Source organism: Emydura macquarii, unplaced genomic scaffold (assembly GCF_026122565.2).
Source record: "Emydura macquarii macquarii isolate MOO-44397 ecotype Brisbane River unplaced genomic scaffold, CSIRO-AGI_Emac_v2 contig_2636, whole genome shotgun sequence".
Lineage (NCBI taxonomy): Eukaryota > Metazoa > Chordata > Testudines > Chelidae > Emydura > Emydura macquarii.
This window is the reverse complement of record NW_027132773.1, coordinates 2,753,820-2,869,762: the sequence shown is the minus strand read 5'-3', so window position 1 is coordinate 2,869,762 and position 115,943 is coordinate 2,753,820. Positions and strand designations below refer to the sequence as shown.

At 42.4% G+C, this 115,943-nt stretch overlaps 3 protein-coding genes and 1 long non-coding RNA gene across 4 annotated transcripts; 1 reads left to right on the top strand and 3 right to left on the bottom strand.

The window, feature by feature from the left end:
• Positions 1-43,682: 43,682 nt before the first annotated feature.
• On the bottom strand, positions 43,683-46,445 carry LRRC10 (leucine rich repeat containing 10). The gene has a single exon (XM_067563937.1). It carries the CDS (start codon positions 45,995-45,997, stop codon positions 45,092-45,094), a length of 906 nt encoding a protein of 301 aa, XP_067420038.1. The 5' UTR covers positions 45,998-46,445; the 3' UTR covers positions 43,683-45,091.
• A 2,620-nt stretch (positions 46,446-49,065) lies between these two features.
• Positions 49,066-53,999, bottom strand: LOC137163759 (uncharacterized). Its single transcript, XR_010922836.1, has 3 exons — positions 53,673-53,999; positions 50,426-50,660; positions 49,066-49,314 (listed from the first exon to the last, which is right to left on the bottom strand). It is a non-coding gene; the product is annotated as an uncharacterized lncRNA (long non-coding RNA).
• Positions 54,000-54,106: 107 nt separating this feature from the next.
• LOC137163758 (cathepsin E-like) lies at positions 54,107-74,183 on the top strand. Its single transcript, XM_067564039.1, has 9 exons — positions 54,107-54,241; positions 54,419-54,596; positions 58,317-58,434; positions 60,094-60,212; positions 62,442-62,641; positions 63,753-63,875; positions 64,674-64,818; positions 72,708-72,806; positions 72,895-74,183. Exons 1-9 carry the CDS (start codon positions 54,186-54,188, stop codon positions 73,072-73,074), a joined length of 1,218 nt encoding a protein of 405 aa, XP_067420140.1. The 5' UTR covers positions 54,107-54,185; the 3' UTR covers positions 73,075-74,183.
• Positions 74,184-76,702: 2,519 nt separating this feature from the next.
• BEST3 (bestrophin 3) lies at positions 76,703-107,317 on the bottom strand. The gene is made up of 10 exons (XM_067564038.1): positions 107,123-107,317; positions 104,330-104,499; positions 101,727-101,821; positions 100,986-101,219; positions 95,185-95,339; positions 94,382-94,459; positions 93,578-93,730; positions 85,384-85,464; positions 83,522-83,673; positions 76,703-80,555 (listed from the first exon to the last, which is right to left on the bottom strand). The coding sequence occupies exons 2-10, from the start codon at positions 104,479-104,481 to the stop codon at positions 79,640-79,642; spliced, it is 2,016 nt and encodes a 671-aa protein (XP_067420139.1). The 5' UTR covers positions 104,482-104,499; positions 107,123-107,317; the 3' UTR covers positions 76,703-79,639.
• Positions 107,318-115,943: the final 8,626 nt, after the last annotated feature.

Genomic DNA, 115,943 nt, shown 5'->3' with positions numbered 1-115,943 from the left:
ATGAGAGAAGCTCTCCTGTTGGCATTGTGGCATCTTCGCTAAAGAAGTACAGTGTGCTTTCTAAGTGTAGACCATCTCTTACAAAGACAGCTGCCCGGTAGCCCTATACCCCTACAGTTTCCAGAGTGTAAACTAGGTATCTAAGCCTTGGACTGTTTTCACTTTTGGCACACAAGAAGCCACAGTATCCCACTAACCCTGTATTATTCATGTACATCTTCTCAAATACTCTGTTGTTTAAAGCTTCATGCATATTTTATTACCTTTAAAACCTGTATTAGGTACAGCTAGTACACATGTGAGGTGGAAAGGAAAAGGAGTTTCAGCAGTTGCTGATATCTTCCCCTCCCCCCACTTTGAATTAAATATTTATGAAACTTTCATGGGCTATAAGAACTGTTTTAAAGGCTCTGTTGAGAAGTAGACAGGAAAAAGTAAAATGGTCAAATATGCTTATTACTGCCTATTTGAATATTCTAATCTAGTTTTCTGGTTTTGAAATGGTCTCAAATGTGGTGTTTGGGGAATTACAAGTCTGACCCTACTTGGGATGATGAATAGTCTCATCCTAGGAAAGGCAAGCCTGGATTCTGAAACAAAATCAGTTAAAACCAATTTTCCTTATCTTATCTAGCTGTTGGGAAGTCAGCCTATGCTGTTTTAGTTTGTTCATCTACAACATACAAAGAGAGCCCACCCCTCCAAAAAACTGGTTTGTGTATGGGAACCTGAGCTCTACACCTTGATTGGCTGTTTAAGGTCTGCTGCCATGTCTAGTAATAGCCTAAACTCTGTCTTCCACCTGTGTCCTGGTAAAGTGCCTATATAAACACTTCCTAACTAACAACAAGAGATCTGTGGCACTTTAAAGACTAACAAATTTAATATTTGCAGACATAAGCTTTCGAGAGACTTCAGGTCTCTTCTTCAGATGCAGTAATACAGAAAATAGGTAACACAGAGGCATCTTATAGATATCCAGGAGCATTGAGAACAAGGGGGGAGGTGGAGTCCGGTACTTAAGACCTAATGATGACCATTGAGTAGGAGGTGAGAATGGGTGAGCAAAGTCATTTACCTTCAGTAGTGAGAGAGCCACTCCAAGTCTCTGTTTAAACCTAGTTTGAATGTGTCAAGTTTGCAGATCATTTCTAACTTAGCAGTTTCTCTTTGAAGTCTGTTTTTGGAGTTTTTTGGAGAAGTACAGCAACTTTCAGGTCAGAGACAGAATGCCCTGGGGAATTAAAGTGTTCTCCCACTGGTTTATGGATGTTATTTTTTATGTCTGATTTGTGTCCATTTGTGATTGGGCGTAGTGATAGTCCAGTTTGGCCAATGTACATGGCAGAGGGGCATTGCTGGCACATGATGGCATATATAACATTAGTGGATATGCAGGTGAATGAGCCCCTTATGGTGTGATTGATGTGGTTAGGACCAGTGATGATGTCATTAAAGACGATGTTGCAGGGATAAGTTCCTGGGTAGGATTTTTTGTAGCGTGTATGGTTGCTGGTGAGTATTTGCTTCAGGTTGGGGGGCTGTCTGTAAGCCAGGATGGGTCTGCCGCCCACTGCCTGAGCGAGAGATGGATCATCTGCTAGGATAGGTTGTAGATCTTTAATGATGTGCTGGAGAGATTTTAGCTGGGGACTGTAGGTGGTGACCAGTGGGATTCTGTTGTTTTCTTTGTTGGGTCTGTCCTGTAGTAGGTGACTTCTGGGTACCCGTCTGGCTCTGTCAATTTGTTTCTTTACTTCTCCAGGTGGGTATTGTAGTTTTAGGAATGTTTCATAGAGATCCTGTAGGTGTTTGTCTCTGTCTAAGGGATCAGAGCAAATCCGGTTGTATCTTAAGGCTTGGCTGTAGACAATGGATCGTGTAATGTGTCCAGGGTGGAAGCTGGAGGCATGAATATACAAATTGCGGTCAGTTGGTTTTCGGTATAGGGTGGTATTAATGTGACCATCCTTTATTTTTATTGCAATGTCTAGGAAGTGGATTTCTTGTGTGGATTGGTCCAGGATGAGGTTGATAGTGGGATGGAAATTAAAATGCCGGTGGAAATCTTCGAGGGACTCTTTTCCGTGGGTCTAGATGATGAAAATGTCATCAATGTAGCGTAGGTAAAGAAGAGGTGTTAGGGGATGAGTTTTGAGGAAGAGTTGTTCTAGCTCAGCTATAAAAATGTTGGCATACAGTGGGGCCATGCGGGTGCCCATAGCTGTGCCACTGACGTGGAGGTATAGAGTGGTTCCAAATCTAAAGTAGTTGTGGGTCAGGACAAAATTCAGCTGTGAGGTGGGACATATGATCATTTGGGAATGTTTTCGATGGCTTGAAGAGTCTTGGGAGCAGCATTTGCTACTAGAGCATCTGGGTGGTGTAAGATACAAAGGCTAGGGCTCTAGTTCTAGGGCAGGGAGAGTAGTGAGTACATATATTCTTTGCATCCACGCACTGCTATAAATAGCGGTGGAGACAGGCCCTACAGCCCCCCTTACTGTAGCTTGCAACCGCTGCATGCCTCTCTACTGGCTCCAGCGATCACTGCTTCCCCTGTCTCTGTTTCGTACTGTCCCTCTCCCGCCCCGTGCCAGAGCCTGTCCCCTGTGCTGTGAATGCCACCGCTAGCTACCTCCACAGCCCCTACATGCCGCTGCACCTGTGCGGCCACACTGCCTCGATTCCCACTGCCGTTCCATCGCCCCGCCCCGAACAAGCGGGGGGGCAGAGAGGGGACTCTGGGGCGGGGCACCGCTGCGTGCAATGTGTGGGCCAAATCAGCCCGGGACAGCGCTGCTGGCTGCTGCGGGGGCGCTGCCGACCAGCAGGCGGTAGGTGCCCAGGCGAGCACAGCGCTATCGAACGTCATCACCTAGCGCCTTGGGTGGTGCGACAGGGCAATGCGGCCTCGCGCCGCCCCGGGGGGCCGCCTTGGCCTGCGTAAGACTACAATTCCCACAATGCAACATTCAATAGAGACGACGCGCTCTGCCGGGGGAGGCCGAGCCGAGGCAGTTTTTCCGCTTCCTCCCGGTAGGGAGCGGCCGGCGCCGATGCGGGGCGGGACGCGACATAACGCAATTTCCGGTGACTGCTGGGGTAGCTCGTGGCCCGGTGACTGCGCGCGGCGGCGGTTACTCTGAGCGGCGGGCGCGACGCGGTCGGTCGGCGGTTGCTGGTAGCGAACTCGTCATCACCATGGTAAGGCCGGGGACCGGGGAGTGAGCCAGCGTGGTGGGGCCAGCGCCACATGGGCCGCGGGGGAGAGGGGGGGGCTCTGGCCTGCCGCCGCCGTTCCCGCTCGCGGCTCCTGCGGGCCCTCCCCCGTCTTTGTGCGGGCGGCGGTTCCGTCGGTCACGGGGGGCGAGCTGGCCCCTGCCGCGCCTGGGGGGCGGAGCGCAGGCCTGGAAGTTTCTAGAACGACTTCCCGCCGCTGAGTCCCCAGGGGGCTGGGGCTGGTTCGCCATGTGGAGCCGCTATCCGGCCTGTGTCTGGGGCCTAGTGCCGCGGGGGGCTGTGCCCCCCACCCCGCACGGGAATCGAGGGAGGGGCTTTGCCCAGGCCGCTGCCCAAGGTGCCTGCTGGCGAGAGGAGCAGTGACCGCTCAGCACCCGCTCCCCCGAGGGGCTGAGGCAGGCGGCCCTTGGCAGACTCGAGGTTAGGATTTACCTGGGTGACAGGATCATCCGCCTCAAACAATGTACAACACGTTTACGCCGTAGGGATCTAAATCTCTATGTTTCTGCACATAAGGCCACTACTAGCTGACGGGTTTGGGGAGAAACGTCTTCCTTGAGAAAATTATTGCAGAATTGTCCCAGCCCTATGTCAGAGCAATCTACCGTGTTAAAAGTTTGCAGTGGTGTAAAATGGAATATATCAGAACACCCCAGTACCACCATGTCATTTATATTCCTTTTCATTCACATTCCGCAGCTTGAAGCTGCTGATGAATCTCGATTTCTAATTTTAATGGGTTAACATGTAGTGGTTTTTATGGTAATTGATGTGGGAAAGGCAAGGAAGTAAAACTGTGATAACTTAAAACGTTGTTGTCATCTATTTTTTAAGTTTTTATCCTTGTTTTCAATAATTCCTCAAAATCTTGAAATGACTGGTTCTGATTCTCTGCTGGGTGCAGCAGAGCAGTGGAGAAACAAAGGTTCTGGTTTTCTAAATTTCGGATAGGCTCACTTCTGCCCCGGTGTAATTAGGAGCTGGCTCTTCTAAAATGTGCCAACTGGTAATAGTCCTCCTGGGCTGTTGACTGACAGAGAATACCTGCATTTACTCCAGGAATAGAGGTAATAGAAAGCTAGTTCAATGCCAGCCCAGAAGATACTTCAGCCAGGGAGATCTGCTCAGGAAAATCTCTGCATCACCTGTGCTCTGCAGGGCAGAACAGGGCAGAAAAATCTTGTATTTGCTCTGTGGGTTCATCTCAGCCAAGTTGAAGACAGCATTTTGACTCCTATGATGCCCCTGAGCTGATAAACGTCTTTCTGCATTAATAGCCTCTATGTAATGTCAGTGAAGTGAAGATTTTAAAAGTAAGATTTAGATAAAGTGTGTTAAAAATTCATTTATAAAAATCTACCTATGAATAGGGGATATTAAGTTAAGTAGTGTAATTCAACAATAACATAAAGCATCATTTAATTCCAACTAATGTTTGTGACAAGTTTTGAAAATGAAGTGATAAAGCTAAATTACAATTTGATTACTATTATTTCAGGCATCCCTTTCCCTAGCACCTGTGAATATTTTCAAGGTAGGAGCAGATGAAGAAAAAGCAGAGACAGCTCGATTGGTGAGTTTGTTTAATTATCAGCAGAATTGGTAACTTCTTTTATAGTTAAGGTTGCCTGACCATTTCCATGATAAATAAGGCCCTGTATAAATCACACTTTCATAGAGGGCATGGAAACCATGAAATTGCCTCCCCTCTCCCCAAATGGTGATCTTTTAAATGTTTTTATAAAAAAAAATTTTCACAACGAAGTCTTTAATACAAAACATTAACTTTGCTTACAGTGGTTGGTGCATCCATAGAGTGCCCTGTGCACGCAAAGGAATAGACTGCTGTAGGCGTTGGTAGAAGAATGGAGTACTGTGTGCATGTTTGTATGGAAGAAATTGGCTAACTTGTAAAATTCATTCCATCCTTGAAATCAGCTAAAGTTTCTTGTAAAATTCATTCCGTGCAAACTCCCTGAAAAGTAATATTTTGTCATTTACACAGTTGTAGATTTTCTTAAAATTCAATTTACATGGATCCCTAAGTACAAGACCCTGTTTTCAGTTGCATATAACCTTACTGGTTCAGGCTGGAGTCTTCCTTGCTGGACGTCTGCTTCACTCTGAATATTTTTGTAAAATTTAAGCAAAAATGGTTCAGCCATTTTCAAGAAAGAGATGTGGGAGTGGGGTGAGAGATTGTTTTTTGCCTATGTTAACAAAAATAAAAAATTAGTATCTGTTGAGGTCTTATCCTTCTGTGCTTTGGACCAAAGACTTGAAATTTGGGAATGCGATTTCTTTTGCAATTCATATGAAAAACTGTCCAAATCTGACATTTAATTTTTTTGGGGAAAATTTCAGTTTGCACTTGCTCAGTGGTAGAGACTTGATGAAGTATAATAGCTACATTCTTTGGAGATTTCATCTTTATTGAGAATGCTCGAGCCTACCCCTAGGTTTGTAGGGCTTGAGCAGTAGTTTCCATGGAGTTGCTGCTCCCAGCTGCTGTGGGCCACTGGGGTGTTGGGTATATAAACTGAGAATGGGGAGACAGAGCAGCATCTCTTGTGCTATGGATGGTCCTCCTCCTGGCACCCAGGTGATGAGGAGACGGAAGCTGCCTGACTTAAGAGCTGGACAAGGAGAGGGGATGTGGTGGTGAAGGGAGTACATGTGGGCAAGAAGTTGTAATCCCAGACTCTTTTATGATCTAACCTTCAGCTGCTTACTCTTATAAAATAAATGATAAATCCTTGTCTGATGCTTGTTCATGTTTATTCCAGTCATCTTTCATTGGTGCCATTGCCATTGGAGACCTGGTTAAGAGCACTCTGGGACCTAAAGGCATGGTAAGATATCTGCAGGTTCTCAGATACCATATTTTTAGTTGTCTTTGTGACTATTAACAACTATGAAGTACTTGTTCAAGCAGTATCCTAAATCTTATATCCTATAGGACAAGATTCTTTTAAGTACGGGAAGAGATGGTACAGTGACAGTAACTAATGATGGTGCAACCATCTTGAAAGCTATTGGAGTTGACAACCCAGCTGCCAAGGTTTTGGTTGGTGAGTGTGACTACTAGTTTGTTGTTACAATATTTGAAATTTTATAGGTAAATTATTAAATATCATTTACTTTTGTGAAGAGGATGTTGTTTGCTACTTTCTCTACTTTTGCTAAAAAGCATGATGATGATATGATGCTCAGTTATTGCAATTAATCTCATCCTATGTAGTTTTTTTAAAAACCCTGGTTTTGATTTCCAAACTAGTGTGTACCTATAATATACAATATTTGTAGTTGGTACTGAGTAGTACAGAATATTTGAATCAATAAACTAACATAGTAGCATTCTCTTTTAGACATGTCAATGGTTCAAGATGATGAGGTTGGTGATGGAACTACATCTGTAACTGTGCTGGCAGCTGAATTGCTTAGGGTAATGAAACTTTTGTTTTTAGACATTGTCTTTTATATCTGGCCTTCAAGTACTCTGGTACCAAATACCATATACAGCACAGGGTGCCACCAATTCAGTAAGCATTAATATATCACTTATCAAATTGATAGCATCTAAGTTTTGTTTCTGTCTCTGTCTCTGCTGCTTCCTAGGGGTACCCAGGGTTGTGAGGTATCTCACTACCACCTGCCCTGAGTGTGAAGAATGCTTGTCTGTGCCTGCTGTGGGATCAGTTCCTTGATTCCACCAGCCTCAAAAACACAAAACTACCTGTATAAGCTAGCAATAGGTACACACCAACCCCAGTGTCCTCCAACTATTCCTCTAGTGTGCCCAGCTCCTGTTCCAGTAAACACCTGGAGAACTCAAGATTTTCTACTCCCAAACAAGTAGTATACATCAGCTTACAAAATTCAATTCAGGATCATCACCCTGCTTTACACACAGCACTTAGAGAAAACAAGAATAAGTTTATCAAAGAACAGAGATTCAAGTAAAAGAAAATAGGAATGTTGGAAACAAATGGTTACATGTTATGATTGTTTTATGTGTATTCTAGAGCCTAAATTTAACTCACAAGGTCTCTGTCTCCTACATCATAGCTTGCCTGAAGTCCTTTTTCCAGTGTTTAAACAAGTTGGGTGAGATCCCTGCTTCATAAGATCAAGCCCACTGGTGGCTTGGTCCTTAACAAATTAAAGGATAAACTGGGGGTTCATCTGCACCGTTTGCCAGGAAAAGCACTCCAAAACAAGCCTGACTGGTCCAAACAAACACCCCCCCCCCCCCGTGCGCACGCGCACAAACAAAATCAGGGACCCAGTGGTTTGTGTCATAGTATCATGATGGTGAATGGGGCATAGTTCAAGGGGGGAAAAAGGGGTTGGGGGCCCTGAAAATGGCCTCCCAATTTCACAAAAACAAACCCAAAGCTGCTTATTATATACCGGTTTCTCCTAAACCAGATAACCGTGGCTGTGTTTTTCTGCAGTCTTTACAATCTATTGATTTAGCATTTTGCTCAGACTAAATGGGCACCCATTGTGAACCGTACAACACTCAGTGCACAAGACCAGCCACAGAGACATACACATCTTTCTCCCTGCCTGACAGGAGTATGTGAATCATCTTTTGATTACTTGCCTTAACTCACAGAACACTAAAGAACATAACTTTTTTCCTCATATATTTTTCATACATGCATCTCACAATGATTATGATGACCACTGTGACACAGGGTATCATTAGAGACCTTACATGATATTCTTCGGTGGACTAGACTATAGACACCAGACCCAGAGGATTCCTGAGACCTTTATGTACCCCTATGCCAAATGACATTCCGATGTCCTTGGGTCACACTGTTCTGTTACTATTTATAGTATTTTAAACAGCTATATTCCTGACTTATTACTAATAACTTGAATTATTACAATTGAAAGGATTTTTAAAATAAATTACTTTATCTTTTATGTTGTCGTCCTCACCCAACTGATATGCAAAAAGTAAAATAGGCAATTGCCTTGTTTATCATATAATCGATTTCATTTTCTGGCTCTTGCATTGAGCAGAATGGTACAGTGTTTGATTCAAATGCTTCAGGAAATTATTCCTTTTAAATCTTTGTTCCCCACTGAATTAAGAAAAAAAAAACGTTTTTGGTAGGCTTTGTGAATGGTTGTATTTTGCAAGACCTAAATAGATTTGATAGTGTTTGTTTAGCCAGTTAAATGTCATCCTTTGTACTCTGAAGGCTACTAAGCTTTGATTCTGAGCTACCTGTGGAGGGAGTTTCAGAGGCAAGAACCTCCTGCTAACAAAGGTCTGCCACTAGACCCAGAGATTTTAGTTCTAGGAACTGACATCAAGAGCATCTGTTGATCTTAACTGAAATGACAGGTCTTAAGGTGAGAGGTGATCTCTTGGGTAGTTGAGTTCCAGGCCAACCAGAGGTTTGAAGGTTTCTCACCAGCACCCTGAGCTCCACCCATAAGTGAACAGGAAGCCATCGCAGAGCTTCAAGTAGATGATGTTCTATTTTTAGAATAACTTGCTTGCCCGTTCAAAAGATACGTGTGGCTTGCACTAGACAAATCTTCCAGATGATCTTCAAGAGCCGCCCTGAATAAAGCACATTCTTTACCTAGGTAGGAGGTAGTAGCAGCATTAATGGCCATATCTGTATTTGCAGGATTAGAGGGTAAATATATATTTCCTAAATCATTCACGTTAAGATTATTATAGTTTTGGACGTCTGATAGATTAAAGGTCTCCCCTTGGTGCTGAAAAAATTCTAAGATCTTTCTGAATATATTGCCCTCCTCACATCAAATTTGATGTTGAAATAAATTTTATGTTAATAGGAGGCAGAAGCATTGGTTGCAAAGAAGATTCATCCTCAAACCATCATTGCGGGTTGGAGAGAAGCTACAAAAGCAGCAAGAGAGGCCCTCTTGAAATCTGCAGTGGATCATGGGTTAGTAAATACCTTACATTTGCAGTAATAATCTTCTTTGGTGGCCTGATTAGTTTCTGTATAAATTGTTACAAATGTGTATGACAAATATAAGTAGACTTGGTCAGCAGAAGGAAAATTGTTCGATTTTCTTCATTTCTGTTCTTTAGAATATAATATGATATAAGCAATTTTTTAAAAATAGATATTATTACAATTTTCTTTAGAGAAACTATAAAGGCTTTTTAAAAATACAGACAAATCTTAAAATACTAAAAGATGTATCTGTTTAACTAGAATATAATTTGCCTTAAAATATAATTTGCCCCTTCAACAAAATTCACAGTTTGTTCAGATTTTTTCAGACTGAATTATAGACTTCTAGTTTCACTAAAAAATTCTCTACCTCCATAAACCTAAGTCCAAAGGACACAGTTGACTTTAAATCTGCTTAAAAAAATTAGAACTTGTTTCAAGAGCTATATCTAGTCCAGAGTCCAAATTATCTAGCCTAACAGAGATTGGAAAAAAGGCACTTCTGACCTAGGGATCCAGAAGTCAATAGGGGTTTCAAATCCTTGTGACAAAAAGTGAGGGCTTTCATCTTTAATAGGTGGAAAGAGATGTGTGACAATTCCTTCCAGTAATCTAAATTGTTAAAATAATCCTAGTTAAACTTAAAGCATTTTAAATTTAAATACAGGTGTTTAAATTTTATTTTAAAGGAGAAATAAAGATCAAAACAAATACTGTATTGGGGTTCCTGAGACCTCTTCCACTCAGTTCCCCAGAACACAGTTTAACTCCATTCTTGTCTGTCAAGTTCCTTTATTTGGCATACAACAAAGATACATTGACTTGATCAGACTCAACCACAAGGTGTAATGCAGGATACATCACAGATCCAAAGTCATACAGTAAAACTTCTCCTTATATTAATTTCTACCAACACTAATTCATAACTATATTTTGCATCGTTTGCTTCATGATTGGTTTGGTTACTTTTCAGGGACCAATCCCTGTATAGCATGCTCTGTTTATGCATAATCTGAACTTCAACTTTTACTTCTTGATTTGTTTACTAATATCAGGATATTCTTGCTGATTTTAGCTAGCCATCTTGATTCCAGCATACTGTTTTTTATGACAGCTTAACCTTCCATTCATCTTCCTAGTCATGTCCATTAAGAAATGAGGCAAGTTGCTTATGTTATGCCAGACCTGCATGCTGTTTTTAACTGTGGCTTTCCCCAACTGTGAAATGGGTGCTTACTCACTGATGCTTACTCACTGTTTGAGTGATTTGAGCTGTGTAGGTGAAAGCACCATGTGAGTGCCAAGTATCATTAATAATATATGTATGCAATAATACAACAGGCCATATAGTGATTGAAATTATCCATCGAGCGCCAATGTTATACTTGTAACTCTGCAATCATAGAAGAAAATAAATTCCTTTTCAAGAGGTTCTTTTAATCAAATTCATATCTTAAGTAATAGTGCCTTTTGTAATGAGGCTTACAGTGAAATATTTGGAAAGTGCAACTTTTTTGCTACTGCAAATCACTTCAAAACTGTTGAGGAAAAATGCGTATAGATATAAATCTTGTGTAGTGATTGTAAGTCAGTTGAATTGCTTCTTCAGTCCTGTCCATTTAATTTTATTTACTTGGTTACATTGTGTTTGTTTTAGTGATGATGAAATAAAGTTCCGAGAAGACTTAATGAACATTGCAGGGACCACACTGTCCTCAAAACTACTTACTCATCATAAAGATCACTTTACCAAACTAGCAGTGGAAGCTGTTCTTAGACTGAAAGGATCTGGTAATTTGGAAGCTATCCATATTATCAAGAAGCTAGGTGGAAGTCTGGTAGACTCTTACTTAGATGAAGGTATGTTTTTATTCAGTGACAATTTATTTGAGAGTTGAAATTAATCGTGTGTGAGATATATGCATCTGTCTGTTTTTGCTTCAGGAAACATTGCTATGGTATTGTGTTAAGTGTATCTATGCAAGGTTTTGGCACATTTTAAAATAATAATCTTTTCCCGATTTTAAGGCCTGCTGAGATTTTGCTATTTTCTCTCTCATTACAGGCTTTCTGCTAGACAAAAAGATTGGTGTCAACCAGCCAAAAAGAATTGAAAATGCAAAGATCCTTATTGCAAACACTGGTATGGATACAGATAAAATTAAGGTAGGTGATTGATGTTGTAGAAATCTTCATTATAAATGGAGTTAATTGTCAAATTTTACAGCTTTGTTTTTAATTTAGATCTTTGGTTCTCGTGTAAGAGTGGATTCAACAGCAAAGGTGGCAGAAATAGAACAAGCAGAGAAAGAAAAAATGAAAGAGAAGGTTGAGCGTATTCTTAAGCATGGAATAAACTGCTTTATTAACAGGTACGTATTGTGGAAGGAGTAGGATATGTGACTGTCTCATACATTCTATTCCCAGCTCTTTTTATACCTCCACGCAGGATTCATCCAGCCCTTTATCATCAAACATCTTAGTTATTGTATTGTCTTCACTGAGGCAAATATCAGTCCTTACCCACCCACCTTCCACTCTATGCAAAACATAACTGCTAAATAATTTGCTTACCTGTCATTCTGACAACACCGTGCCTTCCACCTTTTAAATCCTTCCACTCACTCTTCCTTGTCCCCTGCCTTATGTTGAAGTTGCTTGTAATTGAGTACAAGATTCTGCTTTATATTTACCCTTCGCCTTCTGAATCATCTTTGGCCCAGGTCCTGAAAGCTATTTAGCCATCTAACTCCCATTGATTTCAATGGGAGTTAGGTGCCTAAATACATTCGAGGATCTAGTCCTTTGTTTCTTCGTCCGTGACACCCCTTGTGACTGGTACTCCAACACTCTCTATGTAGTCCGGTGTGTTCCATGCAATTTGCTACATGTAGAACACCTTTTCTGAGCTGGTCTTCAGAGCCACATTCTTCTTTTTAAAAACATTTGTTAAGACCTACTTCTGTGATGCCTACAATAAGCAGTTGACTAGAAGTTGATCTTCCTTTATCCATTTCATATACTTATCACCTGAACTGTTCATTCACATGAAAAGAATTGGTTGAAAGGTAGCAAGAAGGGGCGGAATGTTTGATTTGAAGATGGGGAGTACTTTGGAAGGTAGGCAAGGGGATTGAATAGTAGAGGCAGAATTGGAGGGATGTCAGTGCTTTATATCAGTTTCAAGATAAGAGCTTGATACGGGAATAGAAATTCTATGGTCTGTGTTATTCAGGAGGTCAAATTAGCTGATCATAATAATGCTTCTTTGAGTTATTGCAGACATTTATTGCTCTCAAGGAGTTTGTTTGCCCAGCACACTAAAGCTGGAGAACTTTGCTTAACAGTACCTGTAGGAGCAGCGCTAATGCCCTCTGTCATAATCCCGCCGATGACTAATGGCAGCACCATGCTGACCCCCGCATGGTTCCTTCTCATCATCCGCAGCTAGATTCTGAGTATTCTGTGTTGTATTTTACCTCACTCTTTCTCAGTCTTTCTGGGATTTTGGTGTATGTGTAGTTGTTTAGCAGTATTCTTGTTTTAGGTGGTAGTAATTAGTTATTCGGGTGTGATGCCTGCTATCCCTGGTAGTGACCCCAACATGTGAAGTTTGTTGTGCCTGTGAGAAGGGCACATTAGGGAAAGGTGTAAATCATTCAGGGGAAAAAAAAAAAAAAAAGTAGGTTGCTAGGAACTTCACTTCAAACAGCACCTTATTGGATGTAGTCTGATTTTGGGTGTTTTAGTAATTTGAATGGGGTTATAGGCTTGACAGTTGATCTGATCAGAAGATAATGAGGTTCTTGTCCCAGAATCAGGCTCCAGAAGAGTTTTATAGGGACCTCGGTGTGCCCAACAGGAAGGTTCACAGTGATATACAAATTTGGCTAATTTTATAAGCTTTTATTAAAATAACATAAAATGATAGGCAAATAACTGATAAAAGAAAATGAATAATCAAATGGATAGGATTACACTCTTATTTTAGAGACTCATGACAGGTATATATTTCTACAGTATGCTTTGGATTAATATACTCACACCTTTCCCTGATAACCTGGTTGAGAGAGATGTCCGGTTCCTCAACTCTTGAGTAGAGGGGTGGAGAGCTAGGCAGTGCTCGAGGGCTAAGAGCTATAAGGCTAAGACTAACACTACAAGCAATACTAAGTATAAACGAAGAACAAAATCTTAACACTAACTAAAAGAAGCTTCAAAAAGGAGTAGCTGACAATCGCCCCAAGTAACACGATTTGCCCCTTCTTATACCCTGAGCAATATGGATTCTCCTTCTAAGTCCAAACTTGGATTCTTCACCCCCAAATTATTAGGGTACACTTATTCTATAGGCTGGCAGGTTTGTGCGTATTAATGACACATCCACATCCTTTCCAGATGTTTTATCTCACCTTTGTTATTTCTGGCCATTTTGTGGGTTCTGTGGTGTAACTGAAGTTTACTTGGGGCATAATCTGAGACAGCCCCACCCTGTTTTGATGCCTCCTGACTTATCTAGGGTAAAGGATATAACCATATGTCTTATCCTTTAACTCATCATTACTTATCTGGGCCAAAGGTCCCGAACATATATATGCTAACTGCCTTAGCTTTCATACAGGATATGGCCTAAGGTGCCTTGCATTACAGCTATAATACTTTAATATAAATCTATGACTCTATTATAATTAAACAACCATACTTAAATCTGTAAGCAAGCAGGCTAGTCCTATAGGCTACATGGAGAAGGCCATGAGGCCTCCACAGATTGTTCAGCCTCTCAGGCAACTTTGGAGCTGGACCAGGCCTATGTTCCTCTGCTAGACTGATGCCTTTTCCAAGCCAAAAAGAGATCATTCTCCTCCTTTGGGTCCTTTGAGAAAAAAGTCTCTCAAAATGGACTGCATTAGACAATTTAACCTCATCTTCTAAGAGGAGAGCAGACTGGCAATATGGTTCTTCTGGTATGTGGAATGAAGCTGGGATTTCTGCCTGGTCTCCAATACCAAGGCAGCATTAGTTGGATGCTATACCATTGACTCAGTACTGTCTGTGGGATGTCTGAGTCCAGCACCAATGACATCAGCACTGACTGTTTCCATTCCATTGGCATAACAGGCAGTGTCAGACTTGCTTTGCCACTTTGCTGCTGTGAATCATAATGAGTGATTTGCTGGCTTTGATCTTCAAGATGCCTATTTCTATGTGGCAATTTTTCCAAACCACAGAAAGCTTGAGATTATAGTCGCAGGGCAGCATTATCGTTATTATTATTAGCTCCTGTTAGGACTGTCCTCAGTCTCTCTCGTTTTTACTAAATGCATGGCTGTAGTAGCAGCACATCTCAGGAAGAGAGAAATACTTCTCTCTCCTTACCTGGGTGCTTGGTTAGAGGGGCAAATCCAGATATCAAATCCTTGACCAAATCTGGTTCATGCTGCATCTCTTTGATCGTCTGGGTTTGATTGTGAACAAAAGGAAATCAACTTTAGTACTGATGCAAAAAATCAAGCTGTTTGAGGCCCTGTTGGATTCTGAGAGTACAAGGGCATTTCTGCTAATTGAGCAATTTCAGGCAGTTCGTTGTCTCTGTCTGTTCCTCCAGTCACCCTTCCACTATGATTCGTGTATGCCTCAAGTTGGTAGGTCATGTGGCTGCATACACTTACGTAGGCCAGTATGTGAGGTTACATCTTCATCGTCTTCTGGCTTGGCTCAGGTTGGAATATTGCCTGAATTGTTGGATGACGATGGATGCTGCATGGTTAAATGAGGAGGAGGAACAATGGTCGGAGGCTGTTCGACAAGCAGTACTTAATAGTAGGAAGCTGACATGCCTAAGTGCCGTGTTTTGAATTCACGCAAGTCTTTCTGGAAACAACAAGGTCGCCAGAGGCAAACGGCCTCTGAAATTACGGGGGTGGTTTGAAGGGAGCCCCAAGACACTAAGGCGGTTCGTATATATCCCTTTTAAGACAGTGTGAGAGGCTTGGAAACGGTAACTGAGAAAAACTTGGCAGACTTGTTTGCTCATATGCATTCCATCATAGGTGAGTGCGCGCCCCGTGCACGAGCCTCCGGAAGCTTTTCTGCCCTAGCAACCCCCTGCGGGTCGGCTCCTGCGCCCCCTGGAGTGCCGCGCTCATGTCGCGGTATATAGGGAGCCTGCCGACCCCGTGGCCACCAGTTCCTTCTTTCCGCCCGTGACGGTCTTTTGGAACGCTGCCCCTTGCTGTATCGCAAGTAGCAATCTCCTCAACCTGTTCTAGTTATAGTTTTATAGTTGTAGTTAGTTGTTAAAAGTTCATAGTTTTAACCTGTATAGTAAAAAAAAAAAAAAAAAAAAAAAAAAAAAAAAGTAGTAATAGTTTTAGTGGTTTAAGTACTTAGTTAGCCCTTACGGGCTCCCGGCGCCATGCCGGGCACTTCGGGGTTTAAAGCCTGCGCAGAATGCTCGAAGGCTTTCCCCATCAGCGACCCACACGACCGCTGTCTTCGCTGCCTGGGTGAGCTCCACAGGAAGGACAAGTGCCGCATCTGCAAGTCCTTCAAACCCAGGACACAGAAGGAGCGAGATGCCCGCCTTCGGACGATCCTAATGGAGTCGGCGCTTCGCCCGGTCTCCGAGCCCTCGGGATCTCCATCGGCACCGAGCGTCTCATCGGCGCACAGCGCGCCCCCGGCACCGACAGCGGCACCGGCGCTAAAGGTGCCGAAGAAGAAGAAGCGGCTGGACCCGGTGCCTATGGACTCCCCCTGCTACCGGTACAGCAGGGGGTACGATTAGAGCCGACACCGGCGTCGCCACGCAGAGAGCCTCCCCCGACCCCGGGGGGTGGGGGACCTCTCCTGCAAGGGCCGTCGACGCCGGAGGCGTTTGTAGCGGCACGAGCCCTCATGGCCATGCCAACGCCTCCATCCCCCCCTCGGCCGAGGGAGTCAGGGTTGGCGTCTCGGGGTAGATCCGTGCTGGGTTACCCCGGTGGGCAGCGGAGACAGGAACCATCGTCTCCCCCCAGACGGTCGAGGACGGGGGAAGCGGGATCCCCCCCTCCTCGCTCCGACCTTATGTCGTTGAGCACCTCGGTACCGCAGCAACTGGAGCGGTCCCGAGGTTCCGAGAGCGGCCACTCTCCATCGCCCACCAGATCCTCGGCGTCCCTCCATCGTCAGGAGAGCCTGCCGGCACCGAGAGAGACTGACCATCCTCGCACTTCGGTGCGTACCTCTCGGCACCGATCCGGTTCACAAGCGGAGCAGAGGCGCTCTGAACATCCGCGCGGGCGCCACTCTCGCTCCCCGGTGCGCAGCTCCCGGCACCGAACACCCTCTCCTGGTGATGACCGGCACCGGTCGGACTCTCGGCACCGGTCGGGCTCTCGGCGCCGAGCTATACGGCACCGGTCGGACTCTCGGCACCGGTCGGGCTCTCGGCGCCGAGCTATACGGCACCGGTCGGACTCTCGGCACCGGTCGGGCTCTCGGCGCCGAGCTATACGGCACCGGTCGGGCTCTCGGCGCCGAGCTATACGGCACCGGTCGGACTCTCGGCACCGGTCGGACTCTCGGCACCGGTCGGGCACTCTCGGCACCGCTACAGCCCTCGTCACCGGTCACGATCTCCGGTCCGTGCCCGTGAGCGTTCCCAGGACAGCCATCGCTCCCCATCCGCTGGCAGCCGTCGGGGTCGCCCTGCCCCGGAACCCTACCACCGGTCGCCGTCGGCGAGGGCCCCCAGAGTTACCCCGAGGCGGTCCCCGGTGCCGCACGCCCGGCCACTTGGAGACTCTCCGGAGCACCGGAGAAGACGCAGCCGAGGGAGAGACCGCTCTAGGTCGCCTGGCCACGGTAGAGCAAGACGGTCCCGGGGCCGCTCGTCTACTTATAGCCGCTCCCCGCCGCGCCGGCGTCACAGATACCGCCGTAGCCGCTCCCGCTCCTCCAGGAGCAGATCACTGCAGGATCGGGGCAAGGACAAGGGGAAGCGCCCGAAGTCCCGTAGCCCGGCACCTTCCGGGCCCGCAACATCCACGGCACCGGGACCGGTGCCAGCATGGATGCATGGGCCCTGGCAATGGCCATATTGGGGACCATGGCCTCAACAACAGACCCAGGGTGCGGCGTCGGTCCCCTCAGTGGCGGTCCAGCCCCCTCCCCCACATCCTAGTCAGGACAGACCGGAATCCTCGGATGAGGAGTCCGACCCGATGGAGGGTCCATCTACGGGTCCCCTGCACCAGTCCTCCTCCTCCTCTCCTCCTGACACCACCTCCAGGGACCAGAGAACACCCCTGCCTGATTATAAGACCCATCAGGAACTGCTCAGGAGGCTAGCTGACAATCTGCAGCTCGACCTAAAAGAACTTTCGGAGGAGGAGGATCCTCTTTTCGGGACCTCTAGCTCAGCAGGCCCCTCCCGCGTCGCGCTCCCTGTCCACGATAGGGTGTTAAAGGTGGTCAAGCCCTTGTGGGAGACCCCAGCGTCAGTGTCGGCCACTTCTAAGACTGCGGAACGCAAATATTATGTTCCCGCCCAAGGGTTTGAATACCTCTACAACCACCCCCCCCGGGTCGTTGGTTGTAGATGCGGTTAATCAGAGGGACAGACAGGGGGCCCAGTCCAGTACACCAAAGAACAAAGAAAATAAAAAACTGGACTTATTTGGTAGAAAAATTTATTCGACTGCGGCATTACAACTCCGCATTGCGAATCACCAAGCGCTCCTCGGCAGGTACAATTTGAACCTGTGGGCTTCCCTCCAACGGTTCCTCCGCGCCTTGCCACCTGACATGGCGGAGGACTTCAACACCATCCTGCAGGAGGGAGCTACAGTCGCCGGAGCGGCCCTCCAATCCTCAAGCGATGCCACCGACGCAGCGGGAAGGGCTATGGCATCGGGCATCGTGATGCGCCGGGCCGCGTGGTTGCAGTCTTCGGGTCTGTCATTGGAGGTGCAACAGGCCATCCAGGATCTGCCTTTTGAGGGCGTGGGCCTGTTCTCGGATAGAACAGACAGTAAATTACACGCCCTCAAGGACTCTCGAGCCACCCTTAAGTCCTTAGGCCTCTATATGCCACAGGCCACGAGGCGCCAGGGCAGACAACGACCCCAACGGCAGCAACAACAGCAGCCTGCCCCTCGACTGCCTCCTCGACCAACTCCATCCAGGCGAGGTCGAGACCGCTTCAGGCAGTCGAACAGAAGAGACCGCCAAGGCCCTGCAGGGGGCTCCCAGCAGGGCCAGCAGAAAAATACCAAGCGGTCCTTTTGACGGGACGCTCGAGGGCAGCCCAGTAACCATCACCATCCCACTGGTTTCCACCCCCCCCTTTATGAACAGACTACACCCCTTCCTCCGAGAGTGGCAGGGAATAACCTCGGACTGCTGGGTACTCAGCATAGTGAGACGAGGCTATGCTCTCCAACTCTCGGCATTTCCTCCAGACTCTCCCCCTACCCCGTCCCTCTTCAGGGACCCATCTCACGAGCTACTCCTCGTCCAAGAGGTTCACTCTCTTCTCCGCCTTGGGGCGGTAGAGGAAGTTCCTCCTTCGGAGAGGGGCAGGGGGTTCTATTCCCGCTATTTCCTTATCCCCAAGGCAAAGGGAGGCCTCAGACCTATTCTGGACCTTCGTCGTCTGAACAGATTTATCAGACGCCTCAAGTTCCGGATGCTCTCCCTAGCCTCCATCATTCCCGCACTAGATCCAGGGGATTGGTATGCTGCCCTCGATTTACAGGATGCTTACTTCCATATTTCTATCCTCCCTGGGCACAGACGTTTTCTTCGTTTTATGGTAGCAGGTGTCCACTACCAATTTTCGGCCCTACCATTTGGCCTCTCCTCAGCACCCAGGGTCTTCACGAAGTGTATGGCGGTGGTAGCGGCCCACCTCCGCCGCAGAGGCGTCCAGATCTTCCCCTATCTCGACGATTGGTTAATACGGGGAAGATCCAGGGTTCACGTACAGAACAGTCTAGCCCTGACCTGCACAACCTGTACCAGGCTGGGCCTGCTCGTCAACGAGCAGAAGTCCACACTTACTCCAGTACAGCGGATAGACTTTATAGGGGCCACCCTGGATGCAGTCCACGCCAGGGCCTTCCTACCGCTGCCCAGATTCCAGGCCATGACCGCCATCATTCAGGAACTCTTCAGTTTTCCCACGACGACAGCCAGGCGCTGCCTTCAGCTGTTGGGTCACATGGCGGCATGCACATATGTGGTGAGACTAGCTCGCCTCAAACTCAGGCCCCTACAAGGTTGGCTAACCTCGGTGTACACCCCAGCCAGACATTCACTTTCCAGGGTGGTCACCATCCCAGCCCAGGTCCTAACCTCCCTCATCTGGTGGACGGACCCGAGCGAGGTTCTTCGGGGGTTCCCTTTGCAGACTTAACCCCATCGGTGACGCTGATAACAGACGCTTCAGATGTGGGTTGGGGAGCCCACATGAGCAACGACCTCAGCACACAAGGTCTATGGTCGCCTCACGAACGGCACCTGCACATCAATGTCAGGGAGCTACGTGCAGTTCGTCTCGCCTGCAAGGTCTTCCTCAGGTTCATAACGGGCAGAGCAGTACATGTCCTCACGGACAATACAGCAGCCATGTTTTATATAAACAGGCAAGGGGGGCACGCTCCTCCACTCTGTGCCAGGAAGCCATACAGCTATGGGACCTTGCGGTGAGGCACGATTTTCACCTCTCTGCCTCTCACCTCCCCGGGGTCAGGAACGACGAGGCGGACCGCCTCAGCAGGTCGTTCGTACCCCGCCACGACTGGTCACTCCACAAGGAGGTGGTGTCTTTTCTCTTCCACAAGTGGGGCACTCCCCAACTGGACCTGTTCGCCTCTGCGTGGAACAAGAAGTGCCCGAGGTTCTGCTCACTCCGGGGACGAGAGCAGGGCTCCCTCTCGGACGCCTTTCTAATCAACTGGACGGGGCCCCTGATGTATGCGTTTCCCCCCGTTCCATTACTCCCCAGAGTGCTCCTGAAAGTCAAGAGGGACAAGGCGAATGTCATCCTCGTTGCACCAGCCTGGCCCCGGCAGCACTGGTTCACTATGCTATTGGACATGTCCATTGCCGAGCCGATACCGCTGCCGAGGCGATACGACCTCCTCTCCCAGGACCGGGGCCGCCTCCTTCACCCGGACCTGGACTCCCTCCACTTGACGGCATGGAGGCTTTGTGGTTAACTGAAGGGGAGAGAGCCTGCTCAACACAAGTACAGCAGGTCCTCTTAGGGAGCAGGAAACCTTCCACTCAGATGCTGTATAAGGCTAAGTGGAAGCGCTTTACCCTTTGGGCAGAGTCCCGGGGGATCTTACCTAGTTCATCGCCCATACAGGCAATCCTAGAATACCTCCTTCACCTAAAGATGCAGGGCCTCGCACTGGCTTCCCTGAGGGTGCACCTGGCGGCCATCTCGGCCTTCCACCGGCCGATGGAAGGGAGATCTATCTTCTCTCATCCTATGTCCTGTAGGTTCCTGAAGGGGATAGAGAGATTATACCCACAAGTTCGCGACCCGGTACCTCTCTGGGACCTGAACTTGGTTCTCTCCATGTTAACCGGACACCCATTCGAACCCATGGCTACATGCCCTTTGCTGGTCCTGTCCTGGAAGGTGGCCTTCCTAGTAGCCATTACTTCGGCCAGACGGGTCTCCGAGTTAAAAGCCTTGACCTCGGAGCCCCCTTACACTGTCTTCTATAAGGACAAAGTGAGACTGAGACCCCACCCAGCCTTCTTACCCAAGGTGGTGTCCCAGTTCCACTGTAACCAAGACATTTTCCTCCCCGTATTCTTTCCCAAACCCCACGGATCGGAGGCGGAGCAGAGATGGCACTCCTTAGATGTCAGGAGGGCCCTGGCCTTTTACATCGATCGGACAAGGCCTTTCAGAAAGACAACCCAACTGTTCGTCGCGGTTGCTGAAAGAATGAAGGGTTTACCTGTGTCTTCTCAACGCATCTCTACATGGATTACCGCATGTATCCGCACTTGTTACGAGCAGGCGAAGGTGCCGCTTCCCAGCTCGGTGACGGCACACTCGACCAGAGCCCAGGCCTCGTCAGCGGCCTTCTTGGAACGGGTGCCCCTGACGGACATTTGCAGGGCAGCAACCTGGTCATCTGTCCATACCTTCTCTTCCCATTACGCCATTGTACAACAGGCAAGAGAAGACGCGGCTGTAGGCAGAGCCGTCCTAAGAAGGGCTACTCAACAGTGACTCCTACCCGCCTCCATGGTATGGCTACATAATCACCTATGATGGAATGCATATGAGCAAACACTCGAAGAGAGAAAACAAGGTTACTTACCAGTAACTGTTGTTCTTCGAGATGTGTTGCTCATATCCATTCCAAACCCACCCTCCGTCCCCGCTGTCGGAGTCGGCAGAAAGAAGGGACTGGTGGCCACGGGGTCGGCAGGCTCCCTATATACCGCGACATGAGCGCGGCACTCCAGGGGGCGCAGGAGCCGACCCGCAGGGGGTTGCTAGGGCAGAAAAGCTTCCGGAGGCTCGTGCACGGGGCGCGCACTCACCTATGATGGCTTGATGGGTTTTGGCCTCTGTAAAATAAATTATTTTGGAAGGGAAGCTATCTACATCTCAGTTAGTACTGTTGTCAGCAGAGAAGAGATGGAAACTTAGCTGAACTATCTTCAGTTTACTTTGCTTTAAATTTAAACTTGTTGTCATTTGGGACCAGCTCATGAGCCCTGCATTATAGAATGCTGATAAATATACTTTTTTAGATTTTTCAGATATCATAGGGAGCAGACTGTCTTTTTAAAGGTCACCTGTAAATAACTTCAAACAAAAACATCTACAGAATTGTGTTCAGTACCTTAAATAACCAATATAGAGAGTGTGAAAGAAAAATGGAATAGGTCTGGTGCAGATAAGCCTTGCTAGGTATAGTATTGTTTGGTTTTGGGGAAATGTAAGTAAGCTTGTTACAATAGTATGTAAAATAAATATCTCAGCAGAAGTGTAACTTTTTTTTTTAAAAAAGATTGTATTGTTTAAAGATCATATAGGTTTATATGCAGTGATTATACTGTAGTGCTCTGTCACTAGCTTAGCATTCTATAAAACAGTGGCCCTACAATCTGGAAGGAGCTATGCTCATGTTAGTCAAGCATTCCAGTGAAATAAGTGAATAGATGGGTAGTGGCTACATTTTTCATATAGCAGGTCTCTTTAATCAAAGAATTGGATTTAATTCAAAATTTAAATTTTGTCTTTATCCATAGATAAAAGTTGTCTTTATCCATAGATCTCAGCATGCTTTGCAGAGGTGACACAAGCATTATATATTTCTAGGCTCTGTTCTTAATATTTTGGTGCCAGGAGTTTTTCACAACCTATGAGTGTATAGTGTTGAAGCTGCCCCCAACTTTACAAAAATGAAACCAGTTGCACCACGCCACTTCAGTCCCTACCATGTAGTGATAAAGGCCTTCACTTTTTAATGTATACATCTTCCCTACTCCTCTGCCCTCAAGTGCATTGGAAAATGGTGGAAACTTTGGCACCTCTCTTACATGGTTTGAACTGAAATATTTTCAATATCAACATTAACTATCATCTGTGTTAGCACCCATTGAAAAGGATGGAACAGTCCAAACCTCAGAAGTACTGTTTCATGCTCTCTGTAAACTCATACTTCTTTGCATTGATTTCATTTGTTAAACAGTTTGGCATTGTCATTACTAGAGGGAAAAGGCGTATTCTCAGCTCAAGTTAGCTAATTAGTTACCTAAGAAGGCGAAATTGTAGTGAAGATAAAACAGTTTGTAGTTTCACATGAGTTAGCAAATCAAGTTAAAGATTATGGGGAGCCTAGTCTTTAACTTGACCACCTAACTTGTGTGTGAAAACAACAAACTGCCTTGTCTTCACTGGATTTTGCCTCATGTTAGTACCCTCCAGTTAGTACCCGCCTTTTTTTCCTTTGTGAAAAAACCCACCCTGTAAAGATTTACTCTGCAACCATAAAGTAAGTCCATATTTTTTTTTTAAATACGAAAGTGGAGACTCTGGGAATTAACTGAGATGTGCGTCCATGTCCCCAGTTTTAGGAAATACTGGTGTAGTGTTACTATTAGTAACTAAAGGAAGCTTCAGATCTTCCAAGAGTTGACCTAGACTGTAACCAAACAAGCAGTTTAATATGAATTTACATTCATAGGTGGTGAAATTGCCTCAACGTTTGATCAACCAGAGCTGGTAAAACTAGGAAGTTGCAAGCTTATTGAGGAGGTAATGATTGGAGAAGATAAGCTCATTCACTTCTCTGGTGTAGCTATGGGTAAGTGTTTTACCATTAACCAACCATTATAACTTCATTCATTTATCACTAACCATTATATTAAACTGTTTATTAAATGGTTGTCATAAGAATAGAAAGATACTTTAGATACACCATGTGATAGTTAACATTTTGTCTCAAAAGCTTGACCAGTGCTAAGGCCCTGGTCCTGCAAAAGGTATATGTATGTTTAATTATACTGTATTGGGTTAAGTTATGTACATGTATAAATCTGTGCAAGATGGGGACCTAAGACTTTAAGTGTCCAGCCCGTCTCCCCTTTTTGGTAAATTAAACAGTGGTGAAGCAAGTGGTGCAACCTATTAGCAGGAATCTTCTAGAATAGATTTCAGTAACTTTTGTTGACCAGTACTTCTGATCTGTTTGTAACTTATCAAATTATTGGTTTGATATCTGGCACTTCTATGTTAACTATTTAATTTGTGAAGAAATACAGCATATTCTGTAGGAGGGCATGGATGAAAATGGCATGGTTAATGTAATTCATTAGAAATTTTCATTCATCCTGTAAAATGCCAACTGCTGCATTTTTTTCTAATAGTTTAAACTTTACAGTGATGTCAGTAAACTAACACGTTTTGAGACTCTGTTTTTCATTCTGTCAAAGCTGTTCTATCAGTTTTGTTGACATAGTTGGATCTTTTCTTAGCTCTTTGTGTTTGCTGTTTTTGACCTTAGGTGAAGCTTGTACCATAGTTCTGCGTGGAGCAACACAACAAATTATAGATGAAGCCGAAAGATCTTTGCATGATGCTCTCTGTGTCCTTGCCCAAACTGTGAAAGACACTAGAACTGTCTATGGTGGAGGTGAATATTAAAGTTATCTTTTACATTTTCTTCTCAACATTATGTACGAGTTCTTAGTTAGTCAAGACAGATTGTAAGGTGCTTACATTCTTTTAATATGCAGGTTGTTCAGAGATGCTGATGGCTCATGCTGTCACAGAGATTGCCAACAGAACACCAGGCAAAGAATCTGTTGCAATGGAGTCTTTTGCAAAGGCCTTGAGAATGGTAAGTTAATGTTCAGTCAAATGCTTGGAATAGTTAGTAGAACTAAACATATTAAAGGAATTGTGTACCTACGTTGAAGAGCCAACATCCAAATATTAATAGATACTTTTGGTTCCCTAGAAATATGGAAACTAAATTTACCAAAACAACTTTCTTCCTGGTTGGGAAATAGGCAGAAGTTATTATTGACTAATCATTCCTCCTTTTAACATATTTCTGTGTTAATAATCTGATGTATCATGCTTTAGATTTGAATTGATCTGTATGTATTATCGTATACTTGGTCTTTAATTAGCACTTTGTTAGCGCCTTTTGGAATTTCCCAACTCTTGCTTCTACTTCCTATCTTGAGACACCAAAGATATGTCTACACAACTAAGAAAAACCTGTCTTGTGGGGGTTGGGCTGCCGGGTGGTTTTATTGTTGTGTAAACTTCTGGGCTTGGGCTGGAGCCCAGACTCCGGGACCCTGTGGGATGGGTGGGTCCCAGAGCCTGGGTTCTAGCCCAAGCTTGGAAGTCTATGCAGCAGTGAAACAGCCCCGAACCATGTGAACCCGAGTAAGCTGGCATTGGCTAGCTGTGGGTTTTCGTAGCTGTGTAGACATACCCTTAGGCTAAGGGCAGAACAGAGCAGTAAAACAGGCAGCACACTGATCTCAGATGATTTGGGTGGCTGATTCAGGGAGATTATAGTGATGCTTTAATAGCAAAAATTCTCTAGCACTGTCTGAACTTCCCTACATAAAATCTTAGAAAATAATTGCTTCAACTTGTGAAAAATGAGATATCACCACAGAAAAGCAAATAGAATACACGTTAAACGCTAACATGGTTTATACTGGAACAGAGTTGGAAAAGCCTGACTTTCCAGTACCACCATTTTTAACTAGAGGAAACATCTTTTTCAGAAAAACCAAGTAATAATTACTTTAGAGAATTCTGTCTCTTTAGTGACCATACACAGTTTGCACTAGCATCACTTGGACTTACATGCATTGAGTAGAAGAATATTTTGTTGATAAATGCTCATCAGCAAGTTTACATTCTTAAAACGGAACAAGTGCCACAAGACCAGTTTGAAATGATTAATGAGAAAATGTGCTCTTGTGTTCATGTTTTAAATTGAAGGAAAAACCTACTAAAAATACAGTAGCTAATGTTGCTTGCAAGGGTCTCAAGCCTTTGGGAATAGCTTTCTATTTGTCATTTTTTTCTAGCTTCTCCTTACTGAAATATGTACCTTTAATATAAATTCATAGGATTTTTTTTAGAGTTGTTTAATGTCTGTTTCATAGTTAAGATTGCTGTTGTGGACCTTTTCTAAGATACATTTTCAATTAATATAAACTTGTCAAAACACCTCCTTTTCACCTGCAAAATTTCGTGCTTATTCTCAGTGACGAATGATCTTGCACAGGAAATCACTGCAAACCATTTTAATTGCAGATAAACATTTTGTTTCAAATGTTCATATCGTATAACTCTGCATACCTATAAATTAATGGAAAAACATTTTGTGGGCAACCTTAAATGTGGAACTTTTGCTTATGTTTTTTGTAACTATGCCTTTCACAGCTGTTTTTATAACTCAAGAATAAATAAGTAACCTTAAGTTTGTGAAGAGGTTGTGTTGTGGTTGTTTTGTTTTGTTTTTTGATATGCTTGAGAATTTAAAATATCCTCTGATCTGATGTCATGCATATTTATTCCTTTAGATCCCAACCATTATAGCTGATAATGCTGGTTATGACAGTGCAGATCTAGTGTCTCAGCTCAGAGCTGCTCACAGTGAAGGGAAAACAACTTATGGACTTGGTGAGAAATTGAATAGCATATAAATTGTATGGAATTTTTTTTTATCCTTTTTTATGGTATGGAATGTATGTCTTTGCATTGTTGTGACTTATTAGGAGCAAACTTGACTTTGTGGTAAAATCAAGACGAGTTTATTGCATCATGAACAAAATAATTAGAATGCAAGTATAACAGCTTGGCATCAAAAGCAGTCACCTATTTGTATCAGTAGATATCCAGTTGGATGGACTTGAATCATGGTTTCATATGATGAATGAAAGTACTAATCTTCCCCTATATTGTCTTAACACAGTGGTTCTCAACCAGGGATACGCGTACCACTAGGGTTACGCAGAGGTCTTCCTGGGGGTACATTAACTCATCTAGATATTTGCCTAGTTTAATAACAGGCTATATAAAAGGCACTAGCGAAGTCAGTACAAGCTAAAATTTCATACAGACAATGACTGCTCTGTATACTATACACTGAAATGTAAGTACAATATTTATATTCCAGTTGACTTTTATTTTATAATTCTATGGTAAAAATGAGAGAGAGCAATTTTTCAGTAATAGTGTGCTGTGACACTTTTGTATTTTTGAGTCTGATTTTGTAAGCAAGTAGTTTTTAAGTGATATGAAATTCGGGGTACGCAAGATAAATCAGACTCTTGAAAGGGGTAATGGAAAGGTCGAAAGCCACTGTCTTAACATGTAGTTGACCCAGTCCACCGTGATTATTATCTTAGGAGACAAGTTCATGGTTTATCTTGACAGTTTGGAATAGAGATGGCTGTATGACTATATGCTATTCTCTTGCCTTCCTGGTTAAAGTATAAGCATCACGTTATTGAGTGTTAATGCTGCGATGGAGACTACGTCTACACTAGAGACCTTACAGCAGCACAGCTGTACCACTGCAGCTGTGCTGCTGTAAGGTCTCCTATGTAGCTGCTTTTTCCTTGGCATAATTAAATCACCCCTGTCGAGCAACCGTAGTTATATCAGCTGGAGATCATCTGCCAACAACCTAGCATTGTCCACACTGGCGCTTCTGTCAGTAATACTTATGTCAGTTGGGGTGTTTTTTCACACCTCTGACAAAAGTGCTAGTGTAGAGCCTCAATCAAGATTGAGTAGCAGCATTAGGAAGTGACAATAAATAGACGAAGAATTTGAAACAAAGTGATAAGCGACCATAAGGTTGAAAAGTTCCACTTTGACACCTTGTTGGTTGTAATAGAAAGGATGGTTATAGTAAAGAACTTACTACTTTTAAGTTCACATATATAAAACTACACCTATTTTGTAATATGTAAATGACAGCTTCAAGTTCTTAAAGTTAATAGTGCAAAAAAGTTAAATATCTTTGAAAATTAAATATATTAACATCTTCATGCGTGTGTTTGCATATTAAATACATACACATGCATAGAAAGAAAACATGGAATTCATTATGATGTGGTGTAAGTTTTATTGGCTTCAGTTTGGGATGGTTGGGTCAAAGTGTATGCCCACTTTGAAACAGTGACCTGTGCCACATACTAAATGTCCATGGAACCCTGCACACTAACAATTCCATAGTGCACTTTGAAACAGTGGAACTGTTAGTGTGCTGGGTTCCATTGACATTTAGTATGTGGCACAGGTTAGTGTGAGGTAGACTTGTACCCCAGCTTGTCATGAACTATCTGTTCATATAGACAAGCCCAAGTTTGTGTGTATTTAAAAATATCATGACTTTAAGCTTATCATATTGCAGCTCTGTAAGGCATTTCATAATGGAAGCTTCATGCTATTGGAAAGGGGATATTCATAATTCCCAAGGGGAACTAGCACTTTGTTCTAGCCCAGGCATGTCCCAAGGTGACGAATTTTAGAGTTGACATTTCTGTATATAGGAAATCTATTTTAGGTCACTTCTGGAGATATTTTACATTATCTCCCTTTTAGCCTTGCATAGTTGGACTCATAGTCATTAAAGCACCAAGCTTTACAGATGGAGGGATACAGGTAATAAGTATGACCCTTTTCTTTAAAATACATAATTTCTAAAATAGTTTTTCTGTAGAATATATGACATAGATAATACATGGTTGAGATAAAGATTTTATCAGCACTTGTTTTAGGTAGCTTTGTGTGTAATGCAGGTTGTGAGTTTTTTCTTTTTTTAAAAAAAATCCTTCTGGCAAAGTGTCTTTCTTTTTAAAGATATGAAGGATGGTGTCATTGGAGACATGGCAACCCTGGGAATAACTGAAAGTTTCCAAGTCAAGAGACAAGTTCTGCTGAGTGCAGCTGAAGCAGCAGAAATGATTCTTCGTGTGGATGACATTATTAAAGCAGCACCAAGGTATCCTAAACTCTGAAGCTAAGTTTGGTGTTCTAGTTATATTATTAGATATAATCCTTCATTTCAAGCTGTTTTATATAATTTTTTCCTGATAACAGAGAGATTTTTTGGTTCTATTCTAACCTTTTGGTGTTACCACAATTAATTTGTATTAGCAGAAACAATTGACTATCAAAAGTCTTGTGATGTTTAAATTAGACTGTGTTCAAGCATTGTCTAGTTAAAATGAATATCCATAGGTGTGAGATAGTGTTTGATCCGAGTTCATAGAACTAAACTAAGTTCATTGGAGAAATCTGTTGTTTGTCGGGGGAAAAGGGGAGGTATTTTTTTGATCCTCTCCATTGCTAAAAATCCCAAAAACATTTTGAGCATCCAGCTATAATTTTAGGTATCTGAAATGGAATTTGCTACTGCTTGTTGCCCTCTCGTTACTGTTACTTTGTCTAGTTTAGTTGTTGATTGGTAAATAAATTTTACTCCAAGCACACCAGGGTTAATGTGTAACCCACATTTCTTCAAATCATTGTCAGTATGGATTCCACTGTTGGGGCACATTATACACTTTGCGGCAAAAGATAATTCTTCCACGGGTTAAATCAAACCTGCACTGGAGGAATTTATTAGAAATAAAATGACTGCTAATGACTGACTCGTTCTTTACCAGTAAAAATCATCCCTGTGGCAAAAGCCTTGCAAAACTAATTTGATGTTACCTAAGAGGTTATGTAAGCCCTCATGACATAGGTGAATTTCAGACTTAATTTTAACTTTGTAAAAACAGATGTTAGAAAATGTTAGCAGGTTGTCCTGGACAAAGTTAATAATGTGGTGCCACAAGTCTCTACTAGAACTGCTGTGTGTTGATGTGGAAAAGGAATTGAACAGGGAAGTGGCAAAATTTGCAAATGATACAATTATTTTGGTTCGTCAAGTCCAGAGAGGATTCTGAGAAACTTCAGCAGGAAATAACCAAAGCTAGGTGAATGGACAACATGAACATTTTTGATAAATGTGACTAAGGCACATTGGAGGGAAATATTTGAACTACCTATGCACCTTACTGAGTATCAAAGTAGCCATCAGCTGGGAAAGATTTAAAAAGAGATTGAAAATTATTATGCTCATAAAAAATATCCAGTTGTTAGTAAATACTACTAAAAAAAGTTTTAGAAGGCGTATGAATTTTAATGCCTTGGGTCTCAACCCAGTTTCTAACTATTAGGAGGAGACTCTTGGTGAACAGATATCCTATAGGGATAATCATTAGCTTGCTTGCACCTTTTCAGGAAGCATGTAGTATTGGGTACTGTCAGAGGAAAATATACTGGATTTGAGGGACCAAGAAGGCTCATCCAGCTGGGCAATTCACATGTGCCATGCTTATGGAAGTAATTGGCATTGAATTTACAGTATTGTGGAAAACTTAAGTTAATTTTTAAAATGTTTGCTGGACTTCAAGGGGAAGAAACCATTCTAAATCATGTGACTTTCTTGCAGGAAACGTGTACCAGACCATCGCCCATGTTAAGTATTCAGCTCATAAGGATGTGTGGACCAGCTCTAACCAAGTACTTCAAAAACAAAAACACCTGACTGGTTATGGAACAGAAGCTTAAAATGAAAACAATGTATTCATCACTGGCATGTGATTATTCAGTTTTTCCACAGATTTAACTTATTTTGTTTTTGTGCTTTAAAAAAAGCATTTTTTTCAAATAAAACATGGGTTGTATGCAACATCTATATTCCTTCTGTTCCTTTCCTAGTTCCCCTTATAGTTCACTGAAATAAAGTTTCAAATTCGTATCTGAAGTTTTTTCTTGGTAAAGAATGAGTGAGTGTGATCTTGATATATAGAGAGAATTGCAATGGACTTTCTCAGCATCAGGAGCCAAGAAAAAAGTTAATACTGTGACCAAGGAAGTGGATACAAATTACTGTCCTGTCACAGTGAAAGAGTTGCATTACTACTTTAGCTTGAAAATGATATTTTTGTGCATGTTAGCTCAATGCATGCTGTGCAGGCTGTGTATTTCCAGTCATAGGTTTTGCTTTATAACTGATACTGGATGTGCACTGCATTCTTTGGAAATTAAAGAAGACTGAGTTTAACTTGGATGTTGGAAAAAATCTATTGCTGTTAAGCTTTTGTATCATTATTCTGTTAGCACTGAAATTTAAAATATGCTAAGGAAGGAAATGCAATGACTAGTTGCAACAAGTTTTCTCCTCGTATTGGGAGGTTCTTGGATAAAATCCATATTTTATACTGAAAGATTTTAATTTATTAGATCTGCTGCTTTTTTCATAACTGTAGTAATATAATTATTTTTAGGGATGATTGAACGTTCCAAAAGTTTGGGGGAAGCCATAACAGGATTACAAATTTATGTGATCTTTGGTTACATACAGATAATTTTAATCAAGTGAATGGATAAAGTCATTGATTAAGACAGCTTCATGTGACAAAGGTAAACTGATATTAGTGGATTGAAAGGTGGGATTGTCTGAATAATGTTTTCATATTCCTGCTCCTAAGATACATTAACTGGTTTTGCAGTTAGTAATGCAGTTAGTAACCCCCCTGTACCACCACATACATAAGAGGTAGTGTCTTACATTTTGAGTTGTAAAACCCTCCATTGTGGAGTGAACACATACTTGGCTGTATTTTGCCATGTTTTCTCCCCCCTGAAAATTTAAATAACTCAAATAATGCTACTCTAGCTGATCCCCTCATTGGCCTTGTCTAGATTATGATTTAAAGGTGTGATGACAGCATATTTAACATGATTCCAGTGGAGACGAAGCATGCTGCCTTTAACATATGCCAAAGAGTTCAGTATGTGTGTCTTCTTTACACTAGAATTTTAGGTTAGTACTTGTTAGGTAATAATGCTGTTGCTTACCTTTAAATCCTATTCTAAATGAGAGCATTATGATTGAACTAGCAAATTTAGCCCACTTTCATATTCTAACAAAATTCCTAGCGCACAATTTTTCTCCCACTTTTCATTCCATTTCTTTCTATGATTGGATAACTAATATGAAGCATGCCTCCATATAAAGCAGAGTGACTAAATTTCCCATGCTATATCTTTTTCAATTTAACAGAATGAGGACTACTAGATACAGTAATTACTTCTAGATGGAGTAAGCAGTGTTTCTGCTTGCCCACAAAGACCTTCCTTTAATTCTAGGCAATTCTTTGCCTGAGAGTTCCAGCTCTCTGTCTTGTATCCTGTTTAGTAGGTGACAATTGGATCTAGTAAAAGTAAACTACTTTTGAGGCCTGACTCTGCTTGAGTTGAAATGAGAGGATGATGATGATGGTTACAAATAAATGGATGGTTAATCGTGGCTGGCACTAGTATTGGTGTATGTAACTTGGGTCATCCTGCATTTTTCTAAACATTCATTATAATGTGTTCAGACTTAAACTATTCATCTTAGTTTAAATAGTGGTACTGCTGGACATGGTGGGAAGAAGTTCTTAGTGCTTGGCATTAGGGAGAATCTGAAGTTAACTGAGTTGCAAATGCAATGTGTATATTTCAACAGTGCTTGCACAAAAGAAATCTTACTGTTCAAGTGATAGTGTGCATACACATGCTGTAGGTGAGTGTGTTAGACCGATACACTCAAGTTGGAGACTTTTGCCAGCAGTACCACTAAGTGGTGCATGTGCCCCTGCTCTCCTCTAGCTCTTAGGTCATGACATAAAAGGACATGTTTGCTGCCTCTGTCGGTTCCTTCTCACTGTCTTTGGCAACAGTGGGAGCTCCCTGTAGCATTTGCTTCTGTTAGCCAGCGTTCCATAGCTTTAGTGTATAAAGGTATAGTTAATATATAGTAGTTCAGATAGTTATTAGCAGTTTCCTGGAAGATTTTTTATGGAAAAAGTCCCTCGGTTTTAAACAGTGTGCCAAGTGCTGGGCTGTTTTCTCTGTCATGGTTAGGCACAAGAATTGTTTGAACTGTCTTGGTGTGGGACAGATGCTCTATTTGTACCTCTTTCCCCACCAGGACTGAAAAACAAAGACTGTTGTCTTAAGATTCACTTTATGGAAGAGGCAATGTGACCTACACCTGACCCAGGCCCCAGTTGTGACACAGGGGACTCTAAATGAACTCTGAGCACCCCTCCAGCTGCAAGTCTGATGACAAACGTCCTGCTTCGTCTTCTCTGTCAGCTTCAGAACGTTCCAAATATTCTGACTCTAACAAAACATCAAAGTCTGTTTTCTCCCAGAAAATCTTCTGGTAATTCCTCCAGTACCAGGCTGACGCCTCACAAATCTAAGTGCTCACCAGTCCCTTCTGAGGAGGCACCATTGACTCCATTTCCATTGGAACTGTCAAGATTAGTGTTTTCACCTGTGCTAAGTCCTTCTTCCCCTTGGCTGATTCAGTGCGCTTTGGTTCCACTAGCACCATCAGTGCCAATACACTTACCTGAAATGATGTCTTGTCGGCAAGAGAACTTTTCTTTCCCTATCTGACTCATTTGCTGCAGTGTTTCCTCCACTGTCGACACACTTAGCACCATTGTCGCATCTCACTTCAGCGATTCTCCCAGTGCTGTCAGTGCACCTGGCACAGTAAATGTGCTCTGTGTTTATGCTGGCACCAATCACTTTGATTTAGGAGCCTCGTATGTCCCCGATACCCAGACCATCTAGAACCCCAGTGAAAACTGTTCCTCCCTATTCTGAAGAGGCTTATGTTTCTTCGGACTCTGAAAGGAAAAAACCTCTCTTCCTCCTTCCAGCTCTTTCAGATCACACTATGGATCTTCCACTACCAGTCCTAAATCCAGGACTGGTTTCTCTACAGGGAGACTCCAGCTTGGGGTCCCTGGCCCTGGATGGCAATCTATTTAATATCCTTCATGGACTTACTGGTCTTGGGCTGCCCCAAGAAACTCTAGACCCCTGTCTCATTCATTTTCTAGGAGGAAATCTCCTCCTTAGTATGAATCATCTTCTCATTATTCCTGCTACCATACCTCAACCTGCTCTGCTGGATCCCATGGAGGAGGGAGAATTGTTGGAGGAAACACTAGACGTTCCCTCCCCCTCCATTTCTTCATCTTCATGGAACAATGCAGTTACTCCACAACTGGCATCCCCCCTGAGGAGTTCAGAGTTTTCGAGGACCTCAAGACGAGGGAGGCTACTACTTCAGGGTGTGCAGGCAGAGATTCTTCAGGAGAAGCTGCACTCCCTCCTGGGTACTTTACAGACTCCTGCTCCAGGAAGGGTTGCCCTTCCTATCAATGGAAACTTACTAGAGCCTGCTGCAAAGACTCTTTGGGAGACCTGGCCTCTATACTTCCTACAGCTAAGCAAATGGGCAGATAGCCAAAATCTTGAGGAACTTGATATTTCTTTACTTTTCCAGTTCCTGAATCCTTGGTGGTCACAGCTGCTAATAAGCAGTCCCATCAATCCCAAATTAAGCCCACTCCAAAGGATAAGGAATTTAAGAGATGGGATTTATATGTTCGTAAAATTTGTTCCACTGCCACACTTCAAATGAAAGCTTCCAATTATCAGGCTTTTTTGTCCAAATAAAATCTTATTAATTTTGCTGATAAGTTGCCAGAGAGATATAAAGACCAGTTTCTAGCTTTTGATTTCTGAAGGTCATCTTACAGTTCCTACATCCCATCAGGCAACAATAGATGCCATTGATAGCACCTTGCGTTCTGTGGCCGTTACAGTCTCTGTAAGGCATTCTACCTGGCTGCAGTCTTCTGGCATTCCAAAGTTGCTGCATGATACAATAAAAGATTTATTGTTTAAGGGGTCTTCACTGTTTTCTGCCAAAACAGATGTTGCTATGCAGACACAGACTCTCGTGCAATAATTCATTCATTAGGAGTTTATACTCCAGCTGCGAAAAGGAAACAGTTTAGGTCACAATCTTACTCCAGGGTTTCCTTCCATCAGAGGCCTCAGTATGCGCTTCAGAGAAGGTCAGGATTGCCTTGACATCACCAGCTATCTTTGGCTGCAGCAGGGTCCTTCTTTCCAGAGTACTGTAACCTCAAAGCAAATACTTTGACTTTTTGATTGAGGACAGCACACTATCTCCTTTCAGATCAGGCCTGTATCTTTTATTGTGCTTGGGAAAACATCACAACACAAGTGGGTACTCCACACAGTAAAGGATGGATATGTTATACAATTCATCTCCCTCCCATTTCCCAACCCACCTTCCCTGTCTCTTGTCAGCCAGGGACCCCTTTCGTGAGATCATGTTACTTCAAGAACTATGATCTCTTCTAGAATTGGGAGCATTAGAAGAAATTCCTTATCAACACAGAGGAAAAGGCTTAAATTCTTAAATTCCTGGTATTTCCTGGTCTCAAAGAAATCTGGTGGCCTCCGTTCCATTCTAGATCTAATAAAGTGGAACCATCTCATCAAGAAAATCAAACTCAGGATGGTCACCCTTGCTTCTGTTATCCCTTTCTAGGAGGTTGGTATGCTGCCCTCAATTTACAAGATGCATGCTTCTACCTGGGGATACATCCCTGACACAGGGATTTGAAGTAGGCACCAACCATTACCAGTACTTTCCTTTAGTCGGTCATCAGCCTAAGTATCTTCACCAAGTGCATGGTTGTAGTAGCAGCCCACCTCTGCTGCTTGGGCATTCACATATTTTCTTACATGGATGATATCATCAAGCAGTTGTTGGAAATACGTTTAGGAATGTTTATGTACCCTCCCCTGAAATGTAAATAGTTGATGACAAGGTCAGACTCCATATTGGATTTGGAATCCATCTTGGAGTCTGATACAGGCAAGTCAGATGCTGATTGTTGGCAGAATGCCAAGGCCTGGATCCTGCCCAGTGATGGGGAAAAGGCGGGAAAACATCAGCTATAGAGCTGAGTGCAAAGGCATTGGTGCCGTATGCACAATATGGGTGCTGTGTGCAAAGGCCAGAAGGCGGGAGAAATCCTGGCAGCCGATTGGCTAAGGACAGCCCCAGCAGAGGTGATTTAAGGCAGTGAGTGCCAGAACTCGGGGCTGCCCATCTTAGTGGTAGCGTGGCAGGGTGACGTTGTGTTTGTGCAGCTATGGACAAGGAAGGGAAGCAGACGCACTCAGCTGTGTCGTGACCAGCACTCCCTGGAGGGAGAGAAGAAATATCATAAATACTATCATGGACTGTGGGAACCCGGGGTTGTGTTTGTGGTATTGGGCCTGGGGTTTAGTTCTCCCATTGTGTACTCAACACCAGTGTTTATGGTCATTGTGGTACTTTAAAGGGCTTGTGTTTATGACACACCTTTAATAAACAATTATTTGTTTACACGTTACCGACTAGTGTGATCTCAGTGAGTTTACCCGATGATAGATCCAGCAATCAGGTAAAACTAGCAGGGAAAAAGAAGTTGATTTCTAACACAGTCAGGTCCAAAATAGCATTCTAGTAATCAGAGAGATGTTCTCCCTTCTGGGTCTGAAACTAAATTTGGACAAATCACAGTTTCAACTGACGTAGTGCATAACTTTCATAGAAGCAGACCATGATGCCAGAACAGCCACAGCTTATCCTCCAAAGGTGAGATATCAAACTATAGACTTCCTTTCCCTTCCAAAAGCCTCAAGTCCAAACCAATGACAACAGTGCATGCCTGCCTTCAGTTCCCGGGCCATGTGACCTTGTGCACATGCGTAACTCCATATGCCAAACTTCACCTTTGCTGCAGGCCTGGCTGCATTTGGTGTATCATCCTTCAGGAACCCACTGGAAATGCAGATTCAAATACCTGAATGAGTGCTTTCATCTCTCGATTGATGGTTGCATCCCAATTGTGTGTGCAGAGGAGTTCTGTTTTTGTCCCCAGACCCAACTATGACTAACAGATAGCATCTACCCCAAAGTTGGGGAGCCAAGCTCAGCCAACTCCTGACACACGTTCTTTGGTCACCCCCTGGAAGTTTCACTGAACTTAAATGCATTTGAGCTCAGAGCTCTTAGTTGGGCCTGTGAGATATTTATGCCCAGCATCAAGAACCTGATGATACAAGTTCTTACAACACCAATGCCATGTTTTATCAGAACAGAGGGAGGTGGAAAGTCACCTCAGCTGTGCCAGGAGGCTGTTGCCCTATGTAATTTGTGCATTTGTCAGAAAGTTTCCAGGAAGCTTTCACCTTCCAGGCATGAGAAATAAATTAGTGGATACCTCAGCAGGGTTTTCATAAAACAACAGTAGTGGACAATCAGGAAGGATGTTCTCCAGATTTTTCCATTGCTGGGGGTACCTTATAATAGACTTGTTCGTGATCAACCTGAACAAGTGCATGAGATTTTACTCCAGGGCAGGCTGCAGCCCAGCTTCCATCACAGATGCCTTTCTTCTTCCATTGTTCAGTCATCTCCTATATTCATTTCCTCCAGCTCTTCTCATTCTGTGGGTGCTCAAGAAGTTAAAATGAGGCAAATCACTATTAATCCTTACTGCGTTGGCATGGCCAAGACAGTACTGGTTCATGGACCTTTGTCAGCTTTTCAGATGGTCACCTTGACTGCTACTTAAGGATCTTCTGTACCAGAACCAAGAAAAATCTCTGCATCCCAACCTCAAGGCTCTCCACTTTATGGCACGGATGATCCCTGGTTCAATATTCATGAAAATATGTGCTCCCGAGAAGTTCAGACCATCTTGGGAAGCAGTAGAAAGGAGTTCTCTAGAGCCACGTACACAGCAAAGTAGAAGAGATTTTCGACTTAATTGCAATCCTAGGATTTCTTGCCCTATCACAGAGAGATTACATGTGCAGGACTATCTTTTACATCTGAAATTGTTAGGCATTTCAGTTAGTTCTGTGAATTCAGTTGGCTTGTTTTTGTACTACATGTCAGTAGATGAATTTTAATGTTTACTATCTGCTTCTGTACCTGAATGGGATTTAAATCTAGTCCTCTCCACACTTATAGAGGGCCTCCTTTTTTACCCTATGGCTACAACTTAATTATCTTTATTGGCTAAGTTTATGGTCCTTTTGGTGACTATCATTTCTGCAATGAGGGTTTCAGAACATAAGGCTCTGGCTGACCCTCCTTTCGCAGGATAAGAGTTCCCTTAGGCAACACCCTAAGTTTCTCTAAGGTAGTGTCAGCTTTCTATCTAAACCAGATATTTAATCTTTTGGTGTTCTTCCCATTCATCTAAAGCTGAGGAAACACTTCATACTTTAGATGTTCGTAGGGCTCTGGCATTCTGCTTGGACTGCACTGGATCCTTCAGCCTTTTTGTAGCCTATGCTGGGAGAATTAAGGGTCAAGCAGTGTCCTCTCAGCAAATCTCACACTGGATTTCCAACTTCATTAAGCTCTGCTACAATTTTGCTAATGTCTCTCCTCCACTGAGAATAACTGCTCACTTCACCAGGGCTGTACAGTTCATCAGCTTTTCTGGGCAAAGTTCCAATAGATGATGTATGCAAGGCAGCAACATGGTTGTCTGTGCATACCTTTTCCACTCATTATGCCATCTCATGACAATGCCAACTTTGGTAAGTTGATGTTGGTCTCTGTTCAGATGATCTGAAGTTACTCCACCTATAAAGGAACAGCTGATGAGTCAGTTATAGTGGAATGCACGATCAAGGAGAAAAAAATGGTTACTTACCTGTACAGTAACTGTTCTTCAAGATACGTTATGCATATATGTTTCATGACCCTCCCACCTCCCTGGTACTTCAGATATAACGTCCATCGTACAGGAACAGAGAGGGAGGCGGCGGCCCCTTTTATGCCCTCACCTAAGAGCATGAGGAGGGCAGGGGCACATGCACCACCAAGAGGTATTGCTGGTAAAATCTCTGACCTGAATGCAGCGGGCACAAACCCACCTACAATGGAACATATTTGGGCACAAAACGTCTCGCAGAACAACAGTTCTTCAGGTAAGGAACAGTTACTGTATGGGTAAAGAACTGTTTTGCCTTTGTCATAGGCAGAAATAAATATTTAAGGGAATAGTTTCAGGACAGACAGTAGACTAAATTATTTGTGGGCATATGTTGTAGTACTAAAGTCTCACTGAATAGCACCATTGAGACTGAAGACTGTGGGCCAGTTCCTGAGATGCAGAAATGACTTGGTTGCTCTTAGTTCTGTTTAAGGTTTTCTTCACAAGTGTGGCTTAGACACATTTGAAAATTGAACTTGCCTATTATACAGCAAAGGAAGGGGCCTAAAAAATTGTGCAATACAGGGGCCTTCTTGCTTGATAACTTGGTCAGTGGTTCTGAACTCAGGCACTAGATTACAGCAACTAGAGCAGTGAACTTTAAAAAGGAGCTGCTGCTGCCCAAATGCCAACGGGGGAGTCTTATTGTCCGGGAGCAGGGTGGAAGGGAGAAATGATTTGCTCAGAAGCTGCTGTTGTCTGGGAATAGGAGGAATTAGTTCCACTTACTTGTGAGGGTATCTGTTGTTTTTTAGGGCTCCTGTCAGGGAAATCTTGGTACATCCATCTGGGCCCTCTTCATCATCCTAGAAGTAATGTCAGACCCTCTCTTCCATTGCCATTCTTGTCTAACACTTTCACATAATTTGTTTCTGTTCCAGTTGCTATTGTGGTTACTAGTTTTGTAATTTTCCTTGTTCTTATGAAGGCTATTCACGATCAAAACTCTGAGGTGGTGCTCTTCATCACATGGTTAACTTTCTCCTGAAATGTTGATGAGTTCCAGAGGGGTAGCCGTGTTAGTCTGTTTTTAGTAAAACAGCGAAAGTTCTGTGGCACCTTAAAGACTAACAAATTTAGTTGGGCATAAGCTTTCGTGGGCAGAAGCCCACTTCGTTGGATGCATGAGGTGGAAACTTCAGTTTGATAGGTATATATACACATGCAAGGATAGGTGAGTTACATCACAGTGAGGAGGGCGAGTGTTAACGAGGTTAATACAATCAGGATGGATGAGGCCATTCACAACAGTTGATGAGAAGGTGTGAATGTCAAAAGAGGGAACATTATTTTTTGTAGTGGGCAAGCCACTCCCAGTCTCTATTCAGACCTAGTCTGATAGTGTTAAGTTTGCATATGAGTTCCAGCTCAGCAGTTTCGCGCTGGAGTTTTTGAAGTTTTTTTGTTTAAGTATGGCAACTTTCAAGTCTGTTACTGAGTGTCCAGGGAGATTGAAGTACTTTCTTACTGGTTTTTGAATGTTACCATTCCTGATGTCTGATTAGTGTCCATTTATTTTGCATAGAGACAGTCCGGTTTGGCTAATGTACATGGCAGAGGGGCATTGTTGGCACATGATGGCGTATATCACATTAGTAGATGTGCAGGTGAAAGAGCTCCAGCTGATGTGGTTAGGACCTGTGATGGTGTCACTTGAGTAGATATGCGGGCAGAGTTGGCAATGGGGTTTGTTGCAAGGATATGTTCCTGGGTTAGTGTTTCTATTGTACGGTGTACAGTTGCTGGTGAGTATTTGCTTCAGATTGAGAGGCTGTCTGTAAGCAAGGACTGGCCTGCCTCCTAGGGTTTGTGAGAGTGAGGGATTGTCTTCCAGGATAGGTTGTAGATCCTTGATGATGTGTTGGAGAGGTTTTAGCTGGGGGCTGTAGGTGATGGCCAGTGGCATTCTGTTGTTTTCTTTGTTGGGTCTGTCCTGTAGTAGGTGACTTCTTGGTACCCATCTGGCTCTGTCAATCTGTTTCTTCACTTCCCTAGGTGGGTATTGTAGTTTTAAGAATGCTTGATAGCAATCCTGAAAGTATTTGTCTCTGTCTGAGGGATTGGAGCAAATGCGGTAGTATCTTAGGGCTTGGCTGTAGACAATGGATTGTGTGGTGTATCCCGGGTGGAAGCTGGAGGCATGTAGGTACGTATAGCAGTCAGTGGGTTTTTGGTATAAGGTGGTATTTATGTGGCCATCACTTATTTGCACTGTAGTGTCCAGGAAGTGGATTTCTTGTGTGGACTGGTCCAGGCTAAGGTTGATGGTGGGGTGAAAATTGTTGAAATCCCGGTAGAATTATTCGAGGGACTCTTTTCCGTGGGTCCAGATGATGAAAATGTCATAAATGTAGTGTAGATAAAGGAGGGGCACTTTGGGACGAGAGTTGAGGAAGCGTTGTTCTAAGTCAGCCATGAAAATGTTGGCATACTGTGGGGCCATACCAAATCACCCGCCTCACTGTGATGTAATTTACCCATCCTTGCATGTGTATATATACCTACCAAACTGAAGTTTCCACTTCATGCACCTGACTAAATGGGTTTCTGCCCACGAAAGCTTATGCCCAAATAAATTTGTTAGTCTTTAAGGTGCCACAGAACTCTCGCTGTTTTTCTCTTGAAAAAGTTTTATTCTTGCCAATGACCGTTTAAAACCAAAATGTTGATGATGTTCTGGAGTTCTAACACAACATCTTTGGAAAGATATGATAGATCAATTGGAAAAATGTTAGAATTGTTTAAATAGACTGATCTATATTACTTACTTACTATTTGTTACAGATGCATTGTTTTCAAATATTTTAAGTATACTCTATATGTGATGACATTCATGTGGTGATTGCATTAATATTTCACTTTTGACTGTTGCATTTGTACTCTGTCCCTTCCTCCAGCTCCATTGCAAGCTATCTGATCTTTCAAACTCTGCAGATCTTCTAACAGCTTACTAAATAAATATTATTCCCCCATAGGTGATATATTCCTGCACAGTTACATGGAGAATACTCAGTCTTGGAGTAGTGAGTGACAGTAAGATTACCGCTAGGAAAATAATGCTTGTGACATTTAAAAACTCAGATATTTCTATAATAGTTGACCTGCTTTGTCTGTAATGTCTGCTTAATTCTCACTCTGTTTTAAGTGTGTAGCATGAGATAAAAATTTAAGACTGGTGCTGAAAGGCAGCACATATGGTTCCATGGCCACCTTCATTTTTACATGCTACCAAAACAAAAGAGTAGAATCCCAGCTAGCTTAAGATGGAACATCTCATCCTCAAACTTGTCTCTCTAAGATATATCTGGAAACGAATGAAGAGATTCCATCCTCATCTGTTTCATTCAAATTAGGGCCTAATGCTGCTTTTTTTGTCTGAGAGCAGGATGCCTCATTCTCCCATATGAAACAACTGATCCAAGAGGCTACTACTCTCTTCTAATCTCTGACCCACTTCTGTTGTAGCCTCTAAGACATCAGCCTGTCCTGCTTGACGCTTCTAGCTGCTACTACAATATAAATAAATACTAATTATATAGATTTCTCACAGTTTAGAAATATGTATTGATTTGGTTTATTTTACTCTGAGAAAAATAGTGCAAAACTGTGTGAATTATTTTTAAATAGGTATACTGAATATTAACTTCCTAGAGTTGCCATTGTTACTGCCTAGAACCAGCCTTGCACCTGTAATGACTTCTGAAAGAAAAAAATATGGCTAGACATTTAGTTTAGAATTCACTTATGTGATTATTGAATCTGTAAAGTTTGGCTTTAGTCCAGTGTTCTAATTTGTTCACTTTGTGTGAATTTATCAGCATATCAAAAGATGATAGTAGAATAAATGACTGACTAATGGGTTATGGTTCTAATAACTTTACATGAATATCTGAAGTCCTGTTTTTTGATGTCTCTATTAAACCCTCCAATCTATTTATAATACATCATTTCAAAAAATTAAATCGGTCAAATACAGACATTACTTTCACCAGCAGTAGCTGGTGTGTGCAATAACAATAAATGTCAACAAAGACCCACTGCAGCTATTTTTACATATAGTGATTTTGGTCCTTTAGGATGGGGGTCACAAATGTGGGATCTAACTTGTATAAATAGTTTTTAGGAATCCTAGCCTTCCATGTCTTACAAACTTACACTGGCACAGCTGTACTGCTGTAGGACCGCTTGTGTAGCTGCGTTATGCCGACAGGAGAGAAATCTCCCCTCGACGACATAAAACCAGCGCCATGAGGCCTGATCTACACTGCTGCTGGCAGTTGACCTGAGATATGCAAGCTACATTATGTAGCTTGCATCTATCTCCTGTCAACTTACTTAGGTTGCCATACCACGATGTCTCCACTGCACTGTGTCGATAGGGAGACGCCCTCCAGTCGAGGCAGCCTTCCCCTTTTTTGGGGTGGGGGGTGGATTTACGGTGTTGACCGGAAAGCACTTCTGGGATTGATTGAGGGGGTCTCTACCGCCACGCTCAGTTGATCCTGCTGCATCAATCCACGCAGCCCCTGAGTGTAGACATACTTGTGGCGGTAGCTATGGGCAGGAGAGCAGAGCATCCTGAGCACACAAGCACTTATGCCAGCAAAACTTATGTTGCTATGGGGCATGGGTTTTGTTTTTGTTTTTTTCCAAATGAGAGTCCAACTTTATCAGTTGTACGGCCAAACATCATTTCCTAAAGGTCAAGGGGCCACAAACAGGACTGTGAGGCACAGTCAGAATCCTTTTTTGTTCAGAAAGTGCAAGCGGCAATCCCCTGCAATTTCTCTACTGAGGATTTCCTGGAGGGATGGGAGAAGGCAGAAATGTAGCCTTGTGATGGGTCTGATTTAAATCCTTCCATTGAAAAACAATTATGGGACATGTCTTAGGGAACATACTTCCAATTCACAAATAATTTTCAGTCTCCCTTCAGGGCCAGAGGTTTGACACCACTGGTCTAAATTATGTCAAAAAGGCAATGATACCCAAAGCTGAATAAAATATTTCAGTGGCTCTTCCTAGGGCAACTAGCGAAAGGGCTATAATAGAATGCTATAACAGACAGTCAGTACTGCCTGCAGTTATTTTAATTTTACACAGGGATATAAAACAAAATTGTTGTATCTTGATCAGTAATAAGGTTTCATATGTTTAGCAAAGGAAAGATGCACAAATTAAACAGAGGAAAAGTCACATTAATTCTAAAGGAAACAAGCAGATGGCATGTGTCTTCATACATAAAATCCAAACGTTATTCCTTTTATTTTATGAAAAAAAATTGTTAGTTTGGCAGAACAAGATTTGGTAAAGGATTTGAGACAAGTAATCCAGTTAATTCCAGAGCAATGCAATTTCCTTCTGCTAAAGGCACTTGAGTAAACTCCACCTCATTTAGTTTAATAAGTAGGAAGCACACTATGTGGGCACGAACCAGATCCAAATCCAGATTTAACTTTAATTAGACACCATGTACTAATCTAACATTAAACAGTTGCTCAATCAAAACTTTTATTAAAAGTCAACTATCATTTTTGCATATTGTGCTGTTAAGATGAGAGAGACAGGTACCTGTTTTAAGTCCAGTGAAACCCCATTACCTTGTCAAGTTTTGTGCGGAGTATAAAATCAACAGAACGGTCTCTGCAAGCATAACCTTAGTAGCCATAACTTCAACCCATTTTGAGTCAATTATCATTACCCAGGGCACACCAAAGCAAAACGTGCAGCCTTTTAAAGTAGAGAGGCCCAATCAACCTGCAATTTAGTAAATTTCCGAGTGAGGGAGGTGGCCGAAATCCAGGCCTCAATTCTGCAAACAATAGGAGGGGAATAGTTCCCTGGAAGGCAAGGGCTTGATCTACTTAAGCATAGGTGTGTGCAGGTTTGTGGCCATAGGCAGATATTACATCTGCAAGTTGCCCTGCCTGTTTTTTGTGGTTTTACAATCCTATCTTCCTTAAAAAAACAAACAAAAAAAAACAAACAAAAAAAACTTTCCCCCTCCGTTTGCAGCTGTGTGAAAAAAACCCCTCCACTGAAGGAAGAAATGACTGCATCAAGTGCTTGCAAAGGCACAAAGTAAACAAACCTTATTCTCCCTGTAGCTTAGTCTAGTCTTAGTCATTTTAGGTGTTAGTGGGGAACAGTCAAAGGATATTTGCTACACCCTTTTTCCAGGCAGAAGAGGGGGGAGCTGGACAAGCTGCTGGGGTCTCTTTCCCCACGAGCACTTCTTTTGATACCTGCTACAAGAGGAGCCATGCGGCTGGGGCTCAGTGTGCTCCAGAGTATCCGGAGCCAGGCTTCCTGAGGTTGCATTTGGAATAAAAGGCGCTGGCTGCAAACCCCTCGTGTCACTTCGAAGGGGTGGCTTTATACCGTCATTTTCACCTGCTCATCCTGCCCAGGAAGTGCTGGGTTTGAGCCCCACCTTAGGCGGACTGCTGTAGCAGAGGGAGCAATTTGATCCCCCATTTCAACAGCTGCACCTCCTGCCAGCTGCTAGGGTTCGCTAAACTACTGTCGTGGAGAACACAAGCTAGGCGCTGGCGCCTGAGTTGGACACGTGCTGAGCTACCCGGAGGTGAAGACCGGCGCTATTGCAGGGGCATGTTTGCAGGCGCCAGCCGGGGGCGCGCAAACCCCGCTCAGACGGCGGAGAAGGGCGCAGGAGACCATCCGTCGCCGGCAGCGCCAGCAGGGGCTGCCTCCTCCTGCCCGCCTGATCCCTCGGGCTGGGGCTGCGTGTCAGGCGGCGGCGGCTCCTTGTCGTCGGGCTGCTCCTCCTCCCTGCCCAGCTCGGCGCGCTTCCTGGGCTCGGGGGTCTCCTCCGCCCACCTCCCCACTCTGCGCACCCCCTTGGCCACCTTGGGCGCGTTCCTGCAGGGGTTGTGGTCGTAGATCACCAGCTTGAGGCCGGGGAGGTGCGCCAGGCTGGGGAAGGAGCGGATGGCGTTGCGATCCACGTCGATCACCTCCAGGAAGGGCATGTGCAGCAGCACCGGCGGGAAGTCGGCCAGCAGGTTGCCGGAGAGCCAAATGGTGCGCAGCTCGCGCAGGCCCCGCAGCCGGGCGGGCAGGGCGCGCAGCGCGTTGGAGCTGGCGTGCAGGGTCTTGAGGAGGCGCAGCTCGCACACCACCTCGGGCAGCTGGCTCAGGCGGTTGGACTCCAGCCACAAGGTCTTGAGGTTCTGCAGGAGGCCGAGTTCCAGGGGCAGGTCGTAGAGCTTGTTGTTGCCCAGGTAGAGGATGCACAGCTGCCTGAGGGTGCACACCACCCGGGGCAGCTCTTGGAAGCTGTTGAAATCCAAGGCCAGGATCTGGAGGTTCTGCAGCTGTTCCAGCTCAGGGGGCAGCTGGTGCAGGTTATTGTCGCTCAGGTACAGCTTGACCAGCTCTCTGAAAGAACAGACGCGCAAGGGAAATCTCCTGAGCTGCCTGCTGCTCAGATCCACCATCCTGTCAATTGGCATCTCTTCAAGGTCTCCCAGGAGGTATTTCTGGCAGTTATCCGAAGGGATGAAGGCAATGATTGCTCTCAGAGAGTTGCCCATGCTGAAACTGTCTGTGTTCAATGTGAACCTGGCGCATCAGGAGCTCTCCCTGGTTACTACTTCGTGCACTGTCCTGCTGGTCTTCCCTGCTTCCCATTATAATACACTGTTTACATGGCAACAGTCATTAATCTCAAGAGCTCTGAAATGTTGCTGATAACTGAATGAGTGTTTGGTGATGGGAAGTGCAGCCAGCATGGCTTTTGGAGAACAGATCTCTCCCTCACACACACAGAAAAGACGCCATCTTCCCTGTGAAGACTGTAAAAGTTCTAAAATGGTACTACACTTGACCAAAATAGCTTCTCAGATGCTCCTTGCCCCCTTTAGATATAGACACACTGTCTGTGCGGCTGGTACCAGCTCTGGGGATTGGTTAAGGAAAGTAAACATCACTGAAGAGTGAATTTTTAAACTTAATTTAAACTAAACATTTAATCTTGTAGCAGACTGAGCAGGAATGGTGATGTAATCTGATTCTTGTTTAAAATACCTGTCAAGACTCAACTAATTTTCCAGACCAGTGGCACTTTTATGGAGTTACTTTGTAAGGTGCCAAATACATATTTTAACAATGTGACCTGCCACCCAATACTTATCTCATGTATTTAACACAAATACTTGCCAAAGTGCTCTTTAGCTTCCTTATTATTTACTTTCTTCATTTAATTGCATTTACTAGCGCTAGACTTTTAGCGTTGTGCAGCCTTTTCACTAAATTGCAATTTGCTTATACTGTCTGAATTTCATATATAGCACGTTGCCCATCACAACGTGTCAAGATTAACCTCCTCTATTCTTGTGACTGTGCCACTGACTCCCAGTTTCAGTATTATTAGCTGCCAGTTTGTCTGGCAATGTTTTCTCTCATTTAAATGTAGCCAGTTATGGAATGATTCATATAGCATGTACACTGTTACTGCAAATGTAGTTGCTGTTCCTAACAACATCCATGATACTCAGTTGGTAAATTTTGGTGCACACAGCATCTATTCATTAATACAGGGCATCTCTATAGATGCATTGACCTCTTGGGTGATTCTTTTATACAACACTTTTGCAAATCTTCATATCAGATTGTTGACCATCTCAGAGGTTCTGAAGAACTTTGATTTTTGAATGTAAAAGAGCACTTCCAACAGATGCAGCTGGAGGTTTGGTTTGGTTTGGTTTCAGCACACACATCTAACGGCAAAGTTTGACTCTTTATCTGTATCAGCTGTGATGGAGGAAGGATATTTTCTTTAAACTGTGTACAATTTGTTTCCAGTTGTGCCTTCAATGTGCTAGGTGCTGAACAAACAAAATAAATCATTGTCACCAGTTACACTTGGTGGGGGTAGTGAGAAAAGACAAAACAAACAGACAAAAGCTAGGGGAAAAGGGAACAGCAAGAAGTTAAGGTGTCCTCATGGTGACTGTCTACATCTTGATCATACAAAGTTGCATTGATATTTTTTGTTTTTAAATGTACTGTACTGGCAATTCCAAACTATCCTATAACCATGCCATTATAGTTACTTGTAAATGTGTCATACTAGAAGTTGGTTTGTAGTAGTGATTTGAATGAAGAGAGGGCAGTGACATGGTGGACCAGCTCTTGAGTTATGTTCCATGCAGAGAGATTGTCATGAAAGAAGGCCTGGAGATGTTGATGGGAGAGACAGATAAGTGACATATTGAGGCTGGCATTATTGGCAGTTGTCAGGGTCTTGAGGACAAGGCTAGTAATTGTGAGTGTCTGTGCTTGCTGTAAGGATCAGTATTTAAAACGTTGTCTTGAATTAGTACACTGGACAATGACAAAACAAGTGATGTACCTACAGTGCATATAGCAGTACCCCAATAACAGTGGAGTTTCCATTGAGTAACTTTCACATTGTTGCTGCAACATTTATAATGCAATTCTGTGCAGTGTTTCGGAGAAACTGTGTAAATAGCATGCCATTGCTGTGCTTTCATAATCTTTCTCCTTCTAAGCAATTATCTTGGAAAATGTAGATACTTTGATTTTATGAAATCCCTTTAATCTGAAATACATCAATGTACCACAGCTTAGCATTTGTATTTTTCTCTGTTTTGTGAACCCCCAATCTTTATGAAAGTTTTGAGGCTTTAAAAAAAAACCCTCCAAAGTTTACCTGTATTGTGTCTATCAAAACACACAGAGTAGACTATATATTGCTATGGGTAGCATACAGTGCTTTTTATTGGTAGCTGAATGATAGAAAATACATCCATCATATAGGAATTTCTATAGTAGAGCCAGATACGATGGTAACCAATGTGGTATGAAAACCTAGGTAATAACTTTTTAGTTAGTTTATTCGAAGTGAAATTGTCCTGTTATCAATGTACTATGGAGAAAAGAAAAGATATATTTATACTTTTTTTTCTTAGCAACTTGGCTTTATATGTCTGTATATTTCTAGAGCATATTTCATGAAGGTTTTTTTTTTTTTGAGTTTTTAACTAAATATATTTTAGGAAATCTCTGGGTTAGAGTTTAATAATTATACTAGCTTATCAAAAAAAGTCAGAATGACCTTTTGTTGCTGCATTTTGTGCTTTCGTTGGCAAAGCTAAGGTCCGTTTGGAACAAGCTAGTGAAATCAGAGTATTTGAATAAAAAAAAAAAAGGCAACTCAAGACCAGAAGACTGGGCTTTTGGGGAGGGGGGAGAGGGGATATTAGAAATATAATAAAAAGCCCTGATGCATTTAAGCAATAATGATAAAGAGGGAGGGCATTTCTTGGTAGCTAATGATTGAGTGGAGAAGGTGAGGGTAAGAGGCAAGTTAACAAATACTCAGACAGTCAGGAAATGCTCAACATTGTTATGCCTAATGTAAAATATTGAAGTGACTTTTCATATTTTGACAGTTAGTCTTTTTGGCCTTGATATTTCAGTAGGGGTCCACCACTTTGGACCTCTTTACAGGACTGAGGTCATTGTCAGTTTCAGTTCTGTTGAATTCTTTGTTTTTGTATAATCAGGTGTGTCTGTCCCACAAAAATAAAAAAAGTTAACAGTATGTTATCATGCATCTCGTGTTCTGCTGCTCTTAGCTTTTAGTGCCCACAACTGCTTTGACTGAATTTGGTGGGAAAAATCTCTTTTGACTTCAATGAGAGCAGAATAAGGCCCTTAAAGAGCAGTGCAATTGCAAATAAGAAAACAGGACTTCAGGTTTATTAAAAAAGCAATAAGATCCAATGAGAATATATTTCTGTTACTGCACACTTCAGAAGATGGTACTGGGATCTGACTTCAGTTATTTGAGAAGAGCAAGGAACTGTCTGGGAGAGGTTAATGCCTAATGTAAAATGAGAAATAGAAATCAGTGAGAAAAACTATTAGACTCATGGTTATTATTGGATTTAGCTGTCTGAGAGATCACTTCTTTCTCTGCAATTGACCTCCCACAATAAACTACATCCCACTAGAATGTGAGACTGTCCACTACTGAGCTTGTGAGTACTGGAGTCAGAACTTCACAGGAATTGGACCAGCATAGAACACACTTACACATGAGATAAAAATCACCACAGACCCCACCGAGTTCAACACTAAATACCAAACTCATCTCTTCAATTTAGCTTTACTTGGAGAAAGTTTACACACCTACAACTAAACTAATCTAGCTATTTTTCCTGTGGGATGGGGTGGGAAGAAAAAAAAAAAAAAGAGAGAGAGAGAGACTGTTTTTTATTCTGATTTGAAATACTTGGCAGGTACTTGAATACCATGGTGACCAGGGCCATATCAATACCTAGATAGACAGACAGATAGAATCATAGTATTTTAAAAGCCTAATCCAACACCCACAGAAATCAGTGGAAGGATTCCATTGAACACAATGGACACTGGATCAGGCCTAAATGTCGTTTGAACAATACTCATGGAATTGCTCTTTGAACACACGGGAGTGTTCTCTTTACCATCTGTGTCTCAAAGTTACATTCTTAGGTCTGGTCTACACACAGTTTTTGTACTGATTTAACTAGTTTTGTTAACAAGTCTAGTTAAATTGATGCAAACCTCTAGTGTGGATGCAGGTATACTGATATAAACACCTTGATGTTGGCCGAGTTTATTCTGATAACTTTACTTAAATTTAAAGGGTGTAACTTTAAGCAGTTAGTGGCTTCATGATTGTCGCTATATCTGTTCTAAACCAACATAGTTAAATCAGTACAAAAGCTTTGTGTAGGTATGTTAATGGCCATTACATCAGCTGTGGGAAGTGGGATCCAAACACTTTTGGCTGATCCTCCTTTCACGATTTTTACATAAAAATAAGGTGCTGCTGCTCTCACTTGCCAAATTCTTCCCTCAGGTGGTCTCTGAATTGCATCTTCATCCATCCATAAACTTAAACTTCTTCCCCATAAACATAAACTTCTTCCCCATATCTCGCAACTTACCTAGAAAAGATAGACTTTAAGAACTGGACATCAAAAGAGTATTGATGTCAGTAGAGCAAAATATGTCATGAATCGTGCAAGGGATTTGTGGCTTTTGGGGACGAGTCCAAGGGAGAATCAGTCTGAATCCAGAGGTTGTCTTGCAGTGTTGTTGTACAAGAAGGTCCAAGGCCCATTCAGTTAGGTGTAAGGCAGTTTCATATGAATTCTTCAGAAACATCTCCATATCTGAAATCTGTGAAGGTACCATATTTACAACTTTAGTCAGACTTTTTTTTAGTCAACACTGTTCTCCCAACTTTTTCCTAAATGCCAGCACTGCAAACTATACTGGGATTTGAAAGTCAAGCTAGTTTCTTTTCTTCTGACAAATCACTACCAGTAATAAAGATACTACAGACCGATGGCCTTCAGTGGGACCAGATTTGCGCTGGTATAACTGATTAGCCCTGTAACTGGATTTTAGAGAACAATTATGTTGATTCTGAGCAAGAAGGAGAAGAATCCAGTGCATTCCCTACTGACTGTGTTGGTTCCACAATATTAACAGGACAAAGAAGCAGAAAAACTTTAGATGCTGATGTTAGCAGATAGGACTGATAACACACCCAGAGTTACGTCCTGTCCCATTGAAGTCAATGGTAAAACTCTCATGATCTCTTTGGGGCAGGGGCTATCTTTTTGTTCTGTTTGTTCATTCAGTGCCTAGCACAACAGGGTACTGGTCCATGAGTGGGGCTCATAGGTGCTAGATAATACAAATAATAATACATTTACTTTAATAGAGCTAGGATTTCACCTAGAGAACAGATCTGTTAAGATAGTACCATTTTTACGCAGTTACTTTTCAGAATAGAACCACACTTTAAGTTCTCCTCAGCCTTTTTCAAGGGCAGTTATCTGCAGAGGCAATTTCTGAGGGAGAAAGGAAGATTACTCACCTAGGCCTGAACTACTGTAAATATGTTGCCTCTGCGGAACCACCCTTAATCTCCTTCATTATACTGAACTGCCCATTCTCCTTTCCTATTTCTTTGGAGTCCTTTGTTGAAATTTTGAATAGCTGAAAGGAACTGAAAGTGGATACCGTCCTTTACATAGCCTTGCATCAAGTGTTTGGAGCTGCTTGACGGTGGGAATGCAGCCCGACTGGTCGTTGCTTTCTAGGTGGTTCCATGACTCCTGGCACTGAAGTACACCCATCCAGACTTCTCAGGCTGCCACGGCTCAAATGTGGACTTCAGTATGTGCCAGAGACAGTATAAGGGGGACACAAAAATACTAATGCAGGAAACTAAAAGTGCAGTGGAATTCATTCCCTTACCCTTTTTCTAACCTCAGCTTCATAATTGTTTCTGATGTAAACAATTTTCAGTAATAAAAATGAGTGATTGCCACATTCGTGTGGAATGTACACAACTTTGGGACTAAAATGAGTGATATCCTTTGAAAATGAGGTACACCAGAGAGGTGGGGATCTGCAGGGGTCGTATAATCTGAGAACTCCAGATACAGGTGAATACACCTTCCTTATCTATCATCTATCTCCCATCACTGTATATTTGAGCATATATGAGTTCTGATTTTATATGCTGTTTATTCCATCAAGAATAGAATCTGATTTGTATCTACTTCTGAATAATTTCTTGCTAACTTTAACATACATCTGAAGAAAGAAAGAATCATTCCTCTTCTCAGAGCACATTATATCAATAGAAGTGAACATTACATAAATTACTGGATTCTACAGAAGTGGAGGAAGAATTTGTATTAAATTAGCTAACCCATAGAGACCATTAAATGGGTAAGGGATCATCCTGAACTCAGGTACACCATCTAAAAGGTGATTTAAGGCCTGAGAGTTCACAGTGGTGTCTGGTGAGTGATATTGCTGGGCAGTAGCTTGTTGCAATTTGGCACAAAACAGCTAAGCCTAGGGGAAACATTCATTTCTTTTATACATACAAGCAACCAAAACTCCATTAAACATTTTTTAAAATGCCACAAACCACAAAAAGTCTAGTAAACTTCTCAATGCTCCTGTATGTTAAAAATTGCACTTTAAAATTAAATATGAGGTAGTACTGCCAACTCTTGCAATTTTATGATGAGTCTCTTAAAATTTGATGTTTTCATAAAGCGTAAACCCTGGAGTCAAGCAACGCACCATATTTATTTCCACCACAACTTTCATTTAAAAAAAAGAGTAAGTCTGTAGCTTTTTTGATTTTAAAGAAAAGCATAAAAACATGAGCCATGATGGATCAAAAGCCAGAAGGTAAATAAAGATAATCCAAATGAATTATGTTAAGGATCTCATGCTTTTTAAGACAATCTCATGATTTTGGGGGGGCCTTACCCATGATTATATATGTTTGGGGTTGGCAGTACAGATGACAGTGTATTTTAATTGTGGGGCAGGTCCTTACCATATACTTTTAATAAGTGAGTGACAGGTATTTTGACCATTTTCCACCACACACATGCTAAATTTTTTCCAGTTTTTGTTGTCGGAATATTACAGTTGAAGTATGTGATAATCCGTGACTGTTACATGTTCTCAAACATTCATTCTTTGTTGTTAAGTTTATGTCTGTCCAAATATGGATTATTTATTTAGTGTAAATACACCTTCATGCTGGTATCAACCTATTCTTTTTAGCTTGTTTTGAGGTCTAGGAAAGTGTGGAAAAATACACTTTCTAACTACATTCTTTTGAACAAGATTGTAACAAAAATGGCTGATATTTGAAACTTGGCCTTAGTATAGTTCACCCTGAGGAGTATGCACTTTCTTACATTCTTTGCAGAGGAAAGATTCAAAATAAAACAAATCATAAGTAATTGAAACATCACTTCTGAGCATGCTCAATAGGCATCTGTTAGTATCTTTAGCAGTCTAATGAAGCAGAGTCCCTTTATGATAACATTTTACATTTTCCCTGTTTGGCCTATCCCTAGGCCTCAGGCAAGGATGGGGGCATCTGTCTTCAGGATAGTTAGAGGAAAAAATTACAAGTGAGGAATTTTAAATGTCTTGTTGAAACCACAGCAAAATTTCCATTAAAAACTGCCTTGACAATTTGTGACAGGGAAAAAAATCATTGGCTATTTGTTGCATTACTTTGTAGACCACCATCTTTTTTGACTGATGACATTTTTGGATGATGGTCCATTTATTTTATTTGAAATACAGCTCTCACAGAAACAGCACACATACTAGCTTAGTTTTAGATAGGGAACTTACCTTCAGTTGTTAGGGAGTGACTTGTCAAACACACTCGGACACCCATGAGTTAGATCTTCCTATAACAAGCGCCATTCCAAAAACTAAGATATTGGATATTAAATCCTACTTAACTGTCTTAATCATCTTAGAAATACCTCTCACCTATGCTGACTTTCTAGCTTCTTTGTACATAGAGAGAGCCAGAAAATTCCTTGGATTGCTTTATGTTTTGCTTTCTCTCTCTCACTCTTCTGAAACATGGGCTGAATTTTGTTTGTATCTTTAATGTTAATATGTATCTTTTAAATTCAGACAGCTCATGCCCTTGTTAGATGCGCTCTAATATCTTCAGTTGATGTCAATATTTACACAAACCAATGGTTTGTCCTAGAACAACATTAATAAGGGTTCTGCCAAACCACTGACCTCCTGAGATTGATTGACCTGGCTAACAGCCCTTTGTTGTCCAATCCGTATAAAAGAGAGTACTAAGTATATGAATGCCATATAGATTTCCAACCACCTGGAGCCATGAAGGTACTATTAGTGACTCTGGTTTATATTTCATTCATCTTAGCTATAGAAAGGTAAGAAAGCATTTCAAGTAACACAAAAGGGTCCTTTATAGTGCATTTTGTTCTCAGCTGATTTTTTGAAATTATCTCTGAGTGTTACCACAAATGCCATTTAAAAAAAAATTGGCATTTGAGTGATATAGAAAGGTAATCCAATTAAAATGATTTGGATTTATTTTGTTTGCTTAGGATCCCTTTAGTTCGATTTAAATCCATCAAGAGGCAGCTTCGAGAAAAGGGAGAACTCGAGGAATTTTGGAAAAATCATCAGCCTGACATTTTTGCTCGGAGGTATCTGCATTGCTTCCCTCCAGATATCTTTCTACCGGCTGGAACTGCTTCAGAAAGGCTATATGATTACATGAATGTGAGTACATTCTTGTGTAATGGAATCGAAAGGGTTATTTATTGTACCAAAGAAAGATTTTGTTCAGCACACTAGTTCTATTCTCTTGTATGAAGTTTTGCAAATTGAGATTAATTGTGTATCTGTTTAACCTAGATTATTTGCATCTTTATAAATGAGCTTGCCAGTTTGCAAAAGGCTGAACAAGAAACATACGTGAAATTAGGGTAGACATGGGACTTATCAAGAATTTCCTTTGAGGTTAGAAACTATGGTGCTGCAAAGAGTCACGTGGATCCCTGTTGACTTCATTGGGGCTTACATCTATGTGGGAGGCCACCAACATAGATCAGAAATCTGTTTGTTGACATGTTACAAAATAAACCAAAATCTCATCTTGTTTGAACATGTTAGGTCACAGATAAATTACTGTAAAAATCTGTGTTAATGAAGACTTGTAGGTAACATGAATGGAGTTTTTTCTATTATTATTTATTGTGCTCAAAGTGCAAAAGGTACTTCAGAGATTAAAATGTCAGGCCTGCCCTAGCCCTGAATAATTTCCCATCTAAACAGATCACAGATATGGGGGACTGGAGCTGGGTGGGATATTATATCACACAAGTGATTGAGCTTGTAAAAACTATGGTTCTTGGTTTAGAGCAGGGGTAGCAAATTATTTTTTGTCAAGGTCAAAATTTCTTGATCAAAGTCCAGACTCCAGAGAAAATAATAATAATTAATAATTAAATAAAAAGATTTGGGGGTCCATTCAAAAGTGTCTGGTGGTCCAGATTTGGCCCAAGGTCTGCTATTGACTACCCCTGGTTCAGAGTTTTGTTGGTTTTATAATTGATTGGCTATTTTGTTAACATTTATCAAAGGGGAGGACTAGATTTTACAGGCTTCCTGTAGGAGCTTGTGTTTGTATGCAAGAAGGTGGAAGCATGGCAGATTGGGTCGATGAGGAGGTTCCAGCATAGGGGGCCACAAGGAGAAAGACCCAGAGGTGAGCATGAAGGGTTAAAAACAGCTCTCTTTAGTACTAGAGCTGGCCAGAATTTTTCAAATATAGAATTTCTAGAAACATTTTTGCTGACCATTCGGATTTTGACAGAAAATGTCCTGAACGTTTTTGTTGAGAATATTTTGTTGCTTCTTTTAAAGTGGCAGTTGAGCTGGTCCAAAAATGCTGATGTTTAAAAAAAAACCCCAGTAACAATAGTCGAAAAATGTCTGTGAAACCTTGTATTGTTTTTTTTGACTAGCTCTACTTACAACCAGTCAGCAACACTCCCACTCTCGCCAGAGGGAAGTGTAGGTAATGACCGGAGTGGCCCTGAGGCAAGCCCTGCCCTAAGGGGAGATAACAAGAGTTGTGTCCCTGAGGAGGGCCGTGTCCTGGCCTGAGTGGAGGTAGAAGTGGGCGAGGGGGGAGCCCTGAGGCAAGCACTGCCTGAGTGTAAGGGGGGATGGGCAGCACTGAGGCCACCTGCACCCTGTGAATTGCTCAATCTTTTTCTCTCATCTTAACGGTTTTAAAAATGGAACTGATCAAGTATTTAGTTTTTCCCAAAGTGGCAAATGCACAAGCTGAGCACTCCAAACTCCCCCCACCACTGGCAGTTTGACTATGAGCACAGTTGAGCAGATTCTATCTATAATTCAGCTCTATCCCAGATGAACAGGTCCAGAGGAAGCGCTACTCATTGGGGGCCCTAAGCAGGAATATTTTTGCCCTCTCCCACACAACACATAGGCATTAGGGGGCCCCCTCAAGCTGCTCGGGGCCCTCAGCAATTACTTCGTCTGCTTATGCCGACTCTGAACAGGGCAAACTGCTATGAAACAAATTTCATATACACTTCCACACACCAATCACATTAAAAAACCCTCAACGGTAACATTTCTGATTTTGCTTCTTAGGTTTTAACTGATGAGCATTTTGTGACGATACAAATCTAGAAAAGCAACTGCTAGTAGAATGATTTATATCCTTACTGTTTCACTTGTAAGCGGAGGGATTACTTAATTTAAACAAAGCTTCCCGCTTATGAATTATGGTCCTTCTGCCTCTCCAGCTTTGCATAATGACATCTCTGTGTCCAGTATCAAGGGACCACAAGGGAGTCTGGGTACACTTTTCATTTTGTAGCATATAATAAATAAATAAATTAAATAAATAACACTCTATGACACAGTTAGAATAAAGCAGGATCCCACTTCCACCAGTGATGACAGATGAGGGGAAAGCTAGTGACTGGAAATGGTGAGCCTCAGGGTGAAGTTAAAAGAACAGAAGCCTCTTAGGTGATATAGTCGATGAGGTGCATTGTGGTGAATCTTAACTTTTTTCTTTACTATAGAAAAATTCTTAAATCTTCATCTCCTCATGGAGTGATGTAGTTGGAAGGGCTTGCTTAGCCCTGTCTGAATGCTTATCATGGTATCTAGAGAAAGTTATGGATCATGCCCCAAAGGCGTTTTCAGTTTTAAACATGCAGGCAATAATACTTTACACAAATAACTTACTAGGTAACTGAATCTCAAAATGTGGCAGGTTTTTCTAATTAACTCTATTATTTGTATTTATTATTATTAATGCACAAGGTGCTGTACAGAGACTGATAAAAAGGACCCTGCTCTGAAGAATTTACAATCTAATTTTACAGATGATGCAGTAAAGTGATAAACAATAGTGGGAGAGGACAAGGGTTACGGCAATTAATAAAATCATGCAGCGACATGGCATGTGCTCATCTAGATGTTCTATCACACATAGCTCATGCTGCTGTTTTTACTGGTTTGTTTCATTTAGAATGTAAGTTTTTGGGGCAGAGACCATGTTCCATTCAGTGTTGAGCACATTAATGTCAATGAATGCACTAATAATAAACATTCAAATATTTGCTTCATTACAGAATCTTTTGGCACTGAATATGCTTTTCTATCTGCATCAGATGCCAGAAATGCCTATTCCTAAAAATAGATCTCCTAATGGGGCAGTGCTGTTCCATAGGCAGATATGGGCACTAAGCACTTGGAGCCTGAAAGTTGATAAACTACGTCAGAGTTCACATGTTCCCAGATTATCTCCATCTGTCTTTTATACAGAAGAGCCTTCTGTATTTTCTATATCCATGTGATAAGTTTTTTGTGGTGCATCAGATGGAATCTTAAGCAGAGACTGAATTTGATCAGCTTGCTTTAATTTACTGATTACTATAGACTCGAATACATTCAAATAAAAATAGACAGTTATGTGTCCCAGTGAGGTAACAGTTGCATTGTCAGTTGAGTTAATATTCAGAGCTTTCTAAAATCACTAGGGCTACATCTTGCATTGCTTACTAGGATGAAGCTCCCAGAACTTCCTCTTGTCTTCCATAGGAGTTTTGCTGGAATTATTGCAGGATTTTGCCTATAGTTTATAAGAGTTTGAGATTTGATTTTGCTTCCATTTGAGCCAATGGAAAAACTCCCATTGGCTTCAATGGGAGCAGGATTGACTTCTTGCTCTGAAGTGTTTACAAGATATGCCACATCCCAAAAACTATCTTAAATGGCTACTCATGTGACCAGAAAGAATTGGTTGCCTGGAAGAGGTGGCATTTTAATTAAAAGTCCAATCAAATTGGACTGGAAACACTGAGGATATTTTATATTTTACCTTTGTCTATCTTTTCAAGGATAGTGTGCATTGATACAGCACTAAACTGACTGAGTGTATTTTTCCCCCAGGCCCAGTACTATGGGGTGGTAAGCGTTGGCACCCCACCTCAGAAATTCACAGTGGTGTTCGACACTGGATCATCCAACTTTTGGGTCCCTTCAGCTTATTGCATCAGCGAAGCCTGCAGTAAGAGATGTTATGTTCCTTTGAGCTTTTAATGGTTTAATTCACCTTTTAAAGTAGCTCCCTGGCAATTAATGCACTTTGTTGGAAAATGTGTTTACCTGAAAAGCAAATACATTTCTTGAGTGTTCAGTAGACTCCGATATACCTTCACATCACAACCCTTGTTTACAACAGTTATACTGAGGGGCTCACTTGCAGTTTTGTTCATGTTGTGCAACAGTGGAGGGAGTCAGTATGTTCCCGTGATGTACAGATTTATTCCAGTTTTGCAAGCTCTGGAATTTGTCATAGCTAGTTACATACAACAGGGAGGAGAGACACAAAGTGTGAGGTGAAACGATTAATCCATTTCCATTATACTGGTGAGGTGGGTAAGGAAAAGGAGTCAATAGAAAGAATGTCTATGTTGCTTATCTCAGAGTTAGCTACTGAGCTATACTAATATGTCCATTACACCCCACACAATTTATGTGGTGGTGAATAAGCCTCAGAAACAGCATTCAGACTTTGTGCTGCCAGAGACATCTGAGACAAGAGAAGATAGAGAGAAATCTCAGAGTGAATTACTGGAATCTAAAGGCTATAGATGTCCCCATTAGGGAGAAATGACTGGGTTAATATTTGAGTGGTATTTTTATTTAGGAGCACAAACATCTGGATAATATTCATAACCTCAGATATGGATCTTAATCTGATTGGAGTATCCAGCTGTCTCCACCCCCATCCCTCGATAGGTCTGGGTACTGGGTACTCTGTGAGTAGGTGCAATCATCTGGGAGAAGATTTTTGCTCTCCCAACAACTCTCCCCCTCTTCCTGGCAAGCGGCATTCATCCTGCCACTAAAGAGTGTGGGTGGGGGGAGGTAATGCGTGCATGGCTTTATTTACATCAATATTGGGACAAAGAGCACTCAGTAACCTTGGACATGATATCCAAACCCTCAGTATCTTTTCCTGGGGTGGGCATCTTCTCTCTCTTATGCAGCATTGGAAGCGGAAAGGCTCCTTTTCCACTGCTGCTGCTGCTACTACACTGACGTTTGGACTCTGGAGTTGAAAGATGTCTCAGAGTTCACTGGGCTTAAGGAAAATTTGAAAGGCTTTGTGGAAGGAGTAGGTAGGCTTTGCTGAGCATCTCCTAAAGAAACAGGATGTGTAGAGCAGAAGAAGGAGAAAGCAAGATTCTGCCCTCTATATATGTCAGGAAGATGGTGGGGGAGGATCAGTTTGGAGTCCCTTATTGGCTCAGTCATTGGGTTACTATTTTAAATTACATTCCTCCTATGCCTCACCATTGCCATGATGTGCACCTCCTGCTGCTGCAGCTGCTAATTGACATTCAAATACCTTGAAAATCTGAGGCAAAAGAAATGTGAAAAAGTTTTTAAAAAAATCTGTGGAAATAGCTGGACTTCTTTTAAAATGTATTTTTGGCGCAGAAAGGAAATAGCTCAATTGTAGAGATATTTTCAGAACATGGAGAAAATGGCAGGACTTATGGGATGTGGGGACTCTTGCCTGCTTCCCTTCATGTATAATTTTGCTTCTCTAAACAATGTGTTTTGTTTGACTATCTATCAGCTAGTCCTGTGTTTCAGAAATCTGGTATGTTCCCGATAACCTTATCTCCAGTGTTAAGGGTGAGGTTTTTTTCTACAGGGTTTCATCAAAAATTCAAATCATTTAAATCAAACTCCTATCAGCATGGAGGGCAGCCCTTTTCTCTACAGTATGGTACTGGGCAGCTTCTAGGCATTGCTGGCAAAGACACACTACGGGTGAGTAAAACCCTAATATCATTATCATCATCGCTCTCTATATTGGGTGCTTATGGCTTTCCAGGTGGTTAAGATGTTGGATTGACCTATAAAGCCCTGAATAGTCTGGGGCCTGCCTTACTTGGGGAGAGAGACATTTATTCATGTCATATTGCCACAGATGCTATCAGTGTAGAAGCTTGAGTTGTAGCTCCTTGGGGATGGAGTAGGGAGAGTGAAGGAGAGAGCTGTGAGCATGGTGTTTTCTGTGAGGAGCTCTGGGCTTCAGAAGTTACTGGTCCAAAACAGCACAAATCTGCTGACCTTGAGCAAGGCCTAACTGTATGCCCAGGGCTTTGAGGGTAAGTCTTGGTGTTTGTTACAAGATAGGTATGGCTTAAGTTTGATTTTATCTTTGGTTTTGGGATGAGGAGCAAGCTGCTAGTTCATTCTTTCTATCTGACTGTCAGTTTATAGCAAATGTGCTTAGAGCCTAGAGACGACACTTTTTCATGTATTCTAGATTAAATCCTTCAAAACTTCTTTAACGCAAAGTTCAGCTTGTCAGAGAGGCCCCAGAGCTTTCTGAAACATTGTGTTCAGCAAAACTTCAACCGCTGAAAACCAGGAAATACAAAGTTAAGGTACAAGCCACTCCTGCAATGCAACCCTAACTCTGCCCCCATGGAGCTAGCAATAGCCACTGGGAATGGTTCAGCAAATGGGATGCACCATAATAAGTAGCCAGGAGGAAATTCTAAGAGGCTATTCCATTATTTGTGTTTTGTTCCACAGATTTGAATTCAGCTGCGTTCACTGTGTTAGGTGTAGTTGTCCTGAATGGTGGAGGGCTTACATTGGAGCAAGCTGGCACAATTGTTACTGTGATATGACGAGAAATGTATGAATATATCAAAGCATCATGAATGACTCATTTGAATGCTGACTTCTGTAGATTGTGTCAATGGTGGTGCACGGGGGTGATCCTGTCTTATGGATTGTCAGCAGTGTGGTGGCATACATGGCAGTGGTCTCTAGGGTTTGGTGAGGAGTCAGTGAAGGCAGTATCTCAGAAGGAATGCTCAGGCAAGGGTTGAAGGGGAGGTAACATTTAGCTAGTCTGGGGTGGTTTGTGTGGAGTAGGCTCAGTGTTTGACTGTAGGCCAGGTGTAAGTAGCTCCTATTTACTACACGAGACCTAAACCTGAGTTTTGCCCCAGCAAAGACTTTGTCCTACAGTGCTTGTGTGCTCCTGGCTCAAATTATCCCAAATTTGGACCAGTAACCGTACCTCATATTTCCATAAGGCACAGGACATTTCAAGACAATCTGAGTTAGCATGTGCATTTTAGAGCACTTAGAATGGTTGTCTTTTCAACAATAAGTGATTCAAACTTCACTATAGCAAAGCAGCTGGTTCACACGAGCAGCGCTGCCAGTCCACTATAATAATATAAACAAACACTTTGAAATTAGAAAAGGGTATGTCTAGTGTTAGATTTTTTCCTGAGAGCACAGTCACATATAGCCCTGTTGCAATATGACATAAAGAGAAATGCACGACGTGTAGTCCTGGAATAATTGTATCTTGTTCCAGCATGGCCCTTCATGTCTCCTGTTTTAGAAAACTTTTGGATAGACCAGTATTAGGACAGACATCTTCCACCTTGCCTTTCCCCTTTGCTCGTCAGAGGTTTTCTGGTATGAGTTTATGAACAAATGGCAGCAGAATTAGATCATTAGAAGAGAATTGCTTTCTCAACTATAACTAGGGGCAGGTCTACACAGCCGGCAAAATTTGGTGGCAGTTGACGGGAGTTATGCAAGCTATGCAGAATAGCTTGTGAACTCCCGTAAACTTCGTAACTTTCCTTTAGCGTGCCGTTTCCACTGCGCTGTGCTGACGGGAAATGCGTACCTGTCGATGCAGCACTACGCTTTTTGGGGAGGTTGTTTTATTAAATCGACTTCCAGATCGACTGAGCATGTCTTCACTGCTGCTCAGTAGAACTGGAAAAATCAATCTGACAGCGGCGAATTTGCTGCCGTCAGTGTAGACATAGCTTAGGTCTTCAGTAGTGCAAAGCATGCTAATATTAATGCAACTAACAGAGTTGCCTGAAAGCTCTGTACATTACATTTGATAAAACTAATAAACCTGATCACCTGATGTGTATATACAATGTGGTTATTTCATGTAATCTACTATGACTTTACTTTTCATTTATTCCCTTTTGTAATAACAAACAGATTAGCAACCTTTCCATCCACGGACAGGACTTTGGAGAGTCTATCTTTGAGCCAGGCATGACCTTTGCTCTTGCACATTTTGATGGAGTGCTGGGTTTAGGATACCCTTCTTTAACAGTGGGCAGTGCTCTTCCAGTATTTGACAGTATAATAGAACAACGTCTGGTAGAGGAGCCAGTGTTTTCCTTCTATTTGAACAGGTCAGTTTTTAACACCAAGTAAAGGGACACTGTCAAAAGAAGAAAATTTATTTTAAATGTAGATGAAGAAAACCATTCATTTTTAGATATTTTTCATCTCTAAAAAGGACATTTTCAGGAGCATGTCTAAATAAAAGCACCAGTGAAGGAGCATAGTAACTAAAATAATATTTACAGAAATGCTATTAAACTTATATCTTTGAAATAAACACTAATATATACACTGTATAATACATGATTGATGCAAAGCACCGAGAACTCCAAAGAAGTGTTCTGATCTACCAATATGATGAATAGCCCACATATGAAACTTTTTTTAAATTAAAAATGGGCTTTAAAAAAAAAATAAAATGTGTTCAAAGAAATTTTTCATTGTTTTGAAAATTTTCAATTGGATTAGTTTTCTTTTTAAATCCACTTTTTTGTTTGACACAACAAAAAAAATCAGTTTAATATTTTAAGCTGTTTTTTCATTTTATCTTCCCTCCCCTTTCCTTTTTTCCATTTTGCCACTGAAAAAGTGGAATGAAAGGAAAAAGGAGAAAAAGCAAACAACTAATTTATTTTGCTGAATCAGAAAATTTTGAAAATGTTTATAAAACATATTTACCAACTTTTGACCAGCGCTAGTGAGAACAGTTACAGCTGACTTTCTTACAGTGTCTTGGGCACAAGAGTTGTTTCATCAGCTAGTGGAGATGAACAGAACTGCAGCGCTGCAACCAAGTGGCAGTATTTCAGAAGAAAAGGGGCTATGTTCTAATCTCAGTTACACCGAGAGGAACTCCATTTCAATCAGTAGATTTACCCTGGATTTATACTGGGGTAAGCAAGATCAGATAGTGGTCTAAGGCACTTCTAATCTCACTCCTAAACCCTCTACAACCATTCACATTTTTAGTAAAGGGTTTAGACTGGAGGCTCCAATTTGGGGCCATTTCTAGTCTAGTTATAATAAAAAAAATGAGAAGTCTTAGACTTCCTTGGAACATACACATTTGAAAAAGATGTGTAAAGGTTTGAAATGAAAGCTGATTTCTCGCTCCGCCCCCATGTCCCACTTACATTTCACATCATCCAGTTTATGTATTTATTTGTTTGATCTTTTTAGAGGCGAAGACGTTGAAAATGGCGGTGAATTGATACTGGGGGGTGTAGACCATTCCCTTTACAAAGGTTCAATTCACTGGGTCCCACTTACTGAGAAAAGCTACTGGCAAATTCATGTTAACAAGTACGTATGCATGTATATAAATCTGAGGAGACTGTGCCTCTCTGTGTAGGCCTCTGAAGAGGGAAATATTTGATGGTCCTCCATTAAAAATCCAAGAAATCTGTGCTGCAGTGGCCACCCTGGATGTACTGCCTCTAAGAAGAGTGCTCCTGGGAAAGATACAAAGATAATCAGTGTATCCAGGGCTGCAATAATATCTCTGGAAGCACTAACTTTGGTGGCTGGTACTTGAAGGAATGTCCTTTATTAACAGGTCACACTAAAGGCCTAATGGAGTTCAGAGAGAATTGTGGGAATCCTTACTCTCCTGGGTAAGGACTATGCACATGACCTGAAGGCACTGAGTTCAATTCCTGGCTTGCCACAGTCTTCCTGTGTGACTGTGGTCTAGTCATTTAGCCTTGACATTCCTCAGTTCCTACTGTTTAAAATTATTGTGATGATAATAGTTCCCTACCCTTGGATACATTCACCGATGTTTGTGAGATACTCAGAGGATATATTGATTGGGGTCCTATAAATACTCAGATCAGTGTTGGACCTTAAGCTCCTACATGTTCAGAAGAGCAGGTGACACATACGTGAATTATTTCCAAAGCTCTTTTGCCCTCGTTCTCTGTGAACACTATCCCTCTTTTAGAATCAGGACATTTCTAAAGTTAGTGTAAATGTTGAACCACACGCTCGTATTGCACCTGGCAGCATAGCCTTGCTTAAATTCCCTGCTAACTCTGCCATCACTCTTAGCATATCTGCATTCTGTTTAAAGTGTGTGTGTTTTGTTTTTTTCACATGCAGTGTGAAAATCCAGGGACGGATTGCACTTTGCTCTCATGGTTGTGAAGCCATTGTTGATTCAGGCACTTCTCTTATTACCGGCCCCTCTTTACAAATAAGACGACTTCAGGAATATATCGGTGCCAGTCCAACACAATATGGAGAGGTAAAAACCATAGAATGAGGAAAAAACCTCAGAGGAAGAGGTAGTGATTTGATACAAATGCTGATGTGTATGTGTGGGGAGGAGGGGGGACAGGAAAAGAGAGAAAATAATCAAAATTAGGCACAAAGTAAGGTGTTGGAGAAAAATCTGCTGCCTGTACAGAGATGAAATCACAACAAGATATTTGATTTGTGTTGTTTTTCATCCTTCCCTGCCCCCTCTGTTTCCAAGGTACCTCTTCCCTCATTAATGACACATATGGATCTATTAGAGGCATCTGTTTAAGGAAATGTTCTGTTAAGCATGTTCAGGTGATCATGGCATCATATGAAAGATCTACTACCTTATTGTAAATCAAGGGATAATTACCTTACCTAGGTCATATGGCATGACTGTTAACTCCTTAAAGTCCAGGAGCAGTTCCAGGTTGACTATCAGTCAGAATCAGGAAATTAAGATTAAAAGGTATCTGAATGACAGACCTGTAACAATTTCATCGAAGGCCCTGGTGTCAGTTGAGCTCATGAGAGCTAACGTTCTTGTTACCAGAACCCCTAGAGGGGGACACAGTTCTATAATTCAGACTCACACTCTGGTTCATTTTACTGTAATATGTGGCTCTGAGAGCCAGATCTGTCCGTATCCCTGTCTTCCATCCTCCATCTCTCCCTCTTCTGCACACTCCCATTCTCTCCCTGTTATTTTTCTCATTCCCCCTTCTCTTCCCTGCTCGGCCTCTCCTCCCACTTTCTTCTTCCCTCCCTCTATTTTCCTTGTTCTCTTCCCTGCTGCTGCATCTTCACCTTCTGCAGCATCCTGTTGCTGTCTCCTCCATGCTGTCTCTACTCCGTCTCCTTTCCTCTCAATCTCTCTATCTACTCCCCACCACCTGCTGCTTTCCATATGATGCTCACTCTCCATATCTCCCTGCTTCTGTTCCCCTCCCCACTATGCCATTCCCTCCCAGCTGCTGCCTCTCTGCCCTCAGAACAGCTTCACCATCTCCTTTAGGGACCTCTCCTTTGATGTCAAAACAGTTTGCTTCTTCACTTCATGGTTTGTCAGTCTGTATGCTTGTGGATATATTGATTCCTATATGCATTTATATGATAGTCCCAGACAGTCTGGGAGCATGTGTAATTCCATGGGCAAATTAATGACAGAAAGGTAAGAGAGGTGTCATTTGAGTCATAAAAATCTACAAAATCATAATTTCAGTGGTATCACCTTCTGCGCTGACGCTTACTGGGAGGACCCCTCTACTCCCCGATTCAGACCTCCAGATTCTCTAGTTGATGGAGATTTTGATAATATGTCATCGGAAATGGGTTGAGCTAGGTATCATTCAAAGGTCTTTCTCCCATGAACACTATGAAGAATTATGTACATATATATTTTAGAAAATGCTTAAAAATCAAAGTTGTTTTTTAAATTATACTTTAACACAGGTTTGTCAGACCAGCAGCCCTCACAATTGTGGCTCTGGGCTGATAGTACTGTGTTATAAATTCATGATCAAAACATGGTACCTGATTAATAATTTTAAGGTTACACGTTAGTGTAAATGGAAGGAGTGCTTCAAGCTAATTTGCCATCGTTGGCAAAAAAGTGGTTCAGTGGTATTGATGATCACTTTATCAGTTTTATTTATTATGCCAAAACAGTAGTAATGAAGCTGGTTAAGGTGTCAGCATCCAGCCACAAATTACTGGAATCCATCCATAAATGTTATGCACATAGTTACATAACATATAACATAATTCATTACAATCACAAAGTATTTTATTACAAAATCCTGAGGGATTTAGTATAGTGACATTACCGTGAACCAAATTCTTGCAGGGAAAAAGTTGCAATGCGCTATAGAAGCACACACCCAAACACTCATTCCTTTTCAAAAATGCTACCTATATGTCCTCTTTGAAAAGCATACTGATATGTTTGAAGTAATTTCCCAAAGGCTACAGGACTTGAGACTGGTTCCACACATCCAGTGTACATTCTGCTGTCAGTGACCTATTGCACATGATGGAGAGCTGCAATATCACAGAACAGAGCAAGCAATTTGATGATGTTGAACTGGTGACAAAGCCAGCTCTCTGGATGGTACAGCAATATGTGAAGACGGTTGAGTCTTTGTTGCTCTTTATTTGAGATGTCATGACAGCTAATTGGAATTTGCACCTCACAACACTGCAAGATTTTGTGAAATACTTTTTTGCTTTAGATTTAACCAACTATTCTGTAATGATTTCCTGGTACCTCAGTGAAATAAGAGGTGTAGAAAAATCTGACACTGACATATGGGAGGAATTTTGAAAAGCGAATTGGGTTGTTAAAGGATGTGCACATGGTTCTGATGAAGCCCTAGAATATGAAAACAGAGCAATGAAAGTCACAGGAGAGAGATTGGTTGGGCATAACACAGCATCCAAATGCTCTTTTCCAGTTTTTCCTGGCAACCCCAGAATTCCACTGAATTTTGAATGAAATATTAAGCCTGGTTGGGATGATGTCCTTAGAAGTAACCAAGCACCCTCTAGACTCATTAGATGCTGTTAAATGCCAAGAAGGGGCAATTTTAAAACTACAGGGTGATCTTACTTGCACAGGCAACCCATTCACATATGCTGGATTGGAGCTCATTAATATCATGGTGAAAGCAGCCTTCAGTGATGATATATCTAAAGGTGGCAGTTGAATGGATTCTTTAGGTCATGACTTGTATGAAGACTTCAAAACCCAAAGAATTATCCAAGACTCCGTCAGTCTATGGAGTCCAATCAAGAAGAACAGATTAAAGCTGTGCTGCGGTGCAAAGAAGAAAGTCAGAGGGAAGGTGGAAGGAACTATTACAGAGCTCACCGTAGAAAGGTCATAGTTTGCTCATCTCCTGGTTGTGTACAGATCTCAACATGATGTTGATATGAGTCAGACTTTGAGAAAGTACAAGTTCTGCATGGTACCACGATCAATGTTCGAATGTGATGAATCAATGCACACGTGCCAGACAAAAAGCAAACTAATGCGTGGTTTTCTTAAGCCAGTACCTACTGACAATGTGACCAATATGTTACGCCAGCAGAGGCTTTTCAGCGTAGCAATCATAAATGGTATGGCTGAGATACAAGCTCTTAACAAACCAGAAAATGTTGCCAAGATTTGGTGGAATGCTTCATTATGAAACTACAGCAAAAATACTGGACCTATGACAGAGTCCATCACATACTTACACATACACACACACATATGCAAGGGAATCAATTAAAAATATTACCAGAAAGAAGAGACTCAATGGTATTGTACTTGTCCAATACAAAATCACTGACTCCACAAACATCTCCAATATCACAAGGAGGAAACTACTGTCTCATATTTGCATGAAGTATGAGTTAACTTCATAACTTGCAGGAAAAACACTCTAGTATGCAAAGCATTGCTCAAAAAAATTTATTGTCATATGGCAGAATGAAGCAGCTGCCTTATACTGTTCGGTGGAGTTTCTTCACAATTCCCATGAGAAGTCTGACACTAAAAGTACCTTGCATGCCATCAGTGCCACAGAGAGAGGTGCTACTAAACTCTAGGTTTTTGCACAAGACACAGATGTCCTAGCGCTCTTGAAATGCTACCCAAGGTTTTGGGAAGATTCTGGTTTTGCACCTGCTCCTGGGAAACAGAATTTCAGTATATGCCTCAGAGATGTGTTCCTATCACTCAGAAGTTGCAGCAATGCCAGGTTTCCATGCCCTTTCAGGATATGACATTCCTGGAAGATGGGCTGGAAAGACCAGAGTATCGTACTGGAAGGCATTTGATTCAGTCTTTGAAAACACTCTCCTCATTCTGAAGATGCTTGGAATGGCTGAGGCAGTCACTGATGAGGTCATAAATGCACTGGAGGTGTTTATATGCCAAATTTACCCTTTGAAGACACTTGCAGAGTTACATTGGTGGATATTTTCCAAGAAGCAGGCAAATGGAGAAAAATTGCTACCGACAATGGGTGCATTTATATCTGCTACCTAGAAAGGCAAATTATCAAGCAATGGAATGGTTCCAGGATGATTGAGCACATTCAAAACAACCCTTCCCTATAGGGCATGGATAGGTCTTGGAGAAGGGACTGATTGCACTAGCTATGTGTAAAATACCATGTGCTCCCACATCGGTCCTTCAGCTAATCAAATGCTTGTGTGCAAAGACCAGATGTTCACCACTCTGCAAATGTTTGAGCAGCAGCCTGCCTGGTATGGAGATGTGCAAGTGCATCACGGATGAGGATCAGTGTGACAATGTGTCTAGCTGGGGTGCCCGAGAAGGAGAAACCGATGATGACTTTGATGAATAAATATTTTTAGTTCCACATGTCAAGGCAACTTCCCTAGGATTACCAAAGATTAGTGTATTTTTATGTTAAAGTACCATTTAAAAAGCAATGATCATGTCATGTTTGTGGGAAAAAGGCTTTCGAATTATACCCAACATGAACCATTCCTAATGACCTTGTATTATCAAAATTTCCACCACCTGGAGGATCTGGAGCCAGGAGCCGGTGGGGCAGCAAGCACCCACTTCCCTGTCATGATGCAGAGTGATGCCATTGAAATGATGATTCTGTAGATTTTATTAATCAAATGACACTCCCTTATCTTTCAATCACTAACCTGCCCAGGGAATGAAAGTCTGCTACACTGTGTTCCCAGACTAGTACTGCTGAGCTGTCCTGTATGGAATGGTGTATGAAAACACTGCCACCTTGAGGTGTATTATAAATAGAATACAAGGCCAACAAATTGATTATAGCACATTAGGCCAGTGCTATACGGTTGAGTCCATTTCAGTGCTCCAGCTTCTCTTTTTGCTGTGTTCCACTTTTCTCTCGTACTTAATGGGTAAAACAAAACTATGAGTTCACATGACCTAACTCTTGCAACTTCTAAAGTACTGATGTAATAAGACAGCTAAATCCTACCCCTCTCTAGAGACAGCGTCTCTTGCTTTTACCAGCACGTTACTGTTGACCTTTGGCTGATATGCTGATTTAATTACTGCATTTCCCCAGCTTCAGCACCTCAAGTAAGGCAAACACACACGATTCTTATTCACTTTGGAATAATCTTCATTAAAGTTGATCCTGATACAAAACCACATATGAAAGCAACATGAAGATTGCACACAGTAATCCTGAAAATCAGGAATGTCAGAGATAAGGCAGAAAGCATAGTTTTATCTCAGCCCCCTTTTGGGCATATGTATGATGAGATATAGGCCCTGATTCACAACTCCAGTTTTAATCATGCAGTGTAATTCCAGTGATTTCCAATTTATTCAGGTCTCATATAAACCAGTTTTGTTTCCAACCTTAGATACAAATATAAAAGATTATATGTCATCATGTAAATAAAGGCTATATTGTAAATCATTTCTCTAAAGAGGTATTGTTAAGATTTTTCATTCAAACTTAGTTGTTTTAGGGCAAAATAAATAAAATAAACAAGGGCATGAGAGGGAGACTTTGTCACCCAAACTTTACATGCTTTTATATTTTCACAACTTGGAGTAAAATTTTAAACAATGTTAAAACAAAATATTTAGACAGGGACTCAATTCCTTTTTCAAAGTAATCTGAGCATAACATTGCATATCATTATTTTTGTTGATAGCACAGACAAGTCAAAATACACTGGGCCACATGCATCCTGATATAAGTGTTTGCAAATGCCATTGAATTCAATAGGTTTTGTAACCTTTTATACCACAGATGAACTTTTGTTTTAGACACAGTTTTTGTGTATGTGGAACTACCTTATGACTCGAGTTAGGTGAAATTTTTCAGCCAAAATTTTTTTCTGCAAAAAAATCACAGATTCAGCCACACCAAAAGGTTTTGCAAATTTGTGTTGGCTTAGCTGAATTGTTCATGTTGGGCAAAAAATTCCAAAAAATGTCAAAATGAAACATTTTAATTTTTTATATTGAAATGACTTTTTGTTCTGAAATTTCCTTCAAATTATTATTTTTTTTAAAATCTGAAACATTAAAAAACACTCAAAACTGAAATGAAACATTTTGGGTCAAATGAAATGTTTTGTTTGACCCAAAACACATTTTTTTAAAGACTTTTCAATTCACCAGAAATGTCAAAAAAATTCATTTCTGGTGTGAGACAAAACAATTTTTTTTTTAAAATTGAAATGGCAGTGAACTGAAAAATTTGTTACTTGGCCAGGTCTAATTTATGACTCTCATGTCTCACAATGCATTAGCCTGGCTTTGTTATATTGAGTCTCTATATTTCACAATATACTTAGGGTGACAACTGACATGAGTCCAATTTCAGGACAGCATGATCTCATTTGCAGGACATCGCAGGACACGGCGAAATTAAAATAAATAAATCCCTTTAATGTAACCATTTAACTAAATTATACATTCAGTAGCTAGCTGCTAGCTATTGATGTAGCTAGCTTGCTGGCAAAGTAAACAACCCTGTCCCATGGCCAGCCCCCACCCCTTCTGCCAAGGCCCCTTCCCACCTCGCACTACCCCTTCCATACCCCCACGCTCACCCGCCAGCCAGCCTGAGCCCCCTCCACTCCCCACCCCCGAGCCCAATGCAGAGCGGAGCAGCCCGGTCGCCCTCTCCCTTGACTCCCAGCCCCACACTGAGTGGAACAGCCAGGCTGGGCAGCCCCCCCAACTCCTAGTCCGTGTGGAGCAGAGCTGCCTGCCTGGGCAGCCCCCCTGCACTCCATATTTTGCAGGACATTGTGTAGTCGTTATGGGACACGGGACAAAGGATCCAACTGTGGGACTGTCCTGCAATTTGCAGGATGGTTCGTCACCCTAAATAATCTTTGGCGCTCTCTTGCTCCTGTTTCCCAGAATGCACTCCATGGACACACAAGATACTCGGGGAATATTTTCATAAACTAGATTTTTAAAAATATTCCTCCTGTTGTAAAACAACAAGCCAAAGCATCACAGCTTACAACGAAGCTCCCAGAGAGCATTGGACCATTCCAGAGGATGATCTAAAGTTCTTTAAATTTTTTAATGAACAGAGCAACTGTAGAGACAAAACCCCCTAACATGCTCACCCCAATAAAACAGAACAACAACAACAACAAAACAAACCCCACACAAACGCAAAACAAAACCCCCTCTCATATGTTTACTCTAAATTAGTGTAACATTTATAGCAGGAATGGGCATTCCAGATGGTGATTTGTCAGCTGTTGTTGGAATTCCACTCTAGTGTAGTGTAGTATAATACAGCACATAATATGCCCCATAGTCCTTCTGTACGGGTTCCCTACATCTGAAAATATGATGTTACTGTACAGTATGGGGAAAGGTTGTGGCTGTAAGCCACTCCCTGTGGGGGCTCTGAGAGACACTATACTGGAGGCAGCTACCAGGATCATGCTTGTGGCATGCTTCTGGGAGCATTGGAGTGGTGCAGTTAGCAGTGCCCGTTACAAGAGGCAATGTGAACTCATGCTCGAGCCTGGGTTTGCTAGCATATGTAGAGGGAGCAGGGGCCATGTCCTCAGACCCCTTTTTGAGCATCACCAGCACTGTTGTCAGCCCTAGATTCCCTGGGAGCTGAGAATTCTGTGTTTGACTCTGTGTGGGAGCTCAAAGAACATGAGGCCTCTTTATACACTCCCACCACGTGCACTCCTGTGAAGGCCATAATATAATCTTGTATGTTGTGACTATTAGGTATGAAGAAAATAAACGACAATACCAAATCAGACTGCAGATATTCTGGTTGCTAGGGTGATTCATAGGTTGATAGACTGATAACAATTTTGAATAAAAAGACAATTTAAAAAGAACCCAAACAAAAAAGTCCCACGTCAACCAATATATTGTGTTAGTTTGTTGTAGACTGCAGAAGACTGTCAAGCCTGCCACATATAAGTTTCACCATTGGACACAGAGAATACACTTTAACAGCAAAAGAGTATATAATAAAGGTACGTCTATAAATTCTAACAAATGTTATCTACCAAATTATGAGATGGTAAGATGTAATTTTACAGAGAAATGTGTTTTTAATTCCAGGAAACCATAGGAGAAAAAACCTTGTGCATCAGTGGCTTTCAGTCTCTGGATATTGCCACTCGTTCTGGTCAGCTATGGATTTTAGGAGATGTATTTATGTCTGTGTTTTATTGTATTTTTGACCGTGGAAATGATAGAGTGGGATTTGCAAAAACCTCTCATAGAAAGGATTATTTCTGAGGTCCTAATGGTGTCAGTTCTGCCTTAAACATGTTATTACAGGGATACGAAATATGTTTGCAGAGATGGGCCTGAACTAAAACCTTGGATCTGAATATTGCTCCCAAAAAATTTCATATGGGTTTAGGGTGGGTTTGAAAATGAATCCAAATTTTGAAGCTTGGTCTTATCTCTATACATTTGCAATTGAGACATTTATTTCTAAATCAGTGATTGAGAGCGTGAAAGCCCTAGGAAGGGCTGTGTCAAAAATACCTAGTGAATGTTTAAAACAATTTGCCTGTAGGATTTGCCTTGGGATGGGAGGGAAAGGGTGCTTGGGGATGACTGCTAAATAACGCAAAGCTGATTGTGTATCAGTTGCAGTTATGGGAACCTTATCCGAGTAGAGATGGGTACTTCCCTTGCTTGTCCATTTCAGCCTTCTGTTTCCTGACTAAATATTTTTTCTTGTTACCACTTCATTGTTTTTTATTTTTCTCATTCTTTGCTGTGGTTTTATTTCACCCTTTCTCCCTCTGCCCTTCACACACACTGAGCCTCAATCCCAACTCTTTTTACTGCTGTCACTTAAATGCAATTTTCTGCTCCTTACTTATTCTCTCTGACCTGTCTTTTCCCTCCAGTACATTCTCCTTTTCTACACTTTCTTTTTCCTTATTTGGTTATCATTTTGAAATTATTGGGTCTTCAGTCAGAGGCTGTCTTTAGTGCCTGACATCCCCACACCTTGATGGATTGAAACAGCTGTGACTGGCATCCACTTGCATGGCAAGAAATCGGACAGTGAAGCTGGCATTGCACAATCACTGCAAAGAGAGAGACTGTTCTGCGGGAATGACACAGCAGCATCACTTTGTCTCACGAAAGTTACAAAACTAGGACCCCAAATGCAGATCTGTGCTGGTCCTCATTTTGAGATACATCATTAGCAGCAGCGGTTTTGCAAGAGACGCAAAATAGTTCTGAGCCCCAGGTGGCCAAGCTGTTGTGTAATTGATTGAACAATAATGAATTTCTCTGATTTAGCCCTAGTTGAATATTTACCTTGCTTGTTAGATCTGAATCTAGCTATTAACATACAAATGAATAAAATTTGATCAAGAAAAACTGGTTTGAATTGGTGCTTTTTTTCATTTCATTTTACATTATCTTTCAATAGAAAATAAGAATGGCCATAGCGAGTCTGACCAGTGGTCCGTCTAACCCAGTATCCTGTCTTCTGACAGTGGCCAATGCCTGGTGCTTCAGGGGGAATGAACAGAACAAGCAATCATCAAGGGATCCATCCCCTGTCCGGGCCATCCCCTAACGAGGGCCATATTCTGCTCAGAGTTATGCTGTGTAGAACAGAGAGTGAACTTGTGCCACTGTTTGTGATGTAGAAGGACCTTCCCTTGGCTGTGAGGCATGGAGGAGAGGAAAAAAAGGAAGGAAAAATTCCAATGACACGAGAACGGAGGGGAGGGAAGCACATAGCCAATGCAATATGCTCCAAATGGCCCTTCATCTCCCACGAGAGCCATTGAATGTCCATCTGTGGCAATGCCACGTGCTCAGGTTTCTTTTAGGGAAGAACAGCTGTTGTAGGTAGCATATTCTGAACTAAAGCAGAAGGATATCCAGCCCCCCGGAGATTTTCAAGGATTACATAAATCCTTCAGTCTTATATCTGCCTGCAGCAGATGCCCAGGAAAAGCTTGGTTACTTTAGTTACCCAATATGCAATGTACCGTGGGTCTCTGGTGTCCAGGGGCCAATGCTTGCATTTGCCCCCTCCCACCTTATACGCCACCCGCGCAGGTAGGAGGGATCCCTGGCTCCTACCAAATGGCACCACCTCCCAGCTGCCCCAGGGAGGGGGAGGTCTGTACCTGTGGGGGGAAACGCTGCTTTCCTCCTCCTGTGCCCTGGGGACTTTCTGGTGCTCATGGTGGCAGTTCCCGCAGCTCTGGCCGGGCTCTGCTGCTACCCTGCTTCACACTTACCCACCACGCAGCGCCCGCCTCTCCCACTTCAGCCCCGCAGCCCAATCAGATCCAGCACCGGCTCCTCCTATCGGACTGGTGGGGGGGCCTCACCTCCTGGCCAGGAGGTTGCAGGGGGTGGAATTTCCTCCTCCTGGTCACCCACAGCTCCCCCCGCCTACCCCTGGGCTCCATCCAGCTGCCCCTCAGCGCCTCTTGTGGCCCCCCCATCCCCTGCATGTCATGAAGGGCCTGGCTGGCACCCAGGCCAGCGCCCAGTGGCCTAGTCCCCTCCCTCTCAATATGCCACTGCATCTTCCCTCCCCCCCCAATGCCCCTGGCCCCAAAACTATAGTGACCTCTTGCCTTGGGGGATTAGGACCATGTGGTGTCTCCCTCCAGCTGATTCACTGTTTGCACCAACCCTCTCCTTCCCTCTCCCTTTATTTGGTTTTGAAGCTAGTTAAGCCCCGCCTACCACAAGGCTGCTGAGACCATTTAAATGCACAAATAAATAAATAAGCAAAATTCGTGGAAGTCACATGACATTTGCCGTTGGCATGTTGCTCGCTCAGCGTGTGTGCTCTATATTGTCCCTGCCCCTCTGTCTGTCTTGTTTGTTTAGACTGTAGGAGGCTCTTCAGTGCAGGGACTCTCTCTCTCAGGGTGTGTCTACACTGTGATGGAACGTGCGATTGCAGCTCACCTAGGCATACGCCCCTAATCTACCTAGCACAGCGTGAGCTATGCAAGCCCAGCTGGTCTTCTTGGTTACATATTAGAATTGCTAGGCCATCCTGAAGCCCATGCCACCGTATCTTCACTGCTGGATTTAATTTAGAGTCTATGGCTGCCTGAGCTGCACCCACACCTTCAATAGCAGTGTGGACATGCCCTTCTTGTACAGTGCTTAGCATAGCCCATACTCCCTTGGCCCCTGGGCACTTCTGTGTTTGAAGGGATGGACACAGTCATCACTGGTCCCATTTTAATACCCATGAAACTTTATGCCATCACTTTTGACACTAGTTTTAAACTCTGGAATGCAAAAGCACTCAGCTATATTCAAAGGAGGCTTCTAGAGTTATTGGGGGGTGGGGGGTGGGGCACATACAGGTATTACAGCAAGTTTCCTTCAATCTCCTTCCACCAATAGCTAGAATGACAGGATTGTGTGTTCCTGTCAATAACTATGTTCTGAACTGAATTATGTGAGCTAATGTTTGGGAGCTTCTTCCAGATGAAATCTACTATGTAGACTCGTGCACAGGATGTTTAGATACCCAATCCTGTAGAATAGAAATTCTGAGCTTGTAGGGCTTGACATGTTGGGCCCCTATCCGACATCAAAGTGAGCACATCCAATTGTTAACAATATGATTTTAAAAAGTCTCCATCTTTAAGGACATATTCTTGGTGCAGCCATAGTCCTGCTCAAGGCTTGGTCCCAATAAACTGATTTCCTTTGGATGCAATACTCCAGACCAGTTACCAGATATGGGAGCCTGGCAGACAGTATCCCTCTTATTGAAGGGCACTGGACCCAACAAATATGGGTCAGGGTCCATTGAGTAACTTGATAATGCTGTATTTCAGGACAAGCTTAATGGCTTTGAACAAATATAAGACCCATTTCTGGCATTGACAACATTTGACAAGACTTTTAGACTTGAAGCTTTTGTTATTACAAACCTAGAAAGTATATGCATACAGATCTCAGGAATATTGGTCTTGATTTCTAATGTGTACTATAGTATGTATTTATAGTTCCCAGCATTATAATGTCATGGTTCTGTACTCATCAGTAAAGGACTATACCTTATATATTTGATCTGACAGGCTACTCCACATAACACATTCAGTTGCCATTTAGCAGTTTTTGCACATGTAAGTAAGCTATACAAATATGATTTACTCCACATCTATTTTGTCTATATGTTTTTTTCCCCAATTTTATTTGCAAAGTGTGTGGTGCTCATAAGAAAACTTATCTGGCTAGAGGAACTTTATTTATTTGGTCCTAAAATAAGACATTATAAAGCAGGGTCATTTATTTAGCTGCAGCGTGGATATTTTTGCTTCCTTAGACAAGTAGTTGAATGTTTTACATTTCCATCATATAGATATATACCAAATTATTATTCTAACATAAAATTAGTCGACTCACATTTCTGTCATGTATGAGTGAGGGCTGCTAGAAAGAGTTCCATAAAATGTGAACATTTTATGGTCTGGGTTCTTTGAAGTCTGACTTAGAATGCGAACGCCTAGAAATTGCAGTATTGGTAGGCTCATCATACCGTAGACATTATGGTCATATATATCCCACCTTGTCCAAGCTTAACCACATGAAATGGTAACAAACTGTTGCTTTGCCATATGCCTGTTTTAACCTTGTTCTCTCCCCAGTCTTTTCCAGCTTCACCAACATCTGTAGCTCCTCCCACCGATGCTCTTGTACTCCAAAGTGGCCTATGGTATTGGTCAGGTTCTTGCTGGGACATAGTTTAATACAGCCAAAGCAATCTCATTTAAAAAAAATATTTTTTATGTAATAAATCGCCTACATTATTGATACTGGTAAACATGAATCATACATTGTTGGGGCAGCTAGTATTATAATTAGTCAATTTACTAACCTAAAGTTCAAAAAAATAGTAGTGAGAGGCGCTTAGATGACCAACTTGGTCCAAAAGATAATTCAGCAAAAACAACCAGATGAATACAGTAGTGGGCTCACAGACAAATTAACTAAAGAGAGGAGATTTTGAAAATGGCCATAACTAAGTCCCGTTCTGTACAAGTAATGGACAGAATACTTATATTTATTCCTGTAATTAGTTATTTGTGATGTATCCTTTTCCAGTGTTATGAGACCCTGTGAGAGGAAGCTAATTTCTGACCCTGCTCTTCCAGGTTTGATGCATGGCTACGTGTAATGGAAGCATGAATGGACCATTCACTGAAGCAGACCTACTACGTGGCTATAACTAGGCTCCAGCTAAGAATGAGAAGGGTGAGAATTTGAATGACAACTCTGTCTAGCCAACCAGCTGGATGCAGTAGCCAGTCTAAATGGGGTTAGCTGAACAGGTGTGAAAGAAAGAGCAGGCCAAGCATTGAAATCATTGGTCAGTGGTTATGTGATCAAGTACTGATGTAAAAGGTGTGTTGTGTAAAGGCACTGCACCCGATAGTGTGAAGCCTAGTGTCATCCACTGGCTGATTAACACAGTTAAACAGTGGGGAAAAATATGCTCAGTTTTGTTTCAGCTGAGTACTGTGGGGGAGAGGGGCCAACTGGAGTCTGGGATGGAGCAGATGATTACTCTGTTCCAATACAGATATGACCCTGGTAATAGCAGAGAGAAAGGAGGTAGAGGCTGATGATGAGATGGTGATTGGACCCTGGAGGCAGATTAGGCGAGTTCTTCGAGATCAGAAAAGAGAGAAAAAGACAAAAGAAAGAGCGGCCTGTAATCCCTGGCTCAAATCCTCTCCCCATAGAGGCTCCCATTCATTCAAGCTTGTGTTCTGTCAGGGGCTGGTATGGAATCCTCTTCCCCAAATGGAAGTGGGACTGCTACTCTGCTCCCTCCTGCAGCTATGGCAATCCTTCTTATGCAGGATTGGAGGGAGTTTGCCCAGTGAACTTACATAGCTGTGTGCCCACTGGTCACATCCCACACATCTCGGGCCCATCTTATCCTCCTATGCTACCACAGATCAAGCCCCACAGAGCAGAACTTCAGGCGCATGGGAGCTGTGAACTCCCAATGAGGGTGCTCTGCCTCCTCTCATGAACAGGGTAACTGCATTAGTTCCATTGCCTTTGGAGCCATCAATGCCCATGGAGAGTGGAGGGGAATGTGGTGTTAATGAATTGTATGGGAATGACATCAGTATGATTCCTTAACATTCACCTTCATTATTTCTTGATGTTTGAATAAGGTTTGGGGGGCGGGGGCGGGGAATAACTACCTGGCTGTGTCATAAAAGCAATTTGACTGAGTATGATTTTAGATTTGAAAAAGGATGGATTCCAAGATAGAAGAGCTGGGTGTGTATGGACTGGAGAGAAATCTCCTTTCCCACTGCTGAAGGAGAGGGGAAAACACCTCTTTCCATCATGGCCATAGATAGTGATTTCCCCTTCCTCGTATACATTCAAAGGTGGAGTCTGTGCTGAGAGAAAGGCCAAAGAATAGTCCTAATGCTGGATACTGGCTGGCGAGATCTATCCAGGGAATGGGCTTCTGACTGGCTGAGAATTTTTTTTAAATTTAAATTTAATATTGTCCTTCCAGAATTCTTCTTGAGAGCGGAAAGCTTTAACATAGCAATCTGAGTAATTTCCCTTGGAAATATGATCAGTGGTGCGACATACTGTACGTTTGGTCTGAGCAGCATATTTCTGTGTTTCCAGAAAATCTGAATAAAAACAGGTTTCACACGAGACGGAAAGTTCAAATTGTTTCACAAAATGAAAGCATTCTGTGTTTGGGGAGCCCCCAGATGGCTGCAGCGGCATTTAAACATTTCCCCCCACTGTAATTAATAGAATCGAATTGGAACCTAGAAGATTGTGACAAACTTCGTCAGAGATTTTCTTCATTCTTCTCATCAATACATTCTAGTATGGCTGTTTCTTTAGCATCCAGATGTTCCAATAAGTGCCACTTACCAGCTGTATCTCCAGCAGCAGAGGTGGGAGCAACGTTACTTTCACTGCTTAAGGTGGTTTGTCTAGAGGGTGTTCTGGAATCCAGTAAAAGGGGTGCAGCATCAGTGTGCAATGTAATATGGAGAGTATGGAAGTCTGGGGAGCATTTTTCAGAGCTTCTGTGTTGATCTTTGCTATCACCTGCTGTCCTAGTTTTGTGTAAATCAGGTTTTGGTTCCTCTGTTACAACTGTGGATGATTTATGCTGCCCAGAATCTGTAAAAGACACAGCCATTTCTGAATGAGTTAGTGGAGGGTCCACAGAATCAGAGTGTGACTCACTTTGGCTCCCTAAGGGCTGCTGTTCGGTCGGCAGGTTTGTGGAGGTGTCCGTCTGTAAAATTTGGTTGTCTGACATGTTGGGTGTTCTGTCTTCAGTTTCAGCGACAACTGCTTCAGGGACTGGCAAAGCTGTCTTAGCCACTGTGTCATTGTCACTAGATGGGTAGCTCTCTAAAATGTTGTTTCTGCTAATTTCACTAATAGTTGCCAGATCTATGCTAGTGTAGGGGTTCCAGTCAGCCAGCTCATGTTTCTTCTTGACATTCGAAGCAAAATGTCTCCCTCTAGAATGCATTTCTTGTAAACTGCTGATGTGACCCTTTTCGTGCGCAGGGAAAAACACCGAGTTTTCACTTGACTGTCTGCTGTAGCGTCCCCTGGTTGGGGAGGAAGAGCTTTCATGGACACTCAGAAATCGCTTAACTTTTCTCATCACTGAGGGCCGTTGCCTGTATTTCTCATCATCCCAGGGCCACTTTTCCCCACGGAGGAACTCTGTATCGGACAGCCTGTAAGATAAAGCAATACGGCGTGTGTCACTCTGTGTTTCTTTTATTCTTGAATTACAAAGCAGGTACTGTTTGCTGTAAGGCCCTCACGTTAAATGGAAAATATGGCTTAAATAATTATCTATTTTCTGTCTGCCTGTCCTAAGCAGAACAGAGCCACGTTAACAGTGAATGATAAGAGTCAAAGAACTAAAAGAATAAATGTGTTCCTAATAAAGGGCCTCCATGAGGTATAGGAGGAGCAAATCAGAGCGAAGTGGGGCTGAAAATCACCAGAAGCATTGAAAGAGTGAGGAGCGCAGGCAATTCTGATTTGTTCCCCCTCTCATCTCAGAACAGTGGAACGCTCCTCAATGACAGCTCCACATGATCAGGGCTCTGCAGGGGCAGGAGAACAATTGCTTTGGGCAATATATTCCTCGTTATACCAAGAAGAGTCCCAGGCAAAAGTTAATGGTGCTCCTAGAAGCATAGGGTAGGATTTTCAAAAGTGCCAAAGTGATTTAGGAACACAAGCGCCATTGAAAATCAGTGAGCCTTGTATTCCTAAGTGTCTTAGGTCCTTTTGAAAATCCTGCCCATTAGCTTCTGCTTTTCTGCCTGCCTTCTGTGGTTAATGATGAGTTACTCCAGCTATACTGTTTAGTGAGTGAAGTACATTTAGCACTTGTCATGGGTGTAAAGACAATGGGAAGGAACACTAGAAGAAGGATCACAGTTGACTGTCCCGAGACTAGGGATTTCATGTACGGGTGTGGCAGCTTTTAGGGATTGATTAATTCCTTACAGTACTTATAAATGGGGAGCTCTGTGACAGTCGCAGCAGAGGATTTAGTCTGGCAGAGAGCATCAGGGAGGATAGACTGATCTCTAGGAGAAGAGCTAGAATGAAGGAGGAGAGTGGTGAATCTTCTTCCTCTCTGGAATCTGGCTGACGTGAGCCATGCTTTAGATATTTGCTTTGAACTTGGCTGAAGCAAGCTATACCTTTAGATCTTGGTTTTGAACTCTGGCTGAGGGACACCTTGTTATATTTGTTACAGCTGGTTGAAAATAAAATGAAGAAATGGTATGGGAAAAAATACAGAATGTCAAAGTTGTTACCATGTCAAAGGATTTAAAATGGAACAGTTTTTATTTTTTTAAATTTTTGTCATGAAAAATTTTTTGAATAAAAGCATCAGAATTTGGGTTCCCCCCTCTTTCCCATTTTTTTCCTTCTCCTTTTTCCTTACAGAATGCAATAAAATGAATGACGGCCAAGGTGCAATTTTTCCCTTCATTTTTCCTTTTGCCACTCTGTAACTTTGGAAAAGTTACTGTGTGGCAAAAGGAAAAGTGGGGGAAAAAAATCCTGAGCACATTCTTTCTATTGTATTTGGTGGCAAAAAAGTGGGCAGAGAGAAAAAGAGGATTAAGGAGAAAAAAGCTAACCTACCCAAAAATTACAAACTTTCTGGGTACAGTGAAAAGTTGGAAAATGTTGAAAAAAAAATTGAAAGTTTTCATTAGTTTTAGGTTTTGAAAAGGCCACTTTTATTTTTTTAACGAAGTTTCAAATGAAAAATTTCTACCACCTCTGGTATTGGTTTGGCTCTTAAAGGGATGGGATATTCTTCATGTTTACTTCTCTGTTTTCCACTAGAGCAGCGGTTCCCAACCAGTATGCCACAGCACACTGGTGTGCTGTCAGGCCCGAACAGGTGTGCCATGGAATTTTTTGAAAAACAACTTGAAGAGTTCTGGCTTGGCTCATGAATATTCATGAGTTCATTTGGAGACTATCTGGTGGTGTGCCTCAAAATCGTTAAAAGTATCAAGGTGTGCCACGGCAGAGAAAAGGTTGGGAATCACTGCACTAGAGCACATCATATGTGTTTTAATTCATGCTCTGCCTGGCCTGTCACCAAATTTTATAAAGGTACGTCTATATGGCATGTTTCTTTTGGCGGAGTGTAGTGTCCATACTGCCCAGCACAGGTATAAATAACAGTGTAGATGGAGAGGCAAGGCTTAGGTGCGTAGAGTACAGACAAGCCTGAAGGGTGTGGGTATGTATGCAAACAAATACATACCCTACACAGCTCTCTACTCACCCAAGCTGTGCTTCCCTCTCTACACTGATATTTTTAGCAGTGTAGTGTCCCGCTGCCAGAGCCTTTCCCCACTGCAGAACAAGACTGTCAGTGGGGAAAGGCTCTGGGGGGGGAAACAGCTTTTACCTGCTGCCTCCCCTCTGCCAGAGCCTCATTGGACATGTGTAGCTACACACCACAGTGTGAACGTACCCAGCTTTTCAGTGTGGCATGTAGTCATACGTACACTACAGGCTGCTGCCAATGGTGTGTGATGTAGACACAAAGCGCCAGAACAATGAGCTATGTCACTTACTCTGGCTGGTTCTTTACAATAGGGTTGGTATATATGTGAGGAAAAAAGTTCTGGCTTATTATTGGTTGAAAAGTCATAAGACCATTTCTATAGTTTATTTCCCAAAGGTCTGAAATGATTTTACCCAGCAAGAAGAAAGGGAGTGTCTGTATAAGAAACAAGCAAATACATGGATATTTTGCTAATTGTTGTATCATGTACAGAGAGGATTTAGTACCTTGACAATTTTCTATGAAAAACCTTGCTGCTTCTTTGGCTTATGCTGTTTTTTATATAGCTGCAATACCGCAAAAATCCAAAGAGCTAAGTTTGTGTCACTCTCCTAAAAGGATAATTTAAATCACTAGTTTTCTAATGGTCATTGAGCTGTTCCAGGTATTGAATTTATACACGTCTGTGCATATGAAATGAAACCATCAAATATTTTAAACCAATTTATTTTTAAATGTTGAACTTCAACTCTGAAGTCAAATTTATGCATGATATACATTTAAAGAGCCATAAGCCATTAAGATGATTGGACATACATTTTTATAGCCCTAATGACATCATGAAAAGATGGCAGCTTTACTTACCCCATTTCAATAGTTGATCCAAGGAAAGATGGAATACAGTAATCGGCAGCTGCCAATGTGTATGGTGGCTGAGCCGACGAATCATCCCAGTAAATATCTTTGTCCATCTTTGGTAAGTTCATGTGCATTTCATCCACAGCCAGAAGTGAGACCTGGGATCATTGTTGTAATTACACAACTTTAAATATGGTTTTGTGTATAAAATACTGTTTTCTGCTATATGGAAAATATTCTTTGGAAAATACGTTTTATGAAATTATGTAAAATGTACATTGTGGTTACAGGCCTGATCCATATTAATAGGCACTATACAAAAAACTAAAATAGATTATTTCTGCTCCCACAATAGCAACAAATGTCTTTGACTTGAATTAGAGTGGGCTAGAGCTCCATACATTTGCAAAACAATTAACTTCATATTACATCGCATTTAATAGTAAATAAAAAAGTATTAACTTTTCCAGCAAGCATTCTCATTAACTGGATTATTTAGCTAAATGGTCAGGTGAGTCTCTTATGTGCCATGTTTTCAGGAAATATATGTGGACTATTAGTTATGCTTGTTGTAGAGATGTTTCTTATGTAGAAGTTCACATAGAGGAACCTTTAAACGAACTTTGGAAGAAAAATCTTCCCAACAGAGCACATGAACATTCTTGTACCATGGACTTAAGTGTTTGTGTGTGTAACACGCACACACACACACACACAAAGGGCTCAGCTGTGACTTTGTGAGACGTTGCATTTAGCTGCATTTCTGTAGGAATGGCTGATTCAGAGCTGATCTGGTCAGGTGCAGATACTTCTTTTATGATGTCAGCTCAGCTGAGTTGGCCAGCACACTGTGAGGGGTGGATCCAAGTTTGCCCTTACTCCCTGTGCCTCCGCCCCCTCCCTGCTTATGCTCCACACACCTGTTCTGGAGTGGTGACCCCATGGAGACTGGTCATTTTCCTGTTCCGCTATCTGCAATGTGGGTAGCCCATACAGGGAAGTAAGGGGACTCTTCATGTCCCCTTACTCTCCTTGGTGGCAGAGTCACAATTGTGCCCTACGGGATGTAGGAATAATTTAATAGCAAGATTGACAATGCTGATTTATTTACCTACTCTGTACACATGTAGGGCCAAAATCTGCTACCCCACTGCACTGGTGCAACCTCATTGACGTCAGTGAGTTTGCGAAGGTGTCAATGAGAACAGAATTTGGTTTACGGTAGTCTTTCCAGGATCTCCCATTTGTGAGTATGCTGCTTGTCTCCATTAATGCCTTAACCTCCAGCTCCTCACAGTCACTGCCCCTGAGGCGTTCAGTGTCTCCCAGGGTTGCCCACAGAGCTTGCGTTGGTCACAGCTCTGCCGCGAACCACAGTTTGCAGCTGTGAGGAATGGCTCTGAGCACTGGTATGGGTACTGCTCAGTTTATTAATGATCCTCATTAAGGTTTTTTAAAAAGGGCAGATTAACATAAAACATTAACAGCTGTATATATATGTATTTCATCAGAACCTTTTTTTCATCTACGTGGGATGGACAGCCATCCAGCTGCGACTGTATTTGAGTTATTTATTTGCTTATTTTAGGTAGGGTTACATGAAATGAGCTTGTGGTTTAAAGTCAGCTCAGGTGTGTGCACTTTGCATCCTTTTCCCAGTAGACTAGGCATATGAAATGGTAAAATAATAATATATCAACTCTAAAAACAAAAAATGGGTGATTCTGGAGATATTAACCCCTTTGGGTAAAAGATCATTTTGTATGACTCTCAGCTCCACTAGCTAGTGTCTCAATTCTATAAGGAATACATTTATAATATATTGCAGTAAAGCAGACGAGAGGAAAGTAGAGATGAAAAATACTGACCTGCAAATTTCTGTCAATGCACCAATTTGTTTCAAAATCATCATCATCTTCTCCAAATGGATTAATAAGCTGCTCAGCAACCTACAATTAAAATCACAGACTGAATAAATGCCGGTATACAAAGCTTAATGTTGTTGTCTTAGAATGGCTTAGAAGAGATTGATAGTTAAGATTTTATTTTCTGTCTTTCTCCTGTGCCATGAATTCCATTGTGATGTTTTGCCAATTTAGTGCACTGACTAAGTTGTATCGGTACTTTGACATTTTAGGTAATGTCTGTATATTAATTTTGGTCCCTCTTTGGTTTGATCACAGATAATATAGACCTTAATGTATATGGAATTGCAGTGATAGAATTAACATATCTCAGGCATCTTCACCAAATAACTGACAAAATTATTCATAACTGGCAGCAGAATTAGCCCTAAATCACTGCACCTTTAGGAGGTACCTTTAAAAAAATCAGTGTCTGTATTTCATAAAGGTAGGCCTGAACCAAAATAGATCTGTACTCCTCTGAAGTCAAGTAAAGTTCAGCTCTGAATCCCAGCTTTGAATTTAGAACTCATGGAAGCTGTTTGATTGACTATCCTAGATCATGAAGTGTTGTCGCTGTGTTGGTCCCAGGATATTAGAGAGACAAGGTGGGTGAGGTAATATCTTTTACTGGACCAACTTCTGTTGGTGAGAGAGACAAGCTTTCGAGCTTGTCAGAGTTTTACTTGAGCTTACTTACTTCAGGACCTGAAGGAATGCCCTGTGTAAACTAAAAGCTTGTCTCTCTCTCACCAACTGAAGTTGGTTCAGTAAAAGATATTACCTCACCCACCTTGTCTCTCTGGATAATGAAGTCATCTGTGTAACTACAGAATAGGAACAGCAGTATCTAGGCAGTGCTTGTAGAAGCTTTCCCCACACTGCCCAACAAATGTATCTCAAACTGCTCCGGGGGGAGCGGGGCAGGATGAAATTGAGTTATCCTCTCTTTGTGATACTGTCAGTCACAATTGTGGTTGTTATAAAGAGGACACCAGTGTCCTAGGAACTGTGCTGAGACTACTATTCATTTCTTGCAGATCACTGTGATAAGCTGGGTCTCTCTTTAGGGTCACGGTCAGGCAGTTACAGAATCACTTCTCCTTTAAATGTTCTTTCCCCACTTGGGAACTTTATTGCATCCTTTCTGGATTCTCTGCTGTGTGGTTGTCCCATTTAAGGGGGCATTCAGTCTCTTGGTTTCCTTGTAAAGATTTGGTTTGTTCTTGTGAGCAGCAGAGGCTTGCCAGCTGTTTCTCCTCTCAATCACGCTGGAGCAAGCATCAGCTCCTTCTGGGGTCCAGCAGCTTTCCTCCTGGTTGCCACTTCTTCCTGTGGCAAGCTCTCCTTTTAAACTTGTTTCCTCCAGCTAGTGCAGGCTCTGCAGGTGTGTCTATTTGATAGCGATTGAGCTCAAAGGAGCTTGTTCGCCTTCTCCAGATTGCCGGGGGGGGGGGGGGGAAGGAGGGGGAGGGGGGACAGTGCCCTAACACAGACACCAAACACCTACCAGACTGTAATAACATTTGATTAGTGGTGACCTGGGCTGGCTTTGGATTGAGGATTTCACAGCTAAAGGCTTTGCATCCCATTACTAGCCTTCACGAGGGGACGATGATGGCAACCGTCACGCAGCCTTCCCCCTTAAGTGCTTTGGCACAACCAATGCTGTCAACATGGCGACTGAAGGTGGATTGACGACCTCACCATCTAAAAAGCAAGTCAGGGACCAGCCCTCTCAACCACCTACAATAGTCTTTCAGCCTGCATCCTCTTTTAAAATTTCAAAACGACACAGCTGGGATCTCCTGGAAATAAATCAGATCAACTTTCTATTCTTAAGTCTTGTTCGCGTGGCCCTGTGATGGTATAGCTATTGTTGAGCTCTCAGCCACACCACAGTCTTACTGAGTGTTTCTCTTTACCCTGGTGCTAGTCAAGAAAAGCCGCCTTCTTAAAAATCGAATGCAGTGAAAGCCATGGTGTCCTCTTACCTCGCTTATTGCAAACAGGAAACAGAATTGAAACAGACCAAATTATTTTCAATGTTACTTTGAAATAATTTAAATTCAGAAGAAGGCTTGGCCTTCAGGGAAACAGGAGGATCCCATTCTATGGTGATGGTAACTGGGCAGTGTGAGGTTGGTGGCTGGGACAAGGATCTTGGCAATGGGGCTGGTAAAGGAACCTACTTGAGCTGGCATTAGCTTGTTCCATTTTTTTTCTGAAAAAAGACAGAACTGTGGGATGCAGGACACAGTCACAGGGAGAAGAAGAGATCTCTGGAGTTGGTTCTACATTTGTGGGAAACTCAGACTCTTCCCTCTGCTTAGGTCCTGAGACTGAAGTTTCAAGAATAGGACGGGCTGGAACTTCCCAGGAAGCTGCCTGCCTCTCCCTCACCAGACCAGGAAAGCAAGTCAGACTATTGTAGCCCACAGGAAAGCCTGGATTGCAGTACAGGCCTAAGGACAGCTTTGCTGGGAAGATGACTGGGTACACATAATGCTTCCTTCCCTCAGAGCAAGGAGAGAACCAGAGGAGCTCTTCCTAGAGAAAGAGGCAAATAACACACCATTTCCCCCTAATATTTGTTCTATCTTTTCAAATGTCTGGCTTTAACTTGGAAAAGCCTTTGTGAATAATCCCTGTGGGAAATCATTGTACCAAGCCAAGAAAGCCCCTGGCAGGGGAAGGTTTTGTATTAACTTTAGAAAAAATTTCACAGTGTGGCCTCTGTTTTCTTTGGAATGCTCCTCTTACAAAGAGGGGCTATGCTTATCTTAGAAAAGGAAAACTGTTCTCTGTGGGGGAGTACTGGATGTGTTAAAGTGACTGGTAGTCATTCTTTTAGGTGTTGTAAATGAACCAGGAGGATCTCCAGTGGTCTTCATCACTCTCCCAAATCTTGCTTGCTTGGATAGCGTGGAGAAGACTCTTCCCCCTTTCAACCTCCCCACTAAATCTGTGCTACAACAGCGTACGGTGGAGAAGAAAGTTGGTCTTGTGCTTATGGCACGGCCCTGGGACCCAGCAGATTGGGAATCAATTCCCAGATCTACCACAGACTTCATTTGACTTTGGGCAAGTCACTTAATTTTCTGTGCCTCAATTCCCCATCTGTAAAATGGAGATAGAAATACTTATTTTCTCCCACGGTTTGTCTGTCATAGTCTAATCCGATCTCAACCCTGCAATTTACAACTTGTGGGGTGAATTGCAGAGCCCACACAGAGCCGCTTAGAAGTCAGTGGGTTTTTGGGTGGGAGCAGCCCTCAACCTGTACATTGTAAACTGCAAAAGCTAGGCCATAGATTGAAATCTCTTTGAGGGGAATGGATCTCTTGCTAAGTGTTTATACAGCCTCCCATTCAGTGGGCCTCTAATCTGTAGGTTTATATACAAATAACTAATGACAGTAATAAGAATCACTTCCCATGTATTTGGCATATATTCAAGATTTTTCTAAATCATGCCATTCAGTATTCCCAGGAAAATGGTAGCTGGGTCTCATTCACTAGCTAGTGGAAGATGAGAATTAAAAACCCAGCCCCAGATAGTGAGGAGAAGGAAAGATAGGTCTTTGGTACGTGGCATTAACATTTCAAGTATAACTGTTACTGTTTGGGTAGAAATAAACCAGAGAAGAAACTGCCTCATGGCTTCTAAGTGGAGCCCCTGCCTCAGCTAGTTCTAAGTTACTGATTCACAGTAGGAACTATACCTAACAAAAGCTGATAGGCAGACTTGCAGGCAGTGGCAGGGAAAACCTCAGCCGTGGCCTTTTGACTGGCTGACCTGCCACCAGCATGCAGCCCATGAGATCATCCTCTGAAAACGAATGCAGTACAGGACAGCGAAGCTCTATTTTTGGCTTGCTGGCTATCACAACTAAACGGATTGTAAATTAATCTGGGCTAAGCATCTCATGTGATGGGAAACCTTGTCCTGTATGTGGTATGTGTAACAAATCAGATGTTCAGCCTAAGAATGGATACCTGTTTAGCCACGTTTATGTTATTGAACTGCAAAATAGTGGTCTGAGACTCTGGCTCTGTGGACGCAGGCTCTGAGGACTTTGTGACAAACAGGATTTATATTTGGCCAGACTCCTGGATTCTGGGGCACTCTTGGGGCAGCACAATGGAAATTCTGTGGCAGCTATGTTTAAATTGGAAAAGGGGTCCAATAGCCCCACTGTTTGTTTATTCTGATATTAAGTTTATGCAGACTGTCTCTGCATTTTTGGGTGTTGATATGAAGAGATTTTTATAATGGCAATTATATCTGAAGTTGCCAGGGCCAAGCTGGTGGTGGTCTTGAGCCTAACTGGACAAGATGCTACAGATGGACTTCGGTATAGATTAAGGGGAAGAGAATTCCAAAACTGAAGGGCCTACCTCTCGTCTTCTTATGAATACATTGTGGGCTGGCCAATCAAGAAGTCCAACTCCACTGTTCATACGTCACAATTAGAGGCAATGCAGCAGACTAAGGAAGACAGGCTCAGTCTGGCTTCATATACTAACATAACATCTTTGTATACTAACAATAGTATACAACATACTAAGAAACCTTATATACTAACAAACTTTTGTATACTAACTAACAATAAAATCTTGAAGAACACAGAGTAGAGAATAAGCCCCAGAAATGCATTTAACAGGGTGAATTTCGGCACCTTCAAAAAAGGCCAGTATTTCTACTCCTAAGTGTGTATTATAACAGACATACAAGACAATTTATACCTTTGAAAACAAAAGGTACCTGATTCTCCTGCGGCAGGATCAGACTAACTGCCATTGATTTTTCCTGAGGTGAGAGAATTAAGTCCACACTTTTGACAACTTACCATGAACAATTTTTTAAAATATATTTTTAAGGAAACAAGGATCATAAATACTATCCCAGTCATTACATTTAAAGTAATTAATCTTGTGGCATAAACCAGTAATAATCCCACCAAAACTCACTGTTTAGCCATTTCTTCCAAGAATGAATGTAAGCCTTAATTCTGAATTTTCAGAGTTTTGCTGAGTTGTGTCATAACATTAATTTTAACTTTTTTTGGTATTTAATATTATTACATTGCAGCCTGGTATAGGCTTTAGCACAGAATTGCAAAAAACATGCATGACAGACACTGAAACTGTAAACACTTGGCTTGGTTTGGTTACAAACTCTTTGCGACCTTTGGCGTGAACCTGGGATGATTTATGGAAGGATTCAGTCTCACATGGTTTCAACTTGAAACCAGGTACAGTGTGACAATTCGGAGTGACTTTCACTCTGTTTCAGGGTCCTTCTGAACCTGACACACAGACATAGGCCTATCTGCATGAATCAAAACCAAAGAAAATGCTTGCAGACGAAAGGACTGGCCCTGCACTCTCTATTTATAAAACTCCCCCAGAGGGTTTCCAGTATTAGGCCCTAAAAAGAGTTTTGCACAACTCTTATCATATCTAATGTCAACTAGCTTTTCATAACTTGCAGTAATGATTTAATGAAGCAAGAGTGAGATTTATATGAATGTTAGGGTTAATATATGAATTTGCTTAACATTGCCATGTTGAGTTTTCACTTAAGTTATTTCCCTTTTAATTAATCTAGTTAGTTATTAATTGCGGAGACAAGAATGAATAGGGAGAATATTGCTTAATTGTTTATTTACAAGCTTGATGAGGAAATGTTAACTGATCTGTTAACAAAACAAAACAATGGCCATAAAAAAAAATCCAACTTCTTTTGCAACTCCACTCTTTAATGAACAGCTTCATGTGGTACTAGTAGTGTAGTCAATATTAGCGTCAGTATTTAATAACCATCTGAAAGTGGGTAACTCCATTTGACTTTTACTAGGTAGTCTGACTTTGATCATAAGCAAAACAAGTGGTTTAAAGCAATGGTTCCCAACCAGGGGTTCGTGTAGCCATGGGGGTATGTAGAGGTCTTCCAGGGATACATCAACTCACCTAGATATTTGCCTAGTTTTATAACAAGCTACATAAAAAGCACCAGTGAAGGCAGTACAAACTAAAATTTCATACAGACAATGACATTGCTCTATATGCTATACACTGAAATGTAAGTACAGTATTTATATTCCAGTTGATTTATTTAATAGTCATATGGTAAAAATGAGAAAGCAATGGTTCAGTAATGTGCTGTGACATTTGTATTTTTATGTCTGATTTTGTAAGCAAGTAGTTTTTAAGTGAGGTGAAACTGGGGGTATATAAGACAAATCAGCCCTCTGAAAGGGGTACAGTAGTGTGGAAAGGTTGAGAGCCACTGGGCTAGAATCCTGTGCTCCATTCCAACTCTGCAACACCATCTCCCCATCTGGACTCAAAACTGGAGAGAGAGGAAATTCATGGCCTAAATTTTCACCCTTCTTCAGACATATTATAGTCCAACTCCCAGGTCCTCAGTCTGCAAGAATAATAGGCTCACATCCACAAGGTACTTAGGAACCTAATCCCCAGATTTAGGTACTGAGGCCCAGATCTTCAGAGGTATTTAGACACCTACATTTCATTGATTTCAGTGGTACCTAGGAGCCTAAACACCTCTGGCCCAAAGTCCTAGTTTTAGGCACCGCTGTGATCCGCAAAACCCTGCTTGGCTGCTGCCTAACCCTGAAGGCACCTAAATTCATTCAGCGCTTAAATTTTTTGGGTAAAAGTTTCCTCAATGCTGAAGTTTCTGCCTCTGGACATGTGCACTGGACATGCCTCCCTCTAGGTATCTGGACATGCCTCTCTCTAGGCGTCTGGACACCGTCTCACACCTGAGCACCAGAGTGATCCGTGAATTGAGAGAAGATAGGCACTCCTCCAGCTGTCTTGCCTGTGAGGTCAGATCCTGTAAGTGTGCTCAGAGCCATTTTCCAGATAAAGTCCCATTTTAAATCTGCTCCTGCCACTATCCTTATAATTTATATGCGGTGTGGTTAACATACTCACCTGCGATGTGTAAGACCCAGTTCAATTCCCCCTTCAGGTAGAGGGGAAGAAAGTGAATAGGGGGTCTCCCATGTTTCAGGAGTGTGTGCTAACCACAGAGCTCAGTCTCTCCTGTTGAAGTTGTTCTAATTTGGATTAATACTTAAATATTCATTGGGTCAGAGAGAGACAGAGCGTGAGTGAATGACTGTAGTCCAGAGGTTAGGGCACAAACCTGGGAGGTGGGAGACCCCGGGGCCAGTCCCCCTGCTGCAATCACTCTGGCATTATTTAGCCACAGTGGAACAGCTTTGACAGGTGAGACTGAGGGAGCCCTGTGGCAGAATAGCTCAGTGGTTAGAGCACTTGCTTGCCAGATGGATGACTCCTCTTCAGAACTTTTCTCCCCCTCAGGCTGACGACCCAGGCACGTACTCTATCCACTAGGTTAAAACTTATAAAGTCAGCACCAGCACCACCTTCTCCTCAGGCCCTTTTATTGGAGTGAGGTATCTGCCTAATTTATTCCCACAACAAATGGCTTGGGAATCTAAACTATCTGACTCTGGGGGCGCGGCTCCCAGCCCTGGATTGCTAACAGAAGGAGACACCTCCCTGCACCCTGGATTTAGGCGTGTAGCTCCATGAGAGGGGCAGGGCTTAGGACACAACCCTCTTGCCAGCATCTCCCATTAGCTAGCTTAGGTAGGGATTCACCTAACATGATGGTTTTGTGGATAGCACTCTTGGGTGCTTCTCTCTTCCCACTCATTGCATAGAGACTTTGTGGATCACATTATTGTTCCTGTGATTTTTTTAAGTGCCTAAAAGTGAGCGTTGTAATACTACGTCTCTTTGTGGATCAGGGCCATGCTTCACTGGGAATTTTCAGTGCTCACCTCCTCATAGGAGGTACTCTCAGGATCCTGAGCCTTTCTTGCAGCCACACTTATTGTAAGGTCAGCCTTGGGTGGATTTAAAATGTAATGGATGATTTTCTAAGCTCTTTCTGAAGATCAGCCACTGGACACCTTGTGCTAAATTCAACCTTTGGTGTGACTCCATTAAGCTTCAATGAATTTACAACAAATATGAATCTGGCCCCTTGACCTTAGCTTATTTAAGGGGATTTCACTTACTATCATTGCCCAAAGATGTAGCCAAATCAAAACCAAATTATTTGTTGTTTGTAGTTGACAAACATAGTTTACCTTGAGCCATCCTGCATAGAAGAAGAATTGTAACAGTGTGAAGACTGGAACATAAAGATCCAAGTCATGTCCTGCATATCCTTGGTCAGGATCCAAAAACTGACGTCCTATCAGACATGCAAAGAAGAAGGTATAGACAGCAAGAGTGACAACCTGTAACAAATAAAAGCGACATTAAAATAATATAATAATCATTATCTATGTATAAGGCACCACATTCCCAAAGGCCTCTGGGTGCCTAACACAATATTATTGTAGAACATACATCATAGATAGATATTACAAATAAAATAGCAACAAGATGTATTGGTAGCAAGTGAATGGGTCTGGCAGAAACACAAAACAACAATTCATAACCCACCCATCCCCTAACTCAGTGGTTCTTAACCTTTCCAAACTACTGTACCCCTGAAGCCTGAGTCCCACCCCCACGGGGCTGAGGCATGTAACTTAGTTTCATGGCACCCCTGTGGCTCCAGGCAATTGCCTTTCTTGCCACCCCCAATACCAGCTCTGCACTTGCGACCCCTCTAAACCCCCAGGTTGAGAAACACTGCCCTAACTTGTCAAACCACCCACCACCTTCCCAGCCTCCCAAACCACCCAGCACCTGCACATCAAATATAACGTGAAATGTCGGGCCAGAGAATCATCCTAGAGACCAAGTCCAAGATGGGAGTGACTAAGTGTTCAACATCTCTCAGAATCAGGTTACATGGGTGTCTAAATATGGACTTAGGAGTCTAACTTTAGGCTCTTGTTTTGAAAATCTGGGTCCAAATTTTGGGAGCGGTAATACAGTACCTGTGTGTAGACCAGTGGAATTCCAACCCAGTCATAACCAAACAGAAGACTACACCAAGACCGGTATCTATTCATTTCCTAAAAAGGAAACAAAACAAAATGTGTGACATTCGCTCCAAAAATAATAATGGGTTTATCACAATTCGTTTCACATACATGAAAGGCTATAAAACAGTGTACTCCGTCTGTACCAAATTTAATGAATTAGGAACTGATATAATAAATATATGTTGTAGAGCATCAACACATTTAAAAATGTAGTTGTACTGTGGGCTTAGGATTCTTGGGATCTCTTGTTCCATTATTTCAGCTCTATATGCTATCCAGGGATATTGGCAAAAGGATATGTTTTACATAAAAAAAGGGTTACTGATTGTTTCATAATATATTTGGGCAGATTGTTTTTCTTAAGATAATTAAATAAATGAACAATAACCTCCCTAAAACCTGTAAACATGAACAACTTCTTGATCTTTCTTCCTTTTGTTTTTGTTTTTTTTAACTGCAGTGGAGTTACTCTCAGTTTACAGCAGTGAAAGTGAGAGCAGACTTTTGCTCACCAGCATGGTGTTTCAGTCAATTCTCTCTCATTTATATAAACATTGTCACATTAAGAAGCTGATGTTGGAGTTGGCTTTGTGCATATGTATGTGCATACACAAATATGCTGGGTATAAATCTAGAGTGATGGGGAGAAAAAGATTAGAAAGTTGTATGTCATAGATAAAGTTATATAGATGAACAGTGAATGAACGCATAGCAATTTAAGTATCTTTTGCTGTAGATTTATTTTTCCTACTTACATTCATCAAGGTCTGCAGGTCTACACTGTCTTTAATTCTACCCTCTTTTCGTGCCTTAGATGCTAGATTTCCAAACCAGATAAATGGAATCCAGTATTTAAGATGGGGAGACTTAAGATGATCAAATTTTTTTCTTTCATCCACTGTCATAAAACCTGTTTACAAAAGAAAAATAGCTGGTTTATAGTGGTCCAAGGCACAGTTAGTTTGCAATTTATTGGTTTCTATGTTGAGAGCTCAAGTACTGAAATAGATTTTTATGGAACATTAATTTCCATGCACCGGAATGATTCTGTGATGCTGAACATGTTGTTCAGTGTGTATGTGTGTGTGTAATATTTATCTAAAACTATACTGAACTATACTCAGAGATTGTCCTATTAGTTTCCTTCTTCCATTCTTCTCTATGCTTGACCCAACTTCCCAGTGTAGTGCATCAGCCTCCTTGCAACATCTACCAAAATAAAATTCCAGGTTTATATAGATAGCTAGATTTCTCAGATAATATACCAGGAGTGGCCAAACTTACTGACCCTCCGAGCCCCACACAACAATCCTCAGAAGTTCGAGAGCTGGGGTGTGCCTGCCGGAGCTCGAGGCTTTAGTCCCACAGGGTGCATCTGCCGGGGTTCCTATTGAAACCCCAAGCTCCAGCAGGTGCACCCCGTGGTGCTGAAGCCCTGAGACCCCCCCCCCCACTCACTGGGCAGAAGCCCCTAACCCCGCCACCCTGTCACAGGGCAGAAGCCCTAAACTCCCCCCCGCCTGCAAGTCTGGTAGGTGGAGAATGGGGGGGAGGGGGCAGCAGGGGCTCTGCGAGTTGCAGTTTAACTGTAAAAGAGCCGCATGTGGCTTGTGAGCCATGGTTTGGCCACCCCGTAATATACGTTAGTCTTAAGATAATTTGTTTGCTCCTATGCTGCTGCTGTTGTGCTGCTGTTGTACTATATGCGGTATTACGCAGATCACTCTGATTCAATGTCCTATTTTTAGGTACAAAGGAACTAAATAATATCAAAAGATTATCATTCAACCATAATTGCTTGTTGTAATGTCTTAAAACTTGTTAAAAGTTATACTGGGGTCACAGTATAACTAGTGATACATTTGCACTAAAACTTCAAAGCAGTGAATGGGCAATAATGAATAAGAGTACGCTTAGTAAACCAAGTTCAATGGGGAATTCATTTACTGCCATTAAAATGCTTCTCTATAGGAGTCACACCACCCCTCAGAAGACTGGGGACATCTGAGGTCTGTCCTGTATTTCTGAAGTACAGTGTTGGCATCGATAGCTATCCTGGGCGAAATCATGGAAAGGCGGCATGGGCTGCAATCAGCACAGAATGCAAGGATGATTGCATAAGTAATGTCGCTCAGCATGGTATTGTGGAGAATAGGTTTTTTCAAACGAACAATGCAATTTTTTGAGGAGAAGAGAAGTTTGGTTGATAAAGGCAACTGTATTGATACCATAGAATTTTATAAGGCATTTGACTTAGTCTTGCATGACATTCTGTTGAAAAATTAGCAAAATCTGTACATAATCAATGTACCCAATATAAATGGATTAAAAACTGGCTAACTGATATATGTCCAAAAGTAATTGTAGATGGGGAATTATCAGCCAATGGAGATGTTTCTAGCTGGGTCTGTTCTTGGTCCAAAACTATTCAATATCTTTTTCAATGCACTGGAAAAAAATATAAAATCAAAGCCGGTCAAATTTGCAGAGGACACAAAAATTGGTGGAGTGGTAAATAAAGGTGGGTACAGGTAAGTTATGCAGACTGATCTAGATCTTTTGTTAAGGTGCTCTCATTTGAACAGCATGCATTTTAACAGAATAAAATGCAAGGTCATACACCTAGGAACAAAGAATGTAGGTCACACAAGTTGGGATACAGTATTCTGAAATGCAGTGACACTGTGAAGGACTTCGGGGTCATAGTAACTGACTGAACATGAGCTCTCAGGGCGATGCTGGAGCTAAAAGGGTAGATATAATCCTTGGATGCATAAACGGGGGAATATCAAGTAGGAGGTGGGTGCAGGGGGGGTATTATCTTTGTATGTGGCATTAGTGAAACCATTACTGGAACCCATACTGGAATACTGTGTCCAGTGTTGATGTCCACAATTCAAAAAGGACATTGGAATATTGGGAAGAGTTCAGAAAAGAGCTACAAGAATGATTTGAGATTTGAAAAATTCACCTTATTGTGCAAGATTTAAGAAGCTTACTCTATGTGGTTTATCCAAGAGAAGGTTAAGAGGTGACTTACTTGCAGTCTGCAAGTACCTGTGTGGGGAAGGGATTTATGATAGTAGATAGTTTATGATAGTAGGTAGTAGTATGGATTTATGATAGTAGATAGTAGTTTTACTCCAACAGAAAAAGGCATAATGTGATCCAATGGTTGGAAGCTGAAGTTAAACAAATTCAGACTAGAAATAAGACGCTAATTTTTATCAGTGAGGGTAAGCCTTGGAGCAATTTACTTAGGAACATGGACCATCACCTGCAGTCTTTAAATCTTTCTAAAAGGTACACTATATTTCAAACAGAAGTTAGGGGCATGAGGCAGGAATTACTGGGTGAGATTCTATGTCCTGTGTTATGTAGAAGGTCAGACTAGATCAGTGGTTCCCAACCAGCTCTCCCCAGGGTCTTTCAAAGTGGCCCGCCGCTCCCCTCCCGCTGGCTGCAGAAGGGAGCCTCTGCCTAAAGACCCAGGCAGAGTGTGTTGCCTCAGGGCTAAAAGACCGGTGCAGGTTCCTTGCTGCAGCGGGAGATCGGTGCGCTCCTCCCCTTGGCTGTAGCATAGAGCACAGCAAAGCATTCTGCATGGGTCCCTAGGTGCTGAGGTCCCTGCTGGAGCCCAAGGGAGGGGAGATCAGTGCTCTCCTCCCCGAGCTCCAGCAGAGAGCAATGTGCTCTGCCTGAGTCCCTAGGTGCTGGGGTCTCTGCTGGAGCCAGAAGGAGGAGAACACTGATCTCCCATCCCCCTGGCTACAGAAGGGAACCACTGCCTAGGGACCCAGGTGAAGCGCACAGGGCTACAGGACGTGTGGTTTCCCTGCTGCAGCTAGGGGGATGGAAGATCAGCGAGGAGGGAGGCAGCCTCCTTGCTGAATTCTTTCTGTCTGGCTGCAGAGGGGAAGAGGGACTGCTGGCAGAGACTGGTGGCCCTTCAGGGTTGTAAAAATTATATCTGTGGCCCTCGAGCCAAAAAGGTTGGGAACCACTGGACTAGATGATTATAATGGTCACTTCTGGCCTTAAAATCTAATCTATGCATTTATGAAATATGTTTGCAGAAAAAGCAAATGTATAGCAATATTTTTGCTTTAACAGTTTTCAGTTTGACAGTGAGGTGAAAAATTGGCACAAGTGGCTTCAATAATTATAGATGTTTTTTATGGGTCAGATTCTGCCACCATCCCTCATATTGAATGCTGGACTCAACAAGTAGTCTGTTACATAAAGCCATGGCTAACTATAAATGGAATTACTAATTGTGGAGTATTGTATTACTCAGCATGAGAAAGATGAGCAGAATCTGATCTCAAATGTTCAGTGCTGCACCTGTGAAATATTTGTTGGACAAGATATATTCAGATCTGTAATCTTGATTGTATTGTCTTTACTAGTTCAAGGAACCCATGGCAGAATATTTTCTCCAGCTGTTAAATAAACACTAGATACATTTGTTTTTCAATCTACAGCAATGTATGTACAGTACTCATACACTGTATCTTTAAGGACAGGTTTTCTTTAGCATAGAGAGGCAGAGGTGAGTTAATTTGCAGGAATTGCTGTAATTTTCCTGTGTGTTTTAAGAGTAAATGGCTAGGGAGAATGACAAAAGCTTCTCTGACCTCTCTCAGGCTCAGGTAAATAACTAGCTGTTGAAAAATGCTAAGAAAAGGATTTCAAAATTCAACATAATTTTGGAAAAAGGAAGCCATCAGCCTGAGCTGGTTCTGTCAATCAGAAAGATGCAGTCTACTGGGAGTTTTTTCTTAAATATTCTAAACCTCTCATGTATATATACAGCATATTTTAACATTGCATAACATCAATGGCTTACTGGTGTTTCCCAAAATAATACCGTTTGCAAGACACCATAGAAGGAAGGAACATGGACCTGCTGGAACAGACCAATGATCTATCTAGTCTGGTATCCTGTCTCTGACAACGGCCTATCCCAAATACTTCAGAAGAAGGTATAAGACCACACCTTGCACTTAATTGTGCAGCAGGGAGGTTGGAAAGGGAATTTCTTTTTGGCTTAGCTAGCGACCAGCTTCTGCCTTGAAGCATGTGTGTTGGTAGGTGGTGGTGGGGGGAACTCATTACTTATGAGGTATAGTGGTGGTAGTGGCGGTCATGGGAACTAAGTCACCAGAACATTAAAAAAGAGCATTCCCTAAGAGAAGGGATAAAAGGTTCCATCTCATTATTCCACGCACCATACAAAAATGGCAATATCTGTTGGACCGGCCTATTTGCTTAGAAATGATACTGTGTGCTACCAAACAACAGTTCCAGGTACCATGCCCAACCTCAGCTTCCAGGGTGGATTGATTTAAATGAAACAGATTAAAATCATGATTTAAACCATAATTTTTAATCTTGTTTTGCATTTGTACTTTTCAGTTATTTTCCTAAAGAAAGGTTGATTCTCAGTGGTTGGTAACCATTAAATCGTGTTGATCAGCAATTAAATATAGCATTTACACTAAATGTGGTACTTCTTTTAGCTAACCAGGAGAATACAATATATCTGTACACATTTATTTATTATTATTTTTTATTATGTTAGAAAATGATGAATGATGCATTTTTTATTTACCGGATGATGATTGTTTATTCATGATTTGTGTCAATCTCTATTTGGATGGATATTGGGATTTAAATTTTTTTTGTTAGTTAAATAAAACTGCTTTAAATGTGCTGGATACATAAGGAAAAAAGGGTTTATCAAAATGTATTTAGCAACAAGGGATGTATTATCTGTAATTAGTGAATTGAACTGATTGTTCTGGTCGCCATGTCCTTCAAGATTTTAGAACTTGTTGATTTCCTCCTCTCACACTCATTTTTGTCATAGATTGGAAGAAGAAATCAAGCTTTCCTGCTTATTGGACTTCCAATTGTTCCTTAATGTTGAATGAACTAGATAACGAACTGAACTAGTTCAATAAACTGAAATGAAGCTATCAAAAGCTTTAGCAGTTCAACAAACTCTAGTTCCAGGTGCTTAGTCAATGACTTCTACCACTTTAGTGCTTTGAGTTTCTTTGAAACTTTGGCAGCAAACAGGTACTATTTAATATTATTTAGTTAATTTAATTAAAATGATTGTATTAGATTATAATAAATTTAGGCCTTAACATAGGTTGTCAGCATCTCAAATTTAATTTTAAGTTGGTTTGTTTTAAAAAATAAACCCATATTTAATGTAAATAATTTTTTTTTTAATAACAATTTTTTTTTAATCCACTTTGCCCTCATCTCACTACCCTGGCTGACGAACTCTGAGTGCAGAGGAGATGCAGCATGCTCAGTCACAAGGGCCTCAGCTTGTTCTAAAGTGAACCTAGATGAAGAATTTCACAGTGGTGTCCTCTTAAGGCTGTTTTATCTAATCCCTCTCTGCCAGTTTAGTGGCTTTGACATGGGATGGTCTGACAGGGAAAAGGGGTTAAAGAAGAAAAAACACAAAGCAGATCCCCAACAGCCCCATCTGTAGAAGAAAGGGAAGAACTTACTGGGAAAAGGAAATGGACAATACCTGCTTCTACCACGTGGTCCATGGTTGGAAATCTTTTGTATACAGCTGTGCTCACTGAGCGGAAGATGATCAAGGACGTTAAATTCACATAACGCATAAGCGTCCTCCTAAGTAAGCGTCCATATTCATCTCTTCCCTGAATGCTGCTAGAGATCAAAAACATAAGTCTGTCTGGCCAGGGTAGGTTCACAAACTGGTTCCACCAGCGATTCACCACCAAAGTAACGTAGAATCCTGCGGGTTAAAAAGGTATATCACCATCGCTATTCTGGCTGCAAAACTGACACACATTCAGGTCATGTGGTGTTGTTCAGCTGCGTTTTAGTTCATACTGTTGGATGTTATCCATGCTATAACATCACTTCATTTGCCAGAATAATTAAAATATGCACCAGGTTCTGAGTGCCTCATGCAAGGTGTTGAGCACTCACAACTCCCATTTACTTACATGGGAGCTAAGGGTACTCACTTCACGGGCCCAAATAGTTATTTAAACAAACACAGTGAATGAATAAAAACTTAACTCTTCCAATAGTAAAAGTAATAACTCAAGCATACTTGGTGTTGACATGACAAAAGCAATTTGACAATAAGGTGACCCTAATGGATGGAGATGATTTTATTGAGAGACACAGATTTCCAACATGCCTGTCAGCTCTGAAATACTTTCATGCATCGCCATTTGTGACATCCTAATGGAGACAACTTTGTGGATTCTTTCCAAATGCAACTTATACTTACCAAGCACAAAGGTGACCGGGATTTGTTCAGCATATTTGTCACAGTAAATTGATAATTTTTCAAAGTACCGTTTTTGGCTTCCTGTAAGAAAAAATCTGTAGCAAAAATAAAATGTATATATCCCTTTGTAATACTGCTACACCTCTGATATAAAGTGCAGACAATTAAATATAAATGATCAGATAACTGAACCTAGGAGCGACCTTGACTAATGTGCACAGATTAATCTTTACAGGAGTTAAACTGATGAACATTTCAGTTGTTAATATTTGTAGCATGTAATAAGGTAGCTGACAGGAGTAGGAATATTAGTCGCTAGTCGTTACATTTTTCTCATTACTGAAGTGTCAAAATTTACTTGTGCTGTAATATGCCACCTAATACAGATCAATGGTCTTGTGCAAGCTACTTCAGCAAATAGATCTTTCTCCCATTTTTCAACTGGACTACTTAATAAAAGTGATCTGATCAGATCTTCTGAAACTGGAAAGGGGAACTTATCTATACTTGCTGTTATGTGAAAACTCTAGCTTTCCACGTCAGGTGCACATCTCATTTACTACTAAGAAAATTGTCTTGGCCATGAGCTAAAATGCACAAAAAATAAACTATATTTAAACTAAGCTATAAGCTGTATGGTAGAAAAAAGAATGGAGCACAGCAACGGATTCCATGTAGCGTGATAACTAATGAAATACAACGTTCTTAAACATAAGCAATGATTTTATTTTTATGTAAAACCTTACAATTATTATCTAAAAGATATACATGGCAAATATTTGGGGTTGATTTACATTTGTAAAATAAAATCTGCTGTTCATATAGAATACTTTTCACAGTGTACACTGAGTAAAGGGGAGAGTTTTTATTTCCAGTTTTAAAGTGCTTAACATTTCAGCAAGAATATATATTTATATTTTAAATTGACGGTTTTTGTTGTTGTTGTTGTTACTTTACCTGCCAATGACATAGTCTTGCTACCAACTGTACAGTGCTGTATGCCTGTAAGTCTTGGAAGATTACTGATTGCCCATATAACAAAGTAAGTCCAAAGAACTTGTTTTACACCAAAAAGAAAAATGTTGAGCTCCAGTTATAGTTCTAAAGAGGGACTGAAAAGTAACTTGAACTCCTCCCACTTATTTACTGAGTGATATTCTTCATTCCATTAAGAAATCTTGTTTTCACTGAAGTGAAATTCACCATGTGCAGAGGACTAGCACAAGACCTACACCCTACTTAAGTCACACTTGAGGAATTAATTGTCACAGAGGTTTTGTGTTGGCCCTTTGCACATGGATAAATTTCACCCTGACATACACAGTGATCCTGCTGTTGAGCCTCTCCTGTGATGTAATGAAGGAGGGATCCACTAACCCCCAGACTTAAGGCTTGTCTACACTTACAGTGCCACTGTAGCAGTTAGTGAAGACATTACCTATGCCAACAGTGGAGTGTCTCTTATTGGCGTAGTTACTCTGCCTCCCTGAGAGGTATATTAACGGGAGAAGCAGCCTACACCTGGGATTAGGACAGTATAACTCTGTTGCCCAGGGGTGCAGCATCATCATCACCTGCTTCTTTGGCTGTTTTGTGTAGAGCGAGGCAGGTGCCTAACTAATTCTCTGCAAGAAATGCAGTAGGCACCTAAGCTGTTTGACTCCAGGGGGCAGATGCCCATTTGCGGATCACTAAGCAGAGATAGGCACTTCCCTGCAGCCTAGACTAAGGTGCCTATCTTTAGGAGATGGGCGGGATTTATCACTCACCCCTCTCATCAACATTTCCCTCAGGTGATTCTTGGCCTAGTGTGTGAACTTTTGTGGATCACATTCTTAAGCACCTATCTCACCCCACTTATTATATAGAGAGCCTAGTTGCCTAACTCAGCTTTGTGAATCAGAGTGGTGTTCCTAGATTTTCTAGGTACCTAAAAGTTAGGTGCCATGACACTCAGCATTACAATGCCTTAGTCTCTTCGGGGATTCCCAACTTGGATCCCAAAGTGGATCCCAATCCACTTTCTACTGAGTTGATGTTTAGCACCTTGTGGGATTGGGCTCTTAAAAATTGTGGGCTCTTATTGCAGTCCTTACTCAGGCAAGTCCTTGACTTTCCATTGCCTGGGAAAGGTCTATATAACCGGACCATAAAACAATTACCTTTCAGCATTTCCTATGAAAATGCCAGCTATTAAGTGGTGATGACATAGACGCATAATATGGCTAGACTTCACAGTTCAAAATTAGTAATTTAGTCAGTGCAGAGTGAGAGTGGCAAAAACCATGTAATGACATATGAGTCCTGCAGATGTTTATGTGGATAACATTTCTGGCACCTGAAGTACACGCACCGATCATCAGCGAGCATGGGGATGAAATTAGAATCATTTGAAGATGATGGTTAGACAGCAATTTAATGTTCCAAAAATCATGTGAGATATAAATAAAGGACATTTAAAAAGGCCTAAGCAAAAGGTCATGTTATTTAGCACAAAATCAGTCGTCAGCCAAAGGATCTGAAGTGTGAGGCTGTACCTTCTACATAGCATTTGATTCTGATTAACAAGGAGACATGAATATGTCACATGGAAACAAATGTACCTGTACAACACACTTATTGCTGTGTAAAGACTAGCAAAGGCAATAAATTCCCTGTACAGCAATTTGTAGATGCTGCCGTTCCATTTGAGGAGTAATCTGTGAAATCCGAAGAAGGTAGCATTTGCTACTTTACTGGAGTAAGTGACTGTCATTGTCTTGGCAGGTTGTTTCTAGAAAAGGGGAAAGAAGCAGGAAATTGATGATGTTTTAGAGTGTATCTTAATTTGAATATACCCATATAGATAGCTATAGTTAGCAGTGTCTTTCTGACCTACTGCAATGCTTTCTATATGGGTTACTCTTGAAGACCATCCACAGGCTCCAGCTAGGGCAGATGTGCCTGTCTAGTTGACAGTGTCAGCTACCTGGCACATACAACATCTATTCTTCAAAGAATCTACTATCTTCCAATTTGTTCCAAGCTGTGGTTTAAGCCTGCATGACCAGGACTGCATGACATTTTTCAAAATTTGCAATTTTGTTGAATTTTTTGTTCAAAATTTCAACAGAAAAAAACAGAGGAACAAAATCAGGAATTTCCCCGCCCCATTTTCAGCCAGCTCTAGTCTGATCTGCATGCCCCAATGTGATTTAGAGACTGCCTGTCCCATTATGTGTCATTACAGCAAGTGAGATCAGCTTGGGGACTCTTCTAACAGCCCTTCTATTTGAGTGGCTGGTAGTAGGATAGTCTTGTTGGTGGGTCCTCATGCCTTCTTCTGCTCCAGCAGTGCAGTTTCCAAGTTAGATCACAGTGCAAGACCTCGCTGTTTTCTCAGGTCTTCACCAGAGCATGCTCGTATGATTGCCAACCCTTCAGGATTGTGCGGGAGTCTCCAGGAATTAAAGATTAATCTTTAAAGATTGTCAAGTAATGAAATGTCCGGGAATAAGTCCAACCATAACTGGTAACCCTAGCAGGCTGAGTGGAGGGCTAGGTATTTAGCTTACATTTGGTGGTAGTAAGAATGTTTTCCTGTTGACTTTCAAAGTATTGTATAGCTCTTTTTGTTGTTCATGCTTCTAGGGGTATTGGTGAGAAATGTACTTTAAGTACAAATATGGAGTCAAGAACTTTGTACACCATTTTAGGAAGGAAGTGGATAAGACACAGTAGCAGTAATCTCCAGTTAATGGGTGTATAAAGTCACTTGCACTGCTTTAGCATAAATACCACTCTTGCATTTTTTTATGCCACTGTAGGCTATTTTCTTTAATTTAAAAGAGAAACTATCAAATCATCAGGGCTGCCTGATAATGGACATACAACTTGACTAGGCCTCTGATGCTGAGCATAAAAATAAGCCATGAAAACTTAGCTGTGAAATTGCTAGTTTCTTCTTTTATTCATGAGGGAAGTAAACGGGTCAGGGACAGCCATAGGAATTCCATTTCTGACAGATTGTCTCTCCTGAGAGTTCTGATTGGTGTGGAGAATGTCTGTCCAGGCCTGGCAGCTTGTAAAACCCTGGAATATATGGTTATTATTCCTTGGCTTCTAAATGATGGATTTGCTATGGCTGAGTTTTTCCACATCTGTTTTTCCATTGAAGTCTGATCAGTGCAACTAAAGGGTCGCATCCTGGCTGATCAGTGGGCAGAGGTGACATCACGCATGCCGGAATGCCTGGGGTCAGCAGGGGACGTGTAGATTAGAAGCCAACAGCCCCAATTCTAGTTCCCAACAAAAGACCCTAATAGGTAGCTATGATGAGAGGATATCTGGTATGAATAGGGCAACAAATCTTTCTAATGGGAACCTCCAGTGAAATTCTATTGGAATTGTTAAAGCCAAGTTAGCACATCTATAGCCCTAGGTCTGAAACTATGAGGACCCCCAGGTGGACTTGTACTGCAGCTGCCACAGCAAATTCAGGGATATTATCTAAAAATCACTAACTATCACGTTATTTTTGAATTAGTAAAATTAAATATAATTGCTTTTAGACCAGTGGAGAGTGAACGATCACAGTATATCTATTTTCTTTCTCTTCATATGGAAACTTTGTATGAAGTTTCACAAGACAAAAAACACATATTTGGTGCTATGCTTTTGTTTTTCTCTGGGAACATGATCATAGTCTCCATTACACCTTTTATATATATATAAGATATAAAATATAGCAATGGGAAGACATGGTATAAGACCTATATTCATGGTTCATGACTTTACTCCTGCAGATACTAGGCACTAGATACTATGATGATTGGTGCTATAAAATACCTTATCCAGATATTCTATTATTATTAACCTCATTAGCAGATATAGGGCTAAATTTTCTTATGATATAAATTGCCAGAACTCCATTAATATCACTGCAGCTGCACCAATTTACATCAACAGAGAATTTGACCCACCTCTGTAATACTGTTTTTCCTTCCCTTCAGTATTGGTTACTCTTGGAATTTACTCAGACACAGTGCCCTGTTACTGCAACTTATATTTTATTTTACTTTGCTAGGCAACCAGAAGTCCTTTGGCACTGGTGCCTAAAAATAAAAAGATTATTGTTGTTCTATTAACATTGATCCAAAAGGTAATGGGAGTTTTGTCCAGGTATGGATCTCAGGATTGGAAGCATTACAATTAAAATAGAAACCACTGTAGAAAAGGATGGCTAGAATGGCGTTGCAGATACATTAAGATATATACAAATAAATAACACATGCAAAATGAACCATCAAATTTCTATCATTTTATTTACTCTTTTATAGTATGTTGGAGAGATGGGTTCAAATGTACAGATTAAGTCTAGTATACAAATACATTAAGCACATTCTGTGTACACTAACCTGGTATTCTGATTTGGCAACCCAAACATGAAGGAAAATCCCAGACCCTTTCTTCTCCTCAAGTCTCCTCGGAGAAGTATCCTTCAGGTCTGAAATAGTGACTTTGCTCCTTCTTCAACTTAGGAACATAGCTATCGGGGGTTTGCTTACCACTGAGCTCCCTGGAGGAATGGACTGACAAGCACAGGGGTTAAAATGTCTTTCCACTTCTGGAAGCCTGTTTTTGCCAAGTCCCCCACTGCTGTCAATTACAGCAGGGAACAGACGCAAGCAACAGCAGCTGCTGATCTTGCTCTTTTCTAGTCTATAATTAAAACTGCACTTGCCATCCAAAGGAGTTGGACCCCTTTGATTTGAATGAAGAGTCTCTGTAATGGTTTGGATGGCACCAAACCCTTTCACCTCTTTCCTTCTGTCCCCCAAATGGGGCAAATAAGAGGGGATCATTTTCCTCTATGACTCAGAAAAGAAGTTCAGTCTTACCTCAGCCCTGCAAAGCCTTATGAAAATGCTCTGTATAACTCCTATGAGTAATTCCATTGATTTCAATGGATCGACTCACGGTATACAGTTAAATCTTTGCATGATTGTAGCTTCTGTACACAGCTTTACTCCCCATTCCCAAGGTCATATGAACTCTGTCTTTCAGGAATCATGATGGTTACAGGAAGATGTGAAACAGGATAGACCATGAGGATGCCATTCAATGTACCATGATTCTTCATAGAATCTTTCACAAACTGAATGAAGCAATATGATTACAAAATGAAATAAAAAATAGCAGAAGGAGAGAGAAATAAGATGCTGTGTACACCAGTGGGGAAAGCTATATTTTCTGATGAGAGATTTTTCTTGTTTGAGTCCCATCATTATGTACAAAATGATTCAGGAGCGCGTTTTGTTAATTCAACTTGTCTCTGAAGGAAATGATTTGTGATCATCATCTGCTTTTCCTCTTTGACAACAGCAGAGAGAAGACACTTAGATGTCAAAACACGAAAGACGTTACTGTGCAGCGTTCCAGAGGAGTAGCCATGTTAGTCTGTAGACAGCAAAAACAATGAGAGTTCTGTAGCACTTTAAAGACTAACAAATTTAATTTCTGCAGGCATAAGCTTTCATGGGCTGTAACCCACCTTACCTCTGACGAAGTGGATTGCAGCCCACGAAAGCTTATGCCTGCAGAAATTAAATTTGTTAGTCTTTAAAGTGCTACAGAACTCTTGTTGTTTTTACTGCGCAGCATGTGTGTTTTGTGGGTAGGCAGTGGGCTATGGTGAAATATAAGAAGTCATTTAAACAGTAAATGGTTTGGCATGGAAAAAACATACTGACTGATCCTGTTATAGTGACTGTCCTTCATAGGAAAGTTCCTAACTATGGGGATATTGTGGGATCACTGTTTATAGTAATTACTTAGACCTACATTTGCTTGAGAACCAACCCTTTTTGTAGACTCTTTGAGCACAAGTGACACTACTTCAATAACTAATAAAGGACAGGTGGTGTTAGGTGGTTCTTCTTCAAGTGCTTGCTCATGTCCATTCCAATGCAGGTGTGCACGAGCTACATGCACCGTTGCCAGAAGCTTTTCCCTAGTGGTATCTGCTGGGTCGACGCTGGTGCCCCCTGGAGTGGTGCCCTCATGGTTCAGTATATAGGCAGCTACTGCCCCCTCAATTCCTTCTTTCTGTCCATGATCGTCGCTGGAAACTCTTTATCTCTTGCTTTGCAAGCAGTACTCCTTAGGGGTGTTGTTCCTGTAAATAGATTGTAAATAGAGTGTAAATATTAGATTAAGTATTTAGTTAGTCAGGGCATTTGGAATCCCCGCCCTGCAGGGCTAGCCTGCCCAGGGCCCCAGGGCGTGCCTCAATGCCAGGGCTTCAAACAGTGTGTGACTTGCCCAAAGAACATATTAGTAAGTGACCCACATGACAGCTGCCTGAAGTGCCTGGGAGAGGGGCACAGTCAAGCAAAGAGCTGGATTTGCAAGAACTTTAGACGCCTGAACCAAAAAGGACAGAAATAGTAGACTCAAATTCCTCTTAATGGAGGCTGCACTTTGCCCCTCTTCAGAGTGACAACCTGATCTGGCACCGAGTACCTCCTCAGTTAGGGATGCTCCAGTGCCTCAGTTAGAGAGCCTCCATGTGCTCTGAGATCCCTGGCACCGACACCCTTTCCAGAGCCCAGGAAATCATTGCCGGTGACGCGGCACCGTTTCCCTTTGCCAGTGCCAAAGAAGAAGATCAAAAAGTCAGACCGAGGGTGTTTCCCAACAAGGAAGACCATGGAGAGAGTGAGATTCATGTTGGACCACTCTCAGACAGTCACTAATCAGTTGACGCCATTGACTTCAGCCCTGGAGGGGGAACCGTTGAATTCAGTATTGTATGGACTCCCTGCTGAGGGTAAGCCATGGAGGAGACTTGACCCTGGCAGCACCATCAACGCCAGACGCATATGAGGCAGCAAGGAGTCTCTTGACCCTCCCAGCACCTTCTTCTCCTTCAGGCCTTGGCCCACAAGGACAGATCCAGCATCACAGAATGCCAGCACACGGAGGCAAGTCCCGGTCCTGGGCAAAACAGCGATGATGGTGAGGCATCGACCCCCATCTTGTTTGGCTTTGCGAGGCTCGACACCGCAACAACAATTGCTGGCCTGGCACCAGTCACGCTCCCGATACTGGTCCTGGTCCCAGCACTGATCATTGATCATGGTCACCCAGGAGTGAGTTCTCAGGCAGAGTCTTATGGGTCACGAAGGAGCAGGCATAGGGCAGGCCAGAAATATGTGGCCGTGACTCAGGGACCTGTCCCGCCAGCATGGCCTCCACCCAATGGCAGATGCCACCTCAGTGACCAGTGTGAGCACCGTGGGCAACTCAAGCCTTCCAAGGCTTCTACACAGGTCATTCACACTTGGCACCCTCTGAGGCGAGAATGCCCCCGCTTTCCCCATTGGAGAAAGATTCAGTTCCAGGGCAGAGGTTGCGCATGCCCATGATACTCCTGCAGAGGGCCCAACAGCACTGGAGGAGGTGCAAGACCCCGGGACCATTCTAGCCACCTCATTCTCTTCTCCGGATGAAGCAGTGGTTGGCATGTCCATAGAGCTGGTGCAGGATAACTACAAGGCTCATCAGGAGCTTTTGTGGAGAATGGCTCAAAACCTTGCCCTAAAGATAGAGGAGATTGCAGAGTCAGCCCTGGCCATGGTGGACATATTAACATCCTCTGAACCAGCAAGGACTACCTCTGAATGAGGCCATTTCACAACCCATAAAGGCCTTGTGATAAACTCCCACATCCCTCCATCCCATGGCGAAATGGGTCGAGAGGAAGTACTTTGCAACCCAAAGGGGTATGAGTATCTGTATACATACCTCCCACGAGGATCCCTGGTTGTAGTCACAGCCAATGAACAAGAGAGACCAGGGAAACAAGGTACATTGCTGAAGGCTAAGGAGGCCAGCCCAGATCAGAGTTTGCAGCCTGGGTGGAGGAAGGCAGGACAATAGCCAAGGCATCCGTCCAGGCTGCCTTGGATGCTGTGTGTGGCAGCACATGCCATGGCAATGAGATGAAGCTCTTGGCTTCAGTCCTCAGGCCTGCCCCATGAAGTACAACAAACAGTGCAAGACCTGCAGTTTGAGGGTCAATCCCTCTTACCCAAACAAATGGATGTGCAGCTTCATAGTTTGAAAGATTCCTGCACCACTTTGAAGTTGCTGGGCCTCCACACTCCATTCTCATCCCAAAAGGTTTTCAACCCAACCTTTGGGTCATTTCTACCCACCACAGCACCAGCAGAACCAGGACTTCGGGTGGCAGTGAAACAAGGGTTTTAGAAGGAGGCATACCCATCACTCTTTGTTGTCCTTCAAGTCTGCACCTGCGAGACAACTATCAGGCCCTAAGCAGAACTTTTGAAGGTGCGCCTGAGGGCGGCACACCAGTCCAGAACCTAGATCTTATCCCTACCTTTGGGAACCATTTGTCCCACTTTTACCGGATGTGGTCAACATCACCTCAGATCACTGGGTGCTCCGCATGGCAGAAGTGGGATATACCCTTCACTTTATTTCCTTCCCTTCTCATCCTTCTTCAGGGACCCTTCTCATGAGAGACTTCTAACCCAGGAGGAACAGTCACTCCTAAGGGTGGGAGCCAGGGAGGAGGTTCCTACAGAACTAAGAGGCACGGGGTTTTTACTTATGCTACTTCCTGATCCCAAATTCCAACACAGACCTCAAGCCCCCATACTAGACCTGCGAAACCTCAACAAGTTCATGAAGAAATTGAAGTTCCACATGGTCTCCCTGTCCTCAGTTATCCCTTCCCTAGATCCAGGGAACTGGTATGCCACCCTCAACTTGAAGGTCGCATATTTTCACATAGCCATATTCCGAGGCCACAGGAAATACCTCTAATTTATAGTAAGCCACAACTTTATCAGTTCACGGTGCTGCCTTTCGGTCTGTATGCGGCTCCCAGGGTATTCACAAAATGCATGGCAGTGGTGGTGGCTTCCCTCAGGAAAGTAGGAATGCAGGTTTACCCATACCTGGATGATTGGCTGATCAAGGGCTGTTCAAGGAAACTTGTGGAAGCGCATGTAAACCTTGTTCAATCCACTTTCTGGAATCTGGGGCTCTTGATAAATGAACAAACGTCAACTTTTTAGCCGGTCCAGAGAATAGCATTTATGGGGAGAGGAGGGAAAGGTCCTCAACTAAGTCCAGGCCAGAGCGTCCCTCCTGGAGAATCATTTCAGAGCCATTGAAGCTCTCATAAATGGTCTGAGAACCTTTCCCATCACCACAGCAAGGAACTGCCTGAAACTTCTGGGTCACATGGCCTCTTGTACTTACGTGGTGCTCGACTCAGACTGAGACCCCTCCAATTGTGGCTGACATCGATATCTATACCAGGCCGTCAGTCATTAGACAAAGTGATCACAATCCCCATGGTGATTCTCACCCTGCAGTGGTGCCTGGACCAGGACATGGTGTGCCGGGGCGACCCTTTTAATGAGGCCCCCATCCCTTCGATGTCACAGGTCACCGATGCCTTAGACATGGATTGGGGAGCCCACTTGGAGTCCCTCAAGACTCAGGGCTTATGGCCATCAGAGGAACTGACCCTGCACATCAATGTCAGAGAGTTCAGAGCAGCGTGCCTTGCTTGCCAAGCGTTTTAATCCCACTTGCTGGGCAAGTGCATCTCCATACTCTCAGACAATACAACAGCAATGTTCTATACAAACAAACAGGGCGGAGCTCACTCTTGCCCCTTGTGCCAGGAAGTGTTGAGACAATGAGACGACTGCACATCCCAGTCCATTCACCTGTCCTTCTGAGTAGCAGGAAGCTGTCAATCAGAACGCCATATCTGGTGAAGTGGAAGAGGTTTACGTTACGTGGGCAACACAGAAAGGGGTCCTGCCAAATGAGCCCCCTATCCTTTATCCTGGATTATCTGCTCCACCTGAAGAAGGAAGGTCTCATGGTTTCATCCATACGGGTTCACTTGGTCAGAATTTCAGCCTTCCATCCACCGGTGAATGGTTGCTTGGTGTTTTCGAACCCGATTTGCTCTTGATTCTTGAAAGGGTTGGAGCCTCTATACTCCCCGGTGCATCAACCCATGCCTCTCTTGGACCTCAGTCTAGTTTGTCAAGATTCACAGGGCCCGTTCGAGTCTATGGTAACATGTTCCTTGCTCTATCTATCCTGGAAGGTAGTCTTCTTGGTGGCCATTGCTTTGGCCAGAAGAGTCTCAGAGATTAGAGCCCTCACCTCCGAACCACCGTATCCTGTCTTCTTTAAGGACAAGGTATGACTTTGACCACATCCATCCTTCCTTCTGAAGGTGGTCAACATTTTCACAGTAGCCAGGAAATTTTTCTCCTGGTATTCTATCCTAAGCCGCATGCTATCAGGGAGGAACAGAGGCTCCATTCTCTAGATGTCAGGTGTGCCCTGGCCTTCCACACAGAAAGGACCAAAGCATTTCGGAAGACCACTCAACTCTTCATAGTGATTACAGACAGAATGAAAGGTGACCTGATCTCTACTCAGAGAATCTCTTTGTGGATTACATCCTGCATATGCATGTGCTATGATTTGGCAAAGGTACCACCTCCTCACTTAATAGCGCACTCCACAAAGTTGCAAGCTTCGTCGGCTGCTTTTGTGGCACAAGTCCCCATCCTGGACATCTGCAAAGCAGTGACCTGGTCATCTATCTGCATGTTTACTGCACACTATGCCATCATGCAACAAGCTAGGAGTGATGCAGCTCTGAACTGTATCAAAAAGATACTCCGATCCCATCAGCTGACTGACGACTTGGGAATCACCTACATTGGGATGGACATGAGCAAGCACTCGAAAAAGAAAAAGCGGTTACTGACCTTTCCGTAACTGTTGTTCTTCGAGATGTGTTGCTCATGTCCATTCCAAATCCGCCCACCTGCCTCTCTGTTGGAGTTGCCAGCAAGAAGGAACTGAGGGGGCAGCAGGTCGGCAGCTGCCTATAAACTGCATCATGAAGGCACCACTCCAGAGGGCACCAGGGACGACTCGGCAGATACCACCAGGGAAAAGCTACAGGCGATGGTGCAAATGGCGGGCACACCCCTACATTGGAACGGAAATCAGCAACACGTCTCGAAGAACAAAAGTCATGGAAAGGTTAGTAACCATTTTTTTCCCCCAGGCTCCAATTTTTTCATATAATGAGATGAGCAGCCAAGACTGCTCCAGTGGCTTTGTGCAGTTTTTCAGAAGACACAAGACTCAGAACTTCACAATTTTGGAGGAAGAAATAAAATAAAGTTTCCATAGTGCAGATCCACTGAAACTGCCATGGAGAGCTGTAAAATACATCTCCCTGTACCACTGAGGTTTGCTATATCTGGGGAGGATTCATCCCAAAGGCAGGAGGTGTTTTCACTGCTGCTCTCCCTCAGCAGTACCCCCACCCTCCACTCCTCCACACCTGAGGGAGGCAAAAGAGCTCTGCAAAAATCCTCTTAGCAGAGGCTGCTGAGGACATACAATGATTCAGTGCGTCCTCTCCTCTGACCAAGTTGACCATACTCTTTCCAGGCACTACTACTCATATTTTAGGCTGGGTTGGTCCGCTGAGGGCCTTTCTGGTTCACGGGAGATTGTGCCGGATATATGCCACTGCAAAATCTCTACCTAGTGACCTTACCACAGTTGAGGGTCTCCTCCAGGATCTGTACCACCAGAAGCAAGCCGAGACCCTGTGTTATTTTAGCCCCATTACGCTGAATTTAAAAATATCTTTTCTGTTTTGGTTTTCTCTCAGTGTTTCATACTCCTGTCATTACCAACAAATATCAGGTGCTTACTAAAAGCTCACACGTTATAGCTGGGCTGTGCAAACAAACACAGCACCGTGACAATCCATCTGACCCTGTTCCCACCAAGGACTCGTTAGAGAAGTTCTCCAAAACACATTTGTAATACAGTGTTAGGAAATGCTTTCAGCTTTCAAAGGGAGAGGGACAGCACGGGGCTTCAGTGGAGTTTTTTGCCTGAATAAGGATGAAGATGCCACTCATTCAGTGAAAACAGTGCTGAGCCACGGGTAAGAAACGCAGAACCCAGTGTTTTGTTACTGGGTGAGCCGTAGCTGTAGAGATTTACCTGTACCCTCAAATTTGCAAGAGAGAGAAGGTGAAATTTGAGTCGTGAGCTGTGACTGTAATACAAACAACACATAATAATAATGTCGAAATTCATCCTGCTGTAAACAAGGCCAAAGGGTTTCTAAGTATCAGCGGTTTGAGCAACATGAAAGAGTTTTCTCATTGAAAAGGAAAAGAAATGACTAAAATGTTGGGAAAATTGCAGTAGCAGAGAACAGCAGCTGCTATTGACTTTTCTCTGAATAAAACATTTGGGTGATTTTACTTACAGTCACTTGCCATTGGGATTACTGGCTTTATAGAACTCTTAAACAAATTAACGTCGGAATAAAACTGCTGTATAATTAAGCTGTCCACTGACTCTATAAAATGAATATGTAAAGAGCTGCAATGAAGGCTACTAGTCTCTTCAGCGAGAGGGATTGGAATAATTAACAGTAATTCCAGTAAGAGAGATACCACCGTGCTTAGCACCGCTCACTGTAGATTGTAGAATATGCTTTAATGTAGGCTGCTTTATCTCCAGAAGTCATATGGTGAAATACTTCAGGGGATCACAAATGCCCTCTTTACGAAGGATAGAGCCTGCTGCCTCAACAGATTAATTGTTAAAGTATTGTAACTCCATATCAAAAAACACTTTGATATGTGATGCCCTTTTAACAAAATAGACTTCATTTTCTAGTCACTGGTGCTGAGTTTGGTGCCTTGATAAACATTATGCTTTTAGCCGATATCATTGTTGTCCATCATGACAATGCCTTTATTGCTCTAGGACACACACACGGGGGAACTTCTACACAGGCACAAGTTCACGTGGAAGATGGTGCCAGAGAAGCTCCTTCTGTCTCTGTGTGATTCACCCCGGCAGAGGGCAGGTGGGGAGCTGCAGTGGAGGGGGTCCTCCAGCTGACACATATGGTAGCCAAAGCACTAGGGGTTGACATCAGAGGAGGAAGTGGCTCCGCTCTGTCCCAGCAGGAGGGACAGAGTGCTTTTTCTGACTGCTGGAGAGAGACTGACCGGCTCCAAGACACTTCCCTGTCAGCTGAAAGTGTCTAATGAAGTATTTTTAAAGTATTTTCTGGTGAGCATCCCTTTGGACTGAAGTTTGCCTCTGGGCTATCATTCT

Bases quoted from the DNA above. Each gene is read 5' to 3' on its own strand.
- BEST3 (XM_067564038.1), bottom strand. From the start codon at position 104,481: ATGACAGTCACTTACTCCAGTAAAGTAGCAAATGCTACCTTCTTCGGA. The intron at 93,731-94,381 runs GTACTGTATTAC...TATTTGTTACAG, and splicing joins TTCCACTGGTCTACACACAG to GTTGTCACTCTTGCTGTCTA. The intron at 80,556-83,521 runs GTAAGTAAAGCT...TTTATCTTACAG, and splicing joins GGATCAACTATTGAAATGGG to GCTGTCCGATACAGAGTTCC.
- LRRC10 (XM_067563937.1), bottom strand. From the start codon at position 45,997: ATGGGCAACTCTCTGAGAGCAATCATTGCCTTCATCCCTTCGGATAAC.
- LOC137163758 (XM_067564039.1), top strand. From the start codon at position 54,186: ATGAAGGTACTATTAGTGACTCTGGTTTATATTTCATTCATCTTAGCT. The intron at 54,597-58,316 runs GTGAGTACATTC...TTTTTCCCCCAG, and splicing joins GGCTATATGATTACATGAAT to GCCCAGTACTATGGGGTGGT. The intron at 60,213-62,441 runs GTGAGTAAAACC...AATAACAAACAG, and splicing joins CTGGCAAAGACACACTACGG to ATTAGCAACCTTTCCATCCA.